General features: G+C 43.5%; 2 protein-coding genes, 1 long non-coding RNA gene, 1 other non-coding gene and 1 pseudogene across 13 annotated transcripts; 2 read left to right on the forward strand and 3 right to left on the reverse strand.

Annotated features, from left to right (window-relative positions):
* Window positions 1–7,596: 7,596 nt before the first annotated feature.
* Window positions 7,597–9,554, forward strand: LOC121539404 (DNA-binding protein inhibitor ID-2). Its single transcript, XM_041847884.2, has 3 exons — window positions 7,597–8,052; window positions 8,331–8,391; window positions 8,969–9,554. Exons 1-2 carry the CDS (start codon window positions 7,702–7,704, stop codon window positions 8,385–8,387), a joined length of 408 nt encoding a protein of 135 aa, XP_041703818.1. The 5' UTR covers window positions 7,597–7,701; the 3' UTR covers window positions 8,388–8,391; window positions 8,969–9,554.
* A 2,189-nt stretch (window positions 9,555–11,743) lies between these two features.
* Window positions 11,744–117,342, reverse strand: LOC121539402 (kinase D-interacting substrate of 220 kDa B-like). 4 transcript variants are annotated; one of them, XM_045207528.1, is made up of 31 exons: window positions 117,172–117,342; window positions 110,566–110,703; window positions 104,519–104,617; window positions 103,507–103,605; window positions 98,211–98,309; window positions 97,995–98,093; window positions 97,706–97,804; window positions 97,174–97,371; window positions 96,709–96,807; window positions 95,763–95,861; window positions 95,445–95,543; window positions 93,389–93,566; window positions 92,955–93,119; window positions 92,481–92,660; window positions 91,936–92,101; window positions 91,695–91,846; window positions 90,840–90,940; window positions 90,508–90,693; window positions 90,161–90,301; window positions 87,656–87,896; window positions 87,275–87,363; window positions 84,826–84,970; window positions 84,260–84,422; window positions 45,150–45,328; window positions 31,544–31,770; window positions 30,670–30,792; window positions 30,104–30,166; window positions 17,696–17,833; window positions 16,841–16,939; window positions 15,732–15,983; window positions 11,744–13,629 (listed from the first exon to the last, which is right to left on the reverse strand). In XM_045207528.1, exons 2-31 carry the CDS (start codon window positions 110,680–110,682, stop codon window positions 12,520–12,522), a joined length of 5,205 nt encoding a protein of 1,734 aa, XP_045063463.1. In that variant the 5' UTR covers window positions 110,683–110,703; window positions 117,172–117,342; the 3' UTR covers window positions 11,744–12,519. The 4 variants fall into 4 exon arrangements, with proteins under 4 accessions (XP_045063463.1, XP_045063464.1, XP_045063465.1 ...); XM_045207529.1 differs by lacking the exon at window positions 117,172–117,342 and adding an exon at window positions 113,617–113,738; XM_045207530.1 differs by lacking the exon at window positions 30,104–30,166.
* Window positions 17,841–22,432, forward strand: LOC121539403. 7 transcript variants are annotated; one of them, XR_006657432.1, is made up of 3 exons: window positions 17,841–18,857; window positions 19,213–21,644; window positions 22,197–22,432. It is a non-coding gene; the product is annotated as an uncharacterized LOC121539403 (long non-coding RNA). The 7 variants fall into 7 exon arrangements; XR_006657436.1 differs by lacking the exon at window positions 22,197–22,432 and having other exon boundaries at window positions 19,213–21,092; window positions 21,516–21,908; XR_006657433.1 differs by lacking the exon at window positions 22,197–22,432 and having other exon boundaries at window positions 19,213–20,726; window positions 20,763–21,908.
* Window positions 32,817–32,891, reverse strand: trnaa-ugc. The gene has a single exon. It is a non-coding gene; the product is annotated as a tRNA-Ala (tRNA).
* Window positions 117,343–121,835: 4,493 nt separating the features above from the next.
* The window catches only part of LOC123481865, a 42,144-nt pseudogene continuing 19,800 nt past the window's right edge, over window positions 121,836–144,179 (reverse strand).

A 144,179-nucleotide genomic window follows, 5' to 3' on the forward strand; every position in this document is an offset into this window, starting at 1 on the left:
AAAGACAGACGCTTCATTTCAGTCCTCAAATGGGGCTTAGCTATTGTGGATGAGAGACTGGAGTTTCACTTCAAATGGGGTTTAGCCATTGTGGCTCAAAAGACTGAATCTTTATTTCAAACGTGACTCAGCTCTATAGAGGGGATTCTTTTAAGATCCTGATGCCCTTGACGAGTCAGGGGAGGGACATTGGAGAGAGCGAGCGAGAGAGAGAGAGAGAGAGAGAGAGAGAGAGAGAGAGAGAGAGAGAGAGAGAGAGACAGAGAGACAGAGAGACAGAGAGACAGAGAGAAAAAGAGAGAGATTGACATAGAGACAGAGAGAGATCATTCCAAAGGAGAACGTGCAGGAGAAAGTGTTTTTACCTTTGTGTCTGATCCTATAGAGAGTTTGGGAGAGATGGGTGAGGAGGAGGGTGAGGAGGGTGAGGGAAGGATAAGAGCCTAAGAGGATTAGGGGCCGTGAGACCTTTGTTGTTGTGATCAGTTAAAAGTACTAGCTCTCAATCACCCACCTGGCTAGTTGAATGCACTAGACCAACACATTTGTTTGTGAGGAACGGGAGTACAGGCCACCTTGATGAAGCCTGTAGATAAACGAGAACTGACGTCAATTTGACATTTCAGACGTTTCAGGGTGTGTGAAATTAGTTTCAGTTTGTTCCGATTTGCATGTTTTCATGTAATGACATGATCAAATACACTATGTTGGCGCTCATAGTCAAACAGTTTCAAAGACTTTTTTCATAGTCATGGTATACTGGCATGAAACAAAAATCATTAGAAAAATGACTTGGCAAAACAGCTTTTCTCATTCCATGCTCACAAGAAGGACTGAACTGGGAGATTTTACAGAGCAGCAGCCCAGTAAGACAGGACCTAATAGAATATACAGTATGTGGTAACTATAACAACACCAAGGAACTCTGCACCTATTACAAACACATGACCCATAAATTACCCCCTCGCAATAACAACTCTAAGTATGGGTGGTACTGTATATGTGTGTGTGTGTGTGTGTGTGTGTGTGTGTGTGTGTGTGTGTGTGTGTGTGTGTGTGTGTGTGTGTGTTGGACATGTTCTCTATTCCTTGGTAGTCGGTCAAGCCAGTCACACGGAGAGGAGTGTGTTCCTACATTAACTCTCTCTTCCCTCTGCGCTGTATAAATAGTGGAAGATTGAGTAAGAACGACATGGTTGTGGGTGACACCTAGGAGGAAGTGAGCCCCGGTGAAGGCATGGGATAGGGCTTAGGCAAGCGGACACTGGGTCTGGAGTGTGTGGTTAAAACTCAGGCCAGACGGTTACTGCAGAATCCAAGAAGTTGCAAGCTGAGGCGGTATCACAAGCCAGTTTCAGGTTTCATGCACAACTCTCAATTCCCCATTGGCTAGAGGATCTTGTGTCACGCCCTGACTCAAGGGACGTTTATTTGTTGAGTCAGGAGGTGTATATTCCGTGTTGTGTTTGTTTATTGTTATAGATTCTATGATGTGTAGATCTATGTTGGCCGGGGTGGTTCCCAATCAGAGGCAGCTGTAGCTCGTTGTCTCTGATTGGGGACCATACTTAGGCAGCCTTTTGACACCTGTTAGTTGTGGGATCTTGTTCCGTGTAAGGTATGTTATTTGTATGCTACCTTGGACTTCACGTTTCGTTTGTTGTTTTGTCGTGTGTTAAGTCGTTAATAAATATGAATGCATATCACGCTGCGCCTTGGTCCTTCTCGTTCATGAACGATCGTGACATCTTGGGACACAGGATTGAAATGACACCGACGTCACGTCAGCGTTGTGTCTGAAACAACAGACAACAGGCGCACAACACAAACACAAAATGATTTAAATCACAAATAAAACCAAACCACCTGACAAACTGACGCATTTGGGAAATCAATTCCTATAGGTTTAGAACAACAAGGCACACCTGTAGCTTCAATACCACCATTATCACTATGGATCAGACTGTTGCCTTGGCTACAGATGAAGCTTTCGCTCAAAGGATGGGCAGAGGGATGAAAAAAGGACAGCAGCAGACCATCAGAGGAGACTGGTGGGAGGAGCTATAGGAGGACGGGCTAATTGTAATGGCTGGAATGGCATTAATGAAATGGTATGAAACACATCAAACATATAGAAACCACATGTTTTACTCCGTTCCATTAATTCCATTCCAGCCATTACAATGAGCCCGTCCTCCTATAGCTCCTCCCACCAGCCTCCTCTGCTCATCATCCCCCAGAAGTGCCAGCTGTGTGCCAGGCGAGGGGGGTGAGGATGGGGATAAAGGGGCCATCAGGAGGAGGGTTGGAGTGGCCCTCTCTAGCCTGAGCCTACTGGCTGCATCTCAGGGAGAGACTGGACCTTTTCTCCCCTCCAATCTGGCCACATCTCCCCCTGAGCATCCTGCCTGCCTGCCTGCCTTGTGCTGCCTGATGCATGCTGCAGCCTCTCACATATCAATGGAGCCCCAATTAGGTGGTCAGACAGAGACAGAGACAAGCCCAGCTAGGGTGGCTAGTGAGGGGAGGCAGGGATTGTGGAGGGCCAGCTCTCTGTTCCAAACTAGAGACTGTCTGTCTGATTGGAGCTACTGGAGTTGGTTGGTTCTCAGTCAATGTGTTACAGCCCACATACATCAGTTCTCTGTCTATAGTCTAATTGTCATTGTATCGTAACTGTAAATTATTCTTAGTTTTGCACAGGAAATATATTGAACTTTGTAAGTAAAGCACATTCATATTGTCAGTTGAATAACTTATTATTTATATTTTCCTCAGCTTTTCAGTGGTTTATTATGTCCAGAGTGAACGCGTGATCTTGCTATTCTAGCCATTAACAGCCCAGATATCTGAGTTTCTGATGCACCAAGTTGTTATAGCCTAATGTAACAAACAGACTTCGCGTGACACCCTATTCTTTCAAGTCGAACAATGGGAAAACACGAAAGCCCCGCCCCTGGGGTCGACGTTGCTACAAGAGTCGTGCGCAAATGTTTTATGTGTACACTACTGCACGCGACAGGCTCGTGGTAACCTCTCAATCAACAACCCAGCACTATGCTTACATACCGAATTCAGAGTGGACACAAATGTAAACTTCGCTGCGAACCGGTGCCGCTTGGATGCCCTTCTTCAGTAAGCGAAAGGAATGCGTAACTCGCTCAAAACCGAAACTGAGAAATCATTTTGCCTTAGTCCTTATCATAATCGGATGATGAGGATAATAGACCAGATGATTTATAGGTTTTTGAAAAAAGGTGGTGTGTTAGATAAAAACGAGATATAGGTGGAACTTTATAGGCTAATGTTAAGATTGATCTCACTTGTTTTCTGAAACGCGTTTAAAGTAAGCCTTGACTGCAAGTTTTTCTTTGAACAGGCTATATATAATAAGCAATATATTCCTATGTAATTATAAGCACTGCATAAAAAGGCTTGACATTTTTGTTTTGCTATTTTAAATAGGCTGAACGTTTATTCGAACCATTTTATTTTACAACTAAACTTCTTTGACGCAAATATCTTCAATTATTGTGATGATAATAATAACTGTTATTTAATCTATAGTAGCTAGACTAAACGGAATCGGGAGAAAAAAATATTGGACTCTACAGTATGTCCTCACAATGTTGATAGAGTAAAATAGCACTTTTAGGGAGAGTCAAAGAGGCTGACAATCAGGGACGTGCAGCTGCAGACCATTTCTGAGGCTGGCCTGTGGGGCGCACTTCAACTATAGTCTACTGAACAAAAATATAAACGCAACATGCAACAATTTCAAAGATTTTACTGAGTTACAGTTCATATAAGGAAATCAGTCAATTGAAATAAATTAATTAGGCCCTAATCTATGGATTTCATATGACTGGGAATCAGAGGAGGCTGGTAGGAGGAGCTATAGGAGGACGGGCTCATTGTAATGGCTGGAATGGAATAATTGGAACAGAATCAAACATGGTTTCGATATGTTTGATGTATTTGAACCTGTTTCGTTAATTCCATTCCAGACATTACAATGAGCCCATCCTCATATAGCTCCTCCCACCAGCCTCTGCTGGGAATACAGATATGCATCTGTTGGTCACAGATACCTTAAAAAAGGTAGGGAGGCGTGGGTCAAAAAAACTGTCAGTACCTGGTGTGACCACCATTTGCCTCATGCAGCGCGACACATCTCCTTCGCATAGAGTTGATCAGGCTGTTGATTGTGGTCTGTGGAATGTTGTCCCACAAGTTGCTGGACAACTGGAACACGCTGTCTTACACGTCAATCCAGAGCATCCCAAACATGCTTAATGGGTGACATGTCTGGTGAGTATGCAGGCCATGGAAGAACTGGGCCATTTTCAGCTTCCAGGAATTGTGTACAGATCCTTGCGAATTGGGGCAGTGCATTATGATGCTGAAACATGAGGTGATGGCAGCAGATGAATGGCATGACAATGGACCTCAGGATCTCGTCACTGTATCTCTGTGCATTCAAATTGCCATCGATAAAATGCAATTGTGTTCGTTGTCCGTAGTTTATACCTGCCCATAACCCCACCACCACCATGGGGCACTCTGTTCACAATGTTGACATCAGAAAACTGCTCGCCCACACAACACCATACACGTGGTTTGCGGTTGTGAGGCCGGTTGGACCTACTGCCAAATTCTCTAAAACGACGTTGGAGGCAGCTTATTGTAGAGAAATGAACATTAAATTATCTGGCAACAGCTCTGGTGGACATTCCTGCAGTCAGCATGCCAATTGGACGCTCCCTCAAAACATGAGACATCTGTGGCATTGTGTCTTGTGACAAAACTGCACATTATAGAGTGGCCTTTTATTGTCCCCAGCACAAGGTGCACCTGTGTAATGATTATGTCACACCTGTCAGGTGGATGGATTATTTTAGCAAATGAGATATGCTCAATAACAGATATTTAAACAAATTTGTGCCCAAAATTTGAGAGAAATAAGCTTTTTGTGCATATGGACAATTTCGGGGATATTTTATTTCAGCTCATGAAACATGGGACCAACACTTTCCATGTTGCTTTATATTTTTGTTCTGTGTAGTTGGCATTCCTGCATCTTTTTCCGAAAGTTATCTTTTCAACCTAAACTAAATAGTTTTCTGATTGAAGCATTTATTAATTTTTTGGGAAATGAAGAATCTAGTTCTAGTTCGGTTCCCCTGAGAGGTTGGCAATTGTCATGTTGACGAAGTAAAAGTTATTGAATATTTCACATATTGACTTCAGAATGCTTTGAAAACTAAAACTTGGCCTCTATTGTTTAATGGGACAGATGTGTCCAAAATCCTCACTTTGTTATGCTGGCAGCCAGTCCTTTTCTTGTCTAATTATTTTCACAAAACGAAGAAGGGAGACTTTTCCAACTCAAATGTAAGTTAAGAAATGTTAATGATGCAGGTGTGCGGGCCCCGCAGCACTGCAGGACCGAAGTGACGAATCAAATTCCGATCTCTCACAGTTCGGCCCCATTGATCAGCTGAGACCTCGCACTGACTGACAGCCCCCGTCGCCATAGCAGCCGCCTGAGCGGCGCGGTGAGGACTGGCCGGAGGGCTGCTGTGAATGGGTGACATCACGGGGCTGGCGCCAGAGAGTCTGCGAAAGTATGAGCTTGCGGCGCAATTCAGTACTGCCGCTCGCTTGGTGCCAATCCATCACCTGTCAGGGATCAGTCAGGGTGTCATGCGAAATGTACACAGCTGTGAGAAAAAAAAGAAGAGGAGAGAAAATGAGCAAATCCGATTAGACCTACACCAGATGTGGACACGACGGCAAGAATCCCACATCTCATTGCATCACATTAGAAATGCATAAAGGCTTGTTAAATAGGCGAAGTTGTATCTTGGCTGCAAAAGCAAAACTGTATAATGTTTGTAAATTGCTGCCTTCCAAACATTGAATAGCCTCTTTTTATGCAAGTGTTTCTCTTTGAGAAATGTCAAAGCATGTTGCAGAATAGTTGGTGGGTGGGGGGATGGTGATATGCATTTGTTTGCATAAGATTTGTTATTGCACATGAGAGCTTAGTCTTACAGAGGACAGACTACATACACCAGACATCATAATCAATTGCACTGTACTTGCCAGGACTGTATTTTTTTTGTTCAAATAAATGTTCTGCAATACTATTTAGGCCTTTTGGTGCATTTATCTCAAATCTCTTTTCTGGTCATTTTTGCATTATCAAATATATCCACCAAAAAATAGTATTTTCTAATTTATATTTTGTTTCATTGAAGACGTTGTCACTATGACCCCTAATGCGTTTGTTAAAAATTCATTGATTTTTGTGAGCAACGCAATTTAATCCACAAAGCAAAACAAACACCCGCTGCAGCCCACAACAGCCTCGGGGCAATTCGTTTGTGCCGCATCCCTCCGCGCGCTTTGGAGCCCTAATGCACAGCACCAGTTGGATAATGCAGCATGCAATGTATACAGAGGAATGCTACTATAGCCTAACATGTTCACAACCAAAGGTTGTGTTTAACATTGAATTACATTATTGCCAATCTTTGAGGCCTTCCTGACGAAATGTTTTCTAAATTGTGTTGAGGACCTTAAACACAGTGTCAATCCAGATGTCATCCAAGTGGCCTCATCACATTGTGACAGTCAATCTCTCTGACCAGTGGTCACAGCTGTCTCACAATAATGCGCATAATCATGCATCTGTATTATTTCAAATATTCCCTATTCTGCAGATTCAAAATCCATATATCCCCACTGATCCAATGCGTGCACAAGCATGCCATATAGGCTAGGTCCGGAGTCCGGTTTAGCCTACCGGTTTAATGACCCATTCAAAGTTCACATTTCTATTATCACCAATTTATACATGGCCGATGTAGAGAGAAATTATATCAGTCCAAAGGTATTCATTCAACATCTGATGCCATGCCCTGGAATGCAATTTTAATAGACAATTCCTACAATCACAATTCCTAGTTTTTCCGAATCTTTAGAAATACAATATTTGTGTAGGCTACCCATAATTTCAAACAATAGATAATGATCAAATGAATCACCAGGATGTAGTGTAATGTTGACAGTGAAGGAATGTGTGAGAGCGAGTGCTCTGCTAATCTTGACTATAAACCATGATACTGTGACAATTATCAGCCCCTTCACCTTAATACATCGTGATGCGTAATTGCGCAATTTACGCATGGATACAACTCATTATAAGATTTCGTATTTTAATATTCTTAAGTTAATTCCTTTAGAAAGGCTTTAAAACAACATTAAACCCATCAGAGAAATGCACGCTCCAGCTTGACAAGCTCCTGGTGCCAAATTACGAATCATTAATTTTCTTGATCAGAAACAGGTAAGGGCTCAATTTTCCAAATTGCCCACCGGAGCTGAAGAGTGCTCTCACAGTGCCACCATCAACATGCGTTTTCACTGGCTGAGAATACGGGAAAAAGGAGGGACCTGACTGTGAAGCATGCTCAAGCAATGGTAGGGCACGAGGGGAGTGATTGACGTAGCCTACCCATCCAATCAGCACCAACAAAACCCCTGCGTAGCAAACCCAGCCTGCTGGCTATATAAACTACAATGACAGCTTGTTAAACCAGTCCGTTCGCTCACCGACCATCTGCAAAGGAATAGAAAGAATACTAAAACCAACATCACAACGAAAGCACTGAACGTCTCACACGAAGTGTCAATATGAAAGCGATAAGCCCAGTAAGGTCTTTCCGGAAAAACAGCGCGAATCTGTCTGAACACAGTCTGGGAATCTCTCGGAGCAAGACTCCCGTGGATGATCCTTTAAGCCTGCTTTACAACATGAACGACTGCTACTCCAAGCTGAAGGAGCTGGTGCCCAGCATCCCTCAGAACAAGAACGTGAGCAAGATGGAAATCCTGCAGCATGTCATCGACTATATTCTGGACCTGCAGATCGCACTTGACTCCAATGTCACAATAACGAGCCTCCATCACCCGCGACCGGGGCAAGCGACACCCAGGACTCCCCTAACAACTCTCAATACAGATATCAGCATCTTGTCATTACAGGTTAGGATGGGCCGTTCTACTATTGTCTGAAATATCCAAAGAATATAAACAAAGACGTAGGCTACATTTGGTTGGGTCGATTTTGCTAATGGTGTGAACGTTTGAGTGCGTTTTCTATGCGTAATTGTGGTCTATTGTGAAATTACACCATTTGGTTACAAAAGGTATGTTATCCATTATCAAGATTGAGAGGGTAGGACTTTTAATGTGTACACTCATTAATAATTCAACGTAGGCCTATTTGACTGCGGCAGTGCTAATGAAGGTTTGTTTTTCAGTCGCCGGAGTTCCCATCAGACCTGATAACGGATGACAGCAGGACTCTTCATCGTTAAAGCGGTAAGTACGCTTCTATCCCGTCTGCAATATTATGTCCGGGATTTGCTCGTCTATTAGCCTACTACAGCCTGTTGTGTCAGAATAGAAAGAAAATGAACGGCAGTGTGTATTTCTGACACTATAATCCTTCTCATTAATGGTTCAATAAACAAACGAAATGCATTGCAAACATATGTTTAAACAGTATAGGCAATTATTTGTTATAACGTCGTAATAGCACAGCTGCAGCGACGCTGTCTCCAATGCAGAGCATCTGTAATATAAAATAAATGGTTGTTTAGATTACTATTAGATGTCTGCACATAATTAGTGCAATCCGAGGCTAGGCGCCAGCTGAACTGCAATTACGTCTGATTCTCTCCCAGATTGTAGGCTGAAGTTGTGTGCGAAAGTGCCTTATGCTGCGCTAGTGTCTGTCTGTGCTGTGTGTAGGCTACATCTGGAGCCAACGGTTTGCTCAGTATTTGAGTGTTTGGTTAAATGTTAATACTGCGGCTTCCTCCCTGGCGCCAGTCTGTCCGGATATCTGCTCTGTTTGCATTTTCTAAACACGCTTCTCTTTCTCAATCTTTTGCAGGTGTTTGGTTAAGACACAACACACACAGGACCTCGGAACCGGGCTTTTTCCCCTCTATTTTTGTCCTCGGGTTCTGGATTTTCTTTAATTTAATCAAAAGACTTTGCTTAAAGGACAATCTATGTGATGTGTTTTCAGTTCGGACACTCATATTTAATTTAATACTTTTTTTTTTGTCCTTTCTTGAAATGGAAGGCGCGCTATCTTCCCGACACTGGGAGAAAAACAAATGAGAGATTATTGTCACAAGGATTTCCCCTTATCCCGCTTGAAGTCTGCGCTTTTTTTGTTGTTGCGGAGTTGGCTCGTGAATAGAAGACACCTTGGTTAGTTAATGTATAAAATGTAGTCTGTCTTGTCAGAATTGTTACTCTTCTTGGCACATGAAGGACTGGACATTGTAAAAAATGAAATGAACAAGTGAAACCTTGTGAACTCGATCGGAGTTTTATCTTGTATAGTTAAAGGAATTGCACATTTCTGCAAAAGTGTAATGCTGTACTTAATTATGCTGAAACTTTTTATAAAAGTAATCATGTAAATTGTACCTTTTTTATACAAAAAATAAACCAAATGCATTATTTGAGCATGTCTTCCTGCTGTATGGGAATTTAGATGTAGCTTAGATGACAGACTGAGATCTGACTGAGTTTGCAAAAGGTAAAATGGTTCTGCAATGCTAGGTTGTCACGAGTTTCAATTCCAGCGCGTTAACGGGCCCATTCAGTGGTAATGTCAGTCTTTTATAACAGTTGTCAACTGAATGAGTTGATGTAAAGAATGATGATAAATTGAGTAATTTCTTAGGGGCGCAATGGACAAGCTATACAATTCTTACTGACTACGCGAGTCTTTTACAGTTCACGCACAGCAGGAGCCTAGTTTACCTTCCTCATCTTGACAGTGTTCAGGAATTGAGACATAATTCTACCTCAAACATTCACTACAGGGATATATTCCCAGGGTGTATAGGACACTGGGCCATTGAAATGCAATTATCTCACCTGAGAATAATTCTGCATTCATCTGCTTCTCACGATGCTGCTAACCTCTAAAAAGAAACACTTCACAAAACAATGTCATTTTAAATAGCCTGTCAGTGTTGAACAGACGAACAGACTATTTTGTAGAAAATAAACGATGAGCCATTTCATAGATCTCCGGGTGTTGTCAGTTTTTATGACAATGTGTGAAAAGATTAGGCAACGACACATTAGTTTGTCTGACCGTGAAGTTACAACTGTACACTGAACTACCTGGACACTGGTCCATGCACACCGCAAACCACTTAATTTCCCTTCAATTGGACTGGATTAACCGTTTACCATGCAAGCCTAAACTATTGCATTTGGAGCATTGTTTCACTTGTACAGGTAGAAAAAGCTCAGGTTCACCATTTTCCCACATTAGTCTCATTGTAAAGCTCAAGTTCCTTAATGGTACACTCTTAATTGAGCCTATAATTAAGTATGCCCAACATACAAAGGGCATATAATAGGCTAAAATATAATTACATTGCATATGTATATTGTGACATAGCAACTAACTTGGCCTTCAAATCAGCTTTTCCCACAAGTGAAAGTTCATGCCCACGGTTTAGTGATCCAGGCTAGAGGGTTTCTATGGGAAGTCTGCCACCTACTGGTGAAAATAAAGTACTGCGCTGACACCAGCTAATACAATTGCGTGTTAACCCATTCTATACTGAACAAAACTAGACGCAACATGCAACAATTTCAAAGAAATCGGTCAATTGAAAAATTAATTAGGCCCTAATCTATGGTTTTCAAATGACTGGGAATACAGATATGCATCTGATCACAAATACCTTTAAAAAAAGGTAGGGGCGTGGATCAGAAAACCAGCATGATACATCTCCTTCACATAGAGTTGATCAGACTGTTGATTGTGGCCTGTGGAACGTTGTCCAACTGCTCTTCAATGGCTGTGTGAAGTTACTGGATATTGGCAGGAACTCGAACACGCTGTCATACACGTCAATCCAGAGCATCCCAAACATGCTGAATCCGTGACATGTCTGGTGAGTATGCAGGCCATGGAAGAACTGGGACATTTTCAGCTTCCAGGAATTGTGTACTGATCCTTGCGACATGGGGCCGTGCATTATCATGCTGAAACATGAGGTGATGGTGGCGGATGAATGGCACCACAATGGTCCTCAGGATCTCATCATGGTATCTCTGTGCATTCAAATTGCCATTGATAAAATGCAATTGTGTTCGTTGTCCGTAGCTTATGCCTGCCCATACCATAACCCCACCGCCACCATTGTGCACTGTTCACAATGTTGACGTCAGCAAACCACTTGCCCACACAACGCCATACACGTGGCCTGCGGTTGTGAGGCTGGTTGGGGTTGGATGTACATCTGTGGCATTGTGTTTTGTGACAAAACTGCACATTTTAGAGTGGCCTTTTATTGTCCCCAGTACAAGGTTCACCTGTGTAATGATCATGCTGTTTAATCAGCTTCTTGATATGCCACACCTGTCAGGTGGATGGATAATCTTGGCAAAGGATAAATGCTCACTAACAGGGATGTAAACAAATTTGTGCACAAAATATGAGAGAAATAAGCTTTTTGTGCATATCGAAAATTTCTGGGATCTTTTATTTGAGCTCATGAAACATCGGACCAACACTTTACATGTTGCGTTTATATTTTGTTCAGTGTATATGGGAGCATGGGAAATTCATTTAAATAATGACATTTTGAGCTCATAGGAAAAGTATAGTTCAAGGGACAGAAGCATGTTATGAACTGTTATACTTTATGCAGGAAGTAAAAAATGCTTCAGACAATATGTTTATTGTTTCACAAATACATGGTTTCACATTGCACTCTGAAAAAGGTTCAGAACCTCGGATGGACATCCGTAGTACATGGGAACCTCAGGTTTACCACCACCGTTCACACTAAAGATATCGCTTTTTTTTTCTTCAGCACAGAATATCAGTAGATTCTTGGGCAAATAGATCTTTCAGTCACATGGAAAAAAAGATGGTACAACACCAATCCACAGCCATATTACATCAATTAACTCTGAACATGACATTTTTTAATTGGTACTTGATTACTAGAAATTAGCAAAACATATTTTATTTTCAAGCACATAAAGCCAATTCAGATTTCAGTAACCTATCACGAAGTACAGAACACATTGCACCAACACACTACTGTACTCTAATGTCACCACCATCACCACATTCATACGGACATACACACAACTCCATAATTCACTACCATTATCCAACAATTCACTACCATTATTTAGTAACATCTAAAGTGAACATGACAGAGTGCCATTTCAATTTGACATATATTCAATTTTCAAATGATTTCACAAAATATATTAAGTAGATTGTATGTTTTAAATATTCAATACTACAAATTAAAAAATCACATATTAATAGGCCTGTTTGTATTGGCATCCATATCAATGTAACATTCGTAAAGGCTTTTATTTTTTAGTAGCACATCACAACATCAAACATCTACGGTACCTCCTCCAAAAAGGCCCGGGCCCCTCTCACAGGACACTCTCTCTCTCGTCCTCCAAGACGATAGCGTCAGGGGCCCCTGTGCAGCCTGCGAGGGCCTCGCCGGTCCCCAGGGCCCTCTTGTGGATGATCCCACTCAGGTTCTGGTTGTGGACGGGCCCCGTGGTGGAGGTGGAGTCGGTGCTGGAGCCTGGGGTGATGAGGACTGGGGTGGAGCTCTCTAAGTCTTGGATAGTGTTGGTGGTTGCGGCGTTGTTGCTGCTGTTGCTGTTGTTGTTGAGCGTGGTGGTGCTGGGGGCGCGGTTGAGGTTGCTCACGGAGGAGCTGGACATGAACCAGGGTTCATCAGGACTGGAGGCCATCAGGCTGCCCTCGGATGCCTCTGAGCAGATGGACATGCGGGTGATGGTGGAATCCTGAAGGCCGCTCAGACTGCTGGGCAGCAGGCCCCTCTTCTTGACCAGAACCTCCAGTTCCAGCTCTATCAGGTTGGGTTTATTAACCCCTTCCTCATCTGCTTCCACTAACACTTCCCTCAGGGAGTGGTCCGAGGAGCTCTCGCCAGACCTCACCCCCGAGTCGGACAAGTCCTTCTTGTTCAGGGCAATGTTGCTGGGCGCTTGGGCACCCCCTTCCTTGAGCAGAGGGGTGTTGTCTGATTCCTCCGGCCCAGACCCCTCCTCCTCCTCCTCCTCCTCCTCCTCCTCCTCCTCACTGGGCACCTTGTGGTAGCGAGGCCCTGGTCCCTTTACCTTGGAACCGCCTGCTTTGGATGCGCTGGCGTCAAGCTTCTCGTCCTCTTCGCTGATGGGGTCCAGGGGTGCATCAGTGTCAACCACGTCCGTGGCTTTAGCCCCTTTCTTAGTAGGGAAAGAGGGCTTACGGCCATCCTTCTCGGACCCGTCTTTGGCATTCTCCTCTGGGTTTCTGGCATCCCGGCTTTGGAGGAACTGGCCCGGGTGGGGCTGGACAGGCTTCTCTCCCCCACCTCCAGCCACGTCCAGCTGGGTCATCTGGGCGATGTACTCGCGGTAGGCATCGCGGTACTCTGCCTGCTGCTTGTCCGTAAGCTTGCAGATGTCGTTGGACGACTCCTGGGAGTTGAGGCTGGATGTGCTGGGGGTACGGTGGGTGGCCGCCTGGCGGAGGGGAGGAGGAGGGGAGGGGAGAAGAGGGGAAAATGGGGTTAAATGGTTTTGTTATGGTTGAGGGGGGAACGAGCGTGTCATGGACGTTACTGGTTTGGGTGAAGGGGTGAGAAAAAGCACAAACTCATGTAGTTTGTGGTTATGACGCTGCCATTTGAATTTACAATGCTTTATTTGACAGCAGAGAGGACAAAAATAACAGCTTTTCTAACACCCTGCCTTGCCTTCCGCCACGTCAACTTCCTCAACCAATGATTGCTTGAGTAAATGTAGATGTGTGACTGCTTAGACCTGTGCTTTAAGGATGTTTGGATGGCTTGGTATGTGTCTGTGTGTCTGCGAATGTGTTTATCCGTGCTTATGAGCAGAAGACAGTGCCAGAGTCTATGTATGTACTGTGTGTGCATATGGATGTGTGTTGCAGTGTGTCTGTATGAGTGTATGTACAGTGGGGAGAACAAGTATTTGATACACTGCCGATTTTGCAGGTTTTCCTACTTACAAAGCATGTAGAGGTCTGTAATATTTATCGTAGGTACACTTCAACTGTGAGAGACGGAATCTAATATCCAGAAAATCACATTGTATGATTTTTAAGTAATTAATTTGCATTTTATTGCATGACATAAGCATTTGATCACCTACCAACCAGTAAGAATTCCGGCTCTCACAGACCTGTTAGTTTTTCTTTAAGAAGCCCTCCTGTTCTCCACTCATTACCTGTATTAACTTCACCTGTTTGAACTAGTTACCTGTATAAAAGACACCTGTCCACACACTCAATCAAACAGACTCCAACCTCTCCACAATGGCCAAGACCAGAGAGCTGTGTAAGGACATCAGGGATACAATTGTAGACCTGCACAAGGCTGGGATGGGCTACAGGACAATAGGCAAGCAGTTTGGTGAGAAGGCAACAACTCTTGGTGCAATTATTAGAAAATGGAAGTAGTTCAAGATGACGGTCAAATCACCCTCGGTCTGGGGCTCCATGCAAGATCTCACCTCGTGGGGCATCAATGATCATGAGGAAGGTGAGGGATCAGCCCAGCACTACACGGCAAGACCTGGTCAATGACCTGAAGAGAGCTGGGACCACAGTCTCAAAGAAAACCATTAGTAACACACTACGCCGTCATGGATTAAAATCCTGCAGTGCACGCAAGGTCCCCCTGCTCAAGCCAGCGCATGTCCAAGCCCGTCTGAAGTTTGCCAATGACCATCTGGATGATCCAGAGGAGGAATGTGAGAAGGTCATGTGGTCTGATGAGACAAAAATAGAGCTTTTTGGTCTAAACTCCACTCGCCGTGTTTGGAGGAAGAAGAAGGATGAGTACAACCCCAAGAACACCATCCCAACCGTGAAGCATGGGAGGTGGAAACATCATTCTTTGGGGATGCTTTTCTGCAAAGGGGACAGGACGACTGCACCGTATTGAGGGGAGGATGGATGGGGCCATGTATCGCAAGATCTTGGCCAACAACCTCCTTCCCTCAGTAAGAGCGTTGAAGATGGGTCGTGGCTGGGTCTTCCAGCATGACAACGACCCGAAACACACAGCCAGGGCAACTAAGGAGAGGCTCCGTTAGAAGCATCTCAAGGTCCTGAAGTGGCCTAGCCAGTCTCCAGACCTGAACCCAATAGAACATCTTTGGAGGGAGCTGAATGTCCGTATTGCCCAGCAACAGCCCCGAAACCTGAAGGATCTGGAGAAGGTTTGTATGGAGGAGTGGGCCAAAATCCCTGCTGCAGTGTGTGCAAACCTGGTCAAGACCTACAGGAAACGTATGATCTCTGTAATTGCAAACAAAGGTTTCTGTACCAAATATTAAGTTCTGCTTTTCTGATCAAATACTTATGTCATGCAATAAAATGCAAATTATTTACTTAAAAATCATACAATGTGATTTTCTGGATTTCCGTCTCTCACAGTTGAAGTGTACCTATGATAAAAAGTACAGACCTCTACATGCTTTGTAAGTAGGAAAACCTGCAAAATCAGCAGTGTATCAAATACTTGTTCTCCCCACTGTATATGTGTGCATGTTCAACTCCCCACGCTGAGTGTGTGTGTGTATGCTGAACTCCTCACCACGGGCCAGTGCTGTGTAGTGTCTCTGTGTCTCTGGGTGGGCTCCTCCAGGCTCAGGCCCACGTTACTGAGCTCCTCGAAGCTGAGGTTCAAGCTGTAGCCGCCCACCTCATGGGGAGCTCCCTGACCCTGCCGCCTGGCCGTCTCCACGTTGACCACGCTGCTTCCCTGCTCGCTGGCCGCACGGGACTCATCTTGCAGGGCCTGGCCCTCGCTGTGACGCTGGCCCTCCCCGTGACGCTGCTCCATCACCTGGGAGACAGAGGGGAGAAGAGAGATGATTTAGACAGGCAAATATACTACCAGTTCCAGAGCAAACCTGTCACCACAATACAAGGTATAGAATCAACATAGGAAATAACTACTAGCTATGAAACCCAACATACAACCACTAACTCTATAGAGCCAACACACAACCAATAGAAATAGACTCAACACAACACTGCATCTATAATATACCTGATAACCATTAGATACTGTAGGAAGCCAAAACATCACCATCATCTTAATAGGTTACAAACACAAAGTAAATACTAGTATTTTAGTTCAATACAGAGGGCACCACTGATGGTGATGCTCGAAGTTCGGTTCAACTCTACAGGGCTTGTAGGGATAAGTGCTCCAGTCTCCACGTCAGATGGCTTGGGATGTGCTCCGAGGAGGAGAAAATGGTAAATGCAATTTCTCGTAAAGTTTTCAGAACCAGACCCCTCGACTGCGTGGAGACTGGCTGACTGCAGCTCCCACTGACAATAACCTTCCTTCATCCAGATCTCAGCCATCTTGGACCAGATGTTCTGGCAACACAACATTCGTTTGTGGAAGGAGGCTCAAACGGACATCTGATCAACGCGAGCTACATGTGTTCCTGATTGCAGCCCCCCGAGCGAACGGAGCAGACTGCAGACTTTCTCGTAATACGGATTATAAAGTCCTCCAATGTCTCCAGAGAGGGTTCAAGATGCCCCGATTTTAAGAAGACAAAAAAACTACACACAAAAACACAACTCCGGTGAATAAAAATCTGGATGCTGATATTAAAGTACACATCAAATCAATAAAAGAAGAACGTAGAGTATTTAAGAGCGGAGATGGAGGTTTTGTCTTACCATGCCTCTGAAGAGCTGCCAGTCCCCAAAGTTCATGTTCATCTCTTTCTTCAGCTCTTCCAGGTTGCACTGAGACAGCACCCGGCCATTCACATTGGCCTAACACAGAGAGAGGCAGAGACAAGTTCGCTACTGATCAAATACAGGCATATAGGGCCGGTTTGGACACATATAAAGCCAAATCCTGGACTACAAAGCACTTTCAATGGAGATTCTCAATCAAGATTGTTTTTTATTCCAGGACTAGGCTGCTTAATCTGTGTCCTGGAAACCACCCCATACTGTATAAATTAGGGCATAAGTAGGCTTAAGTTTAGTAAAGTAGGCACATATGAGAAAAGTAGGGCCATATGTTCAAATAAAGAAAAGTAGAGGCATATGGAATTTTTTCAGATGGCAAGAAACCCTTCTAAGAGAGGGTAGAGAAACATATGTATTTTCAACAGGAGTCCTTCTTTCAAAAGGCGAGATCGTATTACGTATATTTCTATACTTCTGGTTCTGTACCTCACTGAACAAGGAGGACTTTTCACATAAAGACAACGTCTCACTAGAAGTATTGTTAGCTGGGCTGACTGACTGTGGTCTAGAGGCATTCATGACATCTTGTCTATAGATCATTTATAAATGGACTGGAAGCTGCTCAATGCAGACAGACACATTAGCCATTTTGTTGAGCCATATAAAGTTGATACAGATATTGATAGACAAAAATAAACCTTGTGAGCAAATGGATACAAGTGACAAAACTGATTTAGAATATTTTGTATAAACTCTATTGACTAAGGTGTTGTATTAACTGGGGAGCAATGTGTGTGTGTGTGTGTGTGTGACGGTGTGTGTAGCAGGCCTGACCTTCTTGATAGTGGCGGTGTACTGGCCCAGCATGCTGGAGTCAATGCCGTCGACCTGTTTGACGCGCTCACACACTGCGTCCGTGTTCAGAGAGCTGAGGAGTACCACAGGGGTTCCCGGTACCTCGGAGGCAGAACCCTGTCACACACACACACACACACAAATCCACACAGACACACAAATCCACACAGACACAGAGAGACAGACACACAGAATCACCCTTTGATGTGGTAGCGTAGCAGGGCTCACACAACAACTGCAAATTCATACGGTTAGCGCAAACCGTTAGCACAACGCTTCAACAACCACAGAACAACGTATCAACAACCACAGCCAGGTTAATATTAACGGTGGTTAACACTGTAGAAGCTATTCACTGCAACCACAAACACTATTCGCTTTTTTGTCAGTGCAAGCAGGTGTGAGGTAACAACACTGGTAACTAGTGGCAGCAGGTGTGCGGTAACAACACTGCAGCATGGTATCTAGTGGCAGCAGGTGTGAGGTAACAACACTGGTAACTAGTGGCAGCAGGTGTGAGGTAACAACACTGGAGCATGGTAACTAGTGGCAGCAGGTGTGAGGTAACAACACTGGTATCTAGTGGCAGCAGGTGTGAGGTAACACTGGTATCTAGTGGCAGCAGGTGTGAGGTAACAACACTGGTATCTAGTGGCAGCAGGTGTGAGGTAACAACACTGGAGCATGGTAACTAGTGGCAGCAGGTGTGAGGTAACAAAACTGGAGCATGGTAACTAGTGGCAGCAGGTGTGAGGTAACAACACTGCAGCATGGTATCTAGTGGCAGCAGGTGTGAGGTAACAACACTGGAGCATGGTAACTAGTGGCAGCAGGTGTGAGGTAACAACACTGGAGCATGGTAACTAGTGGCAGCAGGTGTGAGGTAACAACACTGGAGCATGGTAACTAGTGGCAGCAGGTGTGAGGTAACAACACTGGAGCATGGTAACTAGTGGCAGCAGGTGTGAGGTAACAACACTGGAGCATGGTAACTAGTGGCAGCACGTGTGAGGTAACAACACTGGAGCATGGTAACTAGTGGCAGCAGGTGTGAGGTAACAACACTGGAGCATGGTAACTAGTGGCAGCAGGTGTGAGGTAACAACACTGGAGCATGGTAACTAGTGGCAGCAGGTGTGAGGTAACAACACTGGAGCATGGTAACTAGAATCACCCTTTGACGTGGTAGCGTAGCAGGGCTCACACAACAACTGCAAATTCATACGGTTAGCGCAAACCGTTAGCACAACGCTTCAACAACCACAGAACAACGTTTCAACAACCACAGCCAGGTTAATATTAACGGTGGTTAACTCAGTAGAAGCTATTCACTGCAACCACAAACACTATTCCCTTTTTTGTCAGTGCAAGCAGGTGTGAGGTAACAACACTGGTAACTAGTGGCAGCAGGTGTGAGGTAACAACACTGCAGCATGGTATCTAGTGGCAGCAGGTGTGAGGTAACAACACTGGTAACTAGTGGCAGCAGGTGTGAGGTAACAACACTGGTATCTAGTGGCAGCAGGTGTGAGGTAACAACACTGGTATCTAGTGGCAGCAGGTGTGAGGTAACAACACTGGAGCATGGTAACTAGTGGCAGCAGGTGTGAGGTAACAAAACTGCAGCATGGTTTCTAGTGGCAGCAGGTGTGAGGTAACAACACTGCAGCATGGTAACTAGTGGCAGCAGGTGTGAGGTAACAACACTGGAGCATGGTAACTAGTGGCAGCAGGTGTGAGGTAACAACACTGGAGCATGGTAACTAGTGGCAGCAGGTGTGAGGTAACAACACTGGAGCATGGTAGCTAGTGGCAGCAGGTGTGAGGTAACAACACTGGAGCATGGTAACTAGTGGCAGCAGGTGTGAGGTAACAACACTGGAGCATGGTAACTAGTGGCAGCACGTGTGAGGTAACAACACTGGAGCATGGTAACTAGTGGCAGCAGGTATGAGGTAACAACACTGGAGCATGGTAACTAGAATCACCCTTTGACGTGGTAGCGTAGCAGGGCTCACACAACAACTGCAAATTCATACGGTTAGCGCAAACCGTTAGCACAACGCTTCAACAACCACAGAACAACGTTTCAACAACCACAGCCAGGTTAATATTAACGGTGGTTAACACTGTAGAAGCTATTCACTGCAACCACAAACACTATTCACTTTTTTGTCAGTGCAAGCAGGTGTGAGGTAACAACACTGGTAACTAGTGGCAGCAGGTGTGAGGTAACACTGCAGCATGGTATCTAGTGGCAGCAGGTGTGAGGTAACAACACTGGTAACTAGTGGCAGCAGGTGTGAGGTAACAACACTGGAGCATGGTAACTAGTGGCAGCAGGTGTGAGGTAACAACACTGGTATCTAGTGGCAGCAGGTGTGAGGTAACAACACTGGAGCATGGTAACTAGTGGCAGCAGGTGTGAGGTAACAACACTGGAGCATGGTAACTAGTGGCAGCAGGTGTGAGGTAACAACACTGGAGCATGGTATCTAGTGGCAGCAGGTGTGAGGTAACAACACTTGAGCATGGTATCTAGTGGCAGCAGGTGTGAGGTAACAACACTGGAGCATGGTATCTAGTGGCAGCAGGTGTGAGGTAACAACACTGGAGCATGGTAACTAGTGGCAGCAGGTGTGAGGTAACAACAATGGAGCATGGTAACTAGTGGCAGCAGGTGTGAGGTAACAACACTGGAGCATGGTATCTAGTGGCAGCAGGTGTGAGGTAACAACACTGGAGCATGGTAACTAGTGGCAGCAGGTGTGAGGTAACAACACTGGAGTATGGTAACTAGTGGCAGCAGGTGTGAGGTAACAACACTGGTAACTAGTGGCAGCAGGTGTGAGGTAACAACACTGGAGCATGGTAACTAGTGGCAGCACGTGTGAGGTAACAACACTGGAGCATGGTAACTAGTGGCAGCAGGTGTGAGGTAACAACACTGGTAACTAGTGGCAGCACGTGTGAGGTAACAACACTGGAGCATGGTAACTAGTGGCAGCAGGTGTGAGGTAACAACACTGGTAACTAGTGGCAGCAGGTGTGAGGTAACAACACTGGAGCATGGTAACTAGTGGCAGCAGGTGTGAGGTAACAACACTGGAGCATGGTAACTAGTGGCAGCACGTGTGAGGTAACAACACTGGTAACTAGTGGCAGCAGGTGTGAGGTAACAACACTGGTAACTAGTGGCAGCAGGTGTGAGGTAACAACACTGGAGCATGGTATCTAGTGGCAGCAGGTGTGAGGTAACAACACTGGAGCATGGTATCTAGTGGCAGCAGGTGTGAGGTAACTTCACTGGAGCATGGTAACTAGTGGCAGCAGGTGTGAGGTAACAACACTGGAGCATGGTAACTAGTGGCAGCAGGTGTGAGGTAACAACACTGGAGCATGGTAACTAGTGGCAGCAGGTGTGAGGTAACAACACTGGAGCATGGTAACTAGTGGCAGCAGGTGTGAGGTAACAACACTGGAGCATGGTAACTAGTGGCAGCAGGTGTGAGGTATCAACACTGGAGCATGGTATCTAGTGGCAGCAGGTGTGAGGTAACAACACTGGAGCATGGTATCTAGTGGCAGCAGGTGTGAGGTAACAACACTGGAGCATGGTATCTAGTGGCAGCAGGTGTGAGGTAACAACACTGCAGCATGGTAACTAGTGGCAGCAGGTGTGAGGTAACAACACTGGAGCATGGTAACTAGTGGCAGCAGGTGTGAGGTAACAACACTGCAGCATGGTAACTAGTTGCAGCAGATGTGAGGTAACAACACTGGTAACTAGTGGCAGCAGGTGTGAGGTAACAACACTGGAGCATGGTAACTAGTGGCAGCAGGTGTGAGGTAACAACACTGGAGCATGGTAACTAGTGGCAGCAGGTGTGAGGTAACAACACTGGAGCATGGTAACTAGTGGCAGCAGGTGTGAGGTAACAACACTGGAGCATGGTAACTAGTTGCAGCAGGTGTGAGGTAACAACACTGGAGCATGGTAACTAGTGGCAGCAGGTGTGAGGTAACAACACTGCAGCATGGTAACTAGTGGCAGCAGGTGTGAGGTAACAACACTGCAGCATGGTAACTAGTGGCAGCAGGTGTGAGGTAACAACACTGGAGCATGGTAACTAGTGGCAGCAGGTGTGAGGTAACAACACTGCAGCATGGTAACTAGTTGCAGCAGGTGTGAGGTAACAACACTGCAGCATGGTAACTAGTGGCAGCAGGTGTGAGGTAACAACACTGCAGCATGGTAACTAGTGGCAGCAGGTATGAGGTAACAACACTGGAGCATGGTATCTAGTGGCAGCAGGTGTGAGGTAACAACACTGCAGCATGGTAACTAGTGGCAGCAGGTGTGAGGTAACAACACTGGAGCATGGTAACTAGTGGCAGCAGGTGTGAGGTAACAACACTGCAGCATGGTAACTAGTTGCAGCAGGTGTGAGGTAACAACACTGGTAACTAGTGGCAGCAGGTGTGAGGTAACAACACTGGAGCATGGTAACTAGTGGCAGCAGGTGTGAGGTAACAACACTGGAGCATGGTAACTAGTGGCAGCAGGTGTACAGTATGGGCTCTGTATGTTAATCTGAACACACTGTTGATGGTAGTGCATCATTCACTGTACACACACGAGCCATGTCCTAGTTGTAGAGAGAGAGTCTTCCACTGCTCTCCTCCTAGAGGCTAGAAGAGTGGCCAATACCCTCGCCCCCCTAATGCTCTCTAACCTCCCAGCTAGCCACCCACTAACAGAGGGAAAAATCTCTCTCTCTCCCTCCCTCCCTCCCTCCTTGGGCGAGAAGGCATTGAGGCTTAGAAGACGTCTGTGCTTGCTCTTTCGCTGCGAGACTTGTTAGAGAAAATAAGTCTTAACAGAGCCGAGCAGAACGGGGAGAGCAATTATCCTGTAGACTGTAAAGCTCCTCAATAATAATAGCCCAAATGATTTCTGTTTCTTAAGACTTTCTGACAGTCATTTTAAATCATGCTCCTTAATTGGGTCTCGCAAATTTGGCAAGTGAAACTTTCTTTCTGGTTGGTTTTATTGAATTCATCTAGAAGTAGGATTCATAATACATGCGTTGGATGACCTTTAAGAGACATTTTAGAACTATTGTACATTCAACTAGAACTACATTCAACTACATTATCGATAAACTGGTGGTTAGAGCCCTGAAAGCTGATTGGCTGACAGCCGTGATGTATCAGACCGTATACCACAGGTCTTTATTTATTTTTACTGCTCTAATTACGTTGCTAACCACCTTTGCGGCTTTGTGGTATATGGCCAATATACCACGGCTAAGGGCTGTATCCAGGCACTCAACGTTGAGTCGTGCGTAAGAACAGCCCTTAGCCGTGGTATATTGGCCATATACCACACCCCCTCGGGCCTTATTGCTTAAATATATCATATGTAGAGGTAGGCTATATGGAAGGTGGGTGGAGGTTCTTGTCTATGTTTCTAATGCATGCCAGGGGGAGGGAAAAGTAAGACATGTTATATTAGTTGGTGGAGGTGAGGTAGAAATGTAGTGATGTAGAAATGTAGTGATGTAGAAAGATAGTGATGTAGAAATGTAGTGAGGTAGAACGATAGTGATGTAGAAAGACAGTGAGGTAGAAATGTAGTGAGGTAGAAAGATAGTGATGTAGAAATGTAGTGATGTAGAAATGTAGTGAGGTAGAAAGATAGTGATGTAGAAATGTAGTGAGGTAGAAATGTAGTGATGTAGAAAGATAGTGATGTAGAAATGTAGTGAGGTAGAACGATAGTGATGTAGAAAGATAGTGATGTAGAAATGTAGCGAGGTAGAAACGTAGCGAGGTAGAAATGTAGCGAGGTAGAAATGCAGTGAGGTAGAAATGAAGTAAGGTAGAAAGATAGTGATGTAGAAATGTAGTGATGTAGAAATGTAGTGAGGTAGAAAGATAGTGAGGTAGAAATGTAGTGAGGTAGAAAGATAGCGAGGTAGAAATGTAGTGAGGTAGAAAGATAGTGAGGTAGAAAGATCGTGAGGTAGAAATGTAGTGAGGTAGAAATGTAGTGATGTAGAAAGATAGTGATGTAGAAAGACAGTGAGGTAGAACGATAGTGATGTAGAAAGACAGTGAGGTAGAAATGTAGTGAGGTAGAAATGTAGTGAGGTAGAAATGTAGTGAGGTAGAAAGATAGTGAGGTAGAAAGACAGTGAGGTAGAACGATAGTGATGTAGAAAGACAGTGAGGTAGAACGATAGTGATGTAGAAAGACAGTGAGGTAGAAATGTAGTGAGGTAGAAATGTAGTGAGGTAGAAATGTAGTGAGGTAGAAAGATAGTGAGGTAGAAATGTAGCGAGGTAGAAATGTAGCGAGGTAGAAAGATAGTGTTGTAGAAATGTAGTGATGTAGAAATGAAGTGAGGTAGAAAGATAGTGATGTAGAAATGTAGTGAGGTAGAAAGATAGTGAGGTAGAAATGTAGTGAGGTAGAAAGATAGTGAGGTAGAAAGATAGTGAGGTAGAAAGATAGTGAGGTAGAAATGTAGTGAGGTAGAAATGTAGTGAGGTAGAAAGATAGTGATATAGAAATGTAGTGAGGTAGAAAGATAGTGATGTAGAAATGTAGTGATGTAGAAAGATAGTGAGGTAGAAATGTAGTGATGTAGAAAGATAGTGAGGTAGAAATGTAGTGATGTGGTGAAAAAGTTAGAGATGGTAATGTCCAAAGAGATGAGTATACCTGCTTGGGTCTGAAAGGCTGAGACAAGAACTGCTTTGGGAGGAGAAAGAGAGGCAGACAGACAGAGGCAGAGAGACAGAGGTAGACAGAGGTAGACAGAGAAAGAGAGAGGCAGACAGACAGAGGCAGACAGAGAGGCAGAGAGACAAGAGGCAGAGAGACAGAGAAAGAGAGAGACAGAGGCAGACATTTATAGAGGTCGAGAGACAGACAAAGACAGACAGATAGGAGCAGGACATTAGGCTACATGCTGAAGTCATCATAGAAAGCAAGAGAACAGGAGAGACATTCACGTCAGACTAGACAAGAAAACATTTATCTTGAAACACAGCAGGCAAAGGCACTTTTACAGCATCCCATCTAGCAAAGACTGAAACTGAGAAGCCATTTAGTTAAGAATTATTACAGTAGGAAATGAAAGAGATTTTTTATAGAGGGCTTTAAGAAGATAATCTTTGCAGAGAGGATGAGCAGCACAGAGTGTGATGTTTGGAGAGAGAGAGAAGTGGAAATGAGAGAAAGAGAGATATCCCCCACACAGAAAAGCAGAAGTTTCCATTTTGAGGAAGCTTTAAAAACTGGTCCTCCCCCCAGACTGTGTAAGTGTGACTGTGTGTTACACTGTGCCAGTTTGTGTGTGTGTGTGATTACGTATACGCGTGTGTTTGTATACGCACACAAGTGTGTGTGTGTGTGTGTGTGTGTGTGTGTGTGTGAGAGAGACCCCTGTGTGAGATGTAATTCCAGCAATGTGGGGTGTGGGCAGAGCAGAGGGACGGGGAAGAGAAGGGAAACAGAGAGCATCAGAGGGAGGAAGCGTCTCTGTGAGGAGATAAGCTCTGTGCTCATTGTGCTGCTGCTCGCCCCAGCCTCTGATGCTAATCTCTCCTCACCCAGCCCTATAGGGATATAGCCGCTACGCTATCTATCAACTAGGCCTAGGCAGTTACACTAGGCTACCCACTGCACACACGTACAGACTGTGTTATACATTTGAAGTCGGAAGTTTACATACACCTTAGCCAAATACATTTAAACTCAGTTTTTCACAATTCCTGACATTTAATCCTACTAAAAATTCCCTGTCTTTAGGTCAGTTAGGATCACCACTTGATTTTAAGAATGTGAAATGTCAGAATAATAGTAGAGAGAATTATTTATTTCAGCTTTTATTTCTTTCATCACATTCCCAGTGGGTCAGAAGTTTACATACACTCAATTAGTATTTGTTTGCTTTGCCTTTAAATTGTTTAACTTGGGTAAAACGTTTTGGGTAGCCTTCCACAAGCTTCCCACAATAAATTGAATTTTGGCCCATTCCTCCTGACAGAGCTGGTGTAACTGAGTCAGGTTTGTAGGCCTCCTTGCTCGCAAACACTTTTTCAGTTCTGCCCACACATTTTCTATAGCATTGAGGTCAGGGCTTTGTGATGGCCACTCCAATACCTTGACTTTGTTGTCCTTAAGCCATTTCGCCACAACTTTGGAAGTGGCGCAGCAGTCTAAGGCACTGCATCTCAGTGCTAGAAGCGTCACTACAGACCCAGGTTCGATTCCAGGCTGTATCAAAACCGGCCGTGATTGGGAATCCCATAGGGAGGCGCACAATTCGCCCAGCGTCGTCCGGGTTTGGCCGGTGTAGGCCATCATTGTAAATAAGAATTTGTTCTTAACTGACTTGCCTAGTTAAATAAAGGTAAAATTAAAAATTAAATAAAAAATGCTTGGGGTCATTGTCCATTTGGAAGACCCATTTGCGACCAAGCTTTAACTTCCTGACTGATGTCTTGAGATGTTGCTTCAATATCTACACATAATTTTCCATAATGATGCCATCTATTTTGTGAAGTGCACCAGTCCCTCCTGCAGCAAAGCACCCCCACAGCATGATGCTGGCACCCCCTTGCTTCACAGTTGGGATTGTGTTCTTCGGCTTGCAAGCATCCCCCTTTTTCCTCCAAACATAACGATGGTCATTATGGCCAAACAGTTCTATTTTTGTTTCATCAGACCAGAGGACATTTCTCCAAAAAGTACGATCTTTGTCCCCATTTGCAGTTGCAAACCGTATCTGCCTATTTATGGCAGTTTTGGAGCAGTGGCTTCTTCCTTGCTGAGCGGCCTTTCAGGTTATGTCGATATAGGACTCGTTTTACTGTGGCTATAGATACTTTTGTACCTGTTTCCTCCAGCATCTTCACAAGGTCCTTTGCTGTTGTTCTGGGATTGATTTGCACTTTTCGCACCAAAGTACGTTAATCTCTAGGAGACAGAACGCGTCTCCTTCCTGAGCGATATGACGGCTGCGTGGTCCCATGGTGTTTATACACTGCTCAAAAAATTTAAGGGAACACTAAAATAACACATCCTAGATCTGAATGAATGAAATAATCTTATTAAATACTTTTTTCTTTACATAGTTGAATGTGCTGACAACAAAATCACACAAAAATTATCAATGGAAATCAAATTTATCAACCCATGGAGGTCTGGATTTGGAGTCACCCTCAAAATTAAAGTGGAAAACCACACTACAGGCTGATCCAACTTTGATGTAATGTCCTTAAAACAAGTCAAAATGAGGCTCAGTAGTGTGTGTGGCCTCCACGTGCCTGTATGACCTCCCTACAACGCCTGGGCATGCTCCTGATGAGGTGGCGGATGGTCTCCTGAGGGATCTCCTCCCAGACCTGGACTAAAGCAACTCCTGGACAGTCTGTGGTGCAACGTGGCGTTGGTGGATGGAGCGAGACATGATGTCCCAGATGTGCTCAATTGGATTCAGGTCTGGGGAATGGGCGGGCCAGTCCATAGCATCAATGCCTTCCTCTTGCCAGCATATGGTCTCACAAGGGGTCTGAGGATCTCATCTCGGTACCTAATGGCAGTCAGGCTACCTCTGGCGAGCACATGGAGGGCTGTGCCGCCCCCCAAAGAAATGCCACCCCACACCATGACTGACCCACCGCCAAACCGGTCATGCTGGAGGATGTTGCAGGCAGCAGAACGTTCTCCACGGCGTCTCCAGACTCTGTCACGTCTGTCACATGTGCTCAGTGTGAACCTGCTTTCATCTGTGAAGAGCACTGGGCGCCAGTGGCGAATTTGCCAATCTTGGTGTTCTCTGGCAAATGCCAAACGTCCTGCACGGTGTTGGGCTGTAAGCACAACCCCCACCTGTGGACGTCGGGCCCTCATACCACCCTCATGGAGTCTGTTTCTGACCGTTTGAGCAGACACATGCACATTTGTGGCCTGCTGGAGGTCATTTTGCAGGGCTCTGGCAGTGCTCCTCCTGCTCCTCCTTGCACAAAGGCGGAGGTAGCAGTCCTGCTGCTGGGTTGTTGCCCTCCTACGGCCTCCTCCACGTCTCCTGATGTACTGGCCTGTCTCCTGGTAGCGCCTCCATGCTCTGGACACTACGCTGACAGACACAGCAAACCTTCTTGCCACAGCTCGCATTGATGTGCCATCCTGGATGAGCTGCACTACCTGAGCCACTTGTGTGGGTTGTAGACTCCGTCTCATGCTACCACTAGAGTGAAAGCACCGCCAGCGTTCAAAAGTGACCAAAACATCAGCCAGGAAGCATAGGAACTGAGAAGTGGTCTGTGGTCACCACCTGCAAAACCAGTCCTTTATTGGGGGTGTCTTGCTAATTGCCTATAATTTCCACCTGTTGTCTATTCCATTTGCACAACAGCATGTGACATTTATTGTCAATCAGTGTTGCTTCCTAAGTGGACAGTTTGATTTCACAGAAGTGTGATTGACTTGGAGTTACATTGTGTTGTAGAAGTGTTCCCTTTATTTTTTTGAGCAGTGTACTTGCGTACTATTGTTTGTACAGATGAACGTGGTACCTTCAGGCGTTTGGAAATTGTTCCCAAGGATGAACCAGACTTGTGGAGGTCTAAAAATGATGTCAATTAGCCTATCAGAAGCTTCAGAAGCCATTACATCATTTTCTGGAATTTTCCAAGCTGTTTAAAGGCACAGTCAACTTATTGTATGTAAACTTCTGACCCACTGGAATTGTGATACAGTGAATTATAAGTTAAATAATCTGTCTGTAAACAATTGTTGGAAAAATTACTTGTGTCATGCACAAAGTAGATGTCCGAACCGACTTGCCAAAACAATAGTTTGTTAACAAGAAATGTGTGGAGTGGTTGAAAAACAAGTTTTAATGACTCCAACCTAAATGTATGTAAACTTCCAACTTCAACTGTATATATACCCACAGACCAATAGAGAGGAGAGAGTATGAGAGGGATATAGAGAGAAGCTCTGGTGGGATACAGAGGGTAATGGGGATGGAGAGACATGGAATGGTCAGTAGGGACAGAGGCTATATTAGTCCTGTTGGGCTTCAATGGTAACGAGATCAGTCAGACACGATATGCTGCACTTACCAAAGGAAAGCTAAACTGAGACATTGGCCCATTTATAATGTGTATTTCCATGACTGATTACCACGTTATTACATCATCAGTGTATCTCCATGACTGATTTCCATGTAATTACATCAGTGTTTCCCCTATGACTGATTACCACATAATTACATCAGTGTATCTCCATGACTGATTACCACGTAATTACATCAGTGTTTCCCTATGACTGATTATCATGTAAGTACATCAGTGTTTCCCCATGACTGATTACCATGTAATTACATCATCAGTGTATCTCCATGACTGATTACCACGTAAATTACATCATCAGTGTTTCCCTATGACTGATTATCATGTAATTACATCAGTGTTTCCCCTATGACTGATTACCATGTAATTACATCAGTGTTTCCCCTATGACTGATTACCACGTAATTACATCATCAGTGTTTCCCCCATGACTGATTACCATGTACTTACATCAGTGTTTCCCCTATGACTGATTACCACGTAATTACATCATCAGTGTTTCCCTATGACTGATTATCATGTAATTACATCAGTGTTTCCCCTATGACTGATTACCATGTAATTACATCAGTGTTTCCCCTATGACTGATTACCACGTAATTACATCATCAGTGTTTCCCTATGACTGATTACCATGTAATTGCATCAGTGTTTCCCCTATGACTGATTACCATGTGATTACATAATCAGTGTTTCCCCTATGTGCATCTAGCAGTGGCGCACCGGCACTGCTAAATCATGGCCGCCACTGCAAAAACAAGGGAAGATCCCAATCCCCACCCCCCACTATCTCTGCCACCACTGCTGAAAAAAATCCTAGGGGAAACTCTGCACCGCCATTCATCTTTACTTACTTCAACCTTCCTGTGAACTAGTCCTATATGAACATGCAACCTATACATGCAGATATAGAATGGTAGCAGGCGCACTCGCATGGTGGTTAGTTCCCTCCTGGACAATGAGACTCACATTCAAACAGCACTGAGCTATTGCACTTTGCTCCGGAGCAGGCCACAACCAGGGGAGCCACTGGTGCAGACATGACATTGACACTGACATACCCGGTCAGCTTTCCAAACCATGTCAGTGTATCTGGTCGATGGACAAGGTTAGCCATGTGTGTGAGTGCATAGCTTTTTGGTGAGTTTGTGTGTGGCGAGTCGTAACAGTCAAGATGAAAGGACACATATGCTCTAGCTAATGCCAACGCTCCACACCAGCCTGTTGTGTTACCATAGGGGGGTCAGTGGTAGTGGGGGAGGGGAGGCCCTCTCTGGGATCCTCAGCAATTACATCCTGACATGGGCACAGAACGGGGCACGGGGTGGGTAAAGGGGCAATAGATATAGGAATAACCTAAACTAGGGTTGGAGCAAAATTACATTGGGGTGTATAGTGGGGTAAAAAACACATGCCTACACAAACTCCTTGGAGAGTGAAAGGAGGATGGAGGAGAGGGGTTCATGTCATGCAAGCTTACACAACGGACCTGAAGACAGACAGAGACCTACTGCTGACCCACTGATGCTGCATTAACGGGATCGTATTAATCGGAATGAAGAACACAGAGAGAAACGGGCCATTTTACTTTATGGGAGGAAAATAAAATGTTTGAGAAAATGTAGAAAGGTGAACACGTGTTACACAAATGACATTGTCAAACAGAATCAGAATCAAAACAATTGTAAAAGTAATCGGCGCTTAACCACTAACGCTACAAACAAACTGTTACTATAACTACTATCTAATGACTAGCTACTAGTGCTAGGTGTACTACTGACAGGCAACTCTGTACTTACAAGCCCATTGGGGTCCCTTGGGTAGCCTGCTTTAAAGGAGGGGCGTGACTGGGTCAGGGTAGGGTGATGATGGGAGCTGTATTGATGCCGGGGTTGGTGATACACATGATGGGGGAAATAAGGCTATATGGAAACCAGGGAGAGAGAAAGGATGAATATGGAGAATGGTTAAAACATGGGGATTGTATGAGGGACCATTCATATGCATGCACAGTGTATAAAACATCAGGAACACCTGCTCTTTCCATGACCGACTGTCCAGGTGAATCTAGGTGGAAGCTATGATCATTTAAAAAAACATTTTAGTCACTTAGCAGACGCTCTTATCCAGAGCGACTTACAGTTAGTGAGTGCATACATTGTCATACTGGCCCCCTGTGGGAAACAAAACCCACAACCCTGGCGTTGCAAGCACCATGCTCTACCAACTGAGCTACAGGGATGCCAGGCACACCGCTTTGTGTGCAACTCAATATTAGGAAGGTGTTCCTAATGTTTGGTACACTCAGTGTATATCTGCAGTAACCCCAGAACTGTGAAGAATCCTTTTTTTAGAGTTGAGGTTGGCACTGTCACATTTAAAATTAGGTTAAGTGAGTAAACAGCCCTGTCTTGTGAGGTCAGTGCACTGAGGTAGCTGTGCAGTCACATGAACAAACAGAGGTAAGTAACCATCACTTAAGTCCTGTGTGTATGCGAAGGTAAACTGAGGTAGGTTCAACTGCACTGTGATTCTCTTCATACTAAGGTACAGTATCCTGAAGTACGTTGAACAAACCTTGGCTACTCTACTGTATACTAAATGAATGTGTACTGCGCTAGGTTCAGGCGCAGTCATTTGCCTGTCTGCTGCTGTGTTGTGTTGACGTCTCACCCGGGTGTAGAAGGGGTGCTGGGGGGCAGGCATGCTGTAGTAACTGCTGTGGGGCTGGGAGGGCACCAGCCCTTGGGGGGGCAGGGAACCAACGTAGGAGCCCGTGGGGGAGCAGGCAGCCGAGTGCTGGCCGAAAGAGGAGGGGACGCGGGCTGGGATGTCCTGCAGGGGCAGCGTGGGATAGGCCACTCCTCCAATGTGCATCTGCTCCCTGGCAGCACGGACGTCTAGAGTGAGTGAGTGAGTGAGTGAGTGAGTGAGAGAGAGAGAGAGAGATAATGAAAGAGAGGGAGAGAGGGAAGGAAGAGTGGGGAGAGAAAGGGAGACGTTTCATCTGTGAGGCTGATGTAGATCACATCTTGGCCCCGACTATAAAGACACTTTAGATCCACCCACTCAGAAACTGATTCAGCCAAACATATTTGAAAATTCTTAGTGAGTTCAAATAGAGAGGTTCTGTGGAGAGCAAGCAAATCACATTCCACATACATGGAGAAACATTGATTCTGTGATTGAGTGCACTTGATGGAGCAGGGTGTAAATTAACAGACTGTTCTTTACAGACTTTACTGAAAATATACATTATTAATTCAAACTCTCACTTTTGCCAAGAACACAGTCTTTTTTTACTGATAAATTGTATTTTGAAAAATACAGTTAGAACATAGTGGAATCAGGGCCTGGTAAGAAACAGGAACCAAAATGTCTCCGTCATAAAGAGTGTCTGTTGTTGAATGATGGGTTGAGTAGAGACCCGATCCTGCAGTAGGGAGCACAATGGAGGCCTTATGAGTGAGTAAGTCAGTCAGTCAGTCTGGTAAGTGAGTATCACTGACGGCCCTGCCCACTGGCTGGTTGCAGGACACTGGACACAGGACTGGATGATTGGCCAGGGACAGGGGCATTGGCCACCATTCAGAGGAATGGATGACTGGCCAGGGACAGGGGCATTGGCCACCATTCAGAGGACTGGATGACTGGCCAGGGACAGGGGCATTGGCCACCATTCAGAGGAATGGATGATTGGCCAGGGACAGGGGCATTGGCCACCATTCAGAGGAATGGATGACTGGCCAGGGACAGGGGCATTGGCCACCATTCAGAGGAATGGATGACTGGCCAGGGACAGGGGCATTGGCCACCATTCAGAGGAATGGATGACTGGCCAGGGACAGGGGCATTGGCCACCATTCATTTTACATTTTAGTCATTTAGCAGACGCTCTTATCCAGAGCGACTTACAGTTTTTAGTGAGTGCATACATTTTTCATACTGGCCCCCGTGGGAATCGAACCCACAACCCTGGCGTTGCAAGCGCCATGCTCTACCAACTGAGCTACAGGAGGCCATTCAGAGAAATGGATGACTGGCCAGGGACAGGGCATTGGCCACCTTCCAGAGGACTGGATGACTGGCCAGGGACAGGGGCATTGGTCACCTTCCAGAGGACTGGATGACTGGCCAGGGACAGGGGCATTGGCCACCTTCCAGAGGACTGGATGACTGGCCAGGGACAGGGGCATTGGCCACCATTCAGAGGAATGGATGACTGGCCAGGGACAGGGGCATTGGCCACCATTCAGAGGAATGGATGATTGGCCAGGGACAGGGGCATTGGCCACCATTCAGAGGAATGGATGACTGGCCAGGGACAGGGGCATTGGCCACCATTCAGAGGAATGGATGACTGGCCAGGGACAGGGGCATTGGCCACCATTCAGAGGAATGGATGACTGGCCAGGGACAGGGGCATTGGCCACCATTCATTTTACATTTTAGTCATTTAGCAGACGCTCTTATCCAGAGCGACTTACAGTTTTTAGTGAGTGCATACATTTTTCATACTGGCCCCCCGTGGGAATCGAACCCACAACCCTGGCGTTGCAAGCGCCATGCTCTACCAACTGAGCTACAGGAGGCCATTCAGAGAAATGGATGACTGGCCAGGGACAGGGCATTGGCCACCTTCCAGAGGACTGGATGACTGGCCAGGGACAGGGGCATTGGTCACCTTCCAGAGGACTGGATGACTGGCCAGGGACAGGGGCATTGGCCACCTTCCAGAGGACTGGATGACTGGCCAGGGACAGGGGCATTGGTCACCTTCCAGAGGACTGGATGACTGGCCAGGGACAGGGGCATTGGCCACCTTCCAGAGGACTGGATGACTGGCCAGGGACAGGGGCATTGGTCACCTTCCAGAGTGGAAGGTGGGCTAACAGAGGAGATCGCACACACACACACACAGATGAATATCAAGACAAATACGCACACACTAAGACGAAGACAAATGTACACATCAACACACAACACAACAAGCATACACACATGCAATCATCTCATACACATAAAACTTGTCCTAAAATACTATATTTATTAGAGTGGATAACTGGCCAGAGAGTCACTGGTCACTTTTCTGTCCCCGTGACCAGCTGTGACCACCATGACTAAGGATGTCTCTGCTGGTCAACAGACATACTCAGTGTGACACTGTGGTCACTAACAGCATGGGCCATCACACTAAGACCAGGGTAACAACCGTTTTAGTGGCTAGATACATCATTTGTATTAATTGACCAGCTCAGCGCACAGAGCACAGTGTGACAGCCCTGAATTGTCCCAAACACCATGTGGCCGATAAATGAGTAGGTGAGCATTGCATCATTCACACTAAATAGCATCTCTGCTGATAGTGACGTCAGCCCTTTGAGCTGGATAGCTGATCGACTGTTGTGTGAGAGTATTTGGGTGCATTCAAATGCGTTTGGTTGCAGATCAATGAGTAAGTAACAGTTTAGCCAATTACACCACTTCACTTCTACCAACACGTCTCCTGCGCCAGATGACTGTGTGATCTCGCTCTCTGTGGCCGATATGAGCAAAACGTTTAAAAAGAGGTTAACAATCAGAAGACTGAATACCAGGGCGCGTTCTCAAAGCAAGTGTCTTCACAGACATTTTCAATCTCTCCTTGTCCCAGTCTGTAATCCCAACATGTTTCAAGCTGACCACCATTGTCTCTGTTCCCAATAGCTCCAAGGTAACCTGCCTAAATGACTATCACCCTGTAGCACTCACATCTGTAATTATGAAGTGGTTTGAAAGGCTGGTCATAACACACATCAACACAATCATCCCAGACACCCTAGACCAACTCCAATTCAAATACCACCCCAACAGATCCACAAATGACACAATCTCAATTGCACTTCACACTGCCCTCTCCCACCTGGACAAGAGGGGAAATAACTATGTGAGAAGGCTGTTCATAGACTACAGCTCAGCATTCAACACAATAGTCCCCTCCAAACTCATCACCAAGCTAGGGTCCCTGGGACTGAACCCCTCCCTCTGCAACTGGATGCTGGACTTCCTGACGGGCCGGCCACAGGTGGTGAGGGTAGGCAACAACACCTCCGCCACACTGACCCTCAACACGGGGGCCCCTCAGGGGTGTGTGCTTAGTCCCCTACTGTACTCCCTGTTCACCCACGACTGTGTGGCCACGCATGATTCTAACACCATCATCAAGTTTGCTGACGACACAACGGTGGTAGGCCTGATCACCGACGGCGAAAAGACAGTCTACAGGGAGGAAGTCAGAGACTTAGCAGTGTGGTGCCAGGACAACAACCTCTCCCTCAACATCAGTAAGACCAAGGAGCTGATCGTGGACTATAGGAGAAAGAGGGGAGAGCACGCCTCCATCCACATCGACGGGGCTATTGTGGAGCGGGTCGAGAGCTTCAAGTTCCTTGTTGTCCACATCACTAAGAACTTAACATGGGTGAAGTAAGATGGCGGACTGAACACAGCGGTGCAGATAAAAACGTAAGTTTAAATATTAGCACTTCACTCCACACATTCGTGGGTAATAACCTTCAATCTGGATAATAATACAAAACAAATTATAAGGCTAGAGAAATGTATCGACCAATATTACCAAAACAATTAACACCCAAATGACAGAGGGTAAACATGGAGAACCAATCCCCAAAAGAAAACGCAACTCCTCGACAGACAGACGATTTATGCTTTTCACCACCGGGAATGGTAAGGGTGGAAACCGATCTGTTAAAATCGATAAATGATCAACTGGGCATACTTGAATTAGTCAGTAAAGATATAAAGTAGTTGAAGGCGAGCATCAAGATGAGTGACGAAAAAGCTGCAACAACAGAGAAAGAAACAAACAAGCTAAAAGGTACAGTCAATGAGATTGAAACAGATGTTAATGAACTTAAAAAGGAGAACATGTTTCTGAGAGAAGCCTTACTTGACATACAGACTAGATCTATTAGAGAAAATCTGGTACTTACTGGTATCAAAGAAAAATAGGGCGAAGACCCTAAAAGTGTGGTGAACAAAATTATTTCTTAAAGCGCTACAGATCCCAGGCGATGCTGTCGACAAAATCCAACTCGAACGTGTACACTGTTTCAGACAGAGGGGACAGAGATATGAGTGCCCAATCACTGCCAAATTTGCATTCTTCAAAGATAAAATAATGGTTAAAAGCCTGGGTACAAAACTTGCTGCCACAGAAATAGGAATGAATGATCAGTTCCTGAAGGAAATTGCAGAACGGCACAAAGTTCTGTAACCACTCTTCATGGAGAATAGATTAAAAGGGAAACGTGTAGCTCTCATAGTCAATAAACTGTATATTGATAACCAAATGTTCTGAGACACCAAGACTACTCCATGGCTATTCTAAATAATACAAAGTTCCCTTAGAGGAGTCGAATAATGGAACACAATACTATCCATGGTAGGGATTGTAATAAAAAATATATATAGGAAAACAATAAACTACAACAATTGATAAAGAAATAAACTACAACTATACCATTCAAGATAGAGAATGTTGTCAAATAATTTATATTTTACTTTCTATTTATAGTATTTTATAAATAGATAAGACAGCATTAAAATAAAGAATAATTAGCTAAATAATACATCTTCAAATATAAGAAACTGGAACACAAAAGTACTCAGAATCAACATGGTAGGGATAAAAACACAGCAAACAGAGGACATAGAAGGCACGGTATGTGGGTATGTGCGGGTGTATTGTGTTGAAAGGTGAGGTGTGTGTTTTTGTGTTTGGAAAAGTGTGGAGTTAAGTGAGTGAAAAGGGAAAATGGTTGCAAATCCCAGAGCCCATGTGTGTCTGCGAGCAGGGGTTGTGAGAGTTTCAATTTTGTGCAGATATGGGATATACGTTTTAAAATAAATTATAAATATAGTTTATTTATTTATTGTCCTATCATGAACGGTCCCCAACCCTATACTCTAGACACCCACCTGAGCGACCCACACACTAAGGAGAAGTCCTTATCTGTTTAATGGGCCTACTGTAAGTAGCCTATATGCAGCCAAAACAGAAAGATAAATGTGGTCAGAGACCCATTAAAGCAGCACCGCCCCCTCTAGATTCTGAGCCTGCCTGGCAGGGTTGGTCCTACAAAGCCAAAGCCCCCTGATGGGTGAGCATAATATACAAGGAATTTCTCAAAGCTGCTAATGAGAACCTTGACGACCTTGTACTTAGCCGGAGGGGAGTCCGGTGGGGTGCCCCCACCCAGGTAGTGGCAGTGCTGGCAACACTGGCTGCAGTAACCCATGGGGAGGGGGTCACACTCGGACAATCAGAGAGGGGGGCAAATTATTGTGGCCCTGGTGACACAAAATAATCGAAGGTCTGACTGCACAGAGATGCTTGTGAAAATGGTCACAATGGGGGACCAGCATGTGTGTGTTTCAGGGGAAGGGGGGTATCTGATCTCCATCAGCTAGCACTTGACATTGGTTAATCAAACCTCCCCATTTTTGCAAATATTAGCTAAATTTTGCATGCCTTCTCAAACAGCTGCAACTGTATATGCATTCGCACATCAAGTCCTTTCTTGAGATGGGCTCGGGGATGGAACAACTGTTGAACATCGGAGCTTGTGGTTGTTTGTGGGGGAAAGGGGTCGAGTGTGTTTGAGTATGTGTCCCACATCTGTTGCTATGGGGTAATGATGTTAGGGACAATATAGGATGAATCACAATAATTGTTTGCTAAAATAATAATTGCTTGCCAAAAATGTAATTTTTGTAATGGAAATCCTGGTTATAGGTAACAATCCTTCTTATGAACTGCCTACATTATTACGCATATTACTCATTAATTGTGGAAATTAAGATACAAGATGTATTAATATATATATATTTTAATAACTATATATAATACAAATCGAGGTGAGGGAGTTTTAAATGCTTTTGGCGGTTGATCTGCTTCTGTTCTGTGGGTGGCACTGTGTGTTCTCTTTTCGAAGGATGGGTCCCGGTCTCTCGGGGGCCCTGAGATTCGGGGGGACGGGGGTGGTCTGCTGGTCACTGGGATGACAACCGAACTTGGGATGGGGGGAGGGGGGGTTTAGTGGGTGGAATAGTGGAGAATAATTTGAGGTTTACTTAGTAGCAATGCAAATATCATGGTACATCTATATGGACTCAAACACTATGGTACTTTTTAATGGTAAGTTTACAAACATATATTATGATAAATATAATTGAAACTTGTATCTCATTATGGTAAATGGTGAAATAAGTATAGCCAGTTATAATTAACTAAACAATAGCTGGAACGACCTAGCGAACAGACGCGAACTGGCTGAGTCGATTCAGTGGCTAGCTTTGCACTTGGCTGGCTAACAGTAACTGCTAGGGGTAAGTTATAACCTACATTTGTGTTTTTGTTTTTACATACTGGTAACCAGAGTCGTTCAAGGGAATTTGGGACATGGGTGACTAGTTAACGTTAGCTTCGCTCTCTCTGTGTGTTCGTGCCGTGGGAGGAGTTGTTTTTTTTTCGTTGGCAGAGAGCAATGGCTAGCTAGTATGCTAACTATTCTAGCTAACTAACTGGCTGAATAAGTTGACGACGGACTCGCTCAAGCTGTCGGGACTAACCCAGAACTTTACACAACGTTAGACACGGACACGAATGATCTGCTTGGCGTGTTGACACACTGGTGGTTTGTTGTGGCCGAGTATTGGTGCTAAACCGTGTTGTTGGAGGCTGGCATGCTAGTTGGCTGTGGCGTCATAGGATTCGGTGCCCTGGACGGTTTTCACAGAAGAATACTGTACCAAGTTAGCTAGCTGAATAAACTAAGTTAGTCTATTCCTAGAAAACATTGAACCGCTGTAGTTTACAACAATTATAGTTTCTGAGGTGTAAGTTGGGAGAGTTATATTTGGGTGTTTCAGTGAAACGTAAGTGAGGGAGGCCCCGCTCTCTCGCTTTCCCAGATGTTTAGTTCATTTCATTCCGATCTCCTTTGCATTATTGTAGCCATTTTCTGTAGCCTGTCAACTATGTGTCTGTCTATCCCTGTTCTCTCCTCTCCGCACAGGCTATACAAACGCCTCACACCGCGTGGCTGCTGCCACTCTAACCTGGTGGTCCCTGCACGCACGACCCACGTTGAGTTCCAGGTCTCCGGCAGCCTCTGGAACTGCTGCTCTGCGGCCAACAAGACAGAGTTCATCTCAGCCTATGCTACCCTCCAGTCCCTCGACTTCTTGGCGCTGACGGAAACATGGATTACCACAGAAAACACTGCTACTCCTACTGCTCTCTCCTCTTCTGACCATGTGTTCTCGCATACCCCGAGAGCATCTGGTCAGCGGGGTGGTGGCACAGGAATCCTCATCTCTCCCAAGTGGACATTCTCTCTTTCTCCCCTGACCCATTTGTCTATCTCCTCATTTGAATTCCATGCTGTCACAGTCACTAGCCCATTCAAGCTTAACATCCTTGTCATTTATCGCCCTCCAGGTTCCCTTGGAGAGTTCATCAATGAGCTTGACGCCTTGATAAGTTCCTTTCCTGAGGATGGCTCACCCCTCACAGTCCTGGGTGACTTTAACCTCCCTACGTCAACCTTTGACTCATTTCTCTCTGCCTCCTTCTTTCCACTCCTCTCCTCTCCTCTTTTGACCTCACCCTCTCACCGTCCCCCCCCTACTCACAAGGCAGGCAATACGCTTGACCTCATCTTTACTAGATGCTGTTCTTCTATTAATCTCACTGCAACTCCCCTCCAAGTCTCCGACCACTACTTTGTATCCTTTTCTCTCTCGCTCTCCTCCAACACTACTCACTCTGCCCCTACTCAGATGGTAATGTGCCGTCGCAACCTTCGCTCACTCTCTCCTCTTCCATCCTATCATCTCTTCCCTCTGCTCAATCCTTCTCCCTCCAATCTACTGATTCTGCCTCCTCAACCCTCCTCTCCTCCCTTTCTGCATCCTTTGACTCTCTATGTCCCCTATCCTCCCGGCCGGCTTGGTCCTCCCCTCCTGCTCCGTGGCTTGACGACTCATTGCGAGCTCACAGAACAGGGCTCCGGGCAGCCGAGCGGAAATGGAGGAAAACTAGACTCCCTGCGGACCTGGCATCTTTTCACTCCCTCCTCTCTACATTTTCTTAATCTGTTTCTGCTGCTAAAGCCACTTTCTACCACTAAATTCCAAGCATCTGCCTCTAACCCTAGGAAGCTCTTTGCCGCCACCTCCTCCCTGCTGAATCCTCCTCCCTCTCCCCCCTCTCTGTGGATGACTTCGTCAACCATTTTGAAAAGAAGGTTGACGAAATCCGATCCTAGTTTGTTAAGTCAAATGACACCGCTGGTCCTGCTCACACTGCCCTACCCTATGCTTTGACTTCTTTCTCCCCTCTCTCTCCAGATGAAATCTTGCGACTTGTGACGGCCTGCCGCCCAACAACCTGCCCGCTTGACCCTATCCCCTCCTCTCTTCTCCAGACCATTTCCGGAGACCTTCTCCCTTACCTAACCTCATCATCATTACATCAACTCATCCTTGACCGCTGGCTATGTCCCTTCTGTCTTCAAGAGAGCGAGAGTTGCACCCCTTCTCAAAAAACCTACACTCGATCCCTCCGATGTCAACAACTACAGACCACATGTTTTCGTTTCAGTCTCCTCCATCTCCACTAACCGAAGGTAATTGTATGGATTTTTTTTATATTAATAATGTAAAATTAACAGCTGTACAGAAAGACTCATGTGAGGGCCAAATTACAGAGGAGGAACTTCTTGATGCAATTAAAGCCTTTAAGTCCAGGAAAACTCCAGGGCTGGATGGCATACCAGTGGAGGTATACCAAACCTTTTTTTATATACTCAGAGGACTGTTATTAGCATGTTTTAACCACTCCTATAAAAATGGTAGATTATCAGATACTCAACAAGAAGGTCTGATTGTATTGTTACTGAAACAGGACCCAGGTGGTAAATATAAAGATCCAGTCCATTTTTTGATCATTGCTAGACAACCATTTTCAGATTTTGCCATAGATTTACAAGTAGATTTAAGTCAAAACTGTATCTTGGCCACTCAGAAACATTCACAGTTTTCTTGGTAAGCAACTGCAGTGTAGATTCGGCCTTGTGTTTTAGGTTATTAATCTCCCAGTGTCTGGTGGAAAGCAGACTGAAGCAGGTTTTCTTCTAGGATTTTGCCTGTGCTTAGCTCCATTCCGTTTCTTTTTTTATCCTGAAAAACTCCCCAGTCCTTAACGATTACAAGCATACCCATAACATAATGCAGCCACCACTATGCTTGTAAATATGAAGAGTGGTACCCAGTGATGTGTTTATTGAATTTTCCCCAAACATAACACTTTGTATTCAGGACAGTTAATTGTTTTGCCATATTTCTAACAGTATTACTTTAGTGCCTTGTTGCAAACAGGATGCATGTTTTGGAATGTTTTTATTCTGTACAGGCTTCCTTCTTTTCACTCTGTCAATTAGGTTTGTATTGTGGAGTAACTACAATGTTGTTGATCCATTCTCAGTTTTCTCCTATCACAGTCATTAACTCTGTAACGGTATTAAAGTCACCTTTGGCCTCATGGGTCTTTGTGGTTGAATCTGTGTTTGAAATGTATTGCTCGACTGAGTAACCTTACAGATAATTGTATGTGTGGGGTACAGAGATGAGGTAGTCATAAAAAAATAATGTTAAACACTATCAGTGTTGTGATGCAAAAATTCTAGCTAAGTGCATAGGGCGTATAATTAAAAAGGTATTGTCAGATATTATTAATCCTAATCAGACAGGTTTTTTTACATGGACGATACATTGGAGGTAATATAAGACAAGTACTGGAAACAATAGAACACTATGAAAAATCTGGGAAACCAGGCATGGTATTCATTGCTGACTTTGAAAAGGCTTTTGATAAAGTATGACTAGAATTTATAAATAAATGCCTGGAATATAAAATGGGTTAAAGTTACAGTTGAAGTCGGAAGTTTACATACACCAAATACATTTAAACTCAGTTTTTCACAATTCCTGACATTTAATCCTAGTAAAAATAGGTCAGTTAGGATCACCACTTTATTTTAAGAATGTGAAATGTCAGAATAATAGTAGAGAGAATTATTTATTTCAGCTTTTATTTATTTCATCACATTCCCAGTGGGTCAAGAAGTTTACATACACTCAATTAGTATTTGGTAGCATTGCCTTTAAATTGTTTAACTTGGGTCAAATGTTTTGGGCAGCCTTCCACAAGCTTCCCACAATAAGTTGTGTGAATTTTGGCCGATTCCTCCTGACAGAGCTGGTGTAACTGAGTCAGGTTTGTAGGCCTCCTTGCTCGCACACGCTTTTTCAGTTCTGCCCACAAATATTCTATAGGATTGAGGTCAGGGCTTTGTGATGGCCACTCCAATACCTTGACTTTGTTGTCCTTAAGCCATTTTGCCACAACTTTGGAAGTATGCTTGGGGTCATTGTCCATTTGGAAGACCCATTTGCGACCAAGCTTTAACTTCCTGATTGATGTCTTGAGATGTTGCTTCAATATATCCACATCATTTTCCTTCCTCATGATGCCATCTATTTTGTGAAGTGCACCAGTCCGTCCTGCAGCAAAGCACCCCCACAGCATGATGCTGCCACCCCGTGCTTCACGTTTGGGATGGTGTTCTTCGGCTTGCAAGCAACCACATTTTTCCTCCAAACATAACAATTGTCATTATGGCCATCTATTGTTTGTACAGATGAACGTGGTATTTGGAAATTGCTCCCAAGGATAAACGAGACTTGTGGAGGTCTACCATTTTTTTTACGAGGTCTTGGCTGATTTCTTTTCATTTTCCCATGATGTCAAGCAAAGAGGCACTGAGTTTGAAGGTAGGCCTTGAAATACATCCACAGGTACACCTCCAATTGACTCAAATGATGTCAATTAGCCTATCAGAAGCTTCTAAAGCCATGACATCATTTTTTGGAATTCTCCAAGCTGTTTAAAGGCACAGTCAACTTAGTGTATGTAAACTTCTGACCCACTGGAATTGTGATACAGTGAATTATAAGTGAAATAATCTGTCTTTAAACAATTGTTGGAAAAATTACTTGTGTCATGCACAAAGTAGATGTCGTAACTGACTTGCCAAACTATAGTTTGTTAACAAGAAATTTGTGGAGTGGTTGAAAAACGAGTTTTAATGACTCCAACCTAAGTGTATGTAAACTTCCGTCTTCAACTGTATGTAAAGTAACCCTAGGTGTAAAATAGTAAATAATGTCTACTTCTCAGAAAGTATTAAACTGTCAAGAGGTGTAAAACAAGGTTGTCCACTATCAGCATCTCTCTTTATTATGGCAATCGAAATGTTAGCTATTAAAATCAGATCAAACAATAATATCAAGGGGTTAGAAATCTAGGGCTTAAAAACAAAGGTGTCATGGTACGCTGATGATTTATGCTTTCTTTAAAATGCACAATTTGGATCCCTCCACAGCCTCAATAGAGGATCTAGATAATTTTTCTAACCTCTGGATTTCAACCAAATGATGATAAGTGTACTATATTATGTATTGGATCACTAAAAAATACATTTTACATTTACATTTTAGTCATTTAGCAGACGCTCTTATCCAGAGCGACTTACAGTTAGTGAGTGCATACATTATTATTATAATAAATGTTTTCATACTGGCCCCCCATGGGAATCGAACCCACAACCCTGGCGTTGCAAACGCCATGCTCTACCAACTGAGCTACATCCCTGCCGGCCATTCCCTCCAAATACTTATATCCCTCATTAAAATACAAATCAATTCATAACATTTTTGACATGTGTTTTTCTGATTTTTTTGTTGTTGTTATTCTGTCTCTCACTGTTCAAATAAACCTACCATTAAAATGATAGACTGATCATTTCTTTGTCAGTGGGCAAACGCACAAAATCAGCAGGGGATCAAATACTTTTTTCCCCTCACTGTATATAGTATGTATAAGCTGGAAGTAGAAGCCTAAGTGTTGTTGTTCATTAGCTTACTCCAATTAGGGGAGGGGTGGTAGGGTTAGTGGGAAATAATAAAGGAAAATATATACAAAATTAAGAAAAGAACTTAACATGACCCACACACACAACAACAGGAGGCTGAAAAGATTTGGCATGGGCCCTCACATCCTCAAAAGGATCTACAGCTGCACCATCGAGAGCATCTTGACTGGCTGCATCACCGCTTGGTATGGCAAATGCACAGCCCCTGATCGTAAAGAGCTATATAGGGTGGTGCAGACAGCCCAGTACATCACTGGGGCCGAGCTCCCTGCCATTCAGGACCTCTATCAGAGGAAGGCGCGAAATATTGCCAAAGACAGCTGCCCAAGCCATAGACTTTTCACTCTGCTACTGTCTGGCTAACAGTACCGGAGCATCGGTTATCGGACCAACAGGCTCCGAGACAGCTTCTACCCCCAAAACCATAAGACTGCTAAATAGCCAGACTGAGAAATAGTCAATGAATGTTACCCAAACTATTTGCACTGACTATCTTGCATTGACCCTACACACACTCACTAGACTATATATACACACACCATATACACACACACACTCACATACACTACATATGGACACACACACATAACACACACACGCATAGCAAAACAACACAAACATACATACATACACACACATGCAATTTTACACTCATCATTTGCTGCTGCTACTCTGTTCTTTATTTTACTCTTATTATTATATGTCCTGATGCCTAGTCACTTTACCCTGCATTCATGTACATATCTACCTCAAGTACCTCTGCACATTGATCTGGTACTGGTACTAGCACTAGCTGTATAGAGCTCCATTCTTGTGTATTTTATATAATTCCTTGTGTTACTATTCGATTTTTTAAACTCTTCATCGTTGGAAAGGGCTCGTAAGCAAGCATTTCACAGTAAAGTCTACACCAGTTGTATTCTGCGCTTGTGACAAATACAATTTGATTGATTGATTTAATTTCATGACAGAAAACTAACATTAATTTTGGATCATGGCATGTATCCAAAAATAGTCTCACAGTAGGAGTGGTGACATTGGATAAGGTTTTCCTTTTAGATCATAATGAATAAGATTACACGGACAAGTGGGGATTGATCCTGGGTCAGCACTCCTACTATGAGATGATTTATGAATACGGGCCTATAGGTCTTTGAACTAACTGAGTGTAATGACCATTATAATAGTGAAAAGTGGTACTTGTGTGTAAATATAAGGACCTGCAATGATCTCGCGGAGTTTGGGGTCCAGGTTGACGGTGCAGGGGAGGAACATCTCCACGTCGCGAGCCGTGAGGACGGGCGTCCGCGAGGACAGGAACACCTCGAAGCTGCGGATGTCCCCGTCGATCTCCAACAGGGGCTCCACATCTTTGGTGGTGGGGATGTTTTTGGAGATTCTAGAGGAGAGGAAACGCAAGAAAGAGGAAATAGGAGGGAAGTATGTTAAATATGTTGAAGATGACACTGAGATAGCTTGTCTATCTCTAGTAGGGGCCATGCAACGGTCACCGCTAATCTTGCTGTTCTGGCGTCATGAAAGGAGAGAGATAAATCCATTTAGTTGGTGACTGATAGCTCCAGTTTGTTATCTGGATCTGACTGCAGAGGAAACATAAGGGGATGAATATCAGAGGTTTGCTGCTCAGACTCATTTACAAGCTGTGTTCAAATGGGAGCCTTCTGCAAACAAGGATGTTTGAGCTTTGTCTGTAGCCTCTAAGTAAATATATATATTTATGGAGATGTCATTGAACGTTATCTTACAAACAATGCATGTCCATCCATTACATATAGATGTACAGTCGGTGAACCAACTGCTTTGTGAAGTTCTTCCCCCAACCACCAGAAAATGGTATCAGATACATTTAACCATTTCTGCCTTTCTTGTTAGAAAAGTTATTCAAGCACGGCATAAAAACAGCACATCATCGTTCACGTGACACCATTCATTCTTATTTGAAAACTCAATAGCGCATTTGAAGCCAAGGAAGTCGATTAAGATGGCGTCTTATGTGGGAGATTTATGTAGACATATCATGCGCAGATTGAGCTAATCCAGGAAGTGACGTTGCAGACTAGCTCAGTGCTGCCCCCTCTGAGTAGCTCACATTGAAGGTAAACCGGGGTACTGCAGGCTGCCATTAGCTACTAAATTATCCCTATAACTTCTTCTGTGTGCAATTTTAAAATAATCAGGACATATATCTGGTGTAATAGAAGCAATTATTGGTTCCATGATTGTCTTCAATTTTTAAAAATATTTACATAAAGATTGACCCTTCACTATAATGGGGAATCCTGTTTTCTGCAAATAATGCCTGCAGTACAGCAGTCTGCCTTGAACTTCGTGGCTTTAATGAGAGGGGGTTGTCGTTCTACCCTGAAGCATTCTAAGGCAGCATGGAAATATTTTATTAGGACAAATTCGGAAAAGTACATATCATTATGCATGAGGGACTCTGCATGTCTACCCTTTTATGAAAACAAATTCAAATATTATGTTATAGAGTGTGTGGATGGATGTCACAAAAAACAAGAAAGGGTAAAACATCAAACATTTATGTGACTTGATTTGGTAGGAAAAACTGACAGGACGCAAACACTAACAACATACATCACTGGTAATCTGTTGATCCATTTAACCCCCATAATCATATAATTCAGACATGAAAATATGAACCGCAGTGAGATTTATGTCTAAGGCCATTCATCATCCGTGTGGGCGTTGGCCTTATCAGATGAATGACCAGAACACAGACCTTCCTTATTGTTTTTCCCTCTCCCTGCATATTTCTGTCTCTGTCTGTGTGTTTTACGTTGTGGGAAAGCTGGGGTTTGGAGGGTATTTCCCATTGCCTGATCCGTTTTTGGGGAGGAACAGAGGTTGGTGTCTCAGCTGGTTGATTAGCCCCTTACCGCACGCACCATTGTGCTAAGCTAACCAAGGGTGAGTGAGCTCACTGCCTGGCCTGGGCACAGCCTTACTGCTGTTAGCTAATCACATTTCTACAGGACGAATTTGCTCAATTTGCGGAGGAGAAATCTTTACACAATTGAAGATCAGATACCTTAATGGCCAACTGAGCTGAGATCTGCTGGGTAAACAGACTGGGGTTAAGACCTTCCGAGGCATCGTTGTTTTACACACACAGTGCATACACACAGGCAGGAACACACACACGCAACCAGATGTATAGTAGGCTAAATGCTGTAACAGAATCAGTGGTCTCTGCACCTACTGACACGCAATCCATAATCTACAAGCACCTGACTCAGTGACCTCAGTAGCGGAGACCAGTGTTTTGGTTAGCTGTGCTGCTCCACACTTGACCTCGATCAACCTGGGTGAAAAGGGGTCAGAATAGTCTGAACAAGTCTACACAGACTGTTATTAGTGTGGTTCCTTTCTGTGTCAATGAAATGATCATTACAATATACAGGTAACTTCCAAAATAAAGGAAACTCTTGAGTAAATGAGGGATACAAAGTACACTGCTCAAAAAAATAAAGGGAACACTAAAATAACACATCCTAGATCTGAATGAATGAAATAATCTTATTAAATACTTTTTTATTTACATAGTTGAATGTGCTGACAACAAAAATCACACAAAAATTAATCAATGGAAATCAAATTTATCAACCCATGGAGGTCTGGATTTGGAGTCACCCTCAAAATTAAAGTGGAAAACCACACTACAGGCTGATCCAACTTTGATGTAATGTCCTTAAAACAAGTCAAAATGAGGCTCAGTAGTGTGTGTGGCCTCCACGTGCCTGTATGACCTCCCTACAACGCCTGGGCATGCTCCTGATGAGGTGGCGGATGGTCTCCTGAGGGATCTCCTCCCAGACCTGGACTAAAGCATCCGCCAACTCCTGGACAGTCTGTGGTGCAACGTGGTGTTGGTGGATGGAGCAAGACATGATGTCCCAGATGTGCTCAATTGGATTCAGGTCTGGGGAACGGGCGGGCCAGTCCATAGCATCAATGCCTTCCTCTTGCAGGAACTGCTGACACACTCCAGCCACATGAGGTCTAGCATTGTCTTGCATTAGGAGGAACCCAGGGCCAACCGCACCAGCATATGGTCTCACAAGGGGTCTGAGGATCTCATCTCGGTACCTAATGGCAGTCAGGCTACCTCTGGCGAGCACATGGAGGGCTGTGCGGCCCCCCAAAGAAATGCCACCCCACACCATGACTGACCCACCGCCAAACCGGTCATGCTGGAGGATGTTGCAGGCAGCAGAACGTTCTCCACGGCGTCTCCAGACTCTGTCACATGTGCTCAGTGTGAACCTGCTTTCATCTGTGAAGAGCACAGGGCGCCAGTGGCGAATTTGCCAATCTTGGTGTTCTCTGGCAAATGCCAAACGTCCTGCACGGTGTTGGGCTGTAAGCACAACCCCCACCTGTGGACGTCGGGCCCTCATACCACCCTCATGGAGTCTGTTTCTGACCGTTTGAGCAGACACATGCACATTTGTGGCCTGCTGGAGGTCATTTTGCAGGGGCTCTGGCAGTGCTCCTCCTGCTCCTCCTTGCACAAAGGCGGAGGTAGCAGTCCTGCTGCTGGGTTGTTGCCCTCCTACGGCCTCCTCCACGTCTCCTGATGTACTGGCCTGTCTCCTGGTAGCGCCTCCATGCTCTGGACACTACGCTGACAGACACAGCAAACCTTCTTGCCACAGCTCGCATTGATGTGCCATCCTGGATGAGCTGCACTACCTGAGCCACTTGTGTGGGTTGTAGACTCCGTCTCATGCTACCACTAGAGTGAAAGCACCGCCAGCATTCAAAAGTGACCAAAACATCAGCCAGGAAGCATAGGAACTGAGAAGTGGTCTGTGGTCACCACCTGCAAAACCAGTCCTTTATTGGGGGGGTATCTTGCCAATTGCCTATAATTTCCACCTGTTGTCTATTCCATTTGCACAACAGCATGTGAAATGTATTGTCAATCAGTGTTGCTTCCTAAGTGGACAGTTTGATTTCACAGAAGTGTGATTGACTTGGAGTTACATTGTGTTGTTTAAGTGTTCCCTTTATTGTGTATATACAGTGCCTTCAGAAAGTATTCACACCCCTCTACTTTTTAAACATTCTGTTGTATTACAATTTAAAATTGATTAAGTTGGGATTTTGTGTCACTGGCCTACACACAACACCCCACATAATGTTTTTAGATATTCTTTTAAAAAAATTATCAAAATAAAAATTCTGAAATGTCTTGAGTCAATAAGTATTCAACCCCTTTGTTATTGCAAGCCTAAATAAGTTCAGGAGTAAAAATTTGCTTAACAAATCACATACTGTAATAAATTACATGGACTCACTCTGTGTGCAATAACAGCATTTAAAAGCTTAAGAATATACGCACATCCATGTATTTTCCGCAGGTGCTGGAGTTGTAGGAAAATTCATGCTCCCAGGTGATATTTATTTATAACAACGTTTCAACCCTTATTTATAATGTTGTTATAAATAAATATCACCTGGGAGCATGACCAGCAGTGTGCAGCGTTTTCCTTTCGGTTTTTCAATAACAGTGTTTAACATGATTTTCTAATGACTACCTCATCTCTGTACCTCATCAACCTGTTTTCACTTTGTCATTATGGGGTATTGTGTGCAGATTGATGAGGAAAACATATATTTTAGAATAAGGCTGTAACGTAACAAAATGTGGAAAAAGTCAAGGGGTCTGAATACTTTCCGAATGCACTGTATGTGCTGGGATGTATAGACATTATGGACAGTATGCAGATATACTATATATTCTATCTGTGGAATATGTAGGATAAAATAGTATACAGTTGAAGTCAGAAGTTTACATACACTTAGGTTGGAGTCATTAAAAGTAGTTTTTCAACCACTCCACAAATGTCTTGTTAACAAACTATAGTTTTGGCAAGTTGGTTAGGACATCTACTTTGTGTATGACACAAGTAATTTTTCCAACAATTGTTTACAGACAGATTATTTAACTTATAATTCACTGTATCACAATTCCAGTGGGTCAGAAGTTTACATACAATAAGTTGACTGTGCATTTAAACAGCTTGGAAAATTCCAGAAAATGATGTCATGGCTTTAGAAGCTTCTGATAGGCTAATTGACATAATTTGAGTCAATTGGAGGTGTACCTGTGGATGCATTTCAAGGCCTACCTTCAAAATCAATGCCTCTTTGCTTGACATCATGGGAAAATCAAAAGAAATCAGCTAAGACCTCAGAAAAAAATGGTAGACCTCCACAAGTCTGGTTCATCCTTGGGAGCAATTTCCAAACGCCTGAAGGTACCACGTTCATCTGTACAAACAATAGTACGCAAGTATAAAATCCATGGGACCACGCAGCTGTCATACCGCTCAGGAATGAGACGCATTCTGTCTCCTAGAGATGAACGTACTTTGGTGCGAAAAGTGCAAATCATTCCCAGAACAACAGCAAAGGACCTTGTGAAGATATTGGAGGAAATGGGTACAAAAGTATCTATATCCACAGTAAAACGAGTCCTATATCGACATAACCTGAAAGGCCGCTCAGCAAGGAAGGAGCCACTGCTCCAAAACCGCCATAAAAAAGCCAGACTACGGTTTGCAACTGCACATGGGGACAAAGATCATACTTTTTGGACAAATGTCCTCTGGTCTGATGAAACAAAAATAGACCTGTTTGGCCATAATGACCATTGTTATGTTTGGAGGAAAAAGTGGGATGTTTGCAAGCCGAAGAACACCATCCCAACCGTGAAGCACGGGGGTGGCAGCATCATGCTGTGGGGGTGCTTTGCTGCAGGAGGGACTGGTGCACTTCACAAAATAGATGGCATCATGAGGAAGGAAAATTATGTGGATATATTGAAGCAACATCTCAAGACATCAGTCAGGAAGTTAAAGCTTGGTCGCAAATGGGTCTTCCAAATGGACAATGACCCCAAGCATACTAAAAATGGCTTAAGTACAACAAAGTCGAGGTATTGGAGTGGCCATCACAAAGTCCTGACCTCAATCCTATAGAACATTTGTGGGCTGAACTGAAAAAGCATGTGCGAGCAAGGAGGCCTACAAACCTGACTCAGTTACATCAGCTCTGTCAGGAGGAATGGGCCAAAATTCAGCCAACTTATTGTGGGAAGCTTGTGGAAGGTTACCCAAAACGTTTGACCCAAGTTAAATAATTTAAAGGCAATGCTACCAAATACTAATTGAGTGTATGTAAACTTCTGACCCACTTGGAATGTGATGAAAGAAATACAAGCTGAAATAAATCATTCTCTCTACTATTATTCTGACATTTCACATTCTTAAAATAAAGTGGTGATCCTAACGGACCTATTTTTACTAGGATTGATTGTCAGGAATTGTGAAAAACTGAGTTTAAATATATTTGGCTAAGGTGTATGTAAACTTCCAACTTCAACTGTATGTACATAAATAGTTGAATAGAATAGGCTTTGACTAGAATACAGTATATACATATGAAATTAGTAAAACAGTATGTAAACATTATTAAAGTGACCAGTGTTCCATGTCTATGAACATAGGGCAGCAGCCTCTAAAGTGCAGGGATGAGTAACCGGGTGGTAGCCAGCTAGTGACAGTGACTAAGTTCAGGGCAGGGTACTAGGTGGATGCCAGCTAGTGATGGTAGTCTGATGGCCTTGAGATAGGAGCTGTTTTTCAGTGTCTCGGTCCAAGCTTTGTCCTCGACTTCTGGATGATAGCAGGGTGAACAGGCTGTGGCTGGGGTGGCTGAGATCCTTGATGATCTTCTTGGCCTTCCTGTAACACCGGGTGCTGTAGATGTCCTGGAGGGCAGACAGTGTGCCCCCAGTGATGTGTTGGGAAGACCGCACCACCCTCTGGAGAGCCCTGCGGTTGCGGACGGTGCAGTTGCCGTACCAGGCGGTGATACTGCCCGACAGGATGCTCTCAATGGTGCAACTGTAAAAGTTTGTGAGGGTCTTAGGGGCCAAGCCGAAATTCTTCTGCCTTCTGCTTTTCACCTTCTCCACTACGGCCCAGTCTATGTAGATGGGGGCGTGCTTCCTCTGCTGTCTCCTGGCACCACTCTGCCAGGGCATTCACCTCCTCCCTGTGGGCTGTCTCGTCGTTGTTGGTAATCAGGCCTACCACTGTTGTGTTGTCTGAAAACTTGATGATTGAGTTGGAGTCATAGGTGAACAGGGAGTACAGGAGGGGGCTGAGCACGCACCCTTGTGGGATGCCTACCTTCACCACCTGGGGGTGGCCCGTCAGGAAGTCCAGGACCCAGTTGCACAGTGCAGGGTTTAGACGCCGGGCCCCGAGCTGAATGATGAGCTTGGAGGGTACTATGGTGTTAAAGGCTGAGCTGTACAGTCGTGGTCAAAAGTTTTGAGAATGACACAAATATTAATTTTCACAAAGTCTGCTGCCTCAGTTTTTATGATGGCAATTTGCATATACTCCAGAATGTTATGAAGAGTGATCAGATGAATTGCAATTAATTGCAAAGTCCCTCTTTGCCATGAAAATGAACTTAATCCCCAAAAAACATTTCCACTGCATTTCAGCCCTGCCACAAAAGGACCAGCTGACATCATGACAGTGATTCTCTTGTTAACACAGGTGAGTGTTGACGTGGACAAGGCTGGAGATCACTCTGTCATGCTGATTGAGTTAGAATAACAGACTGGAAGCTTTAAAAGGAGGGTGGTGCTTGAAGTCATTGTTCTTCCTCTGTTAACCATGGTTACCTGCACAAAAGGGGCTTCACAGGCAAGGATATTGCTGCTAGTAAGATTGCACCTAAATCAACAATTTATCGGATCATCGAGAACTTCAAGGAGAGAGGTTCAATTGTTGTGAAGAAGGCTTCAGGGCGCCCAAGAAAGTCCAGCAAGCTCCAGGACCGTCTCCTAAAGTTGATTCAGCTGCGGGATCGGGGCACCACCAGTGCAGAGCTTGCTCAGGAATGGCAGCAGGCAGGTATGAGTGAATCTGCACGCACTGTGAGGCGAAGACTTTTGGAGGATGGCCTGGTGTCAAGAAGGGCAGCAAGGAAGCCACTTCTCTCCAGGAAAAACATCAGGGACAGACTGATATTCTGCAAAAGGTACAGGGATTGGACTGCTGAGGACTGGGGTAAAGTCATTTTCTCTGATGAATCCCCTTTCCGATTGTTTGGGGCATCTGGAAAAAAGCTTGTCCGGAAAAGTTGAGCGCTACCATCAGTCCTGTGTCATGCCAACAGTAAAGCATCCTGAGACCATTCATGTGTGGGGTTGCTTCTCAGCCAAGGGAGTGAGCTCACTCACAATTTTGCCTAAGAACACAGCCATGAATAAAGAATGGTACCAACACATCCTCCGAGAGCAACTTCTCCCAACCATCCAAGAACAGTTTGGTGACGAACAATGCCTTGGTGTAGGCTACATTTCAAGCTGCCTTTGAAAAGCCAGTCAAGTAAAAAGCTTGTGTCTTAATTAAAAGGCCAGTGTTGTATTTTGATACAAGCTTGAATATGCAAATAAGCCAATAGGCAGAGGGGTTGCCTACACTGTCTAATTCTCTGTATGGTAATAATAAATAATTTTATTTTGTAAAGTGGTTTCTTGCATCTTACAACACAATACAATTTACAGCCACCTATTTGGCCCATTGTGTTACAGACCAAGTAAAAAAAAATCTGTTTATTTGTGTGCTCAAAGACGCAGACCAACAATTTCTCCCAACCATCCAAGAACAGTTTGGTGACGAACAATGCCTTTTCCAGCATGATGGAGCACCTTGCCATAAGGCAAAAGTGATAACTAAGTGGCTCGGGGAACAAAACATCGACATTTTGGGTCCATGGCCAGGAAACTCCCCAGACCTTAATCCCATTGAGAACTTGTGGTCAATCCTCAAGAGGCGGGTGGACAAACAAAAACCCACAAATTCTGACAAACTCCAAGCATTGATTATGCAAGAATGGGCTGCCATCAGTCAGGATGTGGCCCAGAAGTTAATTGACAGCATGCCAGGGCGGATTGCAGAGGTCTTGAAAAAGAAGGGTCAACACTGCAAATATTGACTCTTGCATTAACTTAATATAATTGTCAATAAAAGCCTTTGACACTTATGGAATGCTTGTAATTATACTTCAGTATACCATAGTAACATCTGACAAAAATATCTAAAAACACTGAAGCAGCAAACTTTGTGAAGACCAATACTTGTGTCATTATCAAAACTTTTGACCACGACTGTAGTCAATGAACAGCACAGCATTCTTCCATAGGTATTTCTCTTGTCCAGATGGGATAGGGCAGTGTGATGGCAATTGCATAATCCGTGGCTCTATTGGTGCGGTATGCAAATTGCAGTGGGTCTTGGACGTCAGGTAAGGTGGAGGTGATATGATCCTTAACTACCCTCTCAAAGCACTTCATGATGACAGAAGTGAGTGCTACGGAGCGATAGTCATTTAGTTCAGTTACCTTCGCTTTCTTGGGTACAGGAACAATGGTGGACACCTTGAAGCAAGTGGGGACATCAGACTGGGATAGGGAGAGATTTAATATATCTGTAAACACTCCAGCCAGCTGGTCTGCGCATGCTCTGAGGACACAGCTAGGGATGCCGTCTGGGCCTGCAGCCTTGCGAGGGTTAACACGCTTAAATGTCTTACTCATGTCGGCCACGAAAAACGAGAGCTCACAGTCCTCGGGAACAGCCCACGTCAGCAGCACTGTGTTATCCTCAATGCGGGCGAAGGTGTTTAGCTTATCTGGGGGGAGCAAGACGTCGGTGTCCGCGACATGGCTGGTTTTCCCTTTATAATCCGTGATTATCTGGAGTCCCTGCCACATACTGTATGTCTCATGTCTGAGCCGTTGAATTGCGACTCCACTTTGTCTCTGTGCTGACGGTTTGCCTGTTTGATTGCCTTACGGAGGGCATAACTGGACTATTTGTATTCAACCATATTCCCAGTCAGCTTGCTGTGGTTAAACGCGTATGCTGCCATCTATTCACGGTTTTTGGTTTTGATAGGTTTTAATAGTCACAGTGGGAACAACATCCCCTATACACTTCCTGATGAACTCAGTCACCGTGTCAGTGTATACGTCAATGTTATTCTCAGAGGCAACCCGGAACATATCCCAGTCCGCGTGATCAAAACAATCTTGAAGCATGGATTCCGTTTGGTCAGATCAGCATTGAATAGATGTTAGCATGGGTACTTCCTGTTTAAGTTTCTGCCTATATGAAGGGAGGAGCAGAATGGAGTTGTGATCTGATTTGTCGAAGGGAGGGTGGGGGGAGGGCCTTGTAGCCATCACGGAATGGAGAGTAACAATGGTCAAGAGTTAAAGAGAGGGGGCGGGGCACGCGTAGACAAGATGGCGTATTGAATAGAAAGCGGTACAAAACACCTCAAGATAAAAACATAATATTCAAAATCAGTAAGTTAGACTAAATATTAGCATTTCATATATTCGCAGTTAATATAATTCAATCTGGATAATAACACAAAACAGATCATAAGGCTAGAGAAATATATCAACAAATATTACAACAACACGCAACACCCAAACATGACTGAAGATAAGCGTGGAGAGCCGATCCCTAAAAGGAAACGCGACTCATCGACTGATACAGATGATATATGCTTTTCACCACTGGGTATGGTAAGTGTGGAAAGCGACCTGTTGAAGTCGATAAATTACAAATTGGGCATACTAGAATTGGTCAGTAAAGACGTAAAAGAGTTGAAAGCGAGTCTTCAAATGAGTGACGAAAAAGCTTTGTAATGGAGAAAGAAACCAAAAAATTAAAAGTGACAGTCTCTAAGATGGAAACGGACGTTAGGGAACTAAAAAAGGAGAACAACCTTCTGAGAGAAGCCTTACTAGACATCCAAACTAGATCGATGAGAGAAAATCTAGTACTTACGGGTATTCAGGAAAAGGAGGGAGAAATAACAGAGAATATTATGAAGGACTTCCTGCATACAGCGCTACAAATCCCACTCGAGGCTGTCGATAAAATCCAACTCGAACGTGTACACCGTTTCGGAAAAAGAGGACAGAAATATGAGCGCCCAATCGTTGCCAAATTTGCTTTTTTTAAAGATAAAGCTATGGTGAAAAGCCTAGGAAAAAGACTTGCTGGCACGAAAATAGGCATGAATGATCAGTTCCCGAGGGAGATTGTAGAAAGGCGCAAAGTTCTGTATCCAATCTTCAAGGAAAACAGATTAAAAGGGAAACGTGTTGCACTCATGGTGGATAAACTATATATTGACAACCAAATGTTCAGAGACACAAAGAATACTCCATGGCTATTCTAAAAGTTGTAATAGAGGAGTCGAATATTGGAGCACCCGATACTAGCAATGATAGGGATTGTAATATTAAAGAACATTTATAGTTAGTATTTTATAAAAGGATAAAACGACATAACAAGCAGAATAATACATCTTTAAATACAAATAATTAGAACATGGCTTTTTTGGCGGGAGGTTGTTGTTTTGGCGGATGGTTGTTGTGGTTGGTCCTGTGTTCTCTCTGTCGTCCTTTCCCCCTTGCGGCAGATGTGGATGCAGGTGCGTTTGCACGCTCGGCCCATTTCTTCCGCAGTCAACCATGTGGTGTGCATTTTTGTGTTTGAAAAGGTGCGGCATTAAGTGAGTGAGAGGGGAAATGGTTGCATATCCCAGAGCCGACCGGGGGTCTATGAGCAGGGGTAGTGAGAGAGAGCTTTCAATTTTGTGTAGATGAGGGATATACATTTTTAAATATAGTATACATCTAATCTAATTTTTCATTGTCCTATCATGATGGAAAGATCCCTAACCCTATATCCTGGACACCCACCTGAGCGACCCATACACCAAAGAGAAGTTCCCATCTCTTTTATGGACCTGCTGTGAGTATGCAGCTTAAACAGAGAAATAAATGCGGTCAGAGACCTACTTGAGCAGCACCGCCCCCTCAAGATTCTGAGCCTGCCTGGCAGGGTTGGTCCTACAAAGCCAGAGCCCCCTGATGGGAGAGCATAATATACAAGGAAATTCTCAAAGCTGCTAATGAGAACCTTGACGACCTTTTACCTACGCGGGTGGGGATTCCGGTGGGGTACGCCCACCCAGGTAGTGGCAGTGCTGGCAACACTGGCTGCAGTAACCCATGGGGAGGGGGTCACACTCGGACAATCAGAGAGGGGGTTTATCATTGTGGCCCAGGTGGCACAAAATAATCAACGGTCTGACCGCACGGAGATGCTTGGGAAAATGGTTACAACAGGGGATCAGAGTGTTTGTGTCTCATGTGAAGAGGGTGGCTCTGATCTCCATCACCTAGGACTTGACGTAGATTAATCAAATCTCACATTGTTATCAATTTCTGATCAATCTGCATGCTTTCTCAATCAGCTTTAACTGTATGTGCACTCGTAAATCAGGTTATTTCTCGAGTTGGGCTCTGGGATATAACAGCCGTTGAGTATCTGATTTTATGGTGGATTGTGGAGGAGGGGGGTTGAGTGTGTTGGAGTATGTGAGTATGTGCGTGTGTGCTTGTCTGGCATCTGTTGTGGGGGGGTGTGGATGTTGGGGGGGAGGGGCTATGGGATGGACCACAGGAATTATTTGCTAGGATAATAATTGCTTGTCAATGAATTAAATGTAATACAATGGCAATCCGGGTTATATGTTAGAATCCTAGCGTGAACTGCCGACATTATTACGCATATTAATTGATAATGATGGAAAATAGGATATGCATAATTTTTTAAAAATAGTTATATAGATATATATAGAGGTGAAAGCATTGGAAATGCTTTTGGCGGTTAATCTGCTTCTGTTTTGTGGGTGGCACTGTGTGCTGTTTTCGATGGATGGGTCCTGGCCTCTCGGGGCCTTAGGGATCCGGAGGGACGTGGGTGGGATGCTGATCACTGGGATGACGGCTCAACTTGGGATGGGGAGGGGCTTTAGCGGGGGAATTAGTGGAGAACAATTGAAGGGTTACTCCGTAGCAATGCAAATATCACGGTACAGCTATATGGACACTCAATCATTACGGTATTTTTATTGGTAAATTTACAAACATATATAATGATAAATAGACTTGAAACTTGTATCTCATTATGGTGTATGGTGAAATAAGTATAGCCAGTTATAATTGTAATGGCTTAGCTGATAATAACAAAAGAAGAACAACATTTACATGGCTCAAAGAGAAGGAATATAATATCTATTGTATACAGGAAACTCATTCAACAATTCGAGATGAAGTAGCGTGGAAAAAAGAATGGGAGGGGGGGGGGTTGGGTAAATATACTTCTCCCATGGGCAAAGAAATTCAAAAGGGGTGATGATATTAATTAATAGTAATTTCGATCCGAATGTGCAAATTGTCCAAATAGATACGCAAGGTAGATGGATTATTTTAAATATGTTATTGGACCATAAACAGATATGGCTCATTAACCTTTACGGACCAAATAATGATGATCCACAATTCTTTGACAATATATATAATACATTATCAACCCTGCAAGCAATTCTAGACAATATTATTATGGTGTGAGATTATAATACGGTTTTAAATAGCTCAATGGACCGTAAAGGAAATCACACCACAAACAATCACCCACATGCTCTTAAGGAAATTGTGAATGTCATGGATACATTAGAACTAGTAGATATATGGAGGCTTAAATATACTTATCTAGTGAGATATACATGGCGGAGACTGAATCAAGCTAGTCGTCTTGACTTTCTTATCTCATTCTCGTTGGCACCAAAAGTAAAAAAAAGTGTTGATAGGGGACAGAATGCGGTCGGACCATCATATAATAGGCATATACATTACTCTTACTGAATTTCCTCGTGGGCGAGGATATGGGGAAAAAAAGTATTTAGTCAGCCACCAATTGTGCAAGTTCTCCCACTTAAAAAGATGAGAGAGGCCTGTAATTTTCATCATAGGTACACGTCAACTATGACAGACAAATTGAGGAAAAAAAATCCAGAAAATCACATTGTAGGATTTTTTATGAATTTATTTGCAAATTATGGTGGAAAATAAGTATTTGGTCACCTACAAACAAGCAAGATTTCTGGCTCTCACAGACCTGTAACTTCTTCTTTAAGAGGCTCCTCTGTCCTCCACTCATTACCTGTATTAATGGCACCTGTTTGAACTTGTTATCAGTATAAAAGACACCTGTCCACAACCTCAAACAGTCACACTCCAAACTCCACTATGGCCAAGACCAAAGAGCTGTCAAAGGACACCAGAAACAAAATTGTAGACCTGCACCAGGCTGGGAAGACTGAATCTGCAATAGGTAAGCAGCTTGGTTTGAAGAAATCAACTGTGGGAGCAAAAACTGTAACATAGAGGCTCAGAATAAATTAGAGGAAAAACAAAAAGAAATGGAGAAACTTATTCAAGAAAGATCAAGTGTAATATATTATAAAAATAAAGCAAACTGGATGGAATATGGGGAAAAATGCACAAAATTCTTTTTTAATCTTCAACATAGGAATGCTACCAAAAAGAACTTAATGAAACTGGTTACAATTGACGGAGTCACCCATAATTCACCAAATGATATTTTGAAGGAAGAAACAAAAGTACTTTAAGCATATGTTTTCTTTTCAGTCGCCTCCATCTCCTCTAACTGAAGCTAATTGTAGAGTTTTTTTTTCTATTGATACTGTCAAATTAACAGCCACACAGAAAGACTAATGTGAAGGTGAAATTACAGAGGAGGAACTTCTGGATGCAATTAAAGACTTTAAGTCTGGGAAAACTCCAGGGTTGGATGGCATACCAGTCGAGGTATACAAACCTTTTTTGATATACTAAGAGGACCGTTATTAGCATGTTTTAACCACTCCTATGTAAATGGTAGATTATCTGACACTCAAGAAGAAGGTCTGATCTCATTATTACTGAAACAGAATACAAGTGGAAAATATAAAGATCCAGTCCATTTACAAAATTGGAGGCCCCTTACACTTCAGTGTTGTGATGCAAAAATCCTAGCAAAATGTATAGCGCATAGAATTAAAAAGGTATTGTCGGATATTATTCATTCTAATCAGACAGGTTTTTTACATGGAAGATACATTGGAGATAATATAAGGCAAGTATTGGAAACAATAGAACACTATGGAAAATATGGGAAACCAGGCCTGCTATTCATAGCAGACTTCGAAAAGGCATTTGATAAAGTTCGACTGGGGTTTATATATAAATGCCTGGAGCATTTCAATTTTGGAGAATCTCTTATAAAATGGGTCAAAATCATGTATAGTAACCCTAGGTGTAAAATAGTAAATAATGGCTATTTCTCAGAAAGTTTTAAACTGTCAAGAGGAGTGAAACAAGGTTGTCCACTATCGGCATATCTATTTATTGTGGCCATCGAGATGTTAGCTATTAAAATCAGATCCAATAATAATATCAGAGGATTAGAAATACAGGGCTTAAAAACAAAAGGTGTCATTAAACGCTGATGATTCATGTTTTCTTTTAAATCCACAACTAGAATCCCTCCACAGCCTCATAGAGGATCTAGATACATTTTCTAACCTCTCTGGATTACAACCAAATTATGACAAATGTACTATATTACGTATTGGATCACTAAAAAACAATTTTTACATTACCATGTAGTTTACCAATAAAATGGTCTGATGGTGATGTGGATATACTCGGAATACATATCCCAAAGGAAATAAATGATCTCACTTCAATAAATTTTAATAGAACGTTTGCAAAAATAGATAAGATCTTACTACCATGGAAAGAAAAATACCTGTCAATTTGTGGAAAAATCACCCTGATTAACTCTTTAGTATTATCCCAGTTTACCTATTTGCTTATGGTCTTGCCTACGCCTAGCGAACAGTTTTTAAAATTATATGAGAAAAAAAATATTCAATTTTATTTGGAACGGCAAGCCAGACAAAATTAAAAGAGCATATTTATATAATGAATATGAATTCGGAGGACAGAAATTATTAAATATTAAAGCATCAGACCTATCACTAAAAGCTTCAGTCATACAAAAGTTATACTTAAATCCGAACTGGTTCTCAAGCAAATTAGTAAGATTGTCTCACCCAATGTTCAAGAAAGGCCTTTTTCCCTTTATTCAGATTACAACCACTCACTTTCAGTTATTTGAAAAGGAAATAATCTCCCAAATGTCACTATTTCTAAAACAAGCCATAGAAAGTTGGTTGCAATTTCAATTTAATCCTCCAGAAACAACAGAACAAATAATGCAACAAATATTGTGGTTAAATTCAAATATACTAATTGACAAAAAACCTTTCTTTTTTGACAGAATGTTTAAAAAGGTATAATCTTCGTAAATGATATCATCGGTAGGACTGGTGGAGTTATGTCGCACATGCAGCTGACAAAACATATGGAAATGTCTGCTCTACCCAAAATTACAACCAAATAATTGCAGCCTTACCGCAAAAGTGGAAGAGGAAAGTGGAAGGGGGAGAAAGTAAGGAACTTGTCTGTCGGCCTTGCATTAAAGAACATAATTGGTTAAGGAAAACTGTGATAAATAAAAAAGTATATCAGTTTCACTTAAGGACCAAAGGATTGACAGCCGTCCCATATAGATTGCAAAATAGTTGGGAAGAGATCTTTGACGTACCGATCCCATGGCATAGTGTTTATGAACTGACACGCAAAACGACACCGAATTCAAAAATTAGAATCTTTCAATTTAAATTATTATATAAAATTCTTGCTACCAATAGAATGTTATTTATATGGGGGATACAATCTTCCCAGCTCTGCAGATTTTGCTGTGAAGAGACAGAATCATTAGATAATTTGTTTTGGTTCTGTCCATTTGTAGCTTGTTTTTGGACACAGGTCCAGGAATGGCTAAAGGATTGCAATATTTACCTGGAACTAACCTTGCAGATAGCATTACTGGGTGATCTGAAAAGTCATAGTCAATCAATCAATAATATAATAATACTTTTAGCAAAAATGTTTATTTTTAATTCACAATCTGTAGAAGCAATGAGAATAGAAAGGTTCAGAACTTTTGTAAAACATCACAGTACGGTTGAAATATATATGGCAAATAGAAATCCTATATGGATGGTGTTAAGAGATAGATGGGAGGTATTGAATAGAGTTGAAGGATGGGACTAATAACAAATAACAACAAATAATAACAAAGATAGCTAATAATGTAAGCATACTGTGTCCATAATAAGTATATAGGTTGTATGTTGGGAGCTTTTGGGAAAGAGCACAGTTAGAAAGATATGGCATATAGAAGCAAACCGGATGGACGTCATGAAAATGATCGGAGAGGTTGAGAGTAGAAGTTCAGGAGCAATAAAAAAAAATAAAAAAAAATAGAATTATTGTAAAATTAACTCTGTCCATAAGGTGTAGATAGTAAGTATAGACCGGAAGTAGAGGCCTGGGCATTGTTGTTCACTAATTTACTCCAAGTAGGGAAAGGATGGTGGGGTTGAAAAGTAATAAAGGGGAGTATATATATAAAAAAATTAAAATAAAATAAAAACATGGGGGATTGGAAGTGATGCAGACAATTACATTGATAGAAGATACAATCTATCTGCAATATTAAGGTGATCCATTCCCCCCCAAAAAAAATACAAAAGAATACAAAATAAAAAAATAAAAAACTGTGGGAGCAATTATTAGAAAATGGAAGACATACAAGACCACTGATAATCTCCCTTGATCTGGGGCTCCACGCAAGATCTCACCCCGTGGGGTCAAAATGATCACAAGAACGTTGAGCAAAAATCAAAGAACCACACGGGGGGACCTAGTGAATGACCTGCAGAGAGCTGGGACCAAAGTAATAAAGCCTACCATCAGTAACACACTACGCCGCCAGGGACTCAAATCCTGCAGTGCCAGACGTGTCCCCCTGCTTAAGTCAGTACATGTCCAGGCCCGTCTGAAGTTTGCTAGAGTGCATTTGGATGATCCAGAAGAGGATTGGGAGAATGTCATATGGTCAGATGAAACCAAAATATAACTTTTTGGTAAACTCGTCGTGTTTGGAGGACAAAGAATGCTGAGTTGCATCCAAAGAACACCATACCTACTGTGAAGCATGGGGGTGGAAACATCATGCTTTGGGGCTGTTTTTCTGCAAAGGGAACAGGACGACTGATCCGTGTAAAGGAAAGAATTAATGGGGCCATGTATCCTGAGATTTTGAGTGAAAACCTCCTTCCATCAGCAAGGGCATTGAAGATGAAACGTGGCTGGGTCTTTCAGCATGACAATGATCCCAAACACACCGCCCGGGCAACGAAGGAGTGGCTTCGTAAGAAGCATTTCAAGGTCCTGGAGTGGCCTAGCCAGTCTCCAGATCTCAACCCCATAGAAAATCTTTGGAGGGAGTTGAAAGTCTGTGTTGCCCAGTGACAGCCCCAAAACATCACTGCTCTAGAGGAGATCTGCATGGAGGAATGGGCCAAAATACCAGTAACAGTGTGTGAAAACCTTGTGAAGACTTACAGAAAACGTTTGACCTGTGTCATTGCCAACAAAGGGTATATAACAAAGTATTGAGAAACTTTTGTTATTGACCAAATACTTATTTTCCACCATAATTTGCTAATAAATTCATTAAAAATCCTACAATGTGATTTTCTGGAGAAAAAAAATCTCATTTTGTCTGTCATAGTTGACGTGTACCTATGATGAAAATTACAGGCCTCTCTCATCTTTTTAAGTGGGAGAACTTGCACAATTGGTGGCTGACTAAATACTTTTTTTCCCCCACTGTATATAGGTTGTATGTTGGGAGCTTTTGGGAAAGAGCACAGTTAGAAAGATATGGCATATAAAAGCAAACCGGATGGACATCATGAAAATGATCGGAGAGGTTGAGAGTAGAAGTAGTTCAGGAGCAAAAAAATAATAAATATATATATATAAATATATATATATATATATATATATATATATATATATATATATATATATATATATATATATATATATATATATATATATATATATATATATATAATAGAATTATTGTAAAATTAACAGTGTCCATAAGGTGTAGATAGTAAGTATAGACCGGAAGTAGAGGCCTGGGCATTGTTGTTCACTAATTTACTCCAAGTAGGGTAAGGATGGCGGGGTTGAAAAGTAATAAAGGGGAGTATATATATAAAAAACATGGGGGATTGGAAGTGATGCAGACAATTACATTGATAGAAGATACAATCTATCTGCAATATTAAGCTGATCCACCACCCCCCCCAAAAAAAAAAAAAAAACACTGGTCAAGAGTTTTTGAAGCGCGAGTACTGCAGGCAATGTGTTGATAAAACTTTGGTAGCGTTTTACTCAGATTTGCTTTATTAAAGTCCCCCGGCCTCAGGATATGCGGTTTCCAGTTTGCACAAAGTCCAGTGCAGTTCCTTACATTTACATTGAGAGCCGTTGTGGTATCGGCTTGAGGGGGAATATACACGGCTGTGACGGTGACCTAAGATAATTCTCTCGGGAGGTAATGCGGTCGGCATTTGATTGTGAGGTATACTAGGTCGGGTGAACAAAAGGACTTGAGTTCCTGTACATTACCACAATCACACCACGAGTAGCTAATCATGAAACATACACCTTCACCTTTTTCCTCCCAGAGAGTTCTTTATTCCTATCTGCGCGATGCACTGAGAACCCAGCAGGCTGTATGGACGGGGACAGTATATCCGGAGAGAGCCATGATTCTGTGAAACAGAGTATGTTACAGTCTCTGATGTCTCTCTGGAAGGAGATACTCGCCCTGCACTTGTCTACTTTATTGTCCAGGGACTCAACATTAGCGAGTAATATACTCGGAAGTGGTGGATGATGTGCACTCCTCCTGAGTCGGACTAAAAGTCCACTCCGAATACCTCTTCTCCACCGGCGGCATCTTGGAGCAGCCTCTGGGATAAATTAAATCGCCTTGGGGGGTATGAACAAAGGATCCAATTCAGGAAAGTCGTATTTCTGGTTGAAATGCTGGTGAGTTACCACCGTTCTGATATACAAAAGTTATTTCCGGCTGTATGTAATAATGCAAAAAACGTTCTGGCCTAATAATGTGAGGAATAACAAAAATAAATATATAAAATACTGCTAAGTTGCTTAGGAGCCAGAAACAGAGCCGCCATGTCTATCGGCGCCATCTTGATACACTTATCTCACTAACAAAACACACGGTCCACTACCAAACACACACAGTCTCAAACACACAAAACACACGGTCCACTACCAAACACACACAGTCTCAAACACACAAAACACACTGTCCACTACCAAACACACACAGTCTCAAACACACAAAACACACTGTCCACCACCAAACACACACAGTCTCAAACACACAAAACACACTGTCCACCACCAAACACACACAGTCTCAAACACACAAAACACACTGTCCACCACCAAACACACACAGTCTCAAACACACAAAACACATTGTCCACCACCAAACACACAGACTCAAACACACAAAACACACTCTCCACCACCAAACACACACAGTCTCAAACACACTGTCCACCAAAGTTCCCTCTAAGCTGCGCACGTGAGAAGCCATGCACATCCTCCAGGACTGCTGCGCAGAAGAAATGCTATGCTGCGCAGAGACAACAGTGATTGAGTTCGCTCCATTAGTATGCACAATATAGATCAACTTTTTTTCTGTGATCTAATCAATAATATAGCAGCCCCTTTTCAATGCAACAAACCAAAACACATCTAACTTTGTAAGTCTGTGATTTTGTTGTAGGCAGAGCCAGAGTGCAATGGAGTAGAGTTCTATTGACGGGGGTAGCCCAATAGTGGTCTTTCAAATCGCCCACAAGTGAATGCGCTTTTCAGATCAGTTCAGACCAGAGCGCAGAGCCCTGCGTGTGCACATTTGTTGATATTCTTTGCTAGTTAGCGAGTTATTAGCCCAGTTATAGATAAGCATAGGTCAGCAATGGGGAGTTACTGCTTCCTACAAGAGCACAAAACGTGTAGGCTACATTTCAAGCTGTCTTTGAAAAGCCAGTCAAGTAAAAAGATTATGTCTTAATTAAAAAGGCCAGTGTTGTATTTTGATACAGGCTTGAATATGCAAATAAGCCAATAGGCAGAGGGGTAGCCTACACTGTCTAATTCTCTGTATGGTAATAATAATTAATTTTATTTTGTGAAAGTGGTTTCTTGCATCTTACAACACAATACAATTTACAGTCACCTATTTGGCCAATGGTGTTACAGACCAAGTAAAAAAAATCATTAAATTAATGTCAAGCCCTTCATAATGTTAAAACGTTTTTAAAAGTATCATGCAATGTAGGCCTGCATTGAACACCACATATAGGCTACTGTAGACTATATTATAGAAATCAAAAGCTATTTCCATGTGAAAATGTTATGGGATTTTGTCCATTGGTTTTGTTGGTAGGCCTCAAATAGCCACAATAGCCACAATAGCCTCAGTGTTCACTGTAAACGCACACCGGAAGTTGCACGAAATTCTCACATTGTTCAACTTTCCGCTCACAATACCTAAAATCTGCTCAGTGCCCCCCCCCCAAAGATTTTAGGGAACATTGGTGTCCACTACCACACACAACTGGGATGCTCAGTGACAATGGGGAATTCCATAGATAGAAGCATGGTAGTGAGGGAATGTGTTCAACTCCATTTCCCCCACGCTGAGAGCCTTGTGCTGTTCCAGCAGTCCAGCTAGGCTCTCTGTTTATTTGTGTGCTCAAAGACGCAGACCAACAGGAGCCAGTGACACACACACACACACACACCACTGAGGGGACATCATCTATCTACAGTGTCTACACAGAGTACACACTCCTCTACTGCCCGCTAGGTCTGCTTCCTGTTTTCATTTTTGCCATGTGAAAAATATTGACATACTGGTATCATCACAGCCCTAGAGGAGAGTCAAGCATACTTCTACTGAGATGGTCAGAGCTACACATGTGAGTACTTAGAGGAGTCTTCTATTGACTCTGGTACATGGAGGCTCCCAGCACACATGATGTTACCAGCATCTTCCAAAGACAACTAGAAAGGCCTGCATGGACTAAGTAAATGCATCCATCACTGTGGCACAGAGACCCCATTCCTAGCATTCATTCACACCAGGCTGTCTAGTCGGAACTGTCTGCCACAAGGGACTGAGTCATCCAAACGTCATCCCTTTTCATACCAGTGGCCATGTTCTGATAATAGCACAGGTCAGGGAAATCAGACAGGTTCACATGATGGCATGGGTTTATTATCTGGTGTAACACCATCCAATATGTTAACCATCCAACATGTTAACCATCCAACGGTGGCACGAAGAGTGCCCTTTTAATTGCTACCAAACGTGCCAAAAGGGACACTTCAAGAGACAGATTTTGAGTCAATTGAGGAAGAGTGGTTGGCCTTGACATCAAGTCATTGATGTTAATTACATTTGACACTGGTGGAGGGAGATAGGCAATCAAAACAAGCCACTCCTATCAGGCCATCTTTCATGAGACTGACAAGCTGGAGGATTGCACTTTGTCGGGTCCACAAGCCGACACGTTACTTTTAAAAAGGCTGTAGACAGAGAAATAAAGCAGGTCAGGAATCCTGCAGCCGGTTTCTCACAATAGCCCCATTGATGGGATTTTGCGTTACAAGCACAGGCTCTTATACACTGTCTGTGTTGCAGCGCCTAGCGCTTGGGAGGTTTCTGGGCTTCTCCAAATGCTAATCGGTCCCAAAGCTGTCTCGACAAGACCCTTCTTCTCCTCCAACACTCCCACATACTGCAGCTGACGGGAAAGAGAAAAATTCTCCCTCTATTCCTCCACTCTCTCCTCCCTCTGCAGGCGCTGAATGTGCCACTTGACTTTGCTTACAGCCACCCTCTGTGTGTGGACCACGTGCGGACGCCCCACAATGATGCTCAAAGCATTGCCATTAAGGGGCCCGGAGAGAAGTGAAATGCCAACACACATTTTTTTTTTCGGAGGGCCATAAAGAGAAAGAATGTTTGGCTGTGAAAAGAACAACAGTGGTCAGTCACAATGGCGAGCCCGGGCCTTGGCGCTTTCCTCATGCCGACGGGCAGGCGGGCAATTTAGAAAAGATGGACAGGCCTCTAACCAATGGACGGACAGGCTGGCGCGTGGCCTCGTAACGTCAACACTCCAGAGTGGAGTATTATTGTCCGAGAGGAGCTTACCAAACCCTGGCTACCCAAAGGCAGAGAGCAAATATGTTTTCACTTTAGATGACACCATGTTTTCGTCTACTTAAACCATTGTTTCTTTGGCCGAATTCTCAGAGTTATTCTCAGAATTTGCTTGGGGCTCGTCTTCTCTCCGCTATGCCAGCGGACATTAAAAGCGACTTTGCTTTTCGTATACATCCATGGCAAAGTTTAAGCCTGTAATTGCCATTCTTATGTACTAAGCCGGACCTTTGCATCTGAAATGGACCGCAGAGAAATGCAGTGTAATAGGAAACATACCACTCCGATAAAAATGCTGCAGCCTTGAAATGGCCTCTCTGAAATGGGGTTGGAATTCAGAGTTTCTCCGAAATGATTAAACTCATCTGTACACAAAATCTCCCCTTCCAGACCCCAAAAACCTTAGCTGAACCCTTCATTCAAGGGAGCTAAACTCAATTCCTGACAAACCCTGTACGGGATATTAGAAAATCGGGCCCAGTTTGATGATTTATGTGAAAGGGAGCGTTTTGAACTCCAGTCCACCGCCGAGTGTGGCTAAATGGTAATAGAATGAGGCATTCCTGACATGAATTGAGCTGAGAAGTCAGTCAATGTGGGTGTTTGATGCGTGTTAGGGTTGAGACGGTATATGAGATGTCAAACATCCGGACCGAGCCCATGTCCTAAACCACCCGTTGAAGAGTGATTCATGTAAACCTTCTAGGTAAATAAAGGATGTTATTTTCTGGAAAAATAATGAAAACAGCCCCGACAGGTAATCCTTTCCTTAACTTAATTGAGGAGGAGACACCTCAGACACAGGATGACCTGGTGAAGAGAAAGACAGAATCATAAAGGGAGAGAGAGAGAGAGTTCTATTTGGGGATGACCAGTGATTCATTTCTGCACCTCGCCTCTATTCGCCTTCCTGTCTGGGAAAGGGAGAAAGAGGAGGGGCCAGCTAAGAGCAGGATTCCCAAGAACGATTTCTTAAGAAACGTATAACTCGTCATCCAAGAACTCAGTACCAGGTAAATCTGATAAATCCTTAAGCTATACAATGGCTGCATAACTATGCCCAGAATAAGAAGCTGCTTTTAAATGGTGATGGTAAAAGAAATCCCATTCTTTTTCATTGCTCAGATTAAAATCTAATCATGAGTGGCGCAGTGGTCTAAGGCACTGCATCGCAGTGCTAACTGTGCCACTAGAGATCCTGGTTCGAATCCAGGCTCTGTCGCAGCCGGCCGCGACCGGGAGACTCATGGGCGGCGCACAATTGGCCCAGCGTCGTCCAGGGTAGGGGAGGGAATGGCCGGCAGGGATGTAGCTCAGTTGATAGAGCATGGCGTTTGCAACGCCAGGGTTGTGGGTTCAATTCCCACGGGGTGCCAGTATAAAAAAATATATATATGTATTCACTAACTGTAAGTCGCTCTGGATAAGAGCGTCTGCTAAATGACTAAAATGTAAATGTAAATGTAAAAGTCGGATCAAGGGCTTTCCAGAAAAGAGTTCTGAGAAGAGTTGGCATTTTCACGATCACGCTTTGCTCTCCACACACTTCCTTTATCTCTAGTGACCATCCTTTCCTCTATGCTGGCTTGACCCCATTTTAACTTTGTGGGCCTGGGTGGCACATCAAAGTTAGAGGGGGTTGAGTGTGCCCCAGGCCCTGTGACTGGGTGACAAGCAAGTCACCCTGACGCTCGCTGCCCAGCGCTGCTACTTATAATACCCCTGCCACCTTCTCCCACTCACGGCACAATAGAGAGGGAGGGAGATCACTGATATGTCCACAGGCACATCCAGAGAGACAGACGCCAGCATAGACATGCTCACTCACCCACACAAATGCTCATGGGCCACCACACACTAGCACACAAAGCAAAAGTGATAACAGTGTAGTCACAGGTAAAACTAAGCACAAAATATACCTGGGCAGCTTGTTTCCTTATATTGTTTATCTGTTTATCCATATGAAGCTGTTATTCAATGCATTTCCATGGGCATAATAGCAGTAAGGCCAAATTCAATGTTTCATCAAATATTTGTTCAATATATTTTACCTTAATATACACTGCTCAAAAAAATAAAGGGAACACTTAAACAACACAATGTAACTCCAAGTCAATCACACTTCTGTGAAATCAAACTGTCCACTTAGGAAGCAACACTGATTGACAATACATTTCACATGCTGTTGTGCAAATGGAATAGACAACAGGTGGAAATTATAGGCAATTAGCAAGACACCCCCAATAAAGGACTGGTTTTGCAGGTGGTGACCACAGACCACTTCTCAGTTCCTATGCTTCCTGGCTGATGTTTTGGTCACTTTTGAATGCTGGCAGTGCTTTCACTCTAGTGGTAGCATGAGACGGAGTCTACAACCCACACAAGTGGCTCAGGTAGTGCAGCTCATCCAGGATGGCACATCAATGCGAGCTGTGGCAAGAAGGTTTGCTGTGTCTGTCAGCGTAGTGTCCAGAGCATGGAGGCGCTACCAGGAGACAGGCCAGTACATCAGGAGACGTGGAGGAGGCCGTAGGAGGGCAACAACCCAGCAGCAGGACTGCTACCTCTGCCTTTGTGCAAGGAGGAGCAGGAGGAGCACTGCCAGAGCCCTGCAAAATGACCTCCAGCAGGCCACAAATGTGCATGTGTCTGCTCAAACGGTCAGAAACAGACTCCATGAGGGTGGTATGAGGGCCCGACGTCCACAGGTGGGGGTTGTGCTTACAGCCCAACACCGTGCAGGACGTTTGGCATTTGCCAGAGAACACCAAGATTGGCAAATTCGCCACTGGCGCCCAGTGCTCTTCACAGATGAAAGCAGGTTCACACTGAGCACGTGACAGAGTCTGGAGACGCCGTGGAGAACGCTCTGCTGCCTGCAACATCCTCCAGCATGACTGGTTTGGCGGTGGGTCAGTCATGGTGTGGGGTGGCATTTCTTTGGGGGGCCGCACAGCCCTCCATGTGCTCGCCAGAGGTAGCCTGACTGCCATTAGGTACCGAGATGAGCTCCTCAGACCCCTTGTGAGAATATATGCTGGTGCGGTTGGCCCTGGGTTCCTCCTAATGCAAGACAATGCTAGACGTCATGTGGCTGGAGTGTGTCAGCAGTTCCTGCAAGAGGAAGGCATTGATGCTATGGACTGGCCCGCCCGTTCCCCAGACCTGAATCCAATTGAGCACATCTGGGACATCATGTCTCGCTCCATCCACCAACGCCACGTTGCACCACAGACTGTCCAGGAGTTGGTGGATGCTTTAGTCCAGGTCTGGGAGGAGATCCCTCAGGAGACCATCCGCCACCTCATCAGGAGCATGCCCAGGCGTTGTAGGGAGGTCATACAGGCACGTGGAGGCCACACACACTACTGAGCCTCATTTTGACTTGTTTTAAGGACATTACATAAAAGTTGGATCAGCCTGTAGTGTGGTTTTCCACTTTAATTTTGAGGGTGACTCCAAATCCAGACCTCCATGGGTTGATAAATTTGATTTCCATTGATAATTTTTGTGTGATTTTGTTGTCAGCACATTAAACTATGTAAAGAAAAAAGAATTTAATAAGATTATTTCATTCATTCAGATCTAGGATGTGTTATTTTAGTGTTCCCTTTATTTTTTTGAGCAGTGTACTTCACCCCCCCAACCCTAACCCTAGCTTGACTAGTTTATAAAAAAGTTGTCGAACTGACTGAATAAAGTCGAACTTATATATCCTTCCCATTCTTAAATCATACAATGTAGTTATATGTCCATGGTATCTCATCGGGACATTTAATCTGAAGATCTCGTTTGTATTTTTGATATGAAGTCCATCAGGACTTGCCAGACAGTGACGTTAAAGTGAGTGACCCGTCAGTAGCCTACTGAATTGCATCGGTGAGAGAGCTGTTTATTTGGCTCCCTCATTTGCATAATGGTAGGCTTTTGGCCAATTATCTGCAGATAAATTTGAAAACATTTGATGAAGATGGTGAATCCTCCTCACTGCAGGAATAGTTGGGATAGTTGAGAGAGCCTCACACTGGTCCAAAATATGATAAAAGAAAACAGATTGTATTGTTTTAGAAGCTAATGATACTTATATGGTATTTTCAAAGATATTGACATATACTACATGACCAAAAAGTATGTGGACACCAGCTCGTCGAACGTCTCATTCCAAAATCATGGGCATTAATATGAAGTTGGTCCCCCCTTTGCTGCTATAACAGCCTCCACTCTTCTGGGAAGGCTTTCCACTAGATGTTGGAACATTGCTGCAGGGATATGCTTTCATTCAGCCACAAGAGCATTAGTGAGGTCGGGCACTGATGTTGGGCGGTTAGGCTTGGCTCACTGTCAGCGTTCCAATTCATCCCAAAGGTATCCGATGGGGTTGAGGTCAGGGCTCTGTGCAGGCCAGTCAAGTTCTTACATTTACATTTTAGTCATTTAGCAGACGCTCTTATAATAATAATAATCTTATCCAGAGCGACTTACAGTTAGTGAGTGCATACATTATTTTTTGTATTTTTCATACTGGCCCCCCGTGGGAATCGAACCCACAACCCTGGCGTTGCAAACGCCATGCTCTACCAACTGAGCTACATCCCTGCTGGCCATTCCCTCCCCTAACCTGGGCGACGCTAGGCCAAATTGTCTTCCACACCGAACTCGACAAACCATTTCTGTATGGACCTTGCTTCGTGCACGGGGGCATTGTCATGCTGAAACAGAAAAGGGCCTTCACAAAACTGTTGCCACAAAGTTGGAAGCACAGTTGGAAGCACTAGAATGTACACTGTAGCGTTAAGATTTCCCTTCCAAATAAGGGGCCTAGCCCGAACCATGAAAAACAGCCCCAGACCATCCAACAGTCTGGATCTCTTGTTTCAAAGTGTTTAATTAAGTTCAACTCATGAAATAATGAAAGGGCTCAAAGTGGATTTTCTAACAAGGAATGCTACATAACAGACCCCTTTTCCATCACATGGCTATTAAAGACATGCTCTGGAACTTTGGCGACTTCTAAGTATGTTTTAAACCTTCTGCTTTGGGCTGGATGTGTCAATGTGTAAGTTCATACATGCATAATCTACTCTATGAGCAGAATTACTGTTTTACCTCCATTAGCCACGAAATCCCTAGTTTGAAAGCGACTGTTTTTCTGGAAGCTGTGCTGCGTCATTTTCCCTCCATTTTTCCCCACGTGGGCCAGCCCACTAGCAATTCGAGTTCTAGCCAATGAGCTTCACCCCATCGCCATTTGAGTGACAGCTAGCAAGATGCACACACAGCAGAGCGAGAGAGAGAGAGCAATGACGTGGTGCACATATCTGCATATGTGTGACAATTTTCGGGGGACCACTTTTGGCTCATGAGCACTACTTTTAGAACTACTGGCTAAAAAGTATACAAAAGTACCGGAGAATATCTTTAACCACCAGAGTATGTAGTGGTAGGGAAATGTGGCATCCCAGTGCCGCTTCATCTGGACATCTCCACAAACAAACACTCATATCAGGGACACACCTCAACACAATGGTTGGGCCTGTGGACATCGACCACAGCTCTGTACTAAATTGCTTTTATGAATTTTATTCACATTTTGTGCCACAGACTCTGTGGACATTTTGTTTGCTCTGTGGGAGCCTGGTGGAGCTCGCCTCTCCTGCTGATTCATCCCTTAGTCACAACGGTCCAACACCTGAGGGATGTATGTAACTAACACACCCACCCTCGGGCCCTGGTGCTTCACACATCTTCACACACAGAACAGATGGGTAGTGCTGGACCAGTCCAGGGCTGTTCCCACTGGAAAAACATGTCCATATGAGAGGCGAAGGCAGAGTATGCCTCAGTGAAACATCACCACCTGGACTGACCAACACTCTCATCCCCACTTGAGAGAAAACATGCTTTACTACATGGTGGACACTGGACACAGCAATGACCAGGGTATAAAAGTGGTCACTGCTCGTACACTTTTTTGTTCAGCACTTGTACCAATACTCTGGGAATCACTTATACATTATGAAATACACCCAGCAGTCCCAGTAGTCGCTGGATACTATAGTCAGAGTGCTATGTCAATGTGCCAACAATCATGGTTTATGAGGACACCTGACATTGAGGGGTATTCACACGAGCCACAATTGTTGTCCTGTAGACCTCATAATAGCCCTGTATAAAGGGCCCCCTTCACCCTCTCTGCTCCATCTCCCCTATCTGGAGGTCATACGGTTTGTCACAGACTCAATAAAGAGCTCCCTATCAGAGATAGACCACATTCTATTGGGAAATAGATGGCTTTTCAGCAGCTTTATAATTTAGAGCGCTTTAGGGCCTCTTGGCAAATAACGGCAGCGCTATTGAATTACAAGAGTACTCTTTCCACCAAAATGCCTCCTGAAGGATTTAGCTCAGGGACAAAAGGATCCCTCTGAGGGAAAAGACGACTGGGAGAAAAGTGTTTTCCTACTGTTAGCAGTGCAATCAAGATTTTACAGACAAGTTGCGTATGTGATGGAAATATAGTATTTACAATATAGTATTAACAATCGCGTACGGAGGGAGAAAAGCAAAAATACTTAATTCAAGGGCATCGAAGTTCAAAAGTGTTCCAGGGAAAAAAAGCTACTCTTCTTTTGTGGCCAAGTATTTAGAGGCTTATTAGGATTTTACATAAAGGGAATCACACGCATTCGCTTTAGAAAGCGCTTTTATCTCAACACGTAATTGCGACGAAATTACAATAATTGTCCCAATTAAAGTAATCCCGAATGAACATTATGTCATCTTAATGTTTCAGTACTTGGGAGAAGAGGCTTCCTAATTAGCCCAAAGTGCCTTGCCCGTATTCATTTCAAGTGTCATTAGTTAAAAGTTTTGAAGCGCTCAGAGAATCGCTTGAATGCCTGGATCCGGGCATGTCTCTGAGAGGCCAATTGTTCGCTGGATCAATGAGGGAGGGGAGGATTGTGACAGCGGCAGATTCAGAGAAAGCAGAAAACATAGACGAAAGCATCAGAGTTAAATACCTTCCTGCTAAAGAGAGAGTAGCCAGGGACAGCTTAGTGATGGAGACTGAGGCCTCTGGACAAGCAATAACCCCTATCTGGAAGTTTAAGAAACATTGTTCTTGTACTGGGATGTTGTAATCTACACTGAACAAAAATATAAACGCAACATGTGTTGGTCCCATGTTTCATGAGCTGAAAAAAAAGAAGATATTTTCAATAAGCACAAAAAGCTTATTTCTCTCAAAGTTTGTGCACATATTTGTTAACATCCCTGTTAGTGAGCATTTCTCCATTGCCAAGATAATCCATCCACCTGACAGGTGTGACATATCAAGAAGCAGATTAAACAGCATGATCATTACACAGGTGCAACTTGTGCTGGGGGACAATAAAAGGCCACTTTAAAATGTGCAGTTTTGTCACATGACACAATGCCACAGATGTCTCAAGTTTTGAAGGAGCGTGCAATTGGCATGCTGACTTCAGGAATGTCCACCAGAGTGGACCATAAGCTGCCTCCAACGTCATTTTAGAGAATTTGGCAGTACGTCCAACCGGCCTCACAACCGCAGACCAGGTGTAACCACGCCAGCCCAGGACCTCCACATCCGGCTTCTTCACCTGCAAGATTATCTGAGGGGGGGGTGATGAGGAGTATTTCTGTCTGTAATAAAGCCCTTTTGTGGGAAAACTAATTCTGATTGGCTGGGCCTGGGCCTGGCTCCCCAGTGGGTGGACCTAATACATTTATTTCAATTGACTGATTTCCTTATACGAACTGTAACTCAATAAAATCTTTGAAATTGTTGCGGTTATATTTTTGTTCAGTATAAATTCATTGAATTAGTAAAAACAATGTTTCCTATGTGAAATAATAAGAAATAAATGCAGAAATGTTTTGAAACATGCTCTCAGTGCAAGATACAGTGGGGAGAACAAGTATTTGATACACTGCCGATTTTGCAGGTTTTCCTACTTACAAAGCATGTAGAGGTCTGTAATTTTTTATCATAGGTACACTTCAACTGTGAGAGACGGAATCTAAAACAAAAATCCAGAAAATCACATTGTATGATTTTTAAGTAATTAATTTGCATTTTATTGCATGACATACAGTGAGGGAAAAAAGTATTTGATACCCTGAAGATTTTGTATATTTGCCCACTGCCAAAGAAATGATCAGTCTAATTTTAATGGTAGGTTTATTTGAACAGTGAGAGACAGAATAACAACAAAAAAATCCAGAAAAACGCATGTCCAAAATGTTATAAATTGATTTGCATTTTAAATGAGGGAAATAAGTATTTGACCCCCTCTCAATCAGAAAGATTTCTGGCTCCCAGGTGTCTTTTATACAGGTAACGAGCTGAGATTAGGAGCACACTCTTAAAGGGAGTGCTCCTAATCTCAGCTTGTTACCTGTATAAAAGACACCTGTCCACAGAAGCAATCAATCAATCAGATTCCAAACTCTCCACCATGGCCAAGACCAAAGAGCTCTCCAAGGATGTCAGGGACAAGATTGTAGACCTACACAAGGCTGGAATGGGCTACAACACCATCACCAAGCAGCTTGGTGAGAAGGTGACAACAGTTGGTGCAATTATTCGCAAATGGAAGAAACACAAAATAACTGTCAATCTCCCTCGGCCTGGGGCTTCACGCAAGATCTCACCTCGTGGAGTTGCAATTTTCATGAGAACGGTGGGGAATCAGCCCTGAAATACACGGGAGGATCTTGTCAATGATCTCAAGGCAGCTGGGACCATAGTCACCAAGAAAACAATTGGTAACACACTACGCCGTGAAGGACTGAAATCCTGCAGCGTCTGCAAGGTCCCCCTGTTCAAGAAAGCTCATACAGTGGGGGAAAAAAGTATTTAGTCAGCCACCAATTGTGCAAGTTCTCCCACTTAAAAAGATGAGAGAGGCCTGTAATTTTCATCATAGGTACACGTCAATTATGACAGACAAATTGAGAAAAAAAAATCCAGAAAATCATATTGTAGGATTTTTAATGAATTTATTTGCAAATTATGGTGGAAAATAAGTATTTGGTCACCTACAAACAAGCAAGATTTCTGGCTCTCACAGACCTGTAACGTCTTCTTTAAGAGGCTCCTCTGTCCTCCACTCGTTACCTGTATTAATGGCACCTGTTTGAACATGTTATCAGTATAAAAGACACCTGTCCACAACCTCAAACAGTCACACTCCAAACTCCACTATGGCCAAGACCAAAGAGCTGTCAAAGGACACCAGAAACAAAATTGTAGACCTGCACCAGGCTGGGAAGACTGAATCTGCAATAGGTAAGCAGCTTGGTTTGAAGAAATCAACTGTGGGAGCAATTATTAGGAAATGGAAGACATACAAGACCACTGATAATCTCCCTCGATCTGGGGCTCCACGCAAGATCTCATCCCGTGGTGTCAAAATGATCACAAGAACGGTGAGCAAAAATCCCAGAACCACACAGGGGGACCTAGTGAATGACCTGCAGAGAGCTGGGACCAAAGTAACAAAGCCTACCATCAGTAACACACTACGCCACCAGGGACTCAAATCCTGCAGTGCCATACATGTCCAGGCCCATCTGAAGTTTGCCAAAGACCATCTGGATGATCCAGAGGAGTAATGGGAGAAGGTCATGTGGTCTGATGAGACAAAAATAGAGCTTTTTGGTCTAAACTCCACTCGCCGCGTTTGGAGGAAAAGAAGGATGAGTACAACCCCAAGAACACCATCCCAACCGTGAAGCATGGAGGTGGAAACATCATTCTTTGGGGATGCTTTTCTGCAAAGGGGACAGGACGACTGCACCGTATTGAGGGGAGGGTGGATGGGGCCATGTATCGCGAGATCTTGGCCAACAACCTCCTTCCCTCAGTAAGAGCATTGAAGATGGGTCGTGGCTGGGTCTTCCAGCATGACAACGACCCGAAACACACAGCCAGGGCAACTAAGGAGTGGCTCCGTAAGAAGCATCTCAAGGTCTTGTAGTGGCCTAGCCAGTCTCCAGACCTGAACCCCATAGAAAATCTTTGGAGGGAGCTGAAAGTCCGTATTGCCCAGCGACAGCCCCGAAACCTGAAGGATCTGGAGAAGGTCTGTATGGAGGAGTGGGCCAAAATCCCTGCTGCAGTGTGTGCAAACCTGGTCAAGACCTACAGGAAACGTATGATCTCTGTAATTGCAAACAAAGGTTTCTGTACCAAATATTAAGTTCTGCTTTTCTGATGTATCAAATACTTATGTCATGCAATAAAATGCAAATTAATTACTTAAAAATCATACAATGTGATTTTCTGGATTTTTGTTTTAGATTCTGTCTCTCACAGTTGAAGTGTACCTATGATACAAATTACAGACCTCTACATGCTTTGTAAGTAGGAAAACCTACAAAATCGGCAGTGTATCAAATACTTGTTCTCCCCACTGTAACTATTGGTTTGCCTTAACCCAGAAACTGAATACAGTTTCTGATTGAATAGTGTGATGTTGTGAGAGACAAAATGAGCAATGGAGAGACATATGGGCCAAGGCTTTATAGAGTAGTGGAGAAAATTATTTTTTGGTGCTTGACACGCATTCCTGGCCTTCTGTTTCCAGTAAGGGGCTGTGTGTGTGTGTGTGTGTGTGTGTGTGTGTGTGTGTGTGTGTGTGCCTTGCAAGTGCCTTGCTAGTGTCTCAGGGTCTGATTAATTACAGTGATCCTCAGAGGAGCGTGGGGTGACATATGTTCTTGTGCCGCACTGCACCTATGTGAGAGCTTGGGGGCTTGGAGGTGTGTGTGAGGAAGGGACTGGGGGGATGGGGGGGGGGGGTGTACAGGTACTGAGCCAGGCCTGTGCAGGTACTGCAGGGGCATCCTGGCACAGACAGGGCACCAGATGTCAGAGCAGACCCAGGACCCGGCTCCGGCGTGAAGGACTGACCAAACAACACTTTTCAAGCTACAAATCCAATTGGAGCTCCCGAAATAGACTCCCTGAGGATCTGACTGGGCTCAAACTTCCCCACAGATCCCGGATACCGACAGCCGGAAATCTCTACTCGTGTGCTTTTGTGATCGCCAAAATAGTTTCCATTTGCTGCTTTCCGGAAGCTTGCTTTTTTTGGTGCGATGCTGAACATAACATACCACTCTCGAGTACTGATCTGAAGATATGTATTCCTGGTCTGAAAAAGCAAAAACAGAACCAAGCAGCAGCAGTTATTCATCTGTACAATGACCAGAGGGATCGCATCTCCATAAAAAACTGAAATGAGACTGCTGCTTAGAACACCACAACTCACAGACTAATTCAATTTGATCAAAACAACAATAATACGCCATCTCGATTCAAATAGTAAACCTGACAGCTATAAATACTGGAACTCTCCGAAACACTTTCCGTAAGTGCGTTTAGGCAGGCACTGCACGCTGGCTCGCAAGTGAGACAAATATGTTGGCCGTTGCTGTGTGTGTGTGTGTGTGTGTGTGTGACTGTGGTTTGGAGCTTTTAGCTATTTTGATAGCCTGTTGGTGTGATAACAAGAAAGCAGGTTTCTTTGTTTTTCTGTCTTTTGAGAAGTCAGACACATGCTACGTTTATGGTAAACCATTAGTGAGAAAGAAGGATTCTGTTGCATAAGGACATTGTGACAGTTACACCGAAGAACATAACTAACATGACTAGGCTATATAGCTAATATACTAATAAGACTGTAAAATACACTGAGTGTATCAAACATTAGGAACACCTTCCTAATATTAAGTTACACCCCACCCACACCTTTTTGCCCTCAGAACACTCAATTCGTCTGGGCATGGACTCTACAAGGTGTCAAAAGCGTTCCACAGGGATGCTGGCCCATGTTGACTGCAATGCTTCCCACAGTTGTGTCAAGTTGGCTAGATGTCCTTTGGGTGGTGGACCATTCTTGATACACACAGGAAACTGTTGAGTGTGAAAAACCCAGCAGCATTGCAGTTCTTGACACACTCAAACCGGTGTGCCTGGCACCAACTACCATACCCCGTTCAAAGGCGCTTAAATCTTTTGTCTTGCCCAGTCACCCTCTGAATGGCACACATACACAATCCATGTCTCAATTGTCTCAAGGCTTAAAAATCATTATTAACCTGTCTCCTCCCCTTCAAATACACTGATGGAAGTGGATTTAACAAGTGACATCAATAAGTGATCATAGCTTTCACCTGGATTCACCTGGTCAGTCTATGTCATGGAAAAAGCAGGTGTCCTTAATGTTTTGTACACTCAGTGTATCTCACATCACTGTCTTCCAAGTACATGCTGCTCTCTGTGGCCTACATGGGCTGCAATAAACCTTACAGAGAGAGAGCCCTCTGCCTTATGACTGAGATGTGGAACGACAGTTGACCTATGAGGAGTTGACTCACCCCCACATACACTTCAGCAGTAATCTATTCACTTATTAGATGCTTGGGGGAAATGAAGTGCTCTAGTCTAGAGACAACTGAGCATCACACATCCCCCCAACAAACTCCCCAGTCATGTTACACTGACAAACCCTTCATGAGGGGTAAAGATAGCAGTAAAGATAGTTTTTTTGATTATGCCGTAAACAATTATCTAAATCGCTGTGGTCTGACAACCATTAAAATTGACGGTTGAGCAGAAGAGGAGATAGCAAAGTGGTGCTGGTTGAGTTTCGGTTGAGAGAGAGGATGCCGTGTTGACCTGACCGCAAGACCACCGTAAAAACAAGAAGCAGCTCTCTGTTCCTACAGGGAGGCAGGGGCCTGAGGTTGAAGTGAGGCAAGCAACCGTCGAGAAAGACAGGCAAGGCAGTGTGACTCACCCGGCTATACAAAAAGAATGGGAGCCCACGTGACGTGCTGCCTTAGAAGAAGAGCTTCAGAGAGAGAGAAATAAAAAGAGAGGGGGAAAGAGAGAAAGAGAGGGAGAAGAGAGGGGGGGAAAGAGGGGGGGAAAGAGGGGGGGGAAGAGAGGGAAAGAGGGAGAAAGAGGGAGAAAGAGGGAGAAAGAGAAAGAGAGGGGGAAAGAGAGGGAGAGGGGGAAAGAGAGGGGGAAAGAGACAGTGCATTGATGGAGGGGGGATAGCCTAACATTTCAGATTATACCTACCTGATACCTGCAGGTCAAACTCTTTGCTTAGGAGTCCTTCTAAAGCAGTTTATTTGATTATGCCGTAAACAATTATCTAAATCGCTGCACATTATAAAGTCTATTACACTGAGGAAGGCGTCAGCTTGACGTTGAAACGTCAGTCACCTGTACTCATCCTGAAAAATGGACTAAAGTTAGCAAATAAGAAATGTATCTCTGCCTTTTTTGTTGAGTACTCCAAATCCTCTCTGTCTCGAATTAGTATTTTTGGACGTTTTTCTTGCTAAGCCCTTTTGTTGGATTTTTGTCGCTGTTGTCGAGCACCACTCCCACCTTTCTTTGTTTGCTGTAGCACGGAGGCCTTCCTGAACTCTCATCCATTAAACTATTACAGACTACTGAGGTCCTTTAGATGCGCTGCCTCATATATATTTGTCCTGAGACATTTATTCGACCAGAAACTCAGTGAAGGATGGGGATGGAGGGGGAGTGGTGATGACTGTGTGACACTGAGTGCCGGTGACACTTCAGCGCCCCAGGAGTCCTGGGCGCTAGTGTATTGTGACAGAGTGGCAGAGTGCAACCTTTAAAGGCCAGCTATTGATGCAGAACAGCTCCAATCCTAATGACTCAGACTATGTGCTGTCCCTTCCCCTTGTCCACACTCTCATGCCTAGTTAACCAGTCACTGGCTGTGCTTCATACACTGTATAATTTCAATCAACATATTAATAATGATATGCTTCTTATTTCAATGCATTCAGCTACGTGATCCGAATACAACGTGGTAATTCAGTCTATTTAGTGGTGTTCAGAGAAACCTTCGGGTGTCCTTACTACTAAATGATGTGGTGGTTGAAGTGGATATGAAGATTCTCTGCTGCACTCTACTGGTCAATATGATTTTATCATGACAGAGTATTCATCTTACATTTTGAGGAGCGCCTGTGTCTGGGTTTCCGTTAGCCCGTAATAGCTGGCTTTTGCCCCCCCCCCTCAAAAAAATAATGAAAAGCTGATCAAATAAAATCTGCGCCGGCTAATTGACCTGGAGAATAAAAAAATCCCATTGCAAAATTCTGCTTTTTAGCCTATTCATTGATCAAATACCAGTCGATGTAAACAGCTCCTGTTACTGCTGGATTGAAACGTGCTTTTATATGCCCAATCATTGCGCAACAATTCTAAATTAAATAAAATGTTAAAATCAGTTTTGATAACCAAGATTAAAAATAGCAACAACAAAAAAAATCTTAACTAGTAATTGAAGCGCACTTCACATTGAAGTGCATATAACCGTAGGCAGGCTTCAGTACGTCACACACCACTTTGCAATGAGCTGGAGGCAGTATGCATTTTGAAAACATAGACTTAAATGTTTGAAACCTAAACGTTTTACTACATATTATGATGCATGTTTATCTTGCTTCAAAGTAGCCTAGCCAAAATACGACCGAACTTGGAGGCAATTATTTTATAAAGACTTCCAAATGCCATTGAAACCAGTAGCCTATTTTGCTCATGTTCTATTGGTTTTCAATTCAACTTTCTTTCATTGTCCAGTAGCCAAAAGGCACATTCCTAGTCATATTAGCATCCCATCCTAGTCATATTAGCAACCCATCCTAGTCATATTAGCAACCCATCCTAGTCATATTAGCAACCCATCCTAGTCATATTAGCAACCCATCCTAGTCATATTAGCAACCCATCCTAGTCATATTAGCAACCCATGCTAGTCATATTAGCAACCCATCCTAGTCATATTAGCAACCCATCCTAGTCATATTAGCAACCCATCCTAGTCATATTAGCAACCCATCCTAGTCATATTAGCAACCCATGCTAGTCATATTAGCAACCCATCCTAGTCATATTAGCAACCCATGCTAGTCATATTAGCAACCCATCCTAGTCATATTAGCAACCCATGCTAGTCATATTAGCAACCCATCCTAGTCATATTAGCAACCCATGCTAGTCATATTAGCAACCCATCCTAGTCATATTAGCAACCCATGCTAGTCATATTAGCAACCCATCCTAGTCATATTAGCAACCCATGCTAGTCATATTAGCAACCCATCCTAGTCATATTAGCAACCCATGCTAGTCATATTAGCAACCCATCCTAGTCATATTAGCAACCCATGCTAGTTGTTGCATCTTTAGATGCCTCTTTCTACATTTTTCACGGATATTTTCATCAGTCTCATGGAACCGCTTGCATGTGCAGTGTGATTTTGACAATGGTGTTTTCCTGCTAATTGCATTATGGAACGAACATTCACACAGTCTACTACCTTGTGCATATTGTTGTGTTTATATGTGAAGAAATAATAGTTTATCAACGTTGTAAGCTAAACATTCTGATCTGTTGCATCGAACTCATCGCTTTTAAAAAATATATGTAGCCTAGGCCTACTGGTTGGATGGATTTAGGATCTATCGTCCCACAACTGTCCCAGAGTCAGTTTGGAACAGTTTTCTCGTACAGAAAGACAAGCTGACCAATAGAATAGGTACGCTTTTCTACTATGGGGGATAATAGATTGACATAGACTAGTGATTTTGCTGTTCGTTACTTGTCTTGTTCACTGAGGAAAAGTAAATGTGGACAGTTATTGTAATATCTTCAAAGTGCGCATCGGAATTCGGTAAGAAGGATGCATCCTGGAGTTGCATGTTCTGTTAAGATAATTTACTGTTATCTAAATGTGATTCCTGTCATTCTGAGCACCGTTGGTTTGACACCCTAATGAGGTTCTGCACCCAATGCATATGGGTCTGGTCAAGTTGTCACATGTCCGGCGCCACATTTTCCTAACGGAAACCTTGGCGTGTGTGGTGTAAAAGGAACCAGAAATAGATCTTAAACGTGAGTGTCTGCACGTCTGCTTGTGTGTGTCTGCCTGTGCATGCATGCTTGTTTGAGTGCAGATGTGTGTGTATGTACCTCTCGTAGATGGTCTTCAGGGTGACCTGGTCTGAGATGCCGTCGGTCTCCTCCAGGAAGAGGATGAGCCAGGAGGTCCTATAGGGCCACTCCTCCGTCATGTTGATCCACGACGCCAGGCGGTCCCAGTTAAAGATGATATGATTGGCCCTCAGCAGACGACCTGGACATATCACACCCAATGAGATGTCAGCGACAGTTTCTCTGAGAGTGGAGGGACTCTGTGTGCAGGCTTTTGTTCCTGGCCTGCTGTAACACACCCACTTCTACTAATCAGCGGCTCATTGCTGAAGCCATTGTGTTAGAGCAGGACTGGAACAAAATCATGCACACCTAGTGGCTATCAAGTACGAAGGTTGGCCACCCCTAAGCGACTAATAACGCTTATAAGTGCCATGCTGGTAGCACACCCCTCCGTCCTTGGGGTAATATAAAAGGTCATAGGTCATCTAATAGGTGACGTGTTACCTGTATGGCTCAGTTGGTAGAGCATGGAACTTGCACCGCCAGGGTTGTGGGTTTGATTCCCGGGGCCACCTATATGTCTGATAAATGGAATATATTACCTGTGACAGAGACGATGTTGAGCAGCCTTCTCATGGTCTGGGGGCTGATGTCACTGAACCAGTCCTCAGTGACCAGCAGCTTGGTCAGGTCGAAGGACATCTGTCTGGTGACGGTCCTCTGAATCTGCCTCCTGCGGTATGTGTCCTACACACAGAGGACACCTCAGATTAGCCTAAATACAATCTTTATACTGTTTGTAAATCCCCTTGGCCTTTCCACAATCCTTAGTGAGTGTTTTTCTTAGTTTGTGGCACATTATATAATTAGTGTTGGCCTTGTTTGACCTGTCCTGTGCTCTACATTTTACGTGACCCTGTGACCGAGTGGGTGACCATCTCATGATGGCATCATCACCCTGTGCAGTGTATCATGTGACCATGTGTGTGACCTCTAGTCTTACATTAGCTGTCTTTTTCTCCTTCTTCCCACTCTCTCCATCCTTCCTTCTTCCCACACTCTCTCCATCCTTCCTTATTTCACCACTCCACCCATCCCTAACCCACTAACACACAAGGGCATCTGTTACTGAGCCCAATTAACAGGGAGATCAACTGGAATGTCCCGTGTTGGACACAGAAATGCACTGTGTGCTACTGACGTAGAGCCATTAGATAGGAGATAACTATTTTGCTCATCTAGTCCACAGTAAGACAGAGTAACTTTCCTTACGCAGTTAGACAAAAGTGTATTAGTGTATTTGGATCCCCACTAGCTGTTACAATAGCAACAGCTGCACTTCCTGGGGTCCACTGTAACGTGTACACAGGGAGTCAGGAAGCAGGTGCAGAAGGTGAGTTTAATAATAAGAGACATGAAGATGATCAAAACAGGAGTAGCGTGCTGAACGTAAACAAAACCAATACTGCCTGAAGACTGAGGCTACTGAGGGCTAAATAAAAGGAGAGTAAATCAGGGTGATGATGAAGTCCAGGTGTGTGCAATGATGGTTGCCAGGTGTGTGTAATGTGGGTTGCCAGGACCGGTGGTTAGTAGGCCGGCGACGTCGAGAGCCGGAGCGGGAGTAGGCGTGGCATCCACATAGCGTTGTACTTGTGGTTCATTAAACTATGAGGATACATATCACTTCTTTCTGGATTTTCTGTCAATCCAAAATGAGTGGAATGCTGTATCTGCAGGACCACAATAGGTGCTGATTTCTGAACAGTACAGCAGTGGTTACAATAGGAGAAAGCTCCTCAGAACACCACCACCAATAAGCTGACTTTGACCTCACCGGAAGAGGGAGTGAGTGTCTGGCCAGTTATAAGTCAGTATTGGATCAGTAAGGAGGAGAGTGATTAGCTCTCCTTTGATCCTAACTTAGATGTTTTGGACATGCTCCAAAATGGAATATGATTGGTGAAAGTTGATAGTTTTTTTCTGAATAACCAGACTATCAGGAGCAATTGTTGAATTTTGATCATGAAAAGCCACCAAACAAGCAAACTTACTTTGATCACATTTGTTCACATCAGGCCAGAGCCAAACGCCCATATTGTTTACAAGCCTGAGCTGGCCTCCCATGCCATCTTGTAAAGATAGACTTGGCTAAAGATCCACAACTCTGCAATTAAGCAGCTGAGAGACAGAGAGCTTTTTTTCTCCCTCCCTCCATCCTCCTTCCATCAATCCTTTTTAGCGCCGCTTGTAAAGAGAGCCCCTCACTGCTTCCTGGCAACCGACGAGAGGGCCAACAAAAAGAAGCGTGCGCCGAAATAAAAAAGGACCCAAATAAAATAACAAAAAGAAAGAAAAAAGGGAAATAAACCAGGCGCCCAAACAAACAAACTAAATGTGGTCCTCGCAAGGGGAAGGAGGCAGAGCCACTTAGCCTCCCGCCTGCAGCCACGGGTGCCAGCGTTTTGTCACCGGGACCCACTGCTGCTCCTCCCTGCCATTAGGAAGTGTGGCATCGCAGCAGGAAGGATAAACAGACATTGCTTCAATTACCAGGCAGAGACTCCTCCACAACGGAGACGCAGACACTGGCTCTTTTGCTCCTCCACCCCTCTCTGCTATGTTCAGCACAAGGCAGGAGGAATCTAGCTAGGCCCCTGTGCCTGTGGGATTTGGTGCATCATCTCACCCGTTCTATGTTAGTCCTCTCCATCTGTGTCTATGAGAAAATAAACTTCTGCACCACTTCAGAGGTATTTCACTGAGCTTTCATTGCCAGGACAGATGACCAATCTCCTCAGGCTCCTTGTTGGATCACTTGTCTTTGTGCCAGAACTCTGCAGGGAGAGACCTCTACAGGACCTCTGCAGGGAGAGACCTCTACAGGACCTCTGCAGGGAGAGACCTCTACAGGACCTCTGCAGGGAGAGACCTCTACAGGACCTCTGCAGGGAGAGACCTCTACAGGACCTCTGCAGGTAGATCTATGGTCTAGCCTTGGTATGAATAGACAGACAGGGGAGAGAGGGGTGGATGGCTGGAAGAGCTTACTCTGCGGTTGAGGGCCGTCTTGCTGCCAAACTTGGCCTGATCCGCCAGACTGTTCGAGGACAACTTCCTGTCCATCTCCTCATGCCATCCTGTGAAGAGAGGAGTGGAAAAGGAGTGAGAGAGGAGGGGAGAGAGAGAGAGAGAAAGAAAGAGACAGGACAATCAAGGGATGTCTCATCACAACACCTGATTTAAAGAATCAACCTATTCAGTGAACACATTAAATGATTCCTATTTCCTACTGAATCATAGCAAGATAGAATGTTAGAGCCGTAACCTAATGAAACCCATAGTGATTGTGTGTGTGTGTGTGTGTGTGTGTGTGTGTGTGTGCGCGCGTGTGCATTCCTGCAGGCCCGCCTATGCATATGTCTTGCGTACCCTCAGGGTTGACCAGGTCTCCGTTGGGAGTGGGGGTGGCCATGCACAGCTTCCTGGTGGTGCTAAGGCCCCGGCTGTTGAGAAAGACAGGCAGGTGGACAATGTTCCTCATGTAGTCGTGGCCGTTGATGTTGGAGTCCTTTAGCACGCTGTTCAGGTTCTGGTTGATGGCCTTGATGATGATGTGGGGGTCGCTGGCGAAAATAGAGATGAATGGGCCTTTGGAGAACAGCACCCTCACCTGGTGGAGGGAGGGAATAGCAGGAAGATTTAGACCCATATCCACAAAGCCTCTCAAGAGTAGGAGTGCTGATCTAGGATCAGGTCCTCATCTGGCCATATAATCTTATTCATTATGATCTAAAAAGTTTAACTGATCTTAGATCAGCACTCCTACTCTGAGAAGCTTTGTGGATACGGGCCCTGGGTGCATTCACTACTGTGATCATCTGTAGTATACTGATTTGGAATGATAAAAGCCTGAAATCCATTGAGCATGACTGGTGAAAACTACTTGACATCACCTTCTTAATATCTGTCAACTGTGTCCACCATTTGTAGTTTCTTGTTAGTTTGTGGGCTTCTGTTGATCACATTCCTGTTGATCACATTTCTGTTGATCACATTTTGTTTCTAAGGCGCATGCAACAACAGTTCCACTGGGGAGACTCCCTACTACTAGTCTCTCTAAATGACTGTTGTGAGACCTGATGGTCAACAGACAGCACACAAAGTGGGACTTTCCAAGCTGATGATGAGAGACATCGTCCAAGTGTCACAGGATCCTGATTTGTGCTTTATTTACAGTCTATTAGCTACAGTGACCACCCTCGGGCGGTGTGTGTGTGTGTGTGTGTGTGTTTGTGTGTGTGTCCGCAGCCAAACAACTATTGACTTATACTGAGTTTGCCCTGTAATTCACTTATAGCTGATCATCACTCCTTCTGTACCTCTTCATATCCATGTACTCATCATATGAATATAGCACTGTTAGATCATACATATATCTATCTGCATTAACAAATGGAAAAATATTTAGTTTACTGAAAAATGTAATCTGCTAATATTCGTATCAAAATCAGAAACAAAAAGATGAGAATTTAAGAGGGCCTCGTTGGTTAATTTGTGCCACAAATGGGGCATTTGAGAGTTAGCTGGGAAGGAGGCGCTGGTTGGTTCGCACAGAAGATTTCATTAGCACACAGGAGGCTGTTGAACTACTAGGGGGATTTACTTGTCCCCAAATAATAACATTTAGCAGGAGGAAATTATATTACCACAGCTGGGAAGAGGAATTTGAACTAAGTGGAGCCTTTAAAGGGGGCGGAGGGTTAAAGGGGGTGGCTACTGTATATGTGCTTTGTGTCCATAGTCAATACTATTTGTACTTTGTGAAAGAGGCTTTGAAAGCTAAATCATGGTAATATGTTATTTTACGACTCTATAGGCACTTTTTCCCCATGAGTTTGACTTTGGTGCCAATGGTTAATTTCCAATGAGTCATTGGAAATGACTTAACCCTGGGTGGTTATGGGTAATGCCTTAACCATGTGTAGTTATGAGTAATGACTTAACCCTGGGTGGTTATGGGTAATGACTTAAAGGTACTACACATAGGATATTTTTGGAATTTTTGCATTGTAATTTCAGAAAATATCCATAATATATCTGCAGTAATAGTGGAATGGTAGTGTTTCACAGTATTACTTACCTGCCAGTGTTGGCTGTGATATTCGCCTATTGATTTCTCCCGCCAGAGCTGCATCTGTTTCAGTTTATGTGAGAAAACAAGCACTGACTAGTGTAGGGAATCATTGTACCATCTAAATTGCTGTGAAATACATTTTCAATAATAGCAAATATCGTTTTTACAGCTGTTTGAAGCTGGTGGACCAAAACCGAAAGTAAACAGCTCAAGCGCGAATCTCCGCCATTTTACCGGGAAATGGGATACGGGGGAGGGGGCGATTTGTTTTAAATGCAGCCTAGTGCTAGGTGAATTGCAAGATATTTCACAGTGATTTAGATGGTACAATGATTCCCTACAGTATTCATTGTTTGTTTTCTCACATAAACTGAAATTGAGCGAACAGTGTAGACTTTTAGCAACTAGGACATGACAGCCATTTCCAGTAGATAACACAGCCACAAAGTCAAAACAGCTTTCCCATTTTGACAACAGATGCCGCTCAGGTGGGAGAAATCAATAGGCGAAAATCGCAACACTGGCGACTAAGTAACTGTGAAACACTACCATTCCACTATTACTGCAGATATATTATGGACATTGTCTGAAATTACAATGTAAAAATTACATGTAAAAATCTTCTGTGTAGCACCTTTAACCCTGGGTGGTTATGGGTAATGCCTTAACCCCGGGTGGTTATGGGTAATGTCTTAACCCTGGGTGGTAATAGGTCATGTGTGTTTTGTCATGTAGCCATTGTTACAAACCGATACACACAGCACAGGCACACACACACACACACACACACACACACACACCGTGTCGAGCATCTGCAGCACTTTGTCCTGTTCGCAAGCATCCAGGCCGTCAATGATGACCGCCATGCGGGTCTGGTTCTGGGTGAAGCCGTCGATGGTCTTGGCCATCTTCGACATCAGCTCCACCTCCTGCTTCAACACCTGGCATGGAGAAACCAAACACACACACACTTCATCAATCACTACATACAGACATATTGCAGATGATTGCTTCCAATTAAAAACACAGTTTCTCTCTTCTTTTTTTTTTTTACATTGAGCTCCTAAGCGTCTAACATTATCATGTAACTAAACATTTGTGAGGAGTGGGACTGCCCCAGTAAAAATAATAAGAGTATTTACACTACCTTCATGAAGCCCTCACTCTTGAGCTTGTGCATCTTGTTGGCAGCGCTGTGCAGCCTCTTTCTCTGAGAGTTGAGGACGGAGTCAGCCACCTGCCACCAGGTCCTACAGTTCAACAGTAGGGCCATGCCCACCATGCTGGCCATGGCGATCAGCACCGCGTTCACCTTCAGGTTGTCATGCTGCACCTTCATCAAAAATAAATAAGGTCCGCACTCAAAAAGTCGTTTTCAATTTGTTTGTTTTTTCCATGTACAGGGGAATCATACACAGACCTAAGTCACACACACAGTACTGCACATACTTGACATGGTGTGTGTGTGTATGTAGGTACCTTGAAGATGGCCAGCAGCGCCATGGCTGTGATCAGGCAGCCCAGAGTCACAACAAACAGCATGAAGCTGGGCACGCAGCACGTCTTCTTCCACTTCTTACCTGGGGGGGGATTATGGAAGCCAAAATGCATGACAGAGTGTGCATTATTAGGGCCGGGACGATACCAGTATTGCGATACTTGTTAGTATCATGGCAAGGAAACAAAACACAAAACAGATGTAACTTATTTAGGGAAACAGCCCTAACGTTAGAAACAAACATCATTATGTTGTCATCCAGAGTCACATGTATTTATTCTCCAAGCTATAGCACACAATATTTTACACACAGCAGGTTTTTAAAGGACCAAAGAGTTTGGTCTGCTTCATGTTACATTTTTTGCCATGGAAAAAATATTGCGATACTGGTATCGTCATAGCCCTATGCATTATAGGGAAATAACTACGCCCTTCCAGTAGACAGACAAAAGACATGAGGCCAATGACAGCCACATTAACACTGACTGTACCCCTACCTAGTCACTTTACCCCTACCTACATGTACAAATTACCTTGACTAACCTGTACCCCCGCACACTGACTCGGTACCGGTACCCCCTGTATTTAGCCTCGCTATCGTTATTGATATTTTATTGTGTTATTATTATTTTGTTTTCTACTTTAGTTTATTTAGTAAATATTTTCTTAACTCTATTTCTTGAACAGCATTGTTGGTAAAGGGCTTGTAAGTAAGCATTTCACAGTAAGGTCTACACCTGTTGTATTCGGCGCATGTGACAAATAACATTTTATTTTGACAGAGGTAATAAGACAAGGTTCTAAAGGATGTCCAAAGTGGATACAGAAGGCAGTACCTTGGTTCTCCTCGTTCTTGAACACCCTGAAGAGGCGGGAGGCCATGAAGCCAAACTCCCTCTCACAGGCGTCAGACAGAGTGGCTATCATCTCTGCCATAGACGTCTCTCCTCCCACACTTGACAGACGGTTGTAGTCTGTGAACAGGAACCTGACACACACAAGGTTAATTGAATATTATTTTTCTATTCAAGGCCGTACACATCAAGGTGTAAGTGTTTATATGCGTGTGTGTATTACCTGACAGGCAGGGCGCGGGTGGTCTGCTCAGGGAGCTCGGGGGGGTTGACGAACATGAGTTTAAGAAGTAGCTCCAGGTAGCCCACCTGACGGGCCAGACGGGTACTGAGGACCCACGCCCAGTTCCAGTTCTCCCCCTCACGATGACCCCCATAATACACCAACACTAGAGAGAGAGCGAGACCGAGAGAGAGCGAGACCGAGAGAGAGCGAGACCGAGAGAGAGAAGAATATATAATATTTCTGATTGACCATCAGACTTTCACCCACCTACGTTGACATCCAGTGGCTAGAACCTTAAAAATGTAGTTTTATTTAGTGAAACACTGTACGACTGCTCAAAACTAACAGACCAATGGCGCCCTCTAGTGATATAATACGTGCAACTTTCCCTAACTGCAGAACACCCAGGCTAGGGCCTAAACTTATTTTACCCATTCTATTCTATACTATTCTCTTCCGATCCACTCTACTCTACTCTATAAGCATCTCTACTCTACAAAATATGATCGTCTTCCACTCCATTCTATTCTAGTGTTTCTCACCAAAGAAGACGTAGAGCAGGGCGAGGAGGCTGAGGGAGACGGCGACGGCCAGGCGGGAGTCGACTGTGAAGCCCAGGACCAGAGCTACAGAGCCACACAGCAGCAGGGTGAGGAACACCACCAGCCAGGAGAACCGGAACAGAGGTTCAATCTGCTGGCCCGCAAAATTCTTCATCTCATCTGTAGGAGGGGGGGGGAAGCAGGTTATACATAAGAATAGGCAAATGCAAATTAGTTAGGGCCTTTAGCTGGTCCTGCCTAAAATGGGGACCTACAAATGAGGCACTAAGGCAGAGAACTGGGACTGAGTAAAAATTAAACACATTGTACAGGTAATGTCCAGAACTTTACTAAATAGGCTGACATGTTCACTTTTAGATTGATATTGCTGTTGTAGTAGTGAAAAGTATTTTCTTATTTTTACATGAGCGCTTTGAGACGCTTCAGCTGAAACAAAAACAGGTCCTCTCTTACCCTCCAGTTTCTTGAGCAGGAAGGACTTGCCGCTGCCCCACTGGGCGTACAGGCCCACACAGATAGGCGGCTGCATGGTGGGCTCACTGAGGATGTCTGCTAGGGCACTGCTGTACAGATCATACCCCAGCATGTCACCGTCAGACTCAGAAGGAGACAGGTGCTCTGAGAGATAGGGGGAGGGAGAGAGACAGAGAGAAGGGAACGGAGAGAGAGAGAGAGAGTGTGAGTGGTCATAACTTGATAAATACCACAATTTATCCAAAATAAGAGTGAGCGAGCTAAACCTTCAGAGTAATGATTAATATTAACAGGTGACTTAAATAATAGCAGTTGAATGTTATAATTTCTTTCATAATAACAGGTTCAAATTCAACACTAGAGTACTTGTAGACGATATCGGTCTGTCTTCGTGATAAAGTATCATTTCTCACTGGCTCCAAATATCTGGGTGAGGATGCTTTTCTGGTGGGTGCAGTCGATATTGTAGGGCGTCTCGCCGGCCTTGTTGGGCCGGTAGAGCAGGCGGCCATCTTTTGGGTTCCTCAGGAGGAGCTCAGCCAGCTTGCGGCTCCGCCCTCTGATGGCAATGTGAAGAGCTGTGTCTCCTTTCTGGACACGGTGAGAGAGAGATGAGTAGAGTATAGATGATTAAAGTAGAGATGATTAGAGTAGAGATTATTAGAGCAGAGTAGAGCAGAGCAGAGTAGAGTCGGGGAGAGAGGTGATTACAGTAGAGTCGGGGAGAGAGGTGATTACAGTAGAGTCGGGGAGAGAGATGATTACAGTAGAGTCGGGGAGAGAGATGATTACAGTAGAGTCGGGGAGAGAGGTGATTACAGTAGAGTCGGGGAGAGAGGTGATTACAGTAGAGTCGGGGAGAGAGATGATTACAGTAGAGTCGGGGAGAGAGGTGATTACAGTAGAGTCGGGGAGAGAGATGATTACAGTAGAGTCGGGGAGAGAGATGATTACAGTAGAGTCGGGGAGAGAGGTGATTACAGTAGAGTCGGGGAGAGAGGTGATTACAGTAGAGTCGGGGAGAGAGGTGATTACAGTAGAGTCGGGGAGAGAGGTGATTACAGTAGAGTCGGGGAGAGAGGTGATTACAGTAGAGTCGGGGAGAGAGGTGATTACAGTAGAGTCGGGGAGAGAGATGATTACAGTAGAGTCGGGGAGAGAGATGATTACAGTAGAGTAGGGGAGAGAGATGATTACAGTAGAGTCTGGGAGAGAGGTGATTACAGTAGAGTAGGGGAGAGAGATGATTACAGTAGTCGGGGAGAGAGATGATTACAGTAGAGTCGGGGAGAGAGATGATTACAGTAGAGTCGGGGAGAGAGATGAATACAGTAGAGTAGAGAGATGATTACAGTAGAGTCGGGAGAGAGATGATTACAGTAGAGTCGGGGAGAGAGATGATTACAGTAGAGTCGGGGAGAGAGATGATTACAGTAGAGTAGGGGAGAGAGATGATTACAGTAGAGTCGGGGAGAGAGATGCTTACAGTAGAGTCGGGGAGAGAGATGAATACAGTAGAGTAGAGAGATGATTACAGTAGAGTCGGGGAGAGAGATGATTACAGTAGAGTCGGGGAGAGAGATGATTACAGTAGAGTCGGGGAGAGAGATGATTACAGTAGAGTCGGGGAGAGAGATGAATACAGTAGAGTCGGGGAGAGAGATGAATACAGTAGAGTAGAGAGATGATTACAGTAGAGTCGGGGAGAGAGATGATTACAGTAGAGTCGGGGAGAGAGATGATTACAGTAGAGTCGGGGAGAGAGATGATTACAGTAGAGTCGGGGAGAGAGATGCTTACAGTAGAGTCGGGGAGAGAGATGAATACAGTAGAGTAGAGAGATGATTACAGTAGAGTCGGGGAGAGAGATGATTACAGTAGAGTCGGGGAGAGAGATGATTACAGTAGAGTCGGGGAGAGAGATGATTACAGTAGAGTAGGGGAGAGAGATGATTACAGTAGAGTCGGGGAGAGAGATGATTACAGTAGAGTCGGGGAGAGAGGTGATTACAGTAGAGTCGGGGAGAGAGATGCTTACAGTAGAGTCGGGGAGAGAGGTGATTACAGTAGAGTAGGGGAGAGAGATGATTACAGTAGAGTCGGGGAGAGAGGTGATTACAGTAGAGTCGGGGAGAGAGGTGATTACAGTAGAGTAGGGGAGAGAGATGATTACAGTAGAGTAGAGGAGAGAGATGATTACAGTAGAGTAGAGGAGAGAGATGATTAGAGTACAGTAGAGTAGAGAAACTTTATAGTCACACACAATGAGGATATATATTTGGCGGTCACACATCAGACATTGACAGACATAAAACAGTAAGATCATTCAAATGTCAAGAACATTTAACTTCCATTTAACTTTTCATCTCATAAACAGTCTTGTGAAAAGCAAACTGACAACAATTAAATGATTTGGCTTGACTCCAGAACCTGTGATGATATTGTAAAGACGTTGTGTTTCTCCAGTACCTTGTCTACAGCAGCCACCTTGGCCCCTCTGTGCAGGAGCAGCTCCACTATCTCAATGTTCCTCATCTTGGTGGCTTTGATCAGAGGGGTCTCTGAATCCTGAAACACACATCATCATCATCATCTCAGACCAAGAACAGTGATTGGTGAGAATATAAGCAAGCAAAGGTTTATTTGCAACTGTAATGACTCTTGTGAAAAAAACATTTTGAAACAAGGATACATTTATCACAATGTATAGAATTTCAAGTGAAGAATTTGTCATTGTGCTATAAAATGACTGTTAATTAATGTATAGCAGCTGTGACTGTTCCTTACCTTGGTGCAACTCTCAGTGTCCGGGTTGCACTGGAGGATGTCTCTCACCATGGTGGCATTCCCTTTCTCCACCGCCCAGTAGAGAGCAGTCTTACTGTCCTGTTTAACACAATTGAGAACATGGTCTTATTCATTAAATCAAATCAAATGTTATTTGTCACTTGCTTGGTAAACAACCGGTGTAGATTAACAGTGAAATGCCTACTTACAGGTCCTTTTCCAACAATGCAGAGTTAAAGATAAAAAATAGAACTAGTGACACGTGGAATAAATACACAGTGAATAGCGAATAACAGGCACCAAACGGAACAAAACTGACAGAAACAGGGAGGGACTACCTGAACATATCCAATAAGAAACGCTTGTTTTTGTTTTCCATTGTAAAACTTTTGCTACAGTGTGCCGTAATGAATAGGACCAGTATTGGCATGATGATCGATCAAATAAATGTTAAAGGCCCAGTGCAGTCAAAAATGAGAATTTCCTGTGTTTTATATATATTTCCACAATATGAGGTTGAAATAATACTGTAAAATTTTAACAATTATGATAATGCCCTTTTAGTGTAAGAGCTGTTTGAAAAAAACGCCTAAATCTTTTAGCCTGTTTTGGTGGGATGGAGTTTTGGCCTGCCTGGTGAAATCACTAGTCGGTAAATTAGTTAATAGACCAATAAGAAAGAGAGTTCCAAACCTCTCTGCCAATAACAGCTAGTTTTCAGTTTTCCCATCCCCACTCAGACCACTTCCAGAAAGTCCTAGCTAAATTATTGTTTGAGAAATTGCTCTTTGCTAAGAAGCTGTTTTTGTTTATTTTTAACCATTTTCATTGAAAACAATCACAGTAAGGCACTTAATTGTTACCCAGAAATAGTTTGATATTGAGATAGGAACGGCTGCATTGGACCTTTAACAATGCGTATGGGTCACATTAGAGAGACTCTTACCTGTCCCCTGACGTCAATGTCGGCGTATTTGTTCAGAAGGGCTCTGACGATCTCCACATGTCCTCCTCGCACTGCTCCAATCAGCACTGTCTCCCCACTCTGTGTGACACACAAAGGAAACATCACAGGCTTTCACTACAGAGAACACACACTGAATCATCACACAACAGAGAAAATAGACTATACTGTAGAGCAGCTGATGATACTGTTAACATCAGCACATTTATCCATATAGCATGACCTTTATCATTCAGGTTGATATAATCCTGTCTAGACTCTACTCTGTGTATTGGCAGGGTTGTCAGGGTTGTCAGGACAACGTTTTAGCTCATCTTTAGTGGCTGGTGATGGTTGACTACCCTGTCTGGTATGTTGGCCCTCCTTTAAACTACCCGTCTTTACCTACAGTATGTATCTCTACCTACCTATAGTCTATAGTATACAGTCTGTGTTGTTGTCACCTACCCTGTCTGGTATGTTGACGTAGGTGCCAGCGTCCAGCAGGTCCTGCACTATCTCAGTGTAGCCCTCCTTGGCAGCAATCATCAGGGCTGTGTTGCCGTCCTTGTCTGTCATGTTGACGTTGGGGTTCCTCTTCAGAAGCTCCTTCACCACCTCATTGAAACCACCCCGCACCGCCACAATCAGAGCTGTCATGGAATTCTGATAGGGGGAGAATAACAGTCTGATTTGAGTGATTTAGCAGAATGCTGATAGGGGGAGACTAACAGTCTGATTTGCACAATGCTTCAAAGTGGTATGACTGGGAATATCATCTGGAAACACTGACTTTATTACACAAGGCCTCGTTTAACTGAGAGTGTAGTCAGACGTATCAACCAGAACCTCTAACAATACTGAACTTGTTTGGTGACAATAGCAAATAAACACCTGTCTTGTGTGAGCCTTTAGTGAGTCGTTGTGAAGGGCCAAACTATTGTTTGTGACCGTATAGGGATATACTGGAGTTTTAATGAGAGTAGGGAGGTCCACTTACCGCTCCCTCCTGGTCCACATCAGCCCCATTGACCAGCAGGTGCATCACACTTTCAAAGTGGCCCTTCCTGGCTGCCCAGATCAACGGGGTAGTGCCATACTGAGAACAGGGGAGAAAGAAAGAAAAGAAAAGAACAGAAAAGAGAAAGCATTGATGATTATTGAAACACCTTAAGTAGGGTCATTTAGTAGGCATAGTTTAAATAAGATCCTAACTTACTTTAGGTTGCTTTTTAAAAGTAATTTTTGTATAGACAGAACCAGTGGTGAGTATGTGTCTGTGTGCGTACTTTGTCAGAGCAGTTGACTTTAGCGCCATGCTTAATCAGGAGATGGACGATCTCAGCATGGCCTCGTCCAGCTGCCCAGATGATAGGGTAGACGCTGTACTGGAAGGACAGACATTAGCATATTTAACTAACACTGTAATACACTAATGATATACAGTATGTTCTTTAATTTATGAATGAATACAAGGTCTAAAGCTCTTTATATAGGAATAGTACCTGGCCAGTGATGTTGGGGCTAGCTCCTTTACCCAGCAGCAGCTGGGCCACCTCCACACGACCCTTATAGGAAGCCCACATGAGGGCACTCCATCCCCCCTGTACAGTAAAACACATGAGCACACACACACACAGAGAGAGAGAGAGAGAGACAGAGAGAGACAGAGAGAGACAGAGAGAGACAGAGAGACAGAGAGACAGAGAGACAGAGAGAGAGAGAGAGAGAGGTCATATAGCACGACGTGTACGTAGCCACACAGTGGGTTTAATACTGTTATTAGTCCAGACAGGCTGGCACCTAACACTACCATGACTGATGGCCTCTGTCACCTTACACTAGAACAAGTCCACTAAATAAAAAATATGAAATGAAAATAGCACATTTCAGAAGGTAAAATGTAGCTTAAGTGAGAAAGCTTTGGTCATGACGACACTCATAATGAACAAACAGTCATTAGTCTTTTCTCCATTACCCCCACCCCCCAATGCTGCTTAAATATCACTCTCGGAATGCTTTCATTTGCGGAGGTGTACAAAAATGCTAATCTCTCTCATTGGCATATTGTAAAAACAAGGCATTTAGAATAGCCTTGACTAGGAACTCTACTGTGAATTGTGAATGAACACAGAACTGTGGATAGATACTGCAGGACATGAAGTGGGCTTTCCTGCACTGAGAGGTTTGGATTACAGTTATTAACCAGGTTAATGTACTCCAGACATCCAGCGCTCACAAAATGCAATTATTACAAAATGGAGGAGATCATATTGAAGCTAATGGAATCGTGTCCGAAGCTAACGGATGAATCACTTCAAAGCAGCCTGGAATGCAGTGGCGGCTGGTGAAAAATATTCTCGGTGGGGCTGTGCCATACTTTTTTTTTCCTGTAACCATCGCGATATATTTTAACACAAACTGCAGGACAGCAGTGCTCAGTGAAACATTCAGTAATTATTTAATGCCAATATTAAAAAGTTGAGGCATTCTTACACAAAAACATATTACACAAACCCAAGCCTTTCATTTGCATTTAAAGTGAACTTTTCACCATTGGTAGTAAACAGGCAACGCAACAGGCATGCTGTCAGAACAGAGTGGAAAGTGGACAATAACATGAAATTATTATAAAGTTTATAGGAAATCTTACACTGTATAAAAGGATGTATAATATAGAAATGGATATCAAGTGGATGAACTCAAACCTTTGACTGGAAGAATAGCATACAGTATTTTATGATCATACTAAATGTGACTAATTGTTAATGTGCTCCAGAACTGCAACAATTAATTGATACAAACAACATATATACAGTAATATTAGCAAAGACACTATTAAGACTTTCTAGAGTACCATATATAACTGGATTTTTTATGCTAAGGTCAACTATATACAAAGAAACATGCGGCCAGAGCTGCTCTGTGTGTGTGTGTCTGTCATCTTATTTGTACAGGAATTTTGCCCGTCTGTCCTTCTGAGTGGCAAACCTCTCAATGACCCTTTGATTAAAGTCAGGAATGTCCCTGACAAGTTTCTTCTCCATGGAGAGCATGGCCAGAGCGTTCAGGCGATCCTGTGTCATGCTGTTTCTCAGGAAGGTCTTGATCCTTTTCAGTGTAGAGAAGCACCTTTCTGACTCAGCAGTTGTCATGGGTGTGGTGATGAGGATCTTGAGGAGGCTGGCAGTCTCTGTGAAAGTGCTCTGAAGGTTGTTCTCCATGAAGAACTGGTACAGGGGCACTGCACCACTACAAGCCTTGAACTCACTGTTCTCATAGATGAGGGACAGTTCGGTTTTGAGCTTGGCCTTGTTCAACATGGGGTACGCCTCCACGGTTGTTTCAAGCGCTGTATCGGGGAACTTCACACTGTGTTGTGGGAACAACTCTCCGTGCAATAGTGTTGCGCTGATGAGGTGCTGGGTGAAGGAGAACCTCTCTTTGGCATGACTCAGGATGGTATCACATACCTGTAAAGATACATCATCAGCTTTAATTTGCAATTAAGCTATTTTGATGCAAGTGATCCTGACTGACACATGCCTATGTCCAACTCAAGTATATGATTACCAAGGTGCTGATTGTTCAGGGTTTTGGCTACATACTACCAGGCCTGAAAATAGTTCTAGGGGGAAACACTGACAATTACATCACAACTTACCTCTATAGCCAACCTCTGTTGTTCTCCTGGTCCCAGCATCCTCCGTCGCTTGATGGGCTGTTGCTGCTCGTCAGATGCACTGTCCCCACACAAAGAGGGAATTGAGGCCCTGGGTCCAAAAAATAAAGTTTAATTTGATAACTTGCAATCAGACTTCTTAACTCACTGTAATTCCCCCTCAACACACAACCAGTGACTTTTATATATATATATATATATATATATATATATATATATATATATATATATAGACAGACAGATAGTGTGTATATACACACAAACTATGTCTAGTAACTGCTTTTAACCTGTGATGTACATAATTAACTGATGTTATTACGTTTTAAAGCCTTTTTCTATTACATTTGTGAGAGGGATGCAACATCATTTTGTTCTGCTGTGCACTTAGCAATAAAGTTAATCTTCAATAACAACTAGGCCTCTTCTAGAAATTGACCTGGTGGACACCTGAATAATTATTACAAACTGTGTAGTACTTTCCTGCATTATTATCAACGTCTGATTGTGTCTTCTCTTTCCTTTTAAAATACTAAAACAAATATAATTGTGACGGCTCTATGATAATCACTCACTTTGATGACCAGACACATTTAGGCTTTTAAACTGTTGTAAGTGAACTATTCATCTTTCTAACAACATCTTTATCAGCCAATAGTAAATATAGTTATTTACCTGATTGTTAGCATGCTGTCTGTGAACCTCTGGACAAGTGCTTTAATGAAGACAGGGTCGATGTTCCTCTTCTGCAGCTGGCTGAAAAGCATGTCCACATTTGGCATGATCTTGTGGAACAGTGCCAGGAAAAACAGAAAGCCTCGTCTTCGAGCATCCTCACAAAGCCCCCCGCCTCTCTGACAGTCGGGGCATCAAAGTTCCCAGAGTCTCTGATGGTCTGGAAACACGTTAGGAGGTCATCCCTGTACTCGTACACAGTGTTTACAGCGCGACTGTGGAAGTTCCACCGTGTTGTAGAGGCTCTGGGAGTCTATGCGCAACCACTTCGTCAAGCACGGTGGTTCGCTTGGGAGACCTGGAGAAGAAAGCAGAAAATCCTGCAAGGTCGGAAAAGAAAGTGCCGATCCTGGGGATGCGTGAAGTAGCCTGCTGCATGATGAGGTTCAGCTGATGTGCATAGCAGTGGACCTAGTGCGCATTTTCGTACACATCCACTATTTTACGCTGCACTCCGCCGGTGGCTCCCCTCATCACACTTGCTCCGTCGTAAGCCTGGGCAATAAGTTTGGCCTTTTGTCCATGTGAGAGTATGGTGCTGAGCCTCTCCAGCAGCGCTGTAGCGATGGTGTCGGCGGTTGCGTTCTCGATCAAAATGAACTCGAAAAAACGCTCTTGGGCGTTACTTTTAGCATCGATGTAGCGTATCACAAGCACCAACTGGCAGTGGGTGGAAAGCGTCAGTCGTCTCGTCAGCTTGAATGGCGATAAAATCAGCACTCTTTACTTCCTCCAGGATGTAATCCTTAAGCACTGACAGCATACAGTCCAACAGCTCGTTCTGTATCGTCTTTGACGTGCCCTTAAAAACGGTAGCTGTCTTCAGGTGCTCCTCCAGCACACTGTCGAGGGAGGCAACAAAATCCACTAAGCCCCGGAAAATGCCGGGGTTGTCCGAGGAGTCAGTCTCCTCGTGCCCACGCAAGGCCAACTCAAAAGCCCCACAGAACTTCACACAATCGATAATTTTGGATAGAATGTGCCTGTTTTTATCCACCTCCTCATTGTGTTTCCTCACCGCAATCCTGTGGCCGTCATCCAGCTGCGTAGCAATGTTCACCCCTTCCTAATACAGCTAGCTTTACAGAGTTGTCCATGTGTGCCCTGGTGTTCTCATGTTTCTTTACCTTCTCTGACAGGTGCTTCATATCCCTCACTCCGGTACCTGTCCATGCTGAATCTGACCCCGTCGTTTTAAAAAGCAAGCACGGAAAGCAAAATAAAGCATTAGCATCAGTGCACCCAGCTAGCCAAGCCTTCCTGGTGTACCAGCTACGGGAGAAGCCGCGCATATACTGCTTCCCTTTCTCGCTAGCCTGCTGTCTGATTGAGAGGTCAGGTTGATCTGGGCCCAGCTCTTTCACCCGAACTTTCTCTGACAAAGTTCTCCTCTCAAACGGATCTTGGAGGAGAGATTTCACCGAGTTAGGGTTGGGTCTTGGAGGAGTAACGTTTGCGCTCGCCATTGTCGTCTAGTAAAAATGGCGCCACTGGAGCCCGGTCCTTATTTTATCAGGGGCGAGCTTGGGGCGATAAAATAATCGCCCTCCTTGGATTCGAATTAAAATCGCTGATTAGCTACATTTTATGTCATACATTCATATCTTAAATTAGCAATTGGCTTAACTGCTACGTAGACCCGCCTCCTCGGGGCACTTTCTGTATCGCCCAGAGCTGACGAGGCGTTTGACAGGCAGAGGAAAGGTTGCGAATATGATTTTCTATCATATCTTACACATATTACTGTGTGCATTCCATATTTCAAACACACAAATATTGACATACTGATGTTTTTATTATTATTATTATTATTATAATTATTTTTTTTTTTTTTTTTATAATTTTATTTAAGGGGGCGGCGCCCTAGCGCCCTCTATCGGCCAGCCGCCACTGCTGGAATGGATTGCAGTGACACATACAAAAGAAGAGGAAGAATGTGAAGAAACTAGTTCTACTGTTGTGTGTCAGGTCTGGTAGTGTGACAGCAAAAAATAAAGAATATCCGTGCAAATGGACCAATAATGCAAGTATTGTATTGTGTTGTAGTCTGCGGTTTTAACCAATCAGCATTCAGGTATTCTAGGTCTCATACGGAATATCCTATGGATACTATTCATGACAGATACACTGCTGTGCCGGACACGTAAGCTACCTTCTTCACCCCAGAATGTTTTAGACATGAAAGCTTCTCAAAATACATTAGTATCCAGAAAAAGAAGGCCAAATCAAGCATAATCATCCTTTCATCTCTATCTAAAGATGTTTTTCCTAGCTTTTTCAATCAAACTAGTCTTTCAACAGAAATGTTACACACAGGTTCAAAAGCTTTACTGTTTCCAATGTCTCTGCCCAACACCCAGTACCCACCCTCCCCTCCCCTCTCTCACCATGTCCCGGTGCTCCAGGCTGGCATTGTTGGCCAGCAGCTCTTTCACCACCTCCACATGGCCCTCTTTAGCCGCCGAGATCAGCGCCGTCCAGCAGTCCTGTTGACGGGCAGAACACACAGGGGTTACACTGGGTCACCACGGAAACTCCAATCACGTCGTCGTCGCCGTGGACCACCACCAATCAGAGGGTTGTGGGTCCGGTCTGTATTTATCCGCTCCACAGTATTGTACCTACCAGCTGGTCGTACCAGGTGCTCATGGATGCAGGGTGGTGAAAGTTAGTGTCAGACAGAGAAAAGAAAGAGAGAGAGTAAAAGAGAGAGAGAGAGACAGTGCCCAGGTTTGGTCAGTCTCACTCAGTCGTGTGTAGTGAGAGTCTGAGTGTGTGTGTGTGTGTGTGTGTGTTTGAGGTTTAGTAAGAGGTTGAGGGTGGGTGAGTGTGTGTGTGTGTGTGTGTGTGCGCGAGGTTTAGTAAGAGGTTGAGGGTGGGTGAGTGTGTGTGTGTGTGCGTGTGCGCGAGGTTTAGTAAGAGGTTGAGGGTGGGTGTGTTGATGGAGACCGCAGCTCTACACCCTGTACTTTATTCTAACTGAGGCCTGAGGCCATCTACAGGTGTTCATTATGGGGCTCTGTATTAACCCACCCACAGTGTGGTGAGTTCAGCAGGCTGGATACTAAGGGATTATTGGGCAGTGAAGACCTCTATGCCATGTCTGAATAATGTGGCTAAAATGACCAAATGTTAACCTCATGTGGTATTGTATTCTGTTGGAATTGTGGTGCATATCAGGGTTGAACAATGGTTTTGACTATGTACCTTTAGCAACCTAAATCTGACGTGTTCCGAGGAGACTTACCCTCCCTTTCCTGAGTGTAGGTGTGTGGTTGGAAAAGTTTTGGGTCTAAAACTCACACGACACCAAACCTCAAAGCCATGGTCTAACTACCATTTGTTGTGTGTGTGCGTGTGTGTATGCGCGTCTGTGTGTGTGTATGCATGTCTGTTTACCACGTCGTCCAGGTTGACGTTGGCTCCCCTCCTGAGGAGCTCCTGGACCATCTCTAGGCTGCCCTGCTCCGATGCCACCATCAGGGGAGTCTGACCATTCTGAGGAGACATCACATCAGATCTTCACACATCAGCTCATTTTCAGAAATAAATATCAGAATTGGGCTGCCTGTCTAAAAAACAAATCAGCACCCAGGATTTAAAATACCTGTTTGAAAATCTTAAATAACATGTGTTCCTAATAATGGATAGGGTATCCTACGAAGCAAGCTAGATCTACTCTGGGTTTTCTAAAGCTAACCAGCTTCAGTTAGCTTCACATTCCAGCTCAGGCTTCATCCATACTACAACGGTGTATTATTGCTGGTCCACCTGCAGCAAACTCTACTAGCATGCTTGTAACTGGGCGTGCATGTCACACATGCTAGTGGCTGAACTCTTCATTGTGACAATGTTAAAGGGGAAGTTCACCCATTTTTACATGTGGCCTTATATTGTCTCTTTCTGTGCTTGTAGTTGATCCCAAAAACTGTTTTTTTATATTTGGTTTCATTTCAGAGAAAATTGGTTGTCACATTTTGCTGAGTCAATACTTGCCATTGATTGCAATGCATTATGTAAATGTGTCTAAAGCATGTTATAAAATGCTCCAAAACCCTCCAAACCAACTCATTTTACATCATAATCTCATTCTGGATAATGTCTCTGCGCTAAATGTTTTATTTTTTCCCCACTGTGCCATAAATCCATGTTTGAATGATGCTGTTTACAACAACATTTTACATCATAATCTCATTCTGGATAATGTCTCTGCGCTAAATGTTTTATTTTTTTCCCACTGTGCCATAAATCCATGTTTGAATGATGCTGTTTACAACAACAACAAAAAATATGCAAATATGGATTTATTGGACAATGGGGGGAAAAAATCTAAATTGAGTGCAGAGACATTATCCAGAATGAGATTCTGATGTAATATGAGTTGGTTTGGAGTATTTTGGAGCATTTTATAACATGCTTAGAAACATTTTCATAACGCATTGTAGTCAGTGGCAAGTGATGACTCTAACAAATGTTTTATTTTATTTTATGGTTTGAGTGATCAACTACAAGCACAGAAAGAATGAAAATAAGGCCACATGTAAAAATGGGTGAACTTCCCCTTTAATGTTTACTTAATCAGTGCCTATGAAGAATGGCGCTGGAGGAGATGGCTGCCGTTTTACGGGCTCCCAAACAGTTGTGCTATTGTGTGTGTTTTTTCACGTTATTTGTAACTTATTTTGTACATAATGTTTCTGCCACTATCTCTTATGACCGAAAAGAGCTTCTTGATATCAGGACAGCGACTACTCACCTCGTACTGGACAAATATTTTTTCTTTAACAAGTCAGACGCAAAGGATTTTCTTCAGACACCCGACAAGGCCCAAATCCCCATCATTCGCATGAGAAAGAGACAGATATCAGGGACGTAGGTATGGGTGCCTTGTAAGGATCCGATGGCGAGTGGGTAATCTGCCTCTACCATCAGTCCTATTAGCCAACGTACAATTATAGGATAATAAAGTAGACGAACTACGATCACGAATATCCTTCCAACGGGACATTAAAAACGGTAATATCTTATGTTTCACCAAGTCGTGGCTGAACAACAACATGGATAACATATAGCTGGCGGGATATACGCTGCATCGGCAAGATAGAAACGCTGCCTCCGGTAAGACAAGGGGAGGCGGTCTGTGTATACAGTGGGGGAAAAAAGTATTTAGTCAGCCACCAATTGTGCAAGTTCTCCCACTTAAAAAGATGAGAGAGGCCTGTAATTGTCATCATAGGTACACGTCAACTATGACAGACAAATTGAGGGAAAAAAATCCAGAAAATCACATTGGAGGATTTGTAATGAATTTATTTGCAAATTATGGTGGAAAATAAGTATTTGGTCACCTACAAACAAGCAAGATTTCTGGCTCTCACAGACCTGTAACTTCTTCTTTAAGAGGCTCCTCTGTCCTCCACTCGTTACCTGTATTAATGGCACCTGTTTGAACTTGTTATCAGTATAAAAGACACCTGTCCACAACCTCAAACAGTCACACTCCAAACTCCACTATGGCCAAGACCAAAGAGCTGTCAAAGGACACCAGAAACAAAATTGTAGACCTGCACCAGGCTGGGAAGACTGAATCTGCAATAGGTAAGCAGCTTGGTTTGAAGAAATCAACTGTGGGAGCAATTATTAGGAAATGGAAGACATACAAGACCACTGATATTCTCCCTCGATCTGGGGCTCCACGCAAGATCTCACCCCGTGGGGTCAAAATGATCACAAGAACGGTGAGCAAAAATCCCAGAACCACACGGGGGGACCTAGTGAATGACCTGCAGAGAGCTGGGACCAAAGTAACAAAGCCTACCATCAGTAACACACTACGCCGCCAGGGACTCAAATCCTGCAGTGCCAGACGTGTCCCCCTGCTTAAGCCAGTAAATGTCCAGGCCCGTCTGAAGTTTGCTAGAGTGCATTTGGATGATCCAGAAGAGGATTGGGAGAATGTCATATGGTCAGATGAAACCAAAATAGAACTTTTTGGTAAAAACTCAACTCGTCGTGTTTGGAGGACAAAGAATGCTGAGTTGCATCCAAAGAACACCATACCTACTGTGAAGCATGGGGGGTGGAAACATCATGCTTTGGGGCTGTTTTTCTGCAAAGGGACCAGGACGACTGATCCGTGTAAAGGAAAGAATGAATGGGGCCATGTATCGTGAGATTTTGAGTGAAAACCTCCTTCCATCAGCAAGGGCATTGAAGATGAAACGTGGCTGGGTCTTTCAGCATGACAATGATCCCAAACACACCGCCCGGGCAACGAAGGAGTGGCTTCGTAAGAAGCATTTCAAGGTCCTGGAAGTGGCCTAGCCAGTCTCCAGATCTCAACCCCATAGAAAATCTTTGGAGGGAGTTGAAAGTCTGTGTTGCCCAGCGACAGCCCCAAAACATCACTGCTCTAGAGGAGATCTGCATGGAGGAATGGGCCAAAATACCAGCAACAGTGTGTGAAAACCTTGTGAAGACTTACAGAAAACGTTTGACCTGTGTCATTGCCAACAAAGGGTATATAACAAAGTATTGAGAAACTTTTGTTATTGACCAAATACTTATTTTCCACCATAATTTGCAAATAAATTCATTAAAAATCCTACAACGTGATTTTCAGGATTTTTTTTTCTCATTTTGTCTGTCATAGTTGACGTGTACCTATGATGAAAATTACAGGCCTCATCTTTTTAAGTGGGAGAACTTGCACAATTGGTGGCTGACTAAATACTTTTTTTCCCCACTGTAACTGGTGCACGAAATCTAATATTAAGGAAGTCTCAAGGTTTTGCCTGCCTGAGGTAGAGTATCTCATGATAAGCTGTAGATCACACTATTTACCAAGAGAGTTTTCAACTATATTTTTCGTAACTGTCTATTTACCACCACAAACCGATGCTGGCACTAAGACCGCACTCAATGAGCTGTAAGGCCATAAGCAAACAGGAAAACGCTCATCCAGAGGCGGCGCTCCTAGTGGCCGGGGACTTTAATGCACTTAAATCCGTTTTACCTCGTTTCTACCAGCATGTTAAATGTGCAACCAGAGGGGAAAAAAACTCTAGACCACCTTTACTCCACACACAGAGACGCTTACAAAGTTCTTCCTCGCCCTCCATTTGGCAAATCTGACCATAATTATATCCTCCTGATTCCTGCTTACAAGCAAAAACTAAAGCAGGAAGCACCAGTGACTCGGTCAATAAAGAAGTTGTCAGATGACGCAGATGCTAAGCTACAGGACTGTTTTGCTAGAACAGACTGGAATATGTTCCGGGATTCTTCCGATGGCATCAGTCACTGGCTTCATCAATAAGTGCATTGATGACGTCGTCCCCACAGTGAACGTAAGTACATACCCCAACCAGAAGCCATGGGTTACAGGCAACATCCGCACTGAGCTAAAGGGTAGAGCTGCCGCTTTCAAGAAGCGGGACTCTAACCCGGACGCTTATAAGAAATCCTGCTATGCCCTCGGACGAACCATCAAACAAGCAAAGCGTCAATACAGGACTAAGATTGAATCGCACTACACCAGCTCCGACGCTCGTCGGATGTGGCAGGGCTTGCAAACTATTACAGACTACAAAGGGAAGCACAGTCGCGAGCTGCCCAGTGACACGAGCCTACCAGACAAGCTAAATTACTGCTATGCAAGCAACACTGAAGCATGCATGAGAGCATCAGCTGTTCCGGACGACTGTGTGATCACGCTCTCCATAGCCGATGTGAGTAAGACCTTTAAACAGGTCAACATTCACAAGGCTGCAGGGCCAGACGGATTCCCAGGACGTGTCCTCCGAGCATGTGCTGACCAACTGGCAAATGTTTTCACTGACATTTTCAACCTGTCCATGACTAAGTCTGTAATACCAACATGTTTCAAGCAGACCAACATAGTGTTCTTGGGCACAGAGACTAAGGTACCACTACCGACCCATAGCACTCACGTCTGTAGCCATGAAGTGCTTTGAAAGGCTGGTCATGGCTCACATCAACACCATTATCCCAGAAACCCTATACCCACTTCAATTTCCATACCGCCCCTACAGATCTGCAGATGATGCAATCTCTATTGCACTCCACACTGCCCTTTCCCAACTGGACAAAAGGAACACCTACGTGGGAATGCTATTCATTGACTACAGCTCAGCATTCAACACCATAGTGCCCTCAAAGCTCATCACTAAGCTAAGGACCCTGGGACTAAACACCTCCCTCTGCAACTGGATCCTGGACTTCCTTACGGGCTGCCCCCAGGTGGTAAAGGTAGGTAACAACACATCTGTCACGCTGATCCTCAACACGGGGGCCCCTCAAGGGTGCGTGCTCAGTCCCCTCCTGTACTCCCTGTTCACCCATGACTGCATGGCCAGGCACGACTCCAACACCATCATTAAGTTTTCCAACGACACAACAGTGGTAGGCCTGATCACCGACAACGATGAGACAGCCTGTAGGGAGGTCAGAGACCTGGCCGTGTGGTGCCAGGATAACAATCTCTCCCTCAACGTGATCAAGACAAAGGAGATGATTGTGGACTACAAGAAAAAGAGGACCGAGCACGCCCCCATTCTCATCAACGGGGCTGTAGTGGAGCAGGTTGAGAGATTCAAGTTCCTTGGTGTCCACATCACCAACAAACTATCATGGTCCAAACACACCAAGGCAGTCGTGAAGAGGGCACGACAAAGCCTATTCCCCCTCAGGAGACTGAAAATATTTGGCATGGGTCCTCAGATCCTCAAAAGGTTATCCAGCTGCACCATCGAGAGCATCCTGACTAGTTGCATCACTGCCTGGTATGGCAACTGCTCGGCCTCTGACGGCAAGGCACTACAGAGGGTAGAGCGTACGGCCCAGTACATCACTGGGGCCAAGTTTCCTGCCATCCAGGACCTCTATACCAGGCGGTTTCAGAGGAAGGCCCTAAAAATTGTCAAAGACTCCAGCCACCCTAGTCATAGACTGTTCTCTCTGCTACCGCACGGCAAGTGGTACCGGAGCGCCAAGTCTAGGTCCAAAAGGCTTCTTAACAGCTTCTACCCCCAAGCCATAAGACTCCTGAACAGCTACTCAAATGGCTACCCGGACTATTTGCATTGTTCCCCCTCCCCCCCACCCCCTCTTTTACGCTGCTGCTACACTCTGTTTCTTATCTACGCATAGTCACTTTAACTCTACGTACATGTACATATTACCTCAATTACCTCGACTAACCTGTAACCCCCCACATTGACTCTGTACCGGTACTCCCTGTATATAGCCTCCCTACTGTTATTTTATTTTACTGCTGCTCTTTACTTAGTTTTTATTTTGTACTTAACTTATTTTTCTTAAAACTGCATTGTTGGTTAAGGGCTTGTAAGTAAGCATTTCACTGTAAGGTCAACACCTGTTGTATTCGGCACATGTGACAAATACAATTTGTTTTGATCACTCACTTCGCTCCTGCTGTCCACCTCCTTGAACTTGTCCAGGTAGGCTTTGATGGCCGGCACGTTGTCCTCCTCCACGTAGCTGAACAGGCTCTGGATGGCCAGAGAGGTGCTGGTGTCCATGGCTACACCTCACTGCCACGACTAGGACACACGAAGAGAGGGGTTATTATGACACATAAACCTGGCTGCCACAGTAGCTGGCTGGGCATATGTGAAGCTCATGTTCATAAGAACATCATTACAAAACACATTCATAAGCCATAGGCTATAAAACACATTCATACATGAATCAACAGCCGCAAGTTGATGTTTTCGTTAAAATGTCAGTCAATATGCTTATGAATGTGTTATGGCTTGTACATATATAGGCCCTAAGCAAAGCAATGAAAATAAAGGGAATGTCTGTTGTCCACTCACTGCTTTAGTTTTCAAAGGCTGGTATTTCTTTGAGCTTTGAGGTCAGAAATGTTATCAATTGAAACAAAGATCTCACTTGGTGGCAGCAAATAGTGGGAAGTGCAGACTTTCACTTGCATTTCATACAGGCGTAATAAGGAAGGCAAAGGACATGAGACTGGGCAGCAACTCATTAAAACAGTAGGCTATGGAGGACATGAGACTGGGCAGCAACTCATTAAAACAGTAGGCTATGGAGGACATGAGACTGGGCAGAAACTCATTATAACAGAAGGCTATGGAGGACATGAGACTGGGCAGCAACTCATTAAAACAGTAGGCTATGGAGGACATGAGACTGGGCAGCAACTCATTATAACAGAAGGCTATGGAGGACATGAGACTGGGCAGCAACTCATTATAACAGAAGGCTATGGAGGACATGAGACTGGGCAGAAACTCATTATAACAGAAGGCTATGGAGGACATGAGACTGGGCAGCAACTCATTATAACAGAAGGCTATGGAGGACATGAGACTGGGCAGCAACTCATTATAACAGAAGGCTATGGAGGACATGAGACTGGGCAGAAACTCATTATAACAGAAGGCTATGGAGGACATGAGACTGGGCAGCAACTCATTATAACAGAAGGCTATGGAGGACATGAGACTGGGCAGCAACTCATTATAACAGAAGGCTATGGAGGACATGAGACTGGGCAGCAACTCATTATAACAGAAGGCTATGGAGGACATGAGACTGGGCAGAAACTCATTATAACAGAAGGCTATGGAGGACATGAGACTGGGCAGCAACTCATTATAACAGAAGGCTATGGAGGACATGAGACTGGGCAGCAACTCATTATAACAGAAGGCTATGGAGGACATGAGACTGGGCAGAAACTCGTTATAACAGTAGGTTATGCCCCCATCCCTGACCTGAACCAAAGATGTTGAACCCATTCATGCATCTGACAATCTGAACTAATGAGGAAGTAGACCTACAATCAGTTTTCCAGACCTAGCGGAGGAACAACGAGAGCTAGACAGTCACCAAGGCTGGGTTCGTCTATACGACAGAAAATACAGCGCAATACAATACTGAGATTAGCTCCATCGTTGAAGGCAAAGAATAGGCCTGAGGCCTGTTAAACGAAAGATTAGCTAGCTACTTAACTGACAGTCACCTACTAGCCTATACAGTGCTCCAATGTCTGCTGCTTAGGCTAGGCTATGTCAAGGTGTGCAGTCCCTTCTTAACTTTGAATTGTAGGCCTACTTTTCGATTCACTCGTAACCTACATGTTGTAGTCTATTGGACAAGGGCAGGGTCTAGGCCTAATATACCAATTTCCTTTTACTTTCAGCAATTCTTATGGTCTAATGCTTAAGTCCGAGGCAATGGGACGGTAGTCGATCATTAGGCCTTGGCCTACATAGCATGATTGAGTTGAAATAATACTCCAACAAATGAGATGGGGAAAACTTTTAAGGATTGGCTCGTGTTGCCACGACTTGCAGAATGATGTGGTACACTCCTAGAAAAAATTGTGCTATGTAGAACCTAAAAGGGTTCTTCGGCTGTCCCCATAGGAGAAACCTTTGAAGAACCCTTTTTGGTTCAAAGTAGAATCCTTTCCACAGAGGGCTTTACATGGAACTCAAAATATTTCTACCTTGAACCAAAAAGGGTTCTACCTTGAACCAAAAAGGGTTATCCTATGGGGACAGCCGAAGATCCCATTTGGAACCCTTTTTTCTAAGAGTATGCTCAATTAAATATATTCCGAAATTAGCTTAATTTTATGCAATGTTCTGAATTTCAACCCAACAACAACACTCAAGAAAACTAAAAAAAAAAAGAGATGAAAAGGTCTTCATTTGGCAATGCAGCCTGACAATCTATGCCTAAACAGATAGGCAAAAATATATATTCATTAAAGATTTATATATTACTAATTAGGCCTATTTATCCTACCTACTCTCAATTTTAATGTCTGTAATAAGCTATTTGATCCTCGGATAGGCCCCATTTGTTTTTCAATATCATAAATCCATTAAAAAATGTACAGCAAAAAAGTAAACACCGGCTGTAATACGATTGTAAGAAATAAGCATATTTTGAGAACCAGTGGCTGGCTATATTGGTCTGTCACGAAAGGGCAGATTAAGAAATTGAATCAGTCAACGTCTCTATTCAACCTCAATTATCTGCCCAATCACAACTCTAAAGAAAGTGAGGCTAACAGGCTTTGTTAAAAACATTTATATAATATATTTTCTCTCCGTTCAGATCATTCTGTCATACACACAACTGAGTAGAGCCTTTGTTTCCAGTTCAGTTGTTGAGGCAACATGAACCTGCTGAGCTGACACACCCTCGTGTCTCAGAGGCAGCACAGCCGCTATCAGCAGCGTGACACCAGGCAACAATCAACGAACCTCAAGGATTCTCTGCACGTAGTATTGAATGAGGAAGTTCACCACTTCACCTCATCCACCACCATTGCAAAACAGAAACCAACAAAAGACCAACAAAGAAACACCAAGAAGTAGCCTAAGACAAGTATACTAAATAGCCTTAGTATTACACAGGCCTCAAACATAGCAATGAGCAAAGTCCAATAATTAACAAAGAACTGAGTGGCTTACCTTTATGGAAAATGTCAGTTTGACTGCACTGAATGGTAATGGTTGTTCTTCAATTACTGTCCCTCAGCCAAACTGACTGAGTATCAACAAGCGTTGCCTAGGCTCCACATCCCTCCCTGTCCCTGACCATGAATAATTGATGAGCAGGCAGAGCAACGCCCCAACCCCTCTCCAACACAATAGAGACACAAGCCACTATTAAATCAAATGTTATTGGCCACATGCGCCGAATACAACAGGTGCAGACATTACAGTGAAATGCTTACTTACAGCCCTTAACCAACAGTGCATTTCTTTTTAATAAAAAAGTAGAATAAAACAACAAAAAAGTGTTGAGAAAAAAAGAGCAGAAGTAAAATAAAATAACAGTAAGGAGGCTATATATACAGGGGGGTACCGGTGCAGTCAATGTGCGGGGGCACCGGCTAGTTGAGGTAGTTGAAGTAATATGTACATGTGGGTAGAGTTAAAGTGACTATGCATAAATAATTAACAGAGTAGCAGCAGCGTAAAAAGATGGGGTGGGGGGGGCAGTGCAAATAGTCTGGGTAGCCATGATTAGCTGTTCAGGAGTCTTATGGCTTGGGGGTAGAAGCTGTTGAGAAGCCTCTTGGACCTAGACTTGGCACTCCGGTACTGCTTGCCGTGCGGTAGCAGAGAGAACAGTCTATGACTAGGGTGGCTGGAGTCTTTGACAATTTTGAGGGCCTTCCTCTGACACCGCCTGGTATAGAGGTCCTGGATGGCAGGAAGCTTGGCTCCAGTGATGTACTGGGCCGTACGCACTACCTTCTGTAGTGCCTTGCGGTCGGAGGCCAGTCGGAGGCCAAGCAGTTGCCATACATTACATGCTCTACTGTTCCATCAATAGAGCTGTATGGTTACAGGCTTTAGATGTCAATGTAGGTATATTTAACTATTCAGGCTATGCATGAATGTAAAAAACAAAACAAATTAATGTAGGTCTCAATGAGAAAGTATAATGAGCATTCATTGTCACTGAATGCATCCTTTCTCAGCATAAAAAAGCTGATGTTTCAATAATTCACTGGTCAAATACTACTTCATCAATACATACTCCTCATTTACTAAAACAAATGTCAAATTAGGTCTAGGTCCAAATACCACAAGAAGGACAATGTTAAAGGGCTACTTTTGGATTTTGGCAATGAGGCCCGTTTTCTACAGTACTTCCCCAGAGTCAGACAAACTTGTGGATACCATTTCTATGCCTCTGTGTCCAGTATGAAGGAAGTAAGAAGTATACTGAACAAAAACATAAACGCAACAACTTCAAAGATTTTACTGAGTTAAAGTTCATATAAGGAAATCAGTCAATTGAAATAAATTAATCAGGCCCTAATCTATGGATTTCACATGACTGGGAATACAGATATCTGTTGGTCACAGATACCTTTAAAAAAAAAAGGGAGGAGCGTGGATCAGAAAACCAGTCAGTATCTAGTGACCACCATTTGCCTCATGCAGCGCGACATATCAGCAGTTTTGCTATGTAGAGGGACTATCGGTAAAGAAGGGCCGATAGCCGATACACTAGAAAAAGCCAATATCGGCCCGATATATCGGCTCGGCCGATTATCGGTCTTTCTCTATTAGCAATTTCCTTCAAACTGCACGCAGAGACAGAAATGGTATCCACAAGTTCATCTGACTCTGGGGAAGTAGATAAAGGGCCTCATTGCCAAAATCCTTAAGTATCCCTTTAAGACTATCTATCAACATCAACCTCATACCTCTGTTAAGTGTGCACTGCTGGTGGGAGATATTAAGTTCCAAGATCTCCAAATGTAACCAGTAAGCTCGTTATAGCCTGTTTGCCTGTCATGTGGGGGTGAAACTGCTGAGGATACATTTCCATGGGATGTGTTGCTCACAACAAGGTCTTATTTTTGGAACAGCAGAAGGACAAGGGTCAAACAGCTTAGAATAAAATGTACCTGAATGCAACAGCCTAGGTACAGAGAAATATGTATTAATTTTATATTTTACACCTAGCCTGAACGAGCTAGTCCATTGGGTCAAGGTGTAACATAGAAACAAATAATCATAGTAGACTAGGCTATATAATGGCAGGGCTCTATGCTGCCATTTTTTACAAGGAGCACATGTGCTCCTAAGTTGACAAATGTAAGAGCACATAAAGACTTTTAGGAGCACAAGGAAAAATATTTGAGGTATTAATAATGAGAATTGCCAGCAATTACAAAATACCGTTTTTTTCCCCAAGGGGCACTGGTGTGCCCAAATAAATATTCCAGGTAGCACAGCACAATATTTAGGAGCATTGGCGACCAAAATGGTAACCCTGTAGAGCCCTGAATGGTTGTTTTAATATGCCAATATACAGTAACTCCTAGCTAGCAGATTGTAACAGGCTAATATAATGCTCCATTAGCCATTACAGGATAGTTAGGGGAGAGTGGGGTAAGTTGAGCATTTTGTACATTCAGCATCACTCCGTTAAGGGAAATATAGTTTTCTTTCTAACAAAGATATCTACATATACACTACCAGTCAAAAGTTTGGACACACCTACTCATTCAGTGGTTTTTCTTTATTTTTACTATTTTCTACATTGTAGAATAATACAGTGGGAACTACACATGCAGAGATCATCCGTTCACCCACACCGCGTCTCACAAAGACACGGCGGGTTGGATCCAAAAATCTCCAATTTGGACTCCAGACCAAAGGACACATTTCCACCGGTCTAATGTCCATTGCTTGTGTTGGCCCAAGCAGGTCTCTTCTTCTTATGGGTGTCCTTTAGTAGTGGTTTCTTTGCAGCAATTCGACCATGAAGGCCTGATTCACACAGTCCCCTCTGAACAGTTGATGTTGAAATGTGATGTTTCAAAGTTCTTGAAATGTTCCGCATTGACTGACCTTCATGTCTTAAAGTAATGATGGACTGTCGTTTCTCTTTACTTATTTGAGCTGTTCTTGCCATAATATGGACTTGGCCTTTAGAAAAATAGGGCTACCTTCTGTATATCCCCCCCCCCTACTACAACACAACTGATTGGCTCAAACGCATTAAGAAGGAAAGAAATTCCACAAATTAACTTTTAACAAGGCACACCTGTTAATTGAAATGCATTCCAGGTGACTAACTCATGAAGCTGGTTGAGAGAATGCCAAGACCATGCAAAGCTGTCATCAAGGCAAAGAGTGGCTATTTGAAGAATCTCAAATATAAAATATATTTTGATTTATTTAACCGTTTTTTGGGTTACTACATGATTCCATATGTGTTATTTCATAGTGTTGATGTCTTCACTATTATCCTACAATGTAAAACAAATTGTAAAAATGAAGACAAATCCTTGAATGAGTAGGTGTGTCCAAACTTTTGACTGGTAGAGTATATATATTATGTCTTTGCTGGGGGACTCTTATTTTGAAGACAAAAAATCTGCGATCGTGCTGCCAGCATAGCTAATATCGTAAACAGAAGGTGTTTTAATATCCTGTTGAGGCTAACTAGCTACCATGCTTGCTAATCACAAAAACCCAGGTTGCTTCGAATCTTACCTTTTACGAGTAATAAACAATACAACGTCCTCTCGTCCAAGCTGGGTTACCCGGTGCTTCCTTTTTCATTTCCCAAAGTTCAGTTTCTTCACTGTTTTGACACCACAACCATCTTGTACTTTTTCAGGCAGTTTAGCTAGCTATGAACATTTGACGATTTGAGTGGCTTGTCAAACCTCCGCCTACTTTTACAGCGAAGGCGTGACGTGGTTTAAACAGCTACAAGGTGCACGCAGCCGCAGTACGCGCTTACCTGACTGGTCAAAATTTAAACGCCTCATCTATCATTGTTCAAGGCTAGAAATGTGATGTTCAATACTGGCCTGCCTTACCATGTAATGTAGTTAATTGAAATCCCTACATTACATTGCATAACCACTATGAACCACTAAAAAAGTGACCACGAAACGTATATAATCAGCTGCTTTAATCAGTAGGCTACTGCCAAGAAACATACACCACCAACACAGTCAAGAATATAACTGAAACATTTAGATGAAACAAAAATACATAGGCCTATGTCCCAACAGCCACAGACTGTTACAAAAAAAAGCATTTTTACAAGAAAGCTTCACAGTGTTGACAAAAGTGACCAACTTGACACCTCCCCCACGTTTTCATGAATAATACATAAATAAAAACAGCCACTTATTAAAAATGATACTCTTATTTAAACATAGATAGCCTAAAGAACACTCAGTTGAATTCAGGGAAGGCAAATTTGGTATTGAAAGTGAACTAAAGCAACAAAAAAAAACAAGCATAAATGGCAGAATACAAGACTGAATATTCCTCAACCTATTCAAAACCAGGTCAGTGTACAGTAGATTAGAAAGATCCTCCACTTATCAATAAACTTTCTTAATCCAAATAAACTGTAACTTTTAAGGACGCTAGCACAAACTGGAAAGCAAGCAGTGTAAACGGTAAAGGGTTGAAAGGTCACTCACAGTGAAGAAAGATGCACAGAAAGGCATTATTGTAAAAATAATAATACAATTAATTATTCACTGTGTATTTATTTATTCCTTGTGTCACTATCTATTATTATATATATTTTTCTAATCTTTAACTCCGCATTGTTGGAAAAGGACCTGTAAGTAAGCATTTCACTGTTAATCTACACCTGTTGTCTATGAAGCATGTGACAAATACAATTTGATTTGATCAACATATCCCAATGTCTGGATTCTTGGAATAAGAGTCATTTGCATTATACAATCTACTGAATAATAATAGCTAATGCCTGGGAGAGGACTTGGTGGAAACATTCCAAATATGATCAAAAACTGATATAGCACTCAGAGCCATGTTGACTGACAGGGATACATTAGTATTATTAGCAGTCCTGTGGCCCTGTCCACTGATGATGATGGCAAATGGAGGGATAAGGCGAATGTGTTGCGTCTTACATGCATTTCCAATACTCTGCATTTTACCATATACATGACTGTTCAAAACAAATGCTTAATAGTTTAATAAAGATATACAGAACTTCCCTTTCACACACAGAAATATAGCAGAGGATTCTTCTTTGTTTTAGGTTGGGAAATGAGAGGGATCTCTTAGACCCAGATTTCAAGCTTTTTCATTTCCACTGTGCTTGTGATTAGGTGCAGGCCAGTGACTTAATGCTCGTGAACCTGGTCCTTTTCCAAGCGCTCTTTTCAGAAACCTAGAGGGTCAGAGTCAGATACACACATTTTATGGTGTCGCTCAATAGTCCAAAGTGGCTTCATCTTCTTTCCTCCATTTAAAATAACTGGATTTGTGAAAGCTTGGCTGGTAGCCATGGTAGTGATCTACCATAGTACTTTCGCCAGGCCTATATTTTCAGACTAGTGAGGTTGAAGGGAACGAGGCAAGGAATGGAAGCCATGTAGGACTATTGGGATGCACCCTAACACATCTCTATCCAATGATCCCATGTGGATAAAATATTTCTATCCTCGCTGTGAATCCCCATCCCTTTTTTGCCTTCTTCCCTGGCAACTTCCCCGTGTAGCACTGCACACTAACATTCATATCAAAAGTGCAAAAGAAGGCGAGCGAGAAGACTCTCTGGTTGTAAATCTCTGCATTAGTGTTTGAAAAATAATTTCTTTATTTGACAACATAAATCCGTTTTTTCAAAGGACTTATACAAATCTTTCATTAAGTTTCTTCTTTCTTGACACAAAAATAACCATTATGTTTTCACATACGTACAACATACAGTATATGGGCCGTTTATGACTTGGCACTTTGGACATATGGAGCAGTTTGCATTGATCTGCTGGTTTGGGGTAGCCTGGTTAAACCACACAATGCTACACAAACAATTGCGTGCATAGTGTTCAGTCTAGTTTAGCCAGGCTAGGTTTGGGTGGCCATGCAGTGCAATTATCAACTTGTTGGTAAAGGTAGCATCCCTTTCCTTTCATCAGGCATTACACCTTGGCTACAAATACACTTATAGACCACGTGAACATCTAAAAATTACATAAATACACACATTTATGGCAGGAGTATGCACATGTTAGAAAAACAAGATGAAGAAAGATTACATTGGAAAACCCGAATCTGCTGCATTGTTGTTACTCATTATCACAAAAGAAAGTCCCCTAAACTGGTTCATTGGCTGCCATCTTGGTTGTACTACAGCACTAAGCCAAGTCTTACCATCTAATAAATGTTGTATGGTCAAAAAGATGTTAAATGGCTGCCTGCACTGTATGAGATGGAATGTTCCATACCCAGGGGCGGACTGGCCATCTGGCATTTCCGGCAAATGCCAGATGGGCTGGTCCATTTTTAGCCCAGTGGGCCTGTCTAACTTGCTTTTCTTGCACAACATTATAATTATCTTGATAATAATGGGGGTTTCAAGGAAAGAAATGGGCCATGTGGGGGCCTCGAAGAGTGTTAGAAATTCCATGGCCGATTTCTCGTCCCAGTACACCCTTGTCCATACCTCTGCAGAAACAAGGCACTGTGAAACCTTAACCAGAACATTTGTAGACTATGCTCATGGGCTGTCCTCTGGACCACAATTATCAACCCCTCATGGAAGAGTTGGTTCGCCCACCAGATGTATCTCTTACACCAGTGGTTCCCACATTACAGTAATGATGGAACCTCTTGGGTTGTGGCTTATGTCTGGGATATGGCTTGAAATATTATTTTGTTTATTAAGAGGGTCACAAAACAAGGCAGCATACGAGTTATGCTTCATGATTAGAGCATAAGAATTAAGTAAGCATTAAGCAAGTAAGCATTTCGTTGGATGGTGTATACCATGTGTATCCTGTACATACGACTAACAAAAACTTGAAACATAAGAAATATGTTATGTTTCCCATTATTCCAATTATGTTAAACACGTACAAATAATATTACATACAGTAGGTTTCCTAAACGTCAAACACATATTGCCCAACCTTTAGTGTTACTGAAAGGTAATTCAGACATCTAAATCAGCTTCATTTGGACTACAGTGTAGCTCTAGAAACATCATTTACTTTACAGTTAGCTTCAGTTAGTGTGATATTAATCATCACATCCTATATCTGATTACTCATACAGTATGGTAACAATACAGTTTGTTGCATTTCATTTAGAGGCTATGGATTCAAAAACTAATCGAGGGAGATTTTTATTTAAGTAACTTTTCATAAAGTAAATCTAGAAGCATAGTTGTAGATTTCAAACCACTTTAACAGTACTGAACTTGTAACTGATGCTACAGAGGAAGGCAAGACATTTGAACCTAGAGGAAACCTACAGTTTGGAATCAGTTACAGTAGGAAATTAGCCCCATGTCAAAAAAGCCCTTAAAAACAATTAATCTAAATCAACAGTCACCGTGAATACACTCATTTTGTAATGCACCCTTATTTCTATAGAAGGAGTATCATTCCAAAAAAGCAGCAGATATGAAAAAAACAAAACAGGTAAAAAAACCAAACAAAAGTGACAGTAATCAAACAAGGCAGCCTGCTTGGAGTTGGCATCAGACAAAAGTTATATTTCTTTCATATATTTCTCTCACTTTTCTACCACGCCTCTTTTTCTAGTAGAGGTTACATCCTTTTCGGACAAAAACCCTCTAGATACATGTCTGACTAGCCTGTATAGCGCCCTCTACATGGCGGAGGTCCTACTACAACTGCTTCATTTCCCAATGCAACAAGATCTCCCCTCAACACAACCATTCTCACCCTGCAGAATATGCACCTAGCCTGGCCGCTAACCTGCTAGCAGTACATAGAGGGTTTAAGGCAACTTCAGAGTCTTCGGTATTCTGTCGATTAGCATTGCACCGTTTGCATCATCACTAATGTCATTATTATCGCTCATTAGATCCTAGCCATTTGGTAACCCTTGGATACCACTCTCTCTATCCATTCCTCACGTTTCTTCTCATTTCTCCAAAGCATGATTTGCGGTCTTTCCTTGCTACTGGAAGGTTTGACGGGTTGTTGTTGTTGGTTGTTGTTGTTTAACTGTGTTTGTTATTGTCTGTTATGCCGGTGTTCCTGTCAGTTTTTTTGGTTCTTTGTGGTCTCAAAGAATCGCCACACTTTGTCTCAGTGTTCGAGCAGAGTTCTGTTCTCTCTGTGCCGGTTGTTTGAGCGCTGAGGTGTGTGTGTGTGTGTGTGTGGGGGGGGGCTTCCTCCCAGGTCTCATGTGGCTTTGTGTTTCTGGTTGCAGTTGTTGTCTGTGATGGAGTGGCTGTTGTGGTCAACCTGTAGAGTGTTCTGCTGCTGTTGCTCCTCCTTGATGCGGAGGTGCCGGGGCTTCACTGGAAGGGCTAACACCAGCAGCAGGCAGGCTATGTGGATACAGTAGTGCCATGACCTGGAGAGAGAGGATCAATCAATCAGTCAATCAATCAATCAATCAATCAAGATGTCATCTGCTCTGTATAGCAATGTTCACAAATGCATTTGTCACATAACCGCCATCCAGGCCTAAGCCCCCGAATGAGCATGCCAAGGAGAGTTTTCTATGTGGCATAAAGATTCCAGAAGAGTTCACAAAATGTCACTGTGAATACAAATTATTTGGACTCATTATGGGTGAACTAGTCCTGACAAGTTATTCTACCTAATCCTAATGGGAAAGAAAATCCTGCCCGCTATGTACCTACAGTCAGTGTATTTGTGATTATGGGATTATTAAAGTCCACACAGGTCAGCAGCACAGTGGACCATTAAATCCTAAAACAGAAGACCATGTCCTCAAGGCACCTCATGGTTTCGGACTAGGTCTCACTCCCTCCCTCCTTCCATTCAAGCAGCCAGCCAGCCAGCCCCTAACTCTCCTGTTTAATGACTGGGGTTTATACGCCTCTCAGCCTGGCAGAAATAACAACAACCTTCCACCAAATTACACTGTAGATTTGTTTCGATTTCACTGGAGTGCCCTGATCACATATAGCCCCCGTTTTATTTCTCCCCATCAATCGTCCCTGTCTTCTAGTCGTTAAGTGGTCTCATTAACAGTTTGGCACTGAGGGGGGCCACAAAGAAAGTGGAACGGAGGTTATTCTCTGTGCCGTGGAACGGAGGTTATTCTCTGTGCCGTGTCCCTGTATTTGCCGTGTCCCTGTCTGTGCCGTACTCATTGGCATATCATTGGCCTGCATTGTTGAACTGGCATTTGGAGAAAAAAATCACAATAAGAATGACAGGGGTTTTGAACATGGTGGTGCTTCCCACGTTTCCTAGGACCCAACACATTATGAGTCACGCACATTGGTAGTCTACACAAGTATCAATAAAGTTACACTGTTTTGAATATACATTGTTACATATAACATAACTTCTTACATATGTATTACATTTCAAAAGAGCTGGTAGAGCATGTGGAATATCAGCAATGCCACTCACCTGTAGAACTTGGAGGGACGGCCCAACGGCCAATAGGACGAATGGCACCACCGTGTAGCAGATGACGATCTGAGTCCCCGCCCACGTGATGACATCGTAGATGCTCTTGTGTGTCGTTGAACCCAGGAAATAGGGTCTGATGTTGTGTCTTAGCTGGAAGTGAGCCACAGGAAGAAATTGTGAATAAATCACATAACAAACATTATGTTGCATTGACTTTAAGATACAGAAAGTAAAAATAAGTATTGAATAATCAGAGAAGATGCAATGGAGGTTAGAGAATATAAGATGGGCCCATCAGAGTTACGACCCCATTAACAAGTCAACAAAAATCAGCTTTCAGACTTAAATGGCCTCTTGTATCCATTATAAACTAACTCCTTACAAGAAGTTGACTGACCCAGTTCTTTATACTACAATAACAGAAGCAATCAACTTGGATGGCCATCATTACTGCATAACTCACCCATGACCTGTATTTAGAATGCATTTAGAGTATCAATATGAATATAGAGCTTTGTCTTTCTGAAATTCCTTTTCAGGATATCATGGCTGCGGTGCAATTTGCTACCGTTCTCACCCAGGTTTGCACTCATTCACTCCCCCTTGTGGTTTATAAAATAATGCACTGGTCTAACAAACATGACAAATGGAAACTCCCATACCAGCCTGTGCTGACACCAATCCAATGCTTTCATTAATCCATGAGGGAAAGTGTGCAAGTGCAAAGTGCATACTTCCGGATAGGGAATCGTAACATCTAGTCCCGATCTAGTTATATTTTATCATGACAGCTTATGACTATGTTATTCCTAGATGTGATGGAGAGGGAGAATGGAGCTGAGTGTCGAGGAGATGTGGAGGTCATCTAGGGACAACGTCTGTCTACCACGGGCCTCTCTGTCCTCTGACTCTCCTACTGTCACAATGATGATCCCCCTGTCCATTGCCCTGTCTCTCTCTGTATCTATCATACTGCTACACACCCTGTCCATTACCCTGTCTCTATCATACTGCTACACACCCTGTCCATTACCCTGTCTCTATCATACTGCTACACACCCTGTCCATTACCCTGTCTCTATCATACTGCTACACACACCATTGCTCACTATTGTTCATGTGTAAGCAGACTGCGCCCCCTCCCACACACACACACACACACACACAAACCCACACGCACTCATCCGCTGTGCCAAGGGGTATGTGCTTTAAATCCTAGCGGCCAGTGCCCAAGCCCTGTTTTTTTATAGCCTCCTGTTTAAATCAGAACAGGGTCACAGCTCAGTCTCCCCATGTCAGCTCTCTGCGGTCTTCACATAAATATCATCCTAGTCCACCAACTCACTTCTATTATATCAGAGGTAAGGTCTGCTCCAGAGCTAATGGTGACTGTGACAAATGCATTGACGAATGAGATGGGGCAACACCAGCTAAAGACATCAATGATGTGCTTTTGTAACCTTGCCTGAAACTTGAGGACTTGCATTAGCTGGCAGAGTAAACACCTAGGCTTTAGCGCAAAAGGCTAATGCAGTTTTGAGGTGTGCAGACAACCCGGGTTTGATTCCCGGTCGGTAACACCAGCTGTGTTGACTGTGTACTCACTGCCCGTGCTGCCATGGTCATGCTGATGCCGGTGAGGAAGGTGAGGTAGTACCCAGGGTACACTCCGTGCCACATGGCCGACAGTAGGAAGGTGGCCGCCGTGGGGTTGATGGGACAGCGCTCATAGCAAACCCTGTAGAGAACAGACATGGTACAGTTAAAGTATTAGCATACCCGCTAATGCTAATCACAATAGTAGCATCTCAGCCTGAGTGCACATGACGCAGATGCAGCATTAGCACACTAGCTAATGCTAACTAAAGCATTAGCATCCCAACTTGTGATGATTATGTGTTATCCGTACAGAGATAATGGCAGACCAGTGCAGACTTTCAGTATACTATCAGCATGACTACTGATATATAGGCCTACTATCTGTGATATAATATCTACAGTTTATCTATATGTAGATTGTACTATCTACACGACTACTGTCGTGAGATAGTACAGCGTAATCTGGTTTATGATGCATTTTACCTTTTGAGCCAAAGTGCTGTCTGGATATTCCAGTTGTCGAGGAACATCTTGAAACTGGTGGCAAACTAGAAAGAGAGAGATGGTGCTGTTCTAGTAGTGAATGTAGCCAAACTAGATAATAATAGCATACACTACTACTACAGTACTAGTGAAAATGTGAATAATTTAAAAAAAGGCAGAGCCTAACCTCAATGTCCAGTATTCTCAAGTTGGATATCAAGTCCCATCTTGGGGTGCCATCTTTGTTGTAGCCATTGAAGCCAAAGCCTGCAGCGTTGTTTATGGCATCAGCTGTCCAATGGGAAAACACAACAAAGGTTACCAGGCAGAATGTCAGTGGCCAAGACAGAATAACAACATCCATTACTGTCAAGACCATTCTGTTTGACTATAGTAGGTCTACAACTGAATGAACAGAGGCTCTGGTATAGTGAGTTCTCCCCCTTGACACTAGAGGGCAGTGTAACACATTGCAAGTAGCCCAACTGTTATATGTGAGTTTAGAAGAGCCAATATCACCCTGATTTGTTATAAGGAGTGGCTAACACCCACATTATTCTCCCACAGCAGCCTTCAAAAATCCCAAATACTTCACGTTTTTTTTTTTTTTTTAACTTCAGATTTAGTCACATGAATAATACTAAAGTGCACTCACACAGGGTCCAAATGAAGTAGTACTTGGGCCGGGTGGCCAGCATGGAGAGGTACAGGTAGAGGACCTGGAGGATGAAGGGGGTAGAGGCGATGAACTTGTCGTCGATGGAGCGCTCCACAGGACAGAACTTAGACACGGACAGGAAGATGGCCAGGGAGACGGCACAGGTACACAGTTTGGAGATAATGTCATTCTGTGAGGGGGCAAAACAGATATGAGATGATTAAAATACATTATAAGGAGGTCGTACATGTTTATGAGTCTTACGAAGCATTATCACCAGATAATGCATTATACCTGCAGGCTAGGGTTACCAAAAGTTAATTGACTAAAGTCTGTTTGTAGTTTTGCAAATTTGTTCAATATGTGAAGATGTGAACTCTTGAAGTCGATAGAACAAAAAAAAGTTAACCGATTTTTATGACCGGGTTCACCCACTACATGAGCTTGACAAGTTAGCGTCAGAAATATTAGCTTTGTGTTTTGCAAGAAACTTCAAAAACATGTATAGGCCTATGCCCTTTTGTACAACAGCAGGAGATCTTTGACAGCAGTAAATATTGGACGTGTTGTGTTGCAGCTTTTGTGTTTTGATGAGACAAAAAACAGCATGGCTGCAGCTCTGTTAAAGAGTAACCTACAACTCCCTTAAATTACTCTTTAGTGAGGCTAGGCTGTCTGAGAACACTCTCCATATTTAACAGGGCTTGTATTGTGTCCCTTCCCTTTACTGAATACTTTCGCCATAACAGTATCTCACAAGAACAACTCCACACTCAAACTCTGGAGTGGGATATAAATTATACAGTACACACACACACACACACACACACACACACACACACACACAGTCAAAGGTTTGGACACACCTACTCATTCCAGGGTTTTTCCTTTATTTGTACTATTTTTTACATTGTAGAATAATAGTGAAGACATCAAAACTATGAAATAACACATATGGAATCATGTAGTAAATAAAAAAGTTTTAAACAAATCAAAATATATTTTATTTGAGATTCTTCAAAGTAGCCACCCTTTGCCTTGATGACAGCTTTGCACACTCTTGGCATTCTCTCAACCAGCTTCATGAGGTAGTCACCTGGAATGCATTTCAATTAACAGGTGTGCCTTGTTAAAAGTTAATTTGTGGAATTTATTTCCTTCTTAATGCGTTTAAGCCAATCAGTTGTGTTGTGACAAGGTAGGGGTGGTATACAGAAGATAGCCGTATTTGGTAAAAGACCAAGTCCATATTATGGCAAGAACAGCTCAAATAAGCAAAGAGAAATGACAGTCCATCATTACTTTAAGACATGAAGGTCAGTCAATACAGAACATTTCAAGAACTTTGAAAGTTTCTTCAAGTGCAGACTCAAAAACCATCAAGCGCTATGATGAAACTCGCTCTCATGAGAACCGCCACAGGAAAGGAAGACCCAGAGTTACCTCTGCTGCAGAGGATAAGTTAATTAGAGTTAACTGCAGCTCAGATTGCAGCCGAAATAAATGCGTCACAGAGTTCAAGTAACTGACCCATCTCAACATCAACTTTTCAGAGGAGACTGGGTGAATCATTAGACCGGTGGAAATCTGTTCTTTGGTCTGATGAGTCCAAATTTGAGATATTTGGTTACAACCGCTGTGTCTTTGTGAGACGCAGAGTAGGTGAACGGATGATCTCCGCATGTGTGGTTCCCACCGTGAAGTATGGAGGAGGAGGTGTGATGGTGTGGGGATGCTTCGCTGGTGACACTGTTGGTGATTTATTTAGAATTCAAAGCACAATTAACCAGCATGGCTACCAAAGCATTCTGCAGCGATACGACATCCCATCTGGTTTGTGGTTAGTGGGACTATCATTTGTTTTTTCAACAGGACAATGACCCAACATACCTCCAGGCTGTGTAATGGCTATTTGACCAAGGAGAGTAATGGAGTGCTGCATCAGATGACCTGGCCTCCACAATCACCCGACCTCAACCCAATTGAGATGGTTTGGGATGAGTTGGACAGCAGAGTGAAGGAAAAGCAGCCAACAAGTGCTCAGCATATGTGAGAACTCCTTCAAGACTGTTGGAAAAGCATTCCAGGTGAAGCTGGTTGAGAGAATGCCAAGAGTGTGCAAAGCCATCATCAAGGCAAAGGGTGGCTAATTTGAAGAATCTAAAATAGAAAATAATTTTCGTTTGTTTAACACTTTTTGGTTACTACATGATTCTATATGTGTTATTACATAGTTTTGATGTCTTCACTATTATTCTACAATGTAGAAAATAGTAAAAAAATAAAGAAAAACCCTTGAATGAGTAGGTGTGTCCAAACGTTTGACTGGTACTTTACATGCATATATACACACACATACATGCATATACACACACACACACACACACACATATATACATACACATACAGTGCATTCGGAAAGTATTCAGACCCCTTGACTTTTTCACCCTTATTCTAAAATATACAGTGGGGAGAACAAGTATTTGATACACTGCCGATTTTGCAGGTTTTCCTACTTACAAAGCATGTAGAGGTCTGTAATTTTTATCATAGGTACACTTCAACTGTGAGAGACAGAATCAAAAATCCAGAAAATCACATTGTATGATTTTTAAGTAATTAATTTGCATTTTATTGCATGACATAAGTATTTGATACATCAGAAAAGCAGAACTTAATATTTGGTACAGAAACCTTTGTTTGCAATTACAGAGATCATAAATTTCCTGTAGGTCTTGACCAGGTTTGCACACACTGCAGCAGGGATTTTGGCCCACTCCTCCATACAGACCTTCTCCATATCCTTCAGGTTTCGGGACTGTCGCTGGGCAATAAGGACTTTCAGCTCCCTCCAAAGATTTTCTATTGGGTTCAGGTCTGGAGACTGGCTAGGCCACTGCAGGACTTTGAGATGCTTCTTACGGACCCACTCCTTAGTTGCCCTGGCTGTGTGTTTCGGGTCGTTGTCATGCTGGAAGACCCAGCCACGACCCATCTTCAATGCTCTTACTGAGGGAAGGAGGTTGTTGGCCAAGATCTCGCGATACATGGCCCCATCCATCCTCCCCTCAATACGGCAGTCGTCCTGTCCCCTTTGCAGAAAAGCATCCCCAAAGAATGATGTTTCCACCTCCATGCTTCACGGTTGGGATGGTGTTCTTGGGGTTGTACTCATCCTTCTTCTTCCTCCAAACACGGCGAGTGGAGTTTAGACCAAAAAGCTCTATTTTTGTCTCATCAGACCACATGACCTTCTCATATTCCTCCTCTGGATCATCCAGATGGTCATTGGCAAACTTCAGATGGGCCTGGACATGCGCTGGCTTGAGCAGGGGGACCTTGCGTGCGCTGCAGGATTTTAATCTATGACGGCGTAGTGTGTTACTAATGGTTTTCTTTGAGACTGTGGTCCCAGCTCTCTTCAGGTCATTGACCAGGTCCTGCCGTGTAGTTCTGGGCTGATCCCTCACCTTCCTCATGATCATTGATGCCCCACAAGGTGAGATCTTGCATGGAGCCCCAGACCGAAGGTGATTGACCGTCATCTTGAACTTCTTCCATTTTCTAATATTTGCGCCAACAGTTGTTGCCTTCTCAACAAGCTGCTTGCCTATTGGCCTGTAGCCCATCCCAGCCTTGTGCAGGTCTACAATTTTATCCCTGATGTTCCTTACACAGCTCTCTGGTCTTGGCCATTGTGGAGAGGTTGGAGTCTGTTTGATTGAGTGTGTGGACAGGTGTCTTTTATACAGGTAACGAGTTCAAACAGGTGCAGTTAATACAGGTAATGAGTGGAGAACAGGAGGGCTTCTTAAAGAAAAACTAACAGGTCTGTGAGAGCCGGAAATCTTACTGGTTGGTAGGTGATCAAATACTTACAGTGGGGGAAAAAAAGTATTTAGTCAGCCACCAATTGTGCAAGTTCTCCCACTTAAAAAGATGAGAGAGGCCTGTAATTTTCATCATAGGTACACGTCAACTATGACAGACAAATTGAGGAAAAAAAATCCAGAAAATCATATTGTAGGATTTTTATGAATTTATTTGCAAATTATGGTGGAAAATAAGTATTTGGTCACCTACAAACAAGCAAGATTTCTGGCTCTCACAGACCTGTAACTTCTTCTTTAAGAGGCTCCTCTGTCCTCCACTCGTTACCTGTATTAATGGCACCTGTTTGAACTTGTTATCAGTATAAAAGACACCTGTCCACAACCTCAAACAGTCACACTCCAAACTCCACTATGGCCAAGACCAAAGAGCTGTCAAAGGACACCAGAAACAAAATTGTAGACCTGCACCAGGCTGGGGAAGACTGAATCTGCAATAGGTAAGCAGCTTGGTTTGAAGAAATCAAGTGTGGGAGCAATTATTAGGAAATGGAAGACATACAAGACCACTGATAATCTCCCTCGATCTGGGGCTCCACGCAAGATCTCACCCCGTGGGGTCAAAATGATCACAAGAACGGTGAGCAAAAATCCCAGAACCACACGGGGGGGACCTAGTGAATGACCTGCAGAGAGCTGGGACCAAAGTAACAAAGCCTACCATCAGTAACACACTACGCCACCAGGGACTCAAATCCTGCAGTGCCAGACGTGTCCCCCTGCTTAAGCCAGTACATGTTCAGGCCCGTCTGAAGTTTGCTGGAGTGCATTTGGATGATCCAGAAGAGGATTGGGAGAATGTCATATGGTCAGATGAAACCAAAATATAACTTTTTGGTAAAAACTCAACTCGTCGTGTTTGGAGGACAAAGAATGCTGAGTTGCATCCAAAGAACACCATACCTACTGTGAAGCATGGGGGGTGGAAACATCATGCTTTGGGGCTGTTTTTCTGCAAAGGGACCAGGACGACTGATCCGTGTAAAGGAAAGAATGAATGGGGCCATGTATCGTGAGATTTTGAGTGAAAACCTCCTTCCATCAGCAAGGGCATTGAAGATGAAACGTGGCTGGGTCTTTCAGCATGACAATGATCCCAAACACACCGCCCGGGCAACGAAGGAGTGGCTTCGTAAGAAGCATTTCAAGGTCCTGGAGTGGCCTAGCCAGTCTCCAGATCTCAACCCCATAGAAAATCTTTGGAGGGAGTTGAAAGTCCGTGTTGCCCAGCGACAGCCCCAAAACATCACTGCTCTAGAGGAGATCTGCATGGAGGAATGGGCCAAAATACCAGCAACAGTGTGTGAAAACCTTGTGAAGACTTACAGAAAACGTTTGACCTGTGTCATTGCCAACAAAGGGTATATAACAAAGTATTGAGAAACTTTTGTTATTGACCAAATACTTATTTTCCACCATAATTTGCAAATAAATTCATAAAAAATCCTACAATGTGATTTTCTGGAAAATTTTTTTCTCATTTTGTCTGTCATAGTTGACGTGTACCTATGATGAAAATTACAGGCCTCTCTCATCTTTTTAAGTGGGAAAACTTGCACAATTGGTGGCTGACTAAATACTTTTTCCCCCCACTGTATGTCATGCAATAAATGCAAATTAATTACTTAAAAATCATACAATGTGATTTTCTGGATTTTTTTCTCATTTTGTCTCTCACAGTTGAAGTGTACCTATGATAAAAATTACAGACCTCTACATGCCTTGTAAGTAGGAAAACCTGCAAAATTGGCAGTGTATCAAATACTTGTTCTCCCCACTGTATATATTTTTAAATTCTCTCATTAATACCCCCATAATAAAAAAACAGAAATACCTTATTTACATAAGTATTCAGACCCTTTGCAATGAGACTCGAAACTGAGCTCAGGTGCATCCTGTTTCCGTTGACCATCCTTGAGATGTTTCTACAACTTGATTGGAGTCCACCTGTGGTAAATTCAATTGATTGGACATGATTTGATAAGGCCCACACTTGTCTATATAATGTCCCACAGTTGACAGTGCATTTCAGAGCAAAACCCAAGCCATGAGGTCAAAGGAATTGTCCGTAGAGCTCCGAGACAGGATTGTGTCGAGGCACATATCTGGGGAAGGGTACCAAAAAATGTCTGCAGCATTGAAGGTCCCCAAGAACACAGTGGCCTCCATCATTCTTAAATGGAAGAAGTTTGGAACCACCAAGACTCTTCCTAGAGCTGGCCGCCCGGCCAAACTGAGCAATCGGGGAGAAGGGCATTGGTCAGGAGGTGACCAAGAACCCGATGGTCACTCTGACAGAGCTCCAAAGTTACTCTGTGGAGATGGGAGAACCTTCCAGAAGGACAACCATCTCTGCAGAACTCCACCAATCAGGCCTTTATGTGCCAAAAGACACCTAAATGACTTTCAGACCATGAGAAACAAGATTCTCTGGTCTGATGAAACCAAGATTGAACTAGTTGGCCTGAATGCCAAGCGTTACGTCTGGAGGAAACCTGGCACCATCCCTACGGTGAAGCATGATGGTGGCAGCATCATGCTGTGGGGATGTTTTTCAGGGACTGGTGAGACTAGTCAGGATCGAGGGAAAGATGAACGGAGCAAAGTACAGAGAAATCTGAAAACCTGCTCCAGAGCGGTCAGGACCTCAGACTGGGGCGAAGGTTCACCTTCCAACAGGACAACCACCCTAAGCACACAGCCAAGACAACGCAGGAGTGGCTTCGGGACAAGTCTCTGAATGTCCTTGAGTTGCCCAGCCAGAGCCGGACTTGAAACCGATCTAAAATCTCTGGAAAGACCTGAAAATAGCTGCGGAGCGATGCTCCCCATCCAACCTGACCGAGCTTGAGAGGATCTGCAGAGAAGAATGGGAGAAACTCCCCAAATACAGATGTGCCAACCTTGTAGCATCATACCCAAGAAAACTTGAGGCTGTAATCGCTGCCAAAGGTGCCAAAGGTGCTTCAACAAAGTACTCAGTAAAGGGTCTGAATACTTATGTAAATGTGATATTCCAGTTGTTTTATATTTTGCCAACATTACTAAAAACCTGTTTTTGCTTTGTCATTATCGGGTATTGTGTAGATTGATGAGGGGGAAAAACTATTGAATCCATTTTAGAATAAGGCTGTAACAAAATGTGGAAAACGTCAAGGGTTTGAATATTTTGTATGCAGTACATAAACTCATTGGGGGGGATGGAAAAACTTTTTCAGATATAAAGTATGCAGAAAATAAAATTCCACAAATGATGCATTCAGGAGTATTTTTGTCATGGGATGGGGCCCCCATTTATTTTTTAATAATGTTTGAGTCACTCAAATCCATGGCAAGATGTGTAGATTTGCAGGAAATTTGCTTTGAAACTGCACATTTTTCTCTCAGCCTGATGGCAAAATGTGTAGAAATGCAAGAAATTAGCTTTAAAACAGCTACATTTTATCACTGCAGCCAACAGGAGGGCCTCTAAAATGTTGGGTCGGTGACTGCACCATTGGCCACGCCCATGGCCATGCCCCTGCTACGTCCACCCCCTAAGTACCATTTTCATCCAGAAAGAAACCTGGAATACAATTTTTTAAAAATTGCTGACATCATTCAAACCAATGAACTTTAAAGCCAATTATCTCAGAATCATATTTTTGGAGATAGAACCTTATAGTCCCAAGCTCTCGACTCATTTTTTAAAATCCATTTTCACATTCACTCTGTTGGTAATGCTTACAAATTCTATCATAACACTAAACGTAGCAGAGATCCCCAAAATCATGGTATTTCTTTGTTCTAGTTTCGTGAGGAATCACCCAATAATTATATTTTATTCTACCAAGTTACTCCTGACCAGTAGGGGGAGCTCTAACAATGAGAGACAGGCAGTGTGGTACCTTGGGCGAGGGCTCTGTGTGCTTGTACTTCCCGTTCTCCTTTCCGTTGGCCTCCAGGTGGCGAGGCTGGTAGGCCGTGCCCTCGATGAAAGCCATGTAGTCGTTGTAGGAGCAGGTGGGCCCGGCCAGGATGCCCATGAAGTTACAGTTGTAGCTCAGGTACTCCAGCAGACTGGGCATCCTCCTGGGGGAAGAGGACAAGACCAGAATGAGATGTCAGACAGAGATGCAGCTGTTAGCAACAAGCGGGTCAAGCCGAGGATTGTCTCTATCGAGTCATGCTAGAAAACATGGACGCACTGTATCCTGTTCTCTGATCACAAAGGAGATTTAACAAAAAACCTTAACATACCTTACATATAACTTCACCCTGGTCTCGTTCCTATCCATGTGTCTATTAGTACGGTAATTAGGGCTAACATTACCCCTACCCTGCCTTGACCCTAGATTAGGGATACGTGGAATTCTAGCATGGCCATACTGAATGCCCACCCAAGTAGAGCGACAAGAGTAGAGACCTAAGCTGTGTTCCAATACGCACTAACCATACTATTTGTGACGTAAATTGAGTATGTAGTATGCTTATTGGTCATAGTATGGATATAGTTAGTATGCCAAAAGTTCCCGGATGTCGTACTACTAGTAATTTGTTATGCTAACAAGCTAGCAAGAAGTTGCATAGCAACAGCATCAACTTCCGGTAGACAGGCAAAGCGCTAGCACACTCAACTGAAAGGATACCATTCGTTTACTGTATACTAAAATGAACTAATAGTTTGTAGTATATACTCATTAAGTATGTAGTATACAGTATGTTAGTCCCCTGTAGCTCAGTTGGTAGAGCATGGCACTTGCAACGCCAGGGTTGTGGGTTCGTTTCCCACGGGGGGCCAGTATGAAAATGTATGCACTCACTAACTAAGTCGCTCTGGATAAGAGCGTCTGCTAAATGACTAAAATGTAAATGTAAAATGTTAGTATGGGTATTCGAACACAACTCTAGGTCTTCCCTCGTAGGTGACTCAGCAGACAAATTATCGTGAACTCAGGCAGATGCAAAAAAAAGTTTACGAAAATGTCCGGGATGGTGACTTGTGAGGACACGATGAAGATCAGAGCATTCCTAAACTTTTGTAAAATGGATGGTTGCGGTGCTTTTGGTTCTAGGAGCCGATTAGTAAAGAGGCTTTGTTGCACTGGCAGCATTTACATCTGTGTGGCACTTTGGAGGGAGTGAGTGCAGCCTTTCCCTGCCAAGTGCAATCTGTTGAGTGTGGTGGTGGTAGAGGTACTGCAAGGTCAGGGGAACACACTTTGATTGCTAATTTCTCGCTTCCCTGGAGTTTGTCTCAGAGTGAGCAGCTAAGTCACAATGAGCAGCTCATGTCACATTTCTGTCCTTTGGCCAAGGGGGTTGGCTAGGCTAAACTGTAGTTGAGCTGTTATAGGTATCATATCAGCAGATTACAATATTATAACATATATTTGTAACTGTGGCAATTCTCAATTTATTTTCTCACAATGTCAAGACTGATTTGACATCGATGTGTAATTTTCTGGATGTTATTTTCTCAAGGATGACTTGCACAATTTTGTTCAATGTCCTACTAAACTTGCACAAACATCGTTAAAGTACTGCCAAAATTACTCATTGATTAAATTCCTTTCACACGGTAGGTTGGCGCTCCACTCCTTGGTCACTACCAGCTTCTTTCTGACTACCCTGGTCACATGACGCAGGACGTACGTGCAGTTGCCATGCAAAGGCTTTCAGAGACTGTGAGAGGAGTGCTGGGGTAGTTAAGTCATAATGAATCACTCTAATTGTTGTTGATACCAGGAACATTCTGTTCTCAGTAATTTAATGGGAAGAAAATTGAATAATATAAGATTCCTCCAGAGGCAATAATTTCCATCCTCTCGTCCTCTTTAGAAGCAAATGTCCTGTTGTGAGCTACATTTTACATGGTACCTACATGATCTTTATTTGTGTCCATATTGTTATCAAATCTGAGTAGAAGTAGAAAAAAAAAAACATGTTTGATACAATGGGAAAGAGAGAGGGAAAGAAAGAGAGAGAGGGAGGAGATAGATTGAGAGCGAGAGAACCAAAGAATGTCACTGAACAACAGAAACTATACACGTGACATGAGTACTAGCTAGCGGCTGCTATGGAGGTTTTCCCAGTGACCACATCCCACAGTAATACCTTTAGTATGGCAGTAGAACTGTCTCTAGTCCAGCTGGGAGAATAAAAACATACCTGGGTCACATACCTTACAGCTAGGCATCTCTGACTGGGGGTCAGCTGCTCCTCCTTCCTCGCCAAGCCTATGGGAACACAGAGTCTGGTCACATACATTCAACTCCTAATACATTATGCAATGACCTGGGACTGTCATGAATGCATGCAGATATCCAGAGTAAGTAAGAAGTGTGTGCATTTGAATTCTAAGAAAATGTGCCGAGAAATATGATTATCAGGTGTTAACTGTAATACAATAGAGTTGCAGGGAAAACAACTAAAGAAGCGGAACATTAAATCAAATCCCAGATATTAGGTCAGGAAAACGAGAGCTAAGCTAGTGATTCATCCAGCTAAAGACTATAGTCTCAGGCTGATGATGTTTTAGGGGTGAAGCCGGGCTGTTATCAGAATCACTCCTAGAATTACATACTCAGTGATTCCCACTGGTCTGGTCTGCAGAGTCAGACTCATTATGGCTCAACGCTTAACATTGTCTTAGTCCCAAATGGCACCCTACTCCCTATACACTGCATGCACTACTTTTGTAGTATGGATATACACTGAGTGTACAAAACATTAAGACACCTTCCTAATATTGAGTTGACGCCATCTACCTCAGTCAGACCTGCTAGCGGTAGTGTTGTCTTCCCCGAATGTACAGGGCCTAAATCAGCTGTGGCCTAAGTCTATCTCAGTCTACTTCAGTCAGAGCTACTAGCAGTAGTGAAAGGCAGGGGAAGAGATGGGAGTAATGCTCCGTTTACCACACTGCCATTCACCAGATTAAACTCCTTATCAACCTCCATTTCACCTAATGCACCGAACACACAACCAAAGTAAATCATGCCGACCACACAGCTGCACACACCACAAACACACACACGCATCTGTTAAGGCCTGTACGAAGCACACACTAGGACACTATCACACAGGCCTACACAGCAGTGGACAACTAGGCCTAGTCTCAGCAGCCATCCTCTTCCATGTCAGTAGGCTCTAGAAGTGACAGTTACAGTTTAATCAACATGTCATTGCATAATGACGTGTTACACCATAAAAGGTTATGCTTCCAGTATGTTGTCTGCTTCATAAGATACAGAAAAGCAGCCATAAACTATTCCTTTTCATATGAAGCCTGCAGACAGGAACAAACATACTATTCGACAGAAATAACTGCCACTTGCCCAGTGGCCCCAAGGGGCTGTGTGGCCTAATGGCCAGTCAAAACAGAGGTCAAAGGCCATCCCCGTGGTGATAGGCAAGGTCAGGGGTCGTGGGTAGAGACCCAGTGATAATGAAGCCTGGAGTCAGCGGAGGACAGGGAGAAGGAGGGGATTATTACATAACCTCATTACCATGCATATTTAAACACTGTTTACCATCTGTTGAGCGCCATGGGAATTCCAGCAAACATTAAAGGGATATTTCTCCAAAATATAACTGTCAGACGTTTTCAGACCTCAAAAGAGGTCAAATGTGGAGATGAGCTCATATCACACGACATATGTTGTGTAGATCCAGCCATATCTAGATCCAGCCAATCCCAAATGAATGGGGAAAAAATGGGCACTGTCTTATTGATCATTTTAAATGTTGCTTATCTTTCCATTTTACTTGGGTGTACACTTTTTCCAGTGCACCCAAGTGATTACACTATGGTCACGTAATATATGACATGTTTCCCTCTACAGAAGAACATGTAGTTCTCAATGTGACATCCCAACTAATCCCTTAATGAGTTACTGTGGCCTTTTGACTGCTTCTGGACTTCTAACACTGGCGTTCTACTTTACAATACTTCAAAAGGACTACAGCTATGTAATCCCCATTCACCACACACACACACACGTTGTACTGCACTGCTGAGGGAGCTCGCAAGTAAGCATTTCGCTGCAGCATTTATACCTGCTGTAAACTGTGTATGTGACAAATAAACGTGGATTTGATTTGACACACACTTCACTCTGCATACTGTATCTGACGTTATGGATGATTTGGTGTAGAGGAAAGGAAAAGGCTTACAGAGGAACTGTCACGCCCTGACATTGAGATCTCTAGTTGGGTTGGTCAGGGTGTGAAATCTAATTTATATTTTTCTATGTTGGCCGGGTGTGGTTCCCAATCAGAGGCAGCTGTCGGTCGTTGTCTCTGATTGGGGATCATGTTTCTGTTTGGCTTGTTTGATGTTTAGCCTCTTGAACTTCACATTCTGTTGGATTTTGTTATTTTGTCGGTGTTTATTAAAATAAACGACTATGTACGCATACCACGCTGCACCTTGGTCCGATTACACAACGAACGTGACAGGAACTTGGAGAGGGATGGAGAACGTTTCTCGTTACATACACTTGTTTACAATGCCACCCCTGCCCCCTCAACTGAGTCCACGGTCAAAATTCCTCACCATACAAGCACTACAGTATCAATTACTGTATTATGCATTCTGTCGACAAAGAGATATTTAGAAAATTAAAACTACTAGTTGAAATGGTATACGTTGTTTGTTTTTCAATTCAAAAGGAATAAAACCAGATGAACGGGATATAAAGGGGACTATTTATTGTCTGAAAGGTGCCAAACGCATCAATCAATCAAATGTATTTATAAAGCCCTTTTTACATCAGCAGATGTCTCAAAGTGCTTATACAGAAACCCTGCCTAAAACAAACACATAATGGAAACTTGCCTACGAAAAGTCCTAGCAGCTGAAACCAATATAATACAATTTGACGTTCATATCCCCTCTGATGTCTTGCTTATTTTTCTATTAAAAAGGGGACACAGATCTCTCTCACTATGCATAGACTTCCTGACTTCCCTGCTAGTTGTAGCTTTAGCCAGATCTCTCTCACTATGCATAGAACGTGGTAGAGTTCCTGACTTCCCCTGCTAGTTGTAGCTTTAGCTGGCTTGGAGAGAGGAAACTGAGAGCAGTTCATAAAACCACTGTTATTGCCTCCCTCTCTGCTGCTACTTTTATCTCCCAGGCAACTGTCATGACAGCCTTATCAATGACAAATGGCGTGTTCCATCACCACCACGACTGACTTCCTTAGATATAGAGACACACAGACGATAAGAATCATATTACGCACACAAATACACACGCTTGTTTACACACACACACACACACAGGTGTCTCACCGTCATGTATCTCAAACGCAAGGCTGGTTATCTTCTGAGTGATGACCATCATTGGTCTATAGGAGAGAACACAGGAGAGGAGAGTAACCAATCACATCAACTTATATCACCCCTGACTGCAACTGCTCACCTACACTGTAGCTAACTTCTTCTCATTACATAATATATTAACATCCCATCTCCATCAGGGATATATTATTAATTACACACTGGGTGGTTCGAGCCCTGAATGCTGAATGGCTGACAGCAGCGATATATCAGACCGTATACCACGGGTATGACAAAACATTTATTTTTACTGCTCTAATTACGAGGTACCTTAATGTACCTTATTGCTTAATTGACCATCATTCACTGAAAGCACTGGGAACACTACTGTAGCTAACATGCATTACCATATCCTCACTCTTTGTAATGGAAGACTTACTTCTTGCTGCTATCAGCAATGTCTATTAAGTCTGTGTATGCTTTTCTATATGCCCTGAAGACAACAAGACACAGTGTCACGTATGTAATACCATATGACTGAAGAACTGTGGGGTGAAATCTTAAAGACTATCCTTATTAATGGGAGTATTCATTAGCTGTAGGTTGCACAGAAAATCAGTCGTTCAAAATGATACAACACCCCAAGTTAAAGTTAGTAGCAAGTTAAAACTGGTAGCAGATGACTATGTTGCATGGAATAGATTGTGCCCTGACCGTCTAACCCAGGGAGAAACTACAAAGAGCCTATTAAGTATGACTTGATGATATTCTGTGCCATTTCCAAGCTTTTAGTCATCGGCATTTCATGAATAAGGAAGAGAAGAAAGGAAGGAACGAGAGAAGAAAGGAATGGAGAGGAAGAAAGAAGAAATCAAAGAGGCAAAGAGGGAGGTCTGCACTTGTGATGCTGTGGGTCTCCTACTGGGGTTGCTTAGCAACTGGCCACCCCTGCCCTAGCACTCGTTTGGTTTTCTGGTTCACCAGAAACCAGGGAGGAGGTGGAACTGAAGTCTTGATCAATGCACCCCAATGTACATTACAGTTAAGTGCATTGTAGTTGCTGGACTTTTCGATTTACTCCACAGCTGGTTATGTGGTACTAACAATATTTGGACACCCATAGCGTGCAGGGGCATTCGACTCCAATTCTCGAGGACTGCCATGTCTCCTGGAATTCTCAGCTCCCTTGTCTCTGATTGATTGATACATGCAAATTAATGTCATTGATAGTCAACACAACACCCAGAACATACCCAGTGAAGTCTGCAGAGTACATGCCATAGTCGAACACGTAGACCCGGGTGATCTGGCAGAAACTGAGGTAGCCCAGAGCCACTATGAAGCACAACCTGTAGAGAGAGAAGAGAGGAGGAGAGACAAGGTCAATCTAAGGTCAGCCACGTTCCAATGTCTATAGTAGCGTATCACATAGAATATATTCCCAATATATTGTTTCATACTAGGTAGTATGCTAGTGTGGATATACATCAGAACAGAGTCAGGTAATCACTGGTCATTTTTTTAAATATCCACACTAGCTAACTATCATGTTGAATGCATCCAAGACATTGTCTCATTGTAAGTGGTATTCTAGTCAAATCAAAGTTCATTGTGTGGATATTGAAAGAGGCACTGTGTGTTGATCAGCCCAATCTGGAACCAGGATGAGGTCATCAGTACATATGAATTCCACTTCGCAAACCTACAGAGTTCCAGACAGTGACAATACACTCTGTTCCTCCTCAGCTTCAAACCTCTGTATACTCCTCTCAAAGAGCCATTGCCCGTCACTGCGGGCGGACAGACAGGACAGACAGACAGGACAGACAAGACAGACAGACAGGACAGGACAGACCGACCGGACAGACAGGACAGACAGACAGAGAGGAAGGAGAGGAAGAGAGAGAGCGAGAGAGAGCGAGAGAGAGCGAGAGAAAAAAAACTGAGGGCTGCCGGTCCAAAGTGGACGCTGATTCAGCTAGCTGTAGCATACATCTTGTTCACCTCAATGGAAGGGATAGTGGACATCAGAAAGGCAATCAGACAAGTCTTTGTTGGGGATGAGGAAGAATGCTGGTGGTTTGTTTGCATCTTAGATTCAGTAAGATGGTCATCCATGGTTACATCGCCAAGGTGCTTTGGAATAGGATTAAGCCTAAGAGTCTATATGAACTGAATGCATTTCATGATGATGGGCAATGGTGGCCGAAACGTCAAGCTTTTTAAATTTGCTTAAATATTACAATGAATTTTTTATGTTGAGCTCGCATTACACCTTTTGCTTCTCCCTTATGCAGAAGGAAACCAGCCTGCCATTGCAGTTGAGATCATTTTTCAGATCAGAACTAGTTTAAATCGTCGACCAGCTACGCCAAGTCAAATGCAGTGCTTCCATGCCATGTACACTACCGTTCAAAAGTTTGGGGTCACATTGAAATTTCCTTGTTTTCCATGAAAACATACATGAAATGAGTATGAATAGGAAATATAGCAAAATGAATAGGAAATGTAGTCATTGACAAGGTTAGAAATAATGATTTTTAATTGAAATAATAATTGTGTCTTCAAACTTTGCTTTCATCAAATAATCCTCCATTTGCAGCAATTACAGCCTTGCAGACCTTTCTAGTTGTCAATTTGTTTAGGTAATCTGAAGAGATTTCACCCCATGCTTCCTGGGAAGCACCTCCCATAAATTGGATTGGCTTGATGGGCACTTCTTACGTACCATACGGTACGATTGGCGTCGTCCAGGATAGGGGAGGGAATGGCCGGCAGGGATGTAGCTCAGTTGGTAGAGCATGGCGTTTGCAACACCAGGGTTGTGGGTTCGATTCCCACGGGGGGGCCAGTATAAAAATAAATAATGTATGCACTCACTAACTGTAGGTCGCTTCTGGATAAGAGCGTCTGCTAAATGACGTAAATATAAATGTAATGTAAATGTAATACGGTCAAGCTGCTCCCACAACTGCTCAATAGGGTTGAGATCAGTTGACTGTGCTGGCCACTCCATTATAGACAGAATACCAGCTGACTGCTTCTTCCTAAATAGTTATTGCATAGTTTGGAGCTGTGCTTTGGGTCATTGTCCTGTTGTTGGAGGAAATTGGCTCCAATCAAGCGCCCGTCCACAGGGTATGGCATGGTGTTGCAAAATGGAGTGATAGCCTTCCTCTTCAAGATCCCTTTATCCTGTACAAATCTCCCACATTACGACCACCAAAGCACCCCCAGACCATCACATTGCCTCCACCATGCTTGACAGATGGCATCAAGCACTCCTCCAGCATCTTTTCATTTGGTCTGAGTCTCACAAATGTTCTTCTTTGTGATCCGAACACCTCAAACTTCCATTTGTTTGTCCATAACACTTTTTTCCAATCTTCCTCTGTTATTTTGCCCATCTTAATCTTTTATTTTTATTGGCCAGTCTGAGATGACTTTTCTTTGCAACTCTGCCTAGAAGGTCAGCATCCCGTAGTCGCCTCTTCAAAGTTGAAGTTGAGACTGGTATTTTGCGGGTACTATTTAATGAAGCTGCCAGTTGAGGAACTGTGAGGCGACTGTTTCTCAAACTAGACACTAATGTATTTGTCCTCTTGCTCAGTTATGCATCCGGGGCCTCCCACTCCTCTTTCTATTCTGGTTAGAGCCTGTTTGCGCTGTTCTGTGAAGGGAGTAGTACACAGCATTGTACGAGAGCTTCAGTTTCTTGGCAATTTCTCGCATGGAATAGCCTTCATTTCTCAGAACAAGAATAGACTGACGAGTTTCAGAAGAAATATCCTTGTTTCTGGCCATTTTGAGCCTGTAATCAAACCCACAATTGCTGATGCTCCAGATACTCAACTAGTCTCAAAAAGGCCAGTTTTATTGCTTCTTTAAATCAGCAAAACAGTTTTCAGCTGTGCTAACATAATTGCAAAAGGGTTTTCTAATGATCAATTAGCCTTTTAAAATGATAAACTTGGATTAGCAAACACAACGTGCCATTGGAACACAGGACCGATGGTTGCTGATAATGGGCCCCCGTATGCCTACGTAGATATTCCATAAAAAGATCAGCCGTTTCCAGCTATAAATAGCCATTTACAACAAATCAGCCGTCTACACTGTATATCTGATCAATTTGATGTTATTTTAATGGACAAAAGAAAATTGCTTTTCTTTCGAAAACAAGGACATACAGTGGGGAAAACAAGTATTTAGTCAGCCACCAATTGTGCAAGTTCTCCCACTTAAAAAGATGAGAGAGGCCTGTCATTTTCATCATAGGTACACGTCAACTATGACAGACAAATTGAGGAAAAAAAATCCAGAAAATCACATTGTAGGATTTGTAATGAATTTATTTGCAAATTATGGTGGAAAATAAGTATTTGGTCACCTACAAACAAGCAAGATTTCTGGCTCTCACAGACCTGTAACTTATTCTTTAAGAGGCTCCTCTGTCCTCCACTCGTTACCTGTGTTAATGGCACCTGTTTGAACTTGTTATCAGTATGAAAGACACCTGTCCACAACCTCAAACAATCACACTCCAAACTCCACTATGGTCAAGACCAAAGAGCTGTCAAAGGACACCAGAAACAAAATTGTAGACCTGCACCAGGCTGGGAAGACTGAATCTGCAATAGGTAAGCAGCTTGGTTTGAAGAAATCAACTGTGGGAGCAATTATTAGGAAATGGAAGACATACAAGACCACTGATAATCTCCCTCGATCTGGGGCTCCACGCAAGATCTCACCCCGTGGGGTCAAAATGATCACAAGAACGGTGAGCAAAAATCCCAGAACCACACGGGGGGACCTAGTGAATGACCTGCAGAGAGCTGGGACCAAAGTAACAAAGCCTACCATCAGTAACACACTACTCCGCCAGGGACTCAAATCCTGCATTGCCAGACGTGTCCCCCCTGCTTAAGCCAGTACATATCCAGGCCCGTCTGAAGTTTGCTAGAGTGCATTTGGATGATCCAGAAGAGGATTGGGAGAATGTCATATGGTCAGATGAAACCAAAATATAACTTTTGGTATAAACTCAACTCATCGTGTTTGGAGGACAAAGAATGCTGAGTTGCATCCAAAGAACACCATACCTACTGTGAAGCATGGGGGTGGGAAACGTCATGCTTTGGGGCTGTTTTTCTGCAAAGGGACCAGGACGACTGATCCGTGTAAAGGAAAGAATGAATGGGGCCATGTATCGGAGATTTTGAGTGAAAACCTCCT

The sequence above is a fragment of the Coregonus clupeaformis genome, chromosome 25 (genome assembly GCF_020615455.1).
Source record: "Coregonus clupeaformis isolate EN_2021a chromosome 25, ASM2061545v1, whole genome shotgun sequence".
In the NCBI taxonomy this organism is placed as follows: Eukaryota; Metazoa; Chordata; class Actinopteri; order Salmoniformes; family Salmonidae; genus Coregonus; species Coregonus clupeaformis.

Coding starts and splice junctions, on each gene's coding strand:
- LOC121539404 (XM_041847884.2), top strand. CDS start 7,702: ATGAAAGCGATAAGCCCAGTAAGGTCTTTCCGGAAAAACAGCGCGAAT. Junction 8,053..8,330: donor TCAGCATCTTGTCATTACAG/GTTAGGATGGGC, acceptor TTTGTTTTTCAG/TCGCCGGAGTTCCCATCAGA.
- LOC121539402 (XM_045207528.1), bottom strand. CDS start 110,682: ATGGACACCAGCACCTCTCTGGCCATCCAGAGCCTGTTCAGCTACGTG. Junction 92,661..92,954: donor CCTGCTCAAGAAACTGGAGG/GTAAGAGAGGAC, acceptor CCCCTCCTACAG/ATGAGATGAAGAATTTTGCG. Junction 84,423..84,825: donor CAACATCGTCTCTGTCACAG/GTAATATATTCC, acceptor TGATATGTCCAG/GTCGTCTGCTGAGGGCCAAT.